Genomic DNA, 144179 nt, shown 5'->3' on the forward strand with positions numbered 1-144179 from the left:
ATAGTTATGTATAGTTCTTTAGAAAATATGTATTGCTACTATGTCATAACAATAAAATACACACACACTCTTTAAACCTGTTTGACTAAGTATATTTTACTCATGGTTCTAATTATGTATTGTATGTGCATATGTGTGTGTATTCATGTGTGTTGTATATATATGTATGTATGTATGTGTATATGTTGTTTCTGTGCTTGGAATGTTCGTGGGTCATTGCATGGCTCCTGGGTGGTCTGTTATACTAGATATCTATGAATTCCTGCTCTCATCTTATCACACTTATCTACCCATCATCATATGTCATGTCTCTATCAAACTATCCTCCATTCTCACTCTGACTCATTCCAAATCCTTTCTACTACTTTCATCTCCTAAATAACTCTGCCTATGCTCTTCCCTCCTCTTCCACATCTAACTCACGAAACCTCACTCTACTTCCGTGACCTCCCACACAACCCTACTAAATTCTCCATTTATCTCACCCAGCTACTATGCTCTCCCTAACCCTTCCACATACTCTTCCCTCCTCCATCCACCTTTACTCATCCCAAGCCTTTGGGTTGAGTAAATGAAGGATATACTCCCAATTAACACTTCTGGATTTCTTTCCTCCTCCACCCCTCCATTACTCCAGTTAATCTAACTAACAAACTCTCATATCTGCGGCTCAAATGAACTCATAATAATACTAAAACTGTACTCATTATTTCCCGATACTAATCCATCACTAATTATTGTTGGGTTCCAGAGTAGCTTGCTACTCACCGAAAAGCGCTTCAACTCCTCGTCAGGGGTAGTAAGCGCTATATAAATACGATTACAATACAATACAATACATTGCGACTCGCAAATAGGAAGGGGTGTCCTCCTTCCTATTTGCGAGTCACACCGCAATGCGGAATTGCTTTGTGACCGCGAACGTGGTCGCAAAGCAATTTGCAGTTAGCACCCATGTGAAGTGGGTGCTAACTCATTCTCAAAAGGGAAGGGGTCCCTATGGGACCCCTTCCCCTTTGTGAATGTTGCCAAAAATATTTTTTCAGAGCTGGCAGTGGTCCGATGGACCACTGCCTACTCTGAAAAAATGAAACCAAATGGTTTCATTTTCTTGAGGGTATTGCAACTCGTTTTCCTTTAAGGAAAATGGGCTGCAATACAAAAAAAAACTGCTTTATTAAAAAAGCAGTCACAGACATGGTTCCTGAAATTCACTATGACCATAGGCAATAACCAACTGCCATTTCTGGATCTCCTAATCCGTGAAAGTAATGGTTTACTTATAACTGAGGTCCACCACAAACCCACAGACCGGAACAATTTGCTACAATTTAAGAGTTATCACCCGAGATCCCTGAGGGAGAATCTACCCGTGGGGCAGTTCCTACGTCTACGATGTAACTGCTCAAATCTCACGGACTATAATAAAAACGCTAGCAATTTGTCCACAAAACTACAAGAAAGAGAGTACCCTGCACTCCCTTTCAGGAGAACATATAAAAAAAGAGCACAAAATAACAACAGAGACCAGCTATTCCAACCCCGGACCGGCAAACCAAAGACGGAACAGATAGTGTGTGTAACTATGTTCAATCTACTATCTAACAAAATCCAGAAAGGATATGATTGAGAGATTTTGACATCAGGCAGTCTCCCTTTTCAACAACCTTTACACGCCTTCAAAAGAGCCACCAATATACGTGATATGGTAGTCTAGTCCATACCAGACCCATTAACAAACTCCCTACCAAACAGCTGACCCTCTGGCACCAACCTCCATCAGCCAGCCACCACCCGTGTGGCAATTGTAGTGTGTGTAACTTGACACAGAAATCCACCACAGTGGAACTCGGTCTTAAAACACCGTGGTACTAAAGGCACTCACTAACTGCAACAGCAAGAATGTAATTTACATGATTAAGTGCCTCTTTCAGCTCAGGTATATCGGGATAACAACATAAAAGGTCAGCACCCGCATTTGTGAACACAGGAGCACTATAAGGTGTAAACGGGATGCCACAAAACTGACAAGCCACTATGTCACCAAAAACCATTCTCCAGACGACATGAGATGGACCGTGTTAGAACAGCTGCCACCTACAACCAAGAATATGCCACAGAAGTTACTCTTTTACGAACAACGCTGGGTCTGGAGACTACACACAGACACCAGTGGTTTGAATGACGACATACCTTGGTCCTCACTCAATAAATGACCACACCTTTACTACTCATACTAGCAAGAATTCAGTTAGTTCCAGGTATTCGCGGATGTAGTAGCTCTTTCCCCTGCTTGAGTATCAGCTGACACTCCCCACTTCCCTGTGGTTCCCCCTTCTCCCCTCCTTTCTTCCCGTGTGTTTTTTTCCCCCTTATGTCCCACCTTTTCTTACCCTTTTTCCCTGCCCCCCCGCCCGGCTCCTCTTTACCTCCCCTCCTTCCCCCGCCAAACCCTCCCCCCTCACCCAACCATTTAAACTCCCCTCTTTCCCTATCTTTCTTCTGTTTTTCTTTCCTTCATGCTATCACCCTTATCTGTTTTCTCCTCTCCCCACCCCTTCTTCCATTTCCTGTTCTCTCATTCCCTTTCCCTTTCTCCCCTTCAAGTTATCACCCTTATTTGTTTTCTCCTTTCCCCTCCCTTTCTTCTATCTCCTGTTCTCTCTTTCCCTTTCTTTCTTTTCTACAACTGTTTCCCCTGTTTTTACTCTCTTTTTCAATTTTTCGCCTCCCTCTTTCCCCGCCTCCTTTTTTTCCTTTCTTCCGTTTCTTCTTTTTTCTGTCCCCACCTAATCCCCCCGTTTCTTTTCCACCCTTTTTCATTTTTTCCCTCCTTCCTTTCCCCCGTTGTGGGTTCCTTCCTTTAGGCCGTTTTTATGAGACTGGGGACTACATTCCCAGGCCGCCTTAGCACCAAAACACGCTGCGTCACGCGCCAGTTGCATTGGACACTGGGAACTCCATTTCCCAGAGTCCTGAGCGCGCATCCGCATCGCCCTGACTGCCGGTCACGGGCAACTGGCCGGAGCCGGCCTGGCACAGGTCACGCAGGTGTTTTTGATTAATCTTCAATTAATTTACACTATTTACACAGCCCCCACGCTGTACCACACACCTCAAGCGGTCCAGCGAGGGGTCGGACTAGGCGCACAGAGAGCGCCTCCTTTGACGTAGTAAGTGCAGGAGCACTTACTCTTTGGCTACTCTCCGGTCACTTTAGTGATCTTCAGCTTCAGCTTCTGCCACGTCACAGATAAGATTTTTGTTGGCTGAGAGAGAATGTGTGTTGTTTCCAGTAGTAGTGTGTGCATTTCATTGTACTTCTCTGCAACTTGGTCTACTCTAGTAATATTCGTCTGTAGCACTTTAATTATAGTGTACTTCCCCTCGTTTCTATCCCCATTCTGGGGCTGAGACGCCATGCCCTGACCTCAGGTCTATAATTGCTTGGTTTACAGTTTCTTTACTCTGCTTGAGATTTACCCTCATTACAGGGTAATACCAATTGCTATCACCTTGGTACTTTTTACAGAGGTACCCTCCTATCTCTATCCGTGGGATTACACCCACGGTCCTATATATTGTTTTCTGATATTAACTATTATCCCTGCCTTTGTCTTTATTTTTCTTCCTCCTCCCAGAGTGTAACTATAAGGGGACACTCCCCCTCATGAAATCTGAGGCCAGTAGCCTTAAATGTTGGGGTAAGGTATTATTTTGTCGGTAGATATATGTTTCACCGCATTCATTGCATGACTTTGGCTTGCTGTGGCACCCCTCATTGTGTGTTCTGCTGTGCTGTGTTGTTGATTTTCACATGACGTTATTCACATTTCTATTCCTCCAGGCTTCCTCAAGGTACTTCCTTGCCACAGGTAGGCCCAGTCAATTGTTATAAATCCTTTCCACTCTCTTATTGAGGGTGAATTGTATGTTTGTGCATTGCATGACGTTTAGGGATCCTAGGCCCTGAAGAATGCCCCCAGACCTTCCTTGGCTCATTGCAGAGGGCAGAAACATGTCGGACATTTTTTAGCTAGGTGACCCAGTGAGTCCTTACTCTCACCTTGGCGTCCCACCCTTGTTTTTAATGCACTAGCAGACACCACTACTAAAAGTGTAGATTACACACCGGTAACTGCCTAGGTGTTTTTATATCTTCCCCTAGCTCAGCTGGATCCCACTAAACTCCAGATAAAAATAATTTACGCACTCCCTCCCGTTCCTTTAACGGTGAGGTTGAGTCCACCCAGGTGGCACTGTCCTACCTGGGTGGGGCTAGGTGATCAAATGATGAAGTATGACACCATATAGTGTGTGAGACAACCTTGTCTGTAAAGGAAATACCCCCTCCCCCTATCCAACACCATCCCACAGCACTCACACTCTACGTTTTTGACACCCAGCGAGGTCTAGGAGCCAGTGGATAATCTCCCGTGGTTATAGCTCTGTATCAATAGTGAACCCCATACCCTTTTGTGTTTATTGGTCTGCTGTCTCCAGCAGGCCACCATTCCTGTGAGTGCCGGGAATCGCAAGGGGGTCACAAATTGCGACCCACCTCATTAATATTAATGAGGTGGGTCTTTGCGACCCCTTTGCGATTCGCAGATGGTGTCAGGGACACCATTCTGCATATGGTTTTGCGACTCGCAAATCGTGAGTCGCAAAACCAGTTCTTTCTATATCTGGCCCTTTGTGTAGTGCAACCCTTAGAATCTCCACTTTTTAGGAAAAATCAAACAAGTTCCATGCAGCACTTTGGAAAAAGCTTGTTGTCTGAAGGAGTTCAAGAACCACTGTTTTTGTTCTTTTTTTTTTTTTTTGCTTTGTATCTTTATTGGTGGCTGGCCTGGAGTTTAGAGTAGAGGCTTATGTGGGATTAGCTTTTTTTAACGGAAAACTAAATTCTGCTCAAAGTCTGATATGTAAACATCAGACAGATTCAGGGAAAAAGTACCACTCCATCAAAGTTCCTTGTGTCTGCAGGTATAAGGGGTTCTCAAATAGAAAGAAAATATTTTCAGTGCTTACTATGCACATTCCATGATGAAGTGTATGGGTGTCGGGAGTGCTATTCTTTAGATCTCAAAATGTCCTCTATAATGTTCAAAGTTGTGTTTTGAGGATAAGACGTTGACATCCATAATGATCAGTAGTACAATCTCTTATCTCTTGTGATAGTTTTTCAGGTGGCTTCTCAGTGACCACCATTTAGCGTTGCGCATCCAACAATTGTCTCAAACATCCTTTCCTGTAGTCTTCGGTTGAGAGTATTACTATTGCTCCGCCCTTATTGGCAGAGCAATAGTGATACAAGTGATGACAATCCATGGGAGTGCCCCCACACATTTTGGGTAGATGATATATATCTGTGCAATCCTTTTCCTGTAATGCTATGAGATTTTTTTGGGGTGGGTGGGGAGAAGGTGCTCCAGAGCAACCTTGTGCTTTGTTCTCCATGCCCCCTTCTTTGTTGGCCATTTAGTGTACCCAGTGTGTGTGTGTGTGTATTTGCTATAAGACCTCCATTTGTTCTTTGTTATCCACACCTACATTTAGTGTAGCTAGAGTGGGCATTTCTCATAGGCCATGTTGGAAATTTGCTCTTTCTGTAGGGTTACCTCATATTATATATACTTTGTTCAAATTAACTGTGTGGCACAGTTGCCATAAGGGTGCTTACATTTTCATATTTAAATCGCTATCATTATATCATTTGTAGGTGGTATGCATGATAAAATCAACATTGTAGATTGTTTATTCAAAATTATTTTTTCTAGTATTTGTTATTTTAATAATAAATTGTGTTGATATCACAGATGCATTCATATTTAACACCATTACCACATTTCACATATGCATGCTTGCCTTCCACACTCATGTGTATCTTACACACTTATGAGTGTGTAAAGTACCAATGAGTGCATAAGTTAAGCATAACTGTGCGAGATACCACGTTAGTTACACATGAGAGTACGTTATGCCAAAAATATTTATTGACAACTTCAAGTTGTTTAAGAATGAAGGGTGTTTCTGAAAATGCATATTATTTTTCAAAGGACACACCCACTATTCATGAGTACTGCTGGTTGGAATCATGTACATGATTAGGATTTGCATATTTTGTCTTGTCAGATACAGGTAATGCCCCTAATCTCTTAAACGTGATAAAATATATAAAAGTTTTTAGATCAATTTCTCATAGCTTAAGTCAGTGTTAAATGTGCAAAGTGATGAGGTAAAAGAATTTTGATGAACCAAAATTTCACATGGCGCAGAGACTGAAAATAACAGTGTCATTAAAACATATTTTGTGTGATAAAAAATGCATTCTTGAATTTTCATAAGAAATGTTAAACACATTATGCAAGTGGTGTAATCTATGCCAGTTGTCATACACTTCTATTTTAAAGCTACACATTTGTGTGAATTGCATTAACACAAGAGTAAATCTTCAGAAATTTTTTATTTGCACCTCACTGACCTAAACTTTTATGGGTTTTGTAATATCAGTCTTACGTTAGGAACACTCCTAAACTTATTTTGAGATCATTTCATGGTATAAGACTCTATAAATTGACCCCTAAATGTGTAGTTTAACTTCAAATTTGAACTAAATTTCTTATTACATTTTATATATATTTTTTTTATTGATAATGTATACTTTTCTCTGACCTACAAAAACACACACTCCATCCACGCTCACACACACACACACACATACACACACCCTGCCTGGCCCTACATCTGACTCCCCACAGGCAGCCAACCCCTCTCTGTGCACTGCATTTGGCCTGTTGCCAGACATTGTAGTCAACACCCAAGCAGGCTGCAAACCCCACATTGTGCACAGCCTTTGACATGCATGGCATAAGATTGGACTTTGGGCCACGGGGATGCCTTCCCCTAAGACCAAAACATTTATATTAAGGGGGAGGACAGGCAGATCCCCTCCCTTTGAGCCAAATTCCAATAAAAAGAAGAGGAAGCTGCAAGGCCCCCCTCCTCGAGACTTAAATCCCTGGGGGGATCCATGGACCATTTAAGGCTCGAGGCCATCCAGCTCCCTCTTCTTTTTATTGGAATTTGGCCCAAAGGGAGGGGCATGCAGCCCCCCTCCCAGAGCCTTCCTGGGCCTTGGGGACCTAATCGTTGAGGCCAAATTCTGAGAGGAGAGGGCAGAGGCCCCCATTCCAGTGCCTTAATAGGCCCCAAGGAGCCAACACCCTGGGGCCAAATACAATAAAAAGGGAAGGGGCCTGCAGCCCCTACCCTTTAACCTTGTTAGGCCCTGGGGACCCTATCCTGCAGGGCTAAATGCAATACAAAAGGGGAAGGGACTGCACAGTCACCCCTTCCACAAAGCTTTCTCTGCCCTGGGGATGCCATCTCTCAGGGCTGTATTTTATAGTAAATGTGATGTGGGCTGCATTGCCCTCTTTTCCTATCCTATTTTGGCTCTGGGGACACCATCCTCAGGGGCATGTCTGAAATATAGGTGGGTGTCCCTGGAGCAATCCGGGGTCAACCGATCAACCATCACATTGAGGGCCATGGGGAGCCCCGTGGGTCCTTGCATGGAGTGGGAGCCGGCATTGCTCCGCCCAAGGTGAGCACCTATTTAAGCTTGCTCCCTCTAGCTGGAATAATATGTGCTCAGTAGTCTGTCATATATATATATATATTTTTTTTAAAAATAATTTTTATTGCTTTCAACATGGACTTATATTTTGTAACGATACATGTACTGAGTTAGCCCCAACTCTCAGTTCTATCCCCTCTCCCCCCAATTAGCACTTAATTCATCAGCAAAGATTCTTGTTATTACAATTCTCAGCTGTTAGTAGCCTTATCAATTTTCCATGATGTTGAAGTGTTGCGGGTTTACTTATCTATTCAGTTTCTGGTTCTTTGTTGGAGTTGTTATCCTCTAATGTGGGAGCGTCCATGGTCTTTAGATTATCTAGCAGGGAGTCCTAGTGATTGGCATCATCTCTAGATCTTTGCCCTTGTAATGCTTCTTTCAGCAGTGCCGAGCTTTCAGTTCCGGCCCATTTCTCTGGCTCCGTTTGCCACCTATTTACTTGGGGACCAGTTGGGTCCTTCCAGTGAGCCCTTATTTCTCTCCTTGCTATTATTAGCGCCAAGTCTGTAAACCTATTGTTGAGTTTTTGAGTTGGGGGGCGCGGAAAGTCCCCCAGTATTGCTACTATTGGGGAAGGTGGAAGCGTTTTTTCTGTGCAGGTCGATATTTTCCTGAATACTTCTGACCAATATATGTGGATTCTCAGGCAGTTCCATAGCATGTGAACTAGGTCAGCTGTAGGTGCTGCACATCGGGGGCATTTAGAGTTGTTCGTATTGTAGAATTTGGTTATCATTTGTGTAGTTAGAAATGCCCGGTGGTAGATATATAAGTTTATCAGTTTGAATCTTGCATTCCTGCATACAGAGTAAACATGGGAGGTGATTCTAGACCATTGAGTGTCCTCTAGTGTGATGTCTAAGTCTGTTTGCCATTTGGTTCTGAGTTTATTCAATGGTGCACAGATATCGTCCTGCAGAGATCTGTATATTCCCAAGACTATTCCTTTTTGGTCTCCCATCGAGCAGAGGAACTGACATCTCTTATGTGTGTTTGGTTCGTTCGATTTTGTTCCCCATAGTTTCTGGATAGTGCTAACTAAGGTGTTGTGGGTAAGGAATAAGCCAGGGGGGAGATTAAACTGTTCTTGTAGCTCTGCGTAAGAGCAGAGCTTGCCATTGTTAAACAAATTACCTACTTTCGTAATGTTATATGTTATCAGTTTGTTAGTGTGCGTTGTAATGTGTCTCTTTGGGATAAGGTTTAAGGCTATTAGGGGGATCTCGGGTGTGTATGGGGATTTTATGCGAGTTCGTCTCAGAAATTGTTCCCAGCAGTATCTTGACGCTTCCCACTCCAACGGGAGCTGTTGCTTAGGTTTCTTAGAGTTCAGTAATATGTTTGCAATATTTTCTAGGGGGCAGCTCAGAGGAACTTGCAAGTCCTTTGTGCTTGGGGGTTCGCTAATTAATTTAGCCAGCCATTGTAGCTGCCCAATAGTAAATCTCCATGTCTGGTGCGGCTAAACCTCCCTCCGAAGTGGGACTTCAGAGGGTGCTAAGAGCGATTCTGTGCCTGTTCGGACCCCATATAAAATTTACAATTAGGGAGTCGATGTTTTTGAATACTTTCTTCTGGATCACTAGTGGGATAGTGGAAAAGTAGTAGATTAGCCTGGGTAGTGCTATCATTTTGAGCAAGGCAACTCTCCCAAAGACAGTCAGTGGTAGTGTGTTCCAAAAGAGCATATTGGCTTTAATTCCTCTAATTGCCCTCTGTATATTACCTTCTAATAGGTCTTCCACTGTGTGGTAAATATTTACCCCCAGGTATTTGAATGTGCTCGGGACCAGGGTAGAACCCTAGTGTCTGTAGGTTCCCTAGTGTTTTTGGTTAATGGAAAGATGGTGGATTTTCTCCAGTTGATTTAGAGACCAGAGGACCTGCCAACATTTTCTAGCATATTTATTGATCCCAGTAGGTCTGAGTTCAGGTCTTTGAGGAATAATAACATATCATCTCCATATAGTGCTATATGGTGTGTCCAATTACTGGTTAAGATGCCCTCATAGCACTTTTTGGATTGTGCCGTTTGTGCCAGGGGCTCCACTGCTATAGCGAACAGGAGGGGAGACAGTGGGCAGCCCTGTCTAGTTCCTCTACCTATAGGGAAGGAGTCGGAAATGATGTTGCTCGTGCGCACCCTCGCCGTGGGGTTAGAGTACAGTAGTTTTGTCCAACTTGTGAATCCCTCGCCCAGTCCCAGTTTTAACATTACCTGTTAAAGGTAGTCCCATCTTAGGCTATCAAATGCCTTTTCTACATCTATGGAGACTATCGCTGCTTGGGGTATTGTTGGGGCAGGTTCTGTAGAAATGATAAGCGTCTGATATTTTGTGCTGTGCTACATTGTGGGATAAACCCCGATTGGTCTTGGTGTATCAGTGATGGCATAAGTGGCAAAAGTCTGTTTGCCAGAATTCGGCTTAATATTTTATAATCTAGATTCAACATGGATAGGGGGCGATAGGATCGGACGTCCGAGGGTGGTTTATCGGACTTAAGAAGTGGAATCATTATAGCCTCATTGGTTGATTGGGGCAATTTGTTAGTGCGCCATGCTTCCGTGTATATTGCTCAGAGTCTCGGTGCAATTAGGTCCTGATATAGTGAATAGAACTCCATAGGGAGGCCATCTGTTCTCGGGACTTTGCTCCTTGCCATACCTTGTATTGCTTTTTTAATTTCCGCTATAGTTATTTGGGCGGCTAGAGACAGCCTTTCCTCAGCACTCAGCATGGGGAGGGCAAGGGACTCTAATTCCTGGATTTGCTCGCTGCTAATAGTGTCCGAGGGTGGGGCATATAGATTTGAGTAGTATTCAAAGAAACTCGTGTTGATCTCCCTTTGCCCATACACTGTATCACCTAGTTGTGTCTCGATCTCGACTATGGTGGCCTGCTGTCTAGGGGATATATATATATATATATATATATATATATATATCTATATATATGGTAGGAAGTTGGCTCTGTTTATACTATCTCAAAGTAAGAGATAGTGTGCACAGAGTCCAAGGGTTCCCCTTAGAGGTAAGATAGTGGCAAAATTAGATAATTCTAATACTCTATTTTGTGGTAGTGCGGTCGAGCAGTAGGCTTATCAGAGGGTAATGTTAAGCATTTGTTGTACACACACAGGCAATAAATGAGGAACACACACTCAAAGACTTAACTCCAGGCCAATAGTTTTTATATAGAAAAATATATTTTCTTAATTTATTTTTAGAACCACAAGTCAATATTTGAAGTAAATACATAAAATGCAAGGTACTCTGCTTAGGTAAGTTAGGAACTTTGAATTAGAGCAGTAACATACACAGTTGTAGTTAAAATGGCAATAAGCTATTTTAAAAGTGGACACAGTGCAAAAATCAACAGTTCCTGTGGGAGGTAAGTATTGGTTAGTTTTTCAGGTAAGTAAGGCACTTACAACTTCACGTTTCTGGGCACAGGCAGCCCACCATTGGGGGTTCAAGATAACCCCAAAGTTACCAGACCTGCAATACAGGGCTGAAGTTTCTTTGTCCTTTGGTTCAGGGCAGTCCTCTGAGGCTTCAGAGGCTGCTGGTCCCTTTTGGATGCGTCGCTGCTGCAGTTTTCTTCGAGTCAGGAGACAGGCTGGTAGGGCTGGGGCCAAAGCAGTTGTCGTCGCCATCGTCTCTGCAGGGCTTTCAGGTCAGCAGTCCTTCTTCTTGGGTCAGGTTGCAGGAATCTGATTTCCTGGGTTCTGGGGTGCCCCTAAATACTAAATTTAGGGGTGTGTTTTAGGTCTGGGGGCAGTAGCCAATGGCTACTGTCCTCGAGCGTGACTACACCCTGTTTGTGCCTCCTCCCTGAGGTGAGGGGGGCACATCCCACATCCCTAACCCTATTGGGGGAATCCTTCTAAACTAAGACGGAGGATTTCTAAAGGCAGGGGTAACCTCAGCTCAGGGCACCTTAGGGGCTGTCCTGACTGGTGGGTGACTCCTCCTTGTTTTTCTCATTATCTCCTCCAGCCTTGCTGGCAAAAGCGGGGGCAGAAGCCTGAGGGGCGGGCATCTCCACTAGCTGGGATGCCCTGGGGTCAGCTTTTGAGGCTCATCTCCAGGTGTTACAGTTCCTGCAGGGGGAGGTGAGAAGCCCCTCCACTCAGTACAGGCTTTGTTCCTGGCACAGAGTGACAAAGGCACTCTCCCCATGTGGACAGAAACTCGTCTGGTTGTGGCAGGCTGGCAGCAACTGGTCAGGCTAGCACTAGGAGTTTGACTGGTATTCAGGGGGCATCTCTGAGATGCCCTCTGGGTGTATTTTACAATAAATCCCACACTAGCATCAGTGTGTATTTGTTGTGCTGAGGAGTTTGATACCAAACTTCCCAGATTTCAGTGTAGCCATTATGGAACTGTGGAGTTCGTGTTTGGCAGACCCCCAGACCATATACTCTTTATGGCTACTGTGCACTTACAATGTTTAAGGTTTTGCTTAGACATTGTAGGGGCACAGTGCTCTTACACATATGCCCTCACCTGTGGTATAGTGCACCCTGCCTTAGGGCTGTAAGGTCTGCTAGAGAGGTGACTTACCTATGCCACAGGCATTGTGAGGTTGGCATGGCACTCTGAGGGGAGTGCCATGTCATTTTCTCCCCACCAGCACACACAAGCTGTGAGGCACTGTGCATGTACTGAGTGAGGGGTACCCAGGGTGGCATAAGACATGCTGCAGCCCTTAGAGACCTCCCCTGGCATCAGGGCCCTTGGTACCAGGGGTACCATTTACAAAGGACTTATCTGAGTGCCAGGGCTGTGCCAATTGTGGAAGCATTGGTACAGTTTTAGTGAAAGAACACTGGTGCTGGGGCCTGGTTAGCAGGGTCCCAGCACACTTCTCAGTCAAGTCAGCATCAATATCAGGCAAAAAGTGTGGGGTAACTGCAACAGGAAGCCATTTTCCTACATATATATTTATATTTCTTTGTGTGTATCTAAATAGATAGATTGCGTGAAAAAACACTGACATTTACCAGTTATAGTCTACTGAACTAATTAGAACTTGTGCATCCGCCTTGCTCAGTGTTGTTATCAATGATGGTACAGTGATGACATCAAGGATGTAATTGACCATGTTATGAATTATGGATTCTGTGATGTCATAAGCAGAGCATAACCCTCTTCCTGAATTTCTAAGACTTAGACTTATCAAGAGGAGCTTTGAACCACTCTTCATCTTCAGATATAACCAGTTATCATCCACATTTTGCTTCCTCCCACCATAGCTTATAACATGACCAATGTCCACTCGAGTCATGGGTTCCTTTCTCTACGAGTGATGGAATACTGCCCAAGTACAATGTCATCCACAACAGGAAAAGCAGTCCCTTTCGGTGCCAGGGTTTGTGGGCCAGTGGGATCTTTTTGGAAAAAAAGTTGTATTTTAACATTTGAGAGGGTCCAGTAGCTCCACAGAAACTGTTACCAGGCCCTCATGGACACGTGCAACCACACACTCACATACACACACACACAAACACACAAAGCCGATGGGCTGGCAGCCAACACCTGACATTTTCAATTTGCCTATGCTTATTTTTACTATCATTAGGATTTTACATTAAAGCTATAAGAGAGGCTTTAGAACAAATGCAAAGAGTGGAGAGAAGCATACGAAAAGTAAGACTTAAACTGGGCTTGAAAGAAAAAGACTTACAGTGGGGCTAAAGTTGGTTATGAACATGTTTTTCAGAACTCTGGCATCATAATGACACCATGGCACTCCAAGTGTGGAGCCTGAGTGCAGGGACGGAGTGGGACAGAAATGTGTCACCATTAGGGACTCAGACAGCTAGAAATAGCCCACATTTTCAAATTGGGTTGTTTTTGTACTTGTAAAGCCGTGTTGTTTAGATGTTGTGCATGCAATTGTTCTTGCTGCAGTCAACGTTTGTGCTAATATTCGGGAACTAAACAGTAAAAGGGGTCCACCACACCACGATGCAGGCCCACAACAGCCAATTGCCCTATAAGCCAGTCCGACCCTCTTTGACTAATTTGGTACGTAGCTTCTCTGGTGTGGAGATTGGCCTCTGGCGCACAGAGTCTATCACTTGTTAAACAACATGGCTTAGGATGACATAAGCTCAGCTTCACTATGACCAAAGAAGCCAAAAGCGATGACAGCCTAACAAACTAGACTGGGTTTAGCTGCTTGAAATGAGTGACCCAGTTTTGCATACCGCTGACATCACTCGGACACAAATAGCTTGGTTAGACAGAAATTTGGCTTTGCAAACAAGACTTTAGGTCATTGTAGGTGAATTAACAAAGGCATGGGGTAATATATGCCTGTGCAGCTAGTAGAATTGGGGCCCACCATGTAAGTGTCATCGGATAGAAAAACACAGGTTAGGAAGACGAGTTTAGGTGACCTCCGATGACTTTCATATCACACATCCATATTACCTGCTATCATCCACTAGTATAAATCTCAAGCCTTGAGCAATCTCTTTTGATTTTGCTTACGTACTTTAAAGGATGAAACAGCTACGCCTTGCCATTTGCATTCATTGTTTGCCCAGCCTATCCTAAGGGTAATAAAACGACTTGGTTATTTTTTAACCTGCCAATCTATTCAACCTTTATTGAGTGCTTGGCATCCTGCATTACTCAGTAATGTTTTATAGTTCTGCGAAAGTGTTTTAAATATAAATGCCAAGTTACTGCCAAGACAATTAATATCTTTGTGTGCAAACAATGTTTAATAACAGAAAACGTATTCAGGAACACATAACTGATAGAGAATATGAAATTGAAAAACATTAAAAAGCTCCACCAAACACACTATTGATGTATGGTCACTAAAATAAATTTCCGTAAATCTGTCCTTCCTCAAAGTGAGACATCATCTACAGAGAGCATACGTTTCGGGAAATGCTGCACTGCTGCTTCTAGTTTATGCTCTCAAATGTAAAATTGAATATGATTGTTAAAATCTCTGAATCAATTTTTCAAGGAGTAGATGTTTTCCTTCTTTATGGTGTTGGAGCAGATATGCTAATATGAGAAATTTCTAATGATTTGCACATGAATACTAGTGAGAAATATTGATAAAAGAAACTAATATTTGAAAATATCGTGTATGGGTAAAATGTGCCCACGGGGAGTGGTCACCATGTGTATTAACAGGGTGCTAAATAATGAAAAATATATATTAAAATTGTACTAATATGTAATATTTGAATGTATAACCTATGTTTTATGATAAGTCATGTTCTTAACTTAGCCGAACTGGAGGCCTGGTCTTCGCTGGGCCTTGTTTGCTTTAACAGGGAGACGTGATGAGCTGCCGAGGACTGGAACTGGAGAAAAAGACCTTGAACTGTACCGAGTTCAGAGAGAGCTCTGCTAGAAAATTCTGCATATGTACCAGTGGACAGGAGATGATGAGGACAAATTGATACAATGATGTGTAGTGTAGGCTAAACGTACATTCCCAGGACTTAAACAATGAAAGCACTGACTGAAAGATTGCCAGCAACAATTTTGTTACCTGAAGAGCCGGATGATGTTCTCATTGACAGAAGAACCAATCAAACTAATGGAACTTGAATCCTGAACTGACGCAAACATATGGTGAACAAAAACTATAGGTTAAAGTCAGAACTTCTGATAAGGTTGACCAATTAGCAATTAGTGGGATGGACTGAGAGACCCTAATAAAAAGTCATGACAAGGGAAGGAAATTTAGAGCGGACAGGTGAAAGTTGATGACGTCAGGAGACGCTGTCCAAAGTGCTGATAATTGGGCTTACTGTGAGCCTGATACTTGCTGACGACTGATGACCTAGAGAAGAAGACTGACTCGTTGCTGATCTATCTTGGATAGGTAGCAATAACAATGTGACTGACTAATGTGTGCTTTTTCTTCTAGGTACCAACTGTGCTGTTTAAAATGTTTTTCTCTCCTTAGATAGATTTTTCCAAATTAATGATTTTTGTTTAAATTGTTTTCGCATGAAGATCCACGTGCTGATGCTAATTTGAGCTAGGTAGGCTGACAAGGGTGACTTAACGGTGACAGCTGACTGACTGACTTGCATTGCTGAATTATTCCATAAATGTCAAAGGTTTTGCTGACTTATGTTGTTGCTTGTTATGCTCCAGATTTTCTTGGTGAATACATTGTTTTATGATGATTAATAAAGCTTGATTAACAATAAAGTTTAATAAAAGTTTTGATTAGAGTTGTAACTAATAGGGAATAAAAACGATTAACCTTCTTGAGAGTGATGGTATTTTCTTATTAGATAGGGAGCACCCAAAAAAAAACAAATTCTGTTATAGATGTAGAATACAATTGCTTTTGAGTCCAATATTCCATTACTTTTATGGAATATTGTTTATTTATGCCACATGAATAATTCCTTATATACAATAGATCAATCAGCAAAATTATGAGATTATAGAAAAAAGGATGCCGTCATCTCATCATCTCAATATAATGGAAGAGATGAAGAGGTAAAAAGTATTTTCAAGTAGGTAACTAGAACATTGTTGCCTGGCTTCATTGAGACAAAAACTAAAGAGAAGATTGCAAGAACTAAACATATAAAAAAAAAAAACAAGGAGATCTGTTTAGCCAGCTGTTACAATAGTTAAAGCATACTCTCAGTGGACAACTCACTAAAATGCAGAAAGCCTAAAAGAACACAATTAGACAGAAATTGTTATTAGATAAGTGCCTAATTCAGAAGAATCAAAAAAGTGAAACCTTGCAAGAGTACAGTCTAGTGTGGAACATGAGTTTACCTCAGTATTCATACAGTCTTAGATTTTGTTATGACTCCCTATCTGCCAAACGGCTTTGATTCTAAATTCTTTCTTACTGTTTATAATGCAATCATGTGCATATTGACTCAATGTGCTAAAAGGTCCGAAACCCATCCAAGGAGAAAACATACATGACAATAGGCAACTATTGAAAATTAACCAGAAACAGAGAAAACCTTGCAGGATTTAAAGTCTGCAGTAGATCATGGCGTTCTCTATCAATATGCAGAGCTTCTTTGACACTTTGAAGTTTCCATATCCTCCATGTCCCTGGATGCAAAGTTATTTTTCTCTATTTACACCCCTTCTCTTATTTTTCACATGATGAGTCCCAAGTAATTCAATGTCTTTGATTCACATATTTTGTGGCTAAAGTTAAAATTAACTGCCATAGAATACCTTCTCTGCATGGCTCTTAGGTTTCTAGACTTCTCTATTTAAGTTTTCTGAATGATGAGCCTAGCTAATGATTTTGGATGCACATTGGATCATATAAACACAGTAGGGACATTTTCAGTACATACAATCTTTCATCCAAAACTGATGTGTGCAGTGTAGTTTCTAAATACATTTGCTTCATTGGTTCCTTGTTGGTAAATGATAAAAGAATTACACTTGTAACATGCCCTGAGTGGCTCAGATAACCATCTAGTAGATACTGCTTTCATTTCATATGAACTGCTACACAGAATTTTCTGGAGGGTGTCCCTCTGCTTGAATGTTATAGATGGGTGATCATTAATAAAGTTAGCTATGTCAATATCCAGTTTTAATATTAACCAGTGTTTACTCAGAATTCTATCAATGGCTCTGTCCTCAATGTTTAACTGTGTGATGAATCTCCATTTTTGTCTAAAGTCTGGGAGCTTGTACTGCCATTTTAGTCCTTAAAAGTTTTCCCTAGGAATATGTTTCCCACATTTCATTGCCTTTGTCAGTACTTTTATGGAATATTGTCTTTCAAGAAACCATTTCACAACATCACTTTCTTCTCTTTCATAGAGTCGCTCATCACCACAGTTTATTTTAAGTCTTAGAGGTTCTCGTTCATATAATGTATGTTTTCTTCTTGCCTGAAAGGATTAGCTGATTTGTAGTAAAGGACACTATTAGAAGCCGTAGGCTTACTGAATGGTCTATACTGTAAGGTTTGTAAAGATCTAGAACAAGAAAATAGATTTACTCCCTATTTGATTACAAATTTGTTGAAGAAACAATGGCACTGAGCCAGACTTTCCTGTGTCTCATTCCATGATATAAAAATGTCATCAATAAATGTGACCCAGAGAACAACTTCTCTACTCTACAACAAGTACACATAAAGTGGTTGACACAAAAGGACCCAACGTTTGCCCTCAAGTGGGTGCCACGGTTTTATTGTGGAACTCATGTTGCTATTTTTCCTAAGTACAAACTTGACATTAACAATTAACATGAGTCAAAGATTGGTGGAAAAAGATTGCCTAAGTTGTCATCTAGAAATAAAGTATACAGAACCAAGCCCATATGCCCAAAAATGGAACCTGGGTAATAATCAAGAAACAGAATAACTAGTTTAGTGGGACTCCGTCGTCTCTAATAATAAAGTGCTTTCCTACCACATTCCATGAATACTTTACTTTTATTCTCAACACAGATATTGCCCTTTATATACAGATAAAATAGTACGGACAGTGTAGTGTTCACTTTTCAATGGTGTGCAAAATTAAACAATGATATATATGTACATATTCAGGATGTAACGTATATTTTTCTCTACACAACAGTAATATGGTGTGCTTTCCTCAGTTACTGTCTTCAATATTTTTAGGGTAACAAACAATCCCAGATTGAAATGTCAATGTTTCAACCCAATGTGATTTTACCAGGGTCTCTTCAGGACAATAATATGCCATCTGGCACAATACCTCTCCACAGTGTACACCATGCTTGTGGAGGCATGGTAATTGCTAGTAGGTCACAGTCTTCCCAGTTATTTACAGCAATCCAGATAGAAAACCAATTTCCTCTATCTTCTTACCAGCAGTGACATGCTTTTGCATGTCTGCTGTCCACATCGGGAACTGACAAAGGAGTCCCATAGAATCAATGGTACTGTTTTTTAATTTGTAATTTTTGTATGCATACAAGTTTAATGCCTTTGATAAATGAAGGTAATTCTATCACTGTGGGTATAAGATTATTTTTTGTATCTTGTGAGAGAGAAAAAATGCCAGGTGTTATGGGAAATTTAACATTAAAGTAACAGAACTCATCATGACTAAGGGCCTCATTACAAAGCTGGCGGTTTTAAGACCGCCAGCCTCGCAGTGGCGGCCAGGACTGCAGCTGATGTGGTGGTCCAACCACCACATAAAGACCCTGGCAGTCAGACCACCAGGGTTCCGCCAGGATCGTGAGCCCAACCGGTTTGCAGTGGGTAGAGGTCGTAATCTGACAGGGCAGCGCTGCCCTGTGGATTACGACCCCGTTCTCTGCCATCCTTTACATGGCGGTAAAACCTCCACGAAAAGGCTGGTGGAGAACAGGTGCTGGGGCATGGGGGCCGTGCACTGCCCATGCACCTCACATGGGCAGTGCAGAGGTCGCCCTGCCCAGCACCCTTGCAATGTCTACTGTTCGTTGTGCAGTGAACATTGCGAGGGTGCTAGTGCACCCTGCAGGGAACAGCATTGCCACCGGCACGATTACGAGCCGGAGACAATGCTGCCACCGATTTCTTGCTAGGCTGATGGGCAGAAAGCCCAGTTTCTGCCCGTAAGCCTAGAAGGAAACACCTAATAGATCTGGCGGGTTGGTCGCCACTATGGCGGAAGCCACCCTGTCGGGAGTTTGGCAGACAGGCTTTCCCATCCACCAAACTCAAAATGAGGCCCTCTATGTTAATTTAGAGTTTGCTGACAGGGTACTGCATTGCAGCTTTCTTTCAATGGAGACCAAGTTGGTGATGTTGGTGGAAATCTTTATCCAGAAGTTCAAAGGAATAGGGGCCGTAGGAAGAAGGGCATTACACCGACCACCCTAATTAGGGTGGACGGTAAAATGGCCTTCTTTCGGTCCATTCCTGCCAGGTAAAATAATGGCCTTCACAACATGGAAGGAAATTTCCAGGTTGAACAATATTATTTTTTTCAGAATCAAATTCCCATTTTGGTAGTTCATTTTTGAAAAATGAAAAAAAGTTTTAAAATGTGATTAGCAGCAGTCAGAACAGATGGCAGCTGCCCACCAAACATTTTGTACCTTGAAGGGAACCACTATGATGGCGGTTCACTTCAAAAGACAGAGATGACCAGAGGTTGTCTCAAAATTTGGATGGTAGACTCTCAGGGTGGCAGAGGTCCCGAAGGATGGAGTGCTGTCTGCCAAAAATATAAATTAGCCCCTAGGCAAGCCAAGTTTAATCAATTGTGAATTTGTGAATTTGTGAATTAAAAAGTTCTTCAATACATTTTTATGCACTTTTACAAATCCAATATGTAGATTAGTTCGACGTTTATCTTCAACATCATATTTGAAAAATCAATCACAAATGTTTTTTTCCCTTTGTCTACTTTATGGAAAACAATAGGCAGATCATCCTTTAGACTATAAATTGCAATTTTTCTTTGTTAGTAAGATTACAGCATGTGTTTTTCATGTTTATTGTTTCAAAATTATTTGTCACCATGTTGTAAAATTATCAGCAGACAGATTAGCTGTTAAGTTCGATTCCTATTTGAGGGCAGGCAAATTGCTAAAACTTTTATTGCCATTTTCTGATTAGTTTACTTCATAGCGTACTATTTGATAGTTTAGGAGCAGAAACCTCTGCCCTGATATTAATTACTTTTCAGTGGGTATATCCATTTGTTGTTATAACCATTTCTGTGGAAACAAATGCTTACTTGTACAATTTACGTATTATGTGTGTGTATTTATTGTTAGATTTCAATATGTTGTCTCTAAGTAATATCTGACTGTTTTTACTCCAGGTAGTTGTTTCAGACAATTGTTTGTAATTCATTCACTGTAATGTTAGTTACTTTGTAAAAGGTTTATGCCACTTATCTGTTTGTAAAGCCCGAAAGAAAATATAAAAAACTGTGAAACATGTTGACAATATCACATTCATGTGAATAGGAAAGCCTCACTTCAGTATCTGGGAAGCTGCATTATCATCCGTTACAGAATATCTGTTGTTGATCAATAACAATACGACAGAAGTTTGTAATACAAGCTCATATTTTGTGATGGTATACAATGGTATGATAGGTGATAGGAAGATAGGATGGTAGGTGTTGTTAAGTCTTTGTGTATTTGTTTTATGTGTTTGCAGTACTGACTGATATATAAAATATGTTCAACGTCACTCTTATTTTGTATGTGCTATTAATGTTTGAAGGCTCCCACCGGATTTTAGGAGCTTTTGTTCTTAATATGCTGCCTTTATTTGATGTTTTTTTTTACATATTTTATTTTCCCTATTATATATTAACCCCACTTCAAAAAGTCCAGAAAGTATAGTAATATTTTTTTTATAAAAACAATTGGAATGTGCGCACCACTTGGGATCATATTGTGTTTTCCATCACAAAGGTATATTCCTCTAACATACAGTTTGCAATACGTTCTAGAGACAAACTTAGCTGATGTGTCAGATTTTAAAATTAAATTTCAACTTACTCCCTGCCTTACTGCATGTATTTCTTAACAATGAAAATCACAAGCATTTCACTGATACAGAATCTGAACAGATTAGGAAATTGTTTGGATATGAACAAAATCTATCCAAACATGTTCTACTAACTTGTGTGGTGCAATAGTTTTCATACTGTAGAAATTAAACAAATCACCCAGGATTTATAGTGTAAGCAAAGAGTTTGCATTACAGGTGCACATATTGTCATATTTAATACTTTCTCAAGAAGATACTTACTTACTAGAGAATACTTTCCCACCTTCTAGCAGGAGTCACTAAACAGTCTTGGCCTTGTGCCAGATATGCACTGACGAAGATAAGTTAGTGGTCTGTCTAGAACCCAGATGTCCAATGTTGATCCAGGAGACCATGGTTTTGCAGAATTTTAGTATTACCACTTGCTGTTGTGATCATTCTTATTGAGAATTATTGCAGGTACATTTTTTGCTTGTGCACAACATACAAATATAGCCCTATTCTGACACACACTTGGACTTGAACTGTGGATTATTTAACCTTTGTGCAGTTTAGGGTTACTCAAGCCACAAATCTAACTTTTAATGGTGCAGACCCCACCCCTTTCTCTTTGAAAATGATGCTCAGTTGTCCAATCACCCTAGCTCCTGTTCCGGTACCATTTTGTGATTAGAAGGTCAAGAGGCCTTCTTTGGGGGATGGATTTATGTATGTGGGGTCACCTGGATCTAAAAAGGTACAACAACCTTTCCTGCGTTTCATGGAATCTGACTATTTTTTCTGCTGCCTTTTATGACATTGGTAGTTAAGGGGATGACTATATCACAAACAGCCTATCGAAAGGTATTCTTTCTCACGAGGCCACTTCAGGCCTTCTGCCTGTCACATAATTCCCCTCATTCCTCAGTGTCTATTACTTGATCACTTAAGAAGCAATGTCTACAAAACACTTATTAACAGTAAATAATGCATTAACATATTTAATCAAGATTTATGTTTAACAATCTTGGAAACATTAAAAGATTTTCCTGATGAATGAAGCTGAGGGCCTTTTTGGTCTTCATCTCAGCTATATTGTGGGCAATGTCCTAGGGAACAACATAAGAATGGAAATGTTGATTGGTTGGCTGGCAAAACTCAAAATTGGTTGATTCTAGAGGGGAAGATTTAGTACACCTACTTCAAACTAAGCAACAAGTGTTGGAACCGGGGGGTCAAATTAACTGTTGCCACACTAACCTCATTAGGAACTAAACAGCATGAGGGAGCTGTCAGACTCTGAAGAGGGCAGGTAGATTTACCATTTCTAGTCCAAATTAAGGAACACTGGGTAAAGAGTTTTTCTCAGGACATGTAGAATTTACTCCTCCAAATGAATAAAACAAAAAGTAAATAAAAATGTGTTAAAAATACATGCAAATAATATAATAATTCAGCAATGTATTATGTTTGAAACCCAAAAGATATCAAAATATTTTATGTTTAAAAGATGTTACATTTAAAAGCCATTTTTAAAATATAAGAAATAAAATGTGATATTTCTTTAGAAAAATATTGGTTCTGAAATAAAATATATTCACAATATTTGAATAATTTAAAAAAGTGGAAAAAGTAAATTCAGAAAATATTCATTTCAAGACACTACCCACCTAAAATAGCAATAAAGCCCAACAACCCTGAAAAAAGCAAGGTAAATTATTTTTAAAAAGTTCGAAAATATGTACATAATTTAAAACATTTAAAAAAAATTAAAATCATTATTTCAAAATGCTCTGCACTCAATCCTATAAGTCTCAAAAGCCAGAGCAATGTACACCACTAAATTAGATATTATATGGAAAAAGTATTTGAAAATAACAAAATTAACATATTTCTCTGATTGTAAAAAAAAAAAAAATTAAGTCCACCTACCTCAAACCCTCATAACAACATACGAAAATAAATCTTTACTTTGAAAATAATTAAAAAGCATAAAAATAGTTTACAAAATGTAATCAAATGAAAAATTGAAAGAAGTTGTTTTAACTTTAACAACATCCTGCAAAAGCTAAAACATTAAACTAAGAATATGCATAATTTAAAAATAATATATACATAAAAAATGCTACTTTAAAAACAATTAATAAGTTGAGGTACAAGTGAAAATATTACCCACCCAAAACCTCAATAAAAACCAACAACCTGGAAACCAGGCTAATACAAAATAACATTACACTCAAAAATAAGTATTTTATAAAAATGAGTTAAAAAATGTTTATGTAGGTATATGTTTATATGTATATGTGTGTGTGTATGTATATATATATATATATATATATATATATATATATACATATATATATATATATATATAGATATAGATATAGATATATGTGTATATAGACATATATACATATATATGTGTTACCTAGTGGGTCACCACTAGGTAGTTATAGTTAGGACATAGTTTCCATAGAAAAATCATTTTTTGTTTTGTCTATAACTTTGCGGCCGCTTGACGAAGCTTCACAAAATTTTAAAAAATTAAACTTTTCGGTTTTTAAAGTTTTGGGGTGATCAGTCAACTTGGGGCAGAGAAAAAAGGGGGGTCCCAAAGCATGTTTTCCCCATTTATTTTTCCATAGGACCTTCAGACACACCTACAACCAGAACCACAGAACGGAATTACACCAAATATGGAACAAAGCTAGATTCTGTTCCACAGATCACCATTTTTGTATTTTGGTACAAATCTTTTCAGTAGTTTTGGACTAATTTAAAGACAAACTATACATTATGTATTATTATAATAATTATTATATATTAAGAACAAAAAGTATAGATATACAGGGACACAGATCTTCCGCGGATCCACCTGTCCCCTGTGATGATATCTGATTGGCTGCCAACACTTCAACAAAGAAGTGCTGACAGCCATCTTGGGACTTGGCTTCACACTCATGGTGGCGGTCTCATTTGCCGCAGATGTGGCAGTCTGACCTCCACATAACAAACCTGAAGGTCCGACCGCCAGGTCCGTCAGAATCTTAGATCCCAGCGGTCTGGCAGTGGTGAAGATCCTAATCCACCAGGGCAGCACTGCAAGCAGCCCTGCCCTCCTGATTACCACACTGTACTCTACCAGCCTTTTCATGGTGGTAATATCGCCATGAAAAGGCTGATGGAGAACAGGAGAAGGGAGCCACGGGGGGCCCTGCAATGCCCATGCACATTGCATGGGCAGTGCAGGGGCCCCCCTGCCTAACACCGTCGCAGTGTTCAATGTCTGATTTACAGACAGTGAACATTGTGAGGACGCTGGTGCACCACTTCTGGCTACAGTATTCCTGCGGCTTGATTATGAGCCGGAGATAATGCTGTAGCCTGTTTCCTGCTAGGCCAGTGGGAGGAAACTTAGATTTCTGCCCGCAGACCCAGTGGGAAGCTCTTAACGATGATGACGGGGAGCTCACCATTTAGGGGGCGACCACCTTGTTGGGAGTTTGGCGGATGGAGTTTTCTGTCTGCCAAAGTTTTAATGAGGCCCATAGTGTAACACACTGAAATATCAATGTATCTACAATAGGTGTATTATCATATCTTCATAAAACAGTTGATGCACAAATTTGTACATGTCGGTTATCTACACACCTTAGAACAAAAGGGGTGTTGTGCATATGTCTTAGTAAAAAGTCTACATACCACCAGGACACAGGTACTAAATTGGCATGTAATGCAGGCCAGCAACTAATTTTGGTGTGCTGCAAAGCTTGAATTAATGTGTTTTATAATGTTTTACATTGACTCATATAGGCGGAATATCCATATTCCAGCTAGCTCTGGTGCATTGTGTGCACCAGAGACCCACAGCTGCCACCCATACATCACAGTGCAAGGGTGCCTACATCACTGGTTTGTTTGAGTGTGTTCAGGAATGTGCCATATCATCACACCTGCCTCGTGTATACAAACGCAGAGGTCATTTTAGCAATATTTAACATATGTGTCTGCGGATCCTCACTCATGACACAAAAACTAGAATACTGATATAACTGTCAGACTTCCATAATAGCGCAAGTACAGCAGTGATGTGAGTAACAAACATACATGTTTACAGGACTAGAATTATAATGGTACGGCATGTTCACATATGAAAATGGAGGAGTCCCTCCCTCTCTATCTAGCTCTGAGCTAAACACGTAAAGGTCAATAGCTATGCATTGTTATTTACAACTACTCTCTATGGTGTGTGCAATGTCCTTTCTGATCATATCTTATTACACATTTGGAACGTCAAAGGATTTTGCTGTTCTGCAATGCAAGAAAAGGGTGAGGTGCTATATGTCTTACAATGCAATCATATATCGTATTGGTCATCGCTCATCATGGTGGTTCACTGTGTTGTGAACAATGGCAAAAGTAGGGCATTTTGAACATTTAGTAAGGGTAGCTTCACAGCATACAGAGGATGGAAATTGAATCACTAGCCAATTAATTGCTCTACAAGCTGCAGAGAATATACATGCGTGTGTAGTAATGGCCAGAGGCAAGGAACACAACTGTTTTGGCACATTGGTTATAGATAGTTTATGACTGACATGTCTGAAAAGAGAAATATGTAGTGATGTATAAGCATACCTTATATGAGTGTGTCAACATGGTATGTGGCACATACATATAGATAATGCCACATTACCAAAGGAGAGTTGTAAACAACATCTCCTACACATACTAGCGACTTCAGCCTAGCCTACAATCTAGCCATGGTGCCATGGCCTTTAATTTTCTAGTGTATGAGAAAGTAGACAAAATATCTGTTAAATTATGCTAAGGAAGATAAAAAACCAAACTTTGTAGAATGCTAAAATTATCTACATCTTTGTTTAGAGGAAAGACCTACCTCTCCTTTACACCAGCCTGTCCATGATGATGGCCTTAACTCCTTCCTTCCCCCCATGGAATGGATGAAGACACCTTCAACCGTCTCCTGGATACGATGGAATGTTCTTCTCCAATTTTGGCAAAGAAAGAAGATGTTGTTGGGTCTCCAAGTAAACAAGCCTAGCCTTTTTCAAATACAGCTGCTCACTGTATCCCTAGTGAGGATTCTGATGATCCAAAAGTCAGCTTTCAGCAGTGAGTGGTTGAGGTCAAGCAGTGTATGTTGGAAGAGGTCAAGTGGAGGATGAAGACTTTATCAGGCACTCTAGAAGGAGTGCAGGGGTGTATTAACCGCAAATGGGAATGGCAGAGTCAGTACGAAACATCCTTTCTTGTCTCCATGGGTTTGATGTCTCCTTACCTGACATTGCTAATGCAGCCATATAAGAGTCTTAGTAAGCTTATAATGGGTGTGAGCTTCACATCAACATCAGGTGCAATATAATTTAAGATCATACAGACTTACATGAATATTCCTCACTAGTTGTGATATAAAAACTGTGGGTTCTGCCTTATGAAACATATTGTGCAACTGTGGGCATCATTATAGCTGCACATTATGGCCCTCATTACAACCTTGGCGGTCAGTGATAAAGAGGCGGTAACACCACCAACAAGCCAGCGGTAAAAAAATGGAATTATGATCACGGCGGAAACTGCCAACACAGACAGCCACTTTAACACACCGACAGCCATGGCGGTAGCAACAAACACCGCAGTTGTAACCACCAACAGCCAGACGGAAGACAATGTACAAGTGGGTAGTTTGCCCACTGCTTTGCCCTGGGGAGTGTAAGACCACAGTCTCTCAAGTGAGTGATTTGTCCACTTGGTCCTGGGGAGTGCAAGGCCACAGTCTCTCAAGTGGGTGGTTTGCCCACTGCTTTGTCCTCGGGAGTGCAAGGCCACAGTCTCTCAAGTGGGTGGTTTGCCCACTGCTTGGTCCTGGGGAGTGCAAGGCCACAGTCTCTCAAGTGGGTGGTTTGCCCACTGATTTGTCCTGGGGAGTGCAAGGACACAGACTCTCAAGTGGGTGGTTTGCCCACTGCTTTGTCCTGGGGAGTGCAAGGCCACAGTCTCTCAAGTGGGTGGTATGTCCACTGCTTGGTCCTGGGGAGTGCAAGGCCACAGTCTCTCAAGTGGGTGGTTTGCCCACTGCTTAGTCCTGGGGAGAGCAAGGCCACAGTCTCTCAAGTGGGTGGTTTGCCCACTGCTTTGTCCTGGGGAGTGCAAGGCCACAGACTCTCAAGTGGGTGGTTTGCCCACTGCTTTGTCCTGGGGAGTGCAAGGCCACAGTCTCTCAAATGGGTGGTTTGTCCACTGCTTGGTCCTGGAGTGCAAGGCCACAGTCTCTCAAGTGGGTGGTTAGCCCACTGCTTGGTCCTGGAGAGTGCAAGGCCACAGTCTCTCAAGTGTGTGCCTGTTTTCCACTGGTTCTGGAGGGGGCCTTGTGCCCTGTGTGCTTCATCCTGGCAAGGAGGGGCTGAGTGGATGGCTTCTTCAACTGGTTCTGGAAGGGGCCTTGTGCCCATTGTGCTTCATCCTGGCAAGGAGGGGCTGAGTGGATAGGCTTCTTCCACTGGTTCTGGAGGGGTCCTTGTGCCAAGTGTGCTTCATCCTGACAAGGAGGGGCTGAGTGAATAGCTTCTTCCACTGGGTCTGGAGGGGGCCTTGTGGCCAGTGTGCTTCATCCTGGCAAAGAGGGGCTGAGCGGATGGCTTCTTCCACTGGTTCTGGAAGGCGCTTTGTGCCCAGTGTGCTTCATCCTGGCAAGGAGGGGCTGAGTGGATGGCTTCTTCCACTGGTTCTGGAGGGGGCCATGTGCCCAGTGGGCTTCTTCCTGGATGGGGCAAGGTCACAGTCTCTCACCTGTGTGTCACACAACAACAGGTGTTGCAGGGTCCAGGACGCACTGCAGCCCATGTAGTCACCACTGCACAGTGCTCTCCGGCGGTGACGGCTGCTCAGTGGATGCCAGTTGCGCTGCAGCTGGTGGTGTAGGCAATGGTGGTGGTAGCCTCCCGGCCTTCACTTGCAGCATTGGACAACTGCCCACTGGGGCTGCTGTTGCTGGCAGTGGTGCTGCTGGTGACGGGTCAGCTGGCAGTGCTGGCTGCGTTGCAGGTGGCGGTGCTGGCCACGGTGCAGGTGGCGGTGCTGGCAGTGGTGGTGGTAGCCTCCAGGCCTTCACCTGCAGCCTCGGACGGCTGCCCACAGGGGCTGCTGGCAGTGGTGCTGCTGGCGGCGGGGCAGGTGGTGGTGCTGGCCATGTTGCAAGTGGCGGTGCTGGCCACGGTGCAGGTGGCGGTGCTGGCAGTGGTGGTGGTAGCCTCCAGGCCTTCACCTGCAGCCTCGGATGGCTGAAGTGCCATGGCTGGTGTTGTGTGCCCCTTCCTGCCCCTGGTAGATGGTGGCGCCTCCTTGCTTTTGCCAGCTGTTGTCTTTTTCTTGCTGGCTTGTGGTGCCTCCTTCCCCTTGCTGGCTGGTATCTCTTTCTTGCCCTTGCTAGGTGGCAGACTCTTCTTGGCCTTGACAGGTGGTGCTGGCACACTGGTTTGGCTGACGTGTGCCTCCTTGGAGCCTCTCACACCTGCAGTAGCTGCAGAAACCACAGTGGCTGTGGACTGGGTGGCTGAGGTTCTGGGCTGGGTTCTAGTCACCCTGGCCCGAAGTGAAGGACGGGGGGGTGGGTAGGGAATTGATCAAGGGTGGTGAGGAAAAGCTTCTTAGGGACACTGGGGCAAGAAGAGGGTGAAGGTTTGGGAGTGGAGGAAGAGGGAGTGGTTGTGAGAGGTGTCAGTCTGCTGTGTTTTGGTGCAGGTGCATGGACTAGATGCTGTTGTGAGGTGGATGGCTGTTGGGTGTCTGTGTGCTTGCGTTTGTGTACTTTGGGAGTTGGGGGCACAGACACAGTGGGAGAGGACACAGGGGACATGTGCATGGATGTGGGGGTGGTGACTGCCAGTGAAGGGCGTGTAGTGATAGGCGTGCTGGTGATGGAGGTAGAGGATAAGGATGTAGTGCATGCAGTTGTGCGTGTAGATGCAACTGGGAGGGGGTGCTTGTGTGAGTGCCTGTGAGATGACGTGTGGTGCTTGTGTTTGCCTGAACCAGAGCCTGGAATGCTTTTTGTTGGGCTGCCACGCCAGAGTGAATGCCCTCCAGGTATGCATTTGTTTGTTGCAAATGCCCTGCTACACCTTGGATGGCATTCAGTATGGTTGACTGCCCAACAGAGAGAGATCTCAGGAGGTCAATAGCCTCCTCACTGAGGGTAGCAGGGCTGACTGGGGCAGGGCCTGAGATGCCTGGGGCGAAGGAGATGCCCACCCTCCTGGGTGAGCGGGCATCATGGGAAACATGCTGAGGGGCTGCTGGGAGGGCGGTGATGGTATGGGGGGTGGCAGCTGCACCTGTTGTTGGGGTGGGCACAGAGGTGTCCGCCACCGCCAGGGAGCTTCCATCGGAGGAGGAATCACTGTCGGTAGTGTCCCCTCCTGTCTCCATCATGATGCTCCCCTAGCCCTCCGTCCCACTCGTGCCCTCACCGTCGGTGGTTTTGGCCTCCAGACCCATGTGAGATACAGCTCCCTCTGTCGCCGGTGCCTCTGCTCCTCCGCCAGATGATATTAATGCACACAAGGACACGGTGACAAAACAAAAAGTGGGGGGGAGACAGAGGATACACTTGGTCAATGCCAGCAACAACACTACCATTGGCGTACACAACACACAGGGAACAGCCCTATGCACTAGGCCATGCACTACCAGTTACACTGCTAATCACCAGCCCATGGAGTACAATGCCTAACGGCATTAGCTGCACACCTGAAACCCACAGGAATCTTCCCAGTAGCAGATGCTCACTAACACTATTGGGGTTAGAGTGCATCTGATCTTGCCCATCATTAAACCTCCCCTGCCATGTTCACCCTGGCCTAGGGGAACCCACAGTCCACATTCCCCACCCAGGTAATACCTGAACACGCACAAAGTCATGATTCAGAATCTGTACTCAACCCCTTGTGGCTTCTGTGATGCCTTCAAGCACCCAACTCCGGATAGGCCACTGCCAGGATGCGGAACATCAAGGTGGTCAGGGTATGACGGGCACCCCTTCCTCATAGGGAGGCCAGCCCCAGCTGGGCCTCTGCCGCCTTCCTTGCCCAGCGGCGCAGGTCCTCCCTCCTTTTGCGACAGTGGGTGCTCGGCCTGTCAAAGACCCCCAGGGTCCGCACCTCCTTGGCGATGGCACTTCAAATACCCTTTTTCTGATGGGCACTGACCTGCAGAAAAGGGATTAGTCATACCGTTCAGACTGTCATACTCATGGCCCACCATATCCCCCCCATCCACTTACACACATACATTGCGCACCATATATGCAGCACTCTGCCCAGGACCCCTCACACCCCCCCTACACGGGGCTTACATACACAGCAATCCCTACAATCATGGCCCATGCATCATGCTCACAGTGTACTCACCTGTTTGTCTGGAGGACCAGAAAGTAATGTGTACTGGGGTAGGACCTCATCCACTAGTCTCTCCAACTCCTCAGAAGTGAAGGAAGGGGCCCTTTTCCCAGACACTCGAGCCATTGTTGATCCAGACACAGGTCATAGAAGCACTTGCAGTGTAGGTCCCCTCCTGTTAAAGATAAGGTAGCAAGTGAGTGAACAGACTGAAAATGGTGGTTACGTCCGCGGTGGTGAGTACGGTCACCGCCGGCGTACATTGCCATTGGCTTCTAAAACCCATAGGGCCCAATGATAACCAATGTGATGTTGCCCGGCGGTCGTCGACCACCGACTGCAATGGCTCACATTGCCAGCGGAATTACCTAATTTCCACTTGTCTCTTCTCACAGGTCAGGCAGCCGCCATTTCACAAGGGCACAGGCCATGGCACCTAGCTGCGTCACAGCAGACATAGGCACATCAACTGACCTACAGCTTCACATACTGTTTCTGTAAAACAAACATAGCATATTAATCTAAGAATATGTTTGAATATTACCTTCTGCTCACCATTTTTCACCCAAGAGTTCAACCGCTGAGGATGAATAAGGAGATGGAGACATCCCCCTGTGTACAGACCCCTGGTGGACCTGACCTACAGACTTGATAAGACCACAATCCAAGAACTGTGTGCCCAATTGGAACCAGACCTGATTTCAACTATCGGCCACCCCACAGGTATCCCCCCTCTAGTGTAGGTCCTGTCAGTGCTCCATTTCCTGGCAAGTGGTTCTTTCCAAGCGACAGTGGCCATGGCTTCATGGATGTCACAGCCCATGTTCTCAAACATGCTGACCAGAGTGTTGTCTGCCCTGCAGAAACACATGTGCAGCTATATCGTATTCACCCAGGTGGAGGACTCGGCCACAGTGCAGGCAGACTTCTATGCATTGGGACATATCCCCAACATCATTGTTGCCATTGATGGTACACATATTGCATTTGTCCCCCTCCCCCGGAGAAATAAACAAGTGTTCAGAAATAGTAAAAGCTTTCACTCTCTGAATGTGCAGATGGTGTGTTTGGTGGACCAGTACATCTCCCATGTCAATGCCAAGTATCCTGGCTCTGTGCATGATACCTTCATCTTGGGGAATAGCAGCATCCCATATGTGACGTCTTAACTCCAGAGGCACCGGGTGTGGCTAATAGGTGAGCCCATGGTCCCCACACAGTTGATGTAGGTATATGGGTGTGGGGTTGGCCCTAAGGGTGAGTGTGTGGCTAACAGGTATCCCTCAAATATTTGCAGGTGACTCTGGTTACCCTAACCTCTCATGGCTACTGACCCCAGTGAGGAATGCCAGGACAAGGGCAGAGGAACGTTACAATGAGGCACATAGGCAAACCAGGAGGATCATTGACAGAACCTTTGGCCTGCTGAAGGCAAGATTCTGGTGTCTCCATCTGACAGGTGGATCCCTGTATTACTCACCCAAGAAGGTATGCCAGATCATCATTGCATGTTGCACAACCTGGCCTTGAGACGCCAGGTGCCTTTGCTGCAGGAGGATGAGCCTGGGGATGGCCGTGTGGCAGCAGTGGAGCCTGTGGACAGTGACGAAGAGGAGGCAGAGGAAGAAGATGTGGACAACAGAAGTACTCCAATTCAACAGTACTTCCAGTGACACACAGGTAAGACACTGTAACTTCACTTTCCACTGCAGTTTAGTGTTTGACATTGAACATGGCAGCCTGATTCCCTATTTCTATGGCCACTTACTGTACCCTTTGGCATCTCTATTTTCAGATCTCTGTGCCCCACTCCGGCTCCAGGTGTGTTTACTGCTGCCCACTACAGGTCATACCAATGTAAATATCACAGTACATTTGAATTGCAATGTTTACAGTTGTGAAACTAATACATTTGTCAATGAATTCACAGACTCCATACTTGAATTTGTTCCAAGGGTGTTTATTTAGGTGCTAATAAGTTTAGGGGGTATTACAATGGGCTGGGTTGCTGATGGAGGAAAGTCCAGGGTAGAGTCCAGTCTATTTGTATCAGAGGTGCATTGTCCAAGGGGGCATAGGAAGTGGAGCAATGGCAGTTCAAGGTGGACAGGGTGACAGAGTGGGACAGAAGGGTAACAATCAGGAGAGTCTTATTTCCTGGCGGGGTCTTGGCAATGTTCTCTGGCTTCTGCCTGGATCGCAGGGGGGACCGTTTGCTGAGTGGTTTCTCCTTCTGCAGGGGGTGGGGTGCTGGTGGCCTGTTGGTCCTGTGGCGGGGCCTCCTCTCCACTACCGCTGATGGAGGTGGGGGGCTGTTCTTTGAGTTGGCTAGTGTCAGGGGCCCGTTGGTGTGCCACTGCCTCCCTCATGGTGTTGGCCATGTCTGCCAGCACCCCTGCAATGGTGACCAGGGTGGTGTGGATATCCATCAGGTCCTCTCTGATCCCCAGGTACTGTCCCTTCTGCAGCCGCTGGGTCTCCTGCAGCTTGGCCAGTATCTGGCCCATGGTCTCCAGGGAATGGTGGTATGCTCCCAGGATGTTGGTGAGTGCCTCGTGGAGAGTCGGTTCCCTGGGCCTGTCCTCCCACTGTCGCACAGCAGTCCTCCTAGCTTCCCTGTTGTCCTGTGTCTCTGTCCCCTGAACCGTGTGCCCATTGCCACTGACCCCAGGTCCCTGATTGTCATGTGTTTGTGGGGTTGCCTGGGGTCCCTGTATCATTGGACACACTACTGATTGACGTGTCCTGTGGACAGAGGTATGGGCCCGCTGGGTGGGTGCTGTGGTGGTGTTTCCTGAGGGGGAGGCTCTGTGGTGGGTTGGGACTGTGGCTCGGTCACCGACTGTCCAGCGGTCCCTGATGGGCCAGGTTGGTCATCCTGATCCAGGCGTGCAGAACTGCTGTCATCACTGTGGATCTCTTCAGGGGGGACTGGATGTGGCTGGCACCTCCTCTCCAGTGACATTGAGTGGGGGTCCTGTGGGGATGTCAATGCAGTGTTATTGTATCTGCTTTGGCTTGTGTGAGTTGTGCTTGGTTTGGCTAAGTGAGTGCCACTAGTGTGCATGCTGTGGTGATGGGTGTCCATGCAGGTCTGTGATGGGGTTCCAATCATTGGTGTTGCATGCAGGGCTTGGTATTGGGATGGGTGAGTTGTGATGGAGGGACATATGTGAGGTGGTGGGGTGATGGGGGTGAGGGTAGGGGTTGATGTTTGTGTTGGCATGCAGGTAAGATGGGGGAAAAAGTAGTAAAGATTTGACTTACCAGAGTCCAGTTCTCCTGCTACTCCTGGGAGGCCCTCAGGATGCATGATCACCAAGACTTGCTCCTCCCATGTTGTTAGTTGTGGGGGAGGAGGTGGGAGTCCACCGCCAATTCCTCTGTACAGCTACCTGGTATCTTGCTACCACGGAACACACCTTCCCCCGTAGGTCGTTTCACCTCTTCCTGATGTCATCCCTTGTTCTTGGGTGCTGTCCCACGACGTTGACCCTGTCCACGACTTTCCACCATAGCTCAATCTTCCTTGCAATAGATGTCTGCTGCACCTGTGATCCGAATAGCAGTGGCTCTACCTGGATGATTTCCTCCACCATGACTCTTAGCTCCTCCTCTGAGAACCTGGGGTGTCTTTGTGGTGCCATGGGTGTAGTGTGAGTGGTATATGTGAGGGTGTGTGGGGTGATGTGTTGGGGTATGTGCTGTGAGGTGTGTGGATAGTGTATGGGTGATGGTGTTTTGCGGCTCAGAATCAGTGGGTGCTCCTGGCTCGTCTTGCCCTCACTTGCGAAAATCGTTGGGTTGTAAAGAGTTGTGGGTAGTGTGTGTGTTTTATATTGGTGTGGGTGTAGTGTGTGTGTGTCAGGTGTGTGTAGTTTGAATTGTCCAATATGGTGTAGTTTTGTTAGTGTGTGTGTATTTTGAGCGCGGCGGTGTGTATCGCCAATGGTTTACCGCGGTTGAATGTCTGCCACGGTGATTCGTGGGTCATGATGCTGTGGGCGTATTTCTGTTGCCGGAACAGTGTGGGTTTTGGTGCCCCCAGTTTATCACTGACCTTTGGGCTGGCAGACTTGTGTGTGTGTCTGTATAGTGGCAGATTTATATGTTTGCGTCATAATATCCGTAGCAGTATACCGCCACGGTCACGGTATGTTGGCGGCAGTCAGCATGGCGGTAAGCAGCACTTACCGCCAATGTTGTAATGAGGGGCTATGTGCTACATAAATGTTGATGATTGGACAGGGAGGTACGATCTACACACACTCCACCTTGCAGCTCCATAGGACATGTCAACTTTAGGTATCTACCACCACAAAATCTAAAAATATAAGATACATTTTGGTGGAAGAGGCAGAAGCAAACATACTCAACACAGAATTGGTGTTACAGTTGCACAATGAGTGTGTCATACATCATCAAACATAATATAAGGTGCCAGCCTATCTACATACTAAGGGCCTGATTTAGAGTTTGGTGGATGGGGTTACTCCATCACAAACATGACAGATATCCCGTCTACTGAATCACGATTCCTTTATGTCCTATGCACATCGTAAAATGACTGACAAGATATCCGTCACATTTGTGATGGAGTAACCCCATCCGCCAAACTCTAAGGGCCTGATTTCAAGTTTGGCGGTCTGACTGCTAGACCGCAGCTTTGGCAATCCCAAAAAGACCACTGCAGTGGCAGTCTCCAGACTGCTGTATTATGATGTATTCAGGCTGAACCACCACCCGCCAAGACAAATGGCGGCCTGTTAGCTGCTTGGCAGCCTGCAATCTTGGCGGTGCGCACTCTATCACCATCATGGCTGCGGGGAACCACTGATCCCATTACAGAAGCACAGTTGATGTATTGATATCCTTATAGCAGTTAGCTGACATTCGTCTGCCGCCATGGTATGCATTTAGCAAAGTAACAAACAAGTGCCCATTGGATGGATTAAAAAACAGCACAGATGACATATATTGGCCCAGTGGACACACCTGCAAATCACACTATAAAACACACCCATCCCAGACCATGATTCTTTGTCTCTACACTACTGCACTGCAAGAAAGAGCCCACCTTTTTTTAGTGATAGATAAGGCACTCCTTTTTGTCACCATCCCATTTAACACATTTCACACACTTTGGTCCATTTACTCCCTATATCACCTTCTTGTTAAGTAGGTCCCTATCACCCACTTTAATTTACACTGTAGGACGTTGGCTCTGTATATACTATTTCAAAGTAAGAAATAGTGTGCACAGAGTCCAAGGGTTCCCCTTAGAGGTAAGATAGTGGCACAATTAGATAATTCCAATGCTCTATTTTGTGGTAGTGTGGTCGAGCAGTAGGCTTATCAGAGGGTAGTGTTAAGCATTTGTTGTACACACACAGGCAATAAATGAGGAACACACACTCAAAGACTTACTCCAGGCCAATAGGTTTTTATATTAAAAAATATATTTTCTTAGTTTATTTTAAGAACCACAGGTTCAATATTTACATTAAAGACTTTAAATGCAAGGCACTTAACTAAGATACTTTAGGAACTTTGAATAAAAGCAATATCATATACAGTCTTTGTAGAAATGGCAATAAGCTATTTTCAAAGTGGACACAGTGCAAAAATCAACAGTTCCTGGGGGAGGTAGGTAAAGGTTAGATTAGGAGGTAAGTAAAACACTTACAAGTCTCAGTTCTGGGGCATAGGCAGCCCACCATTGGGGGTTCAAGGCAACCCCAAAGTTACCACTCCAGCAGCTCAGGTCCGGTCAGGTGCAGAGGTCAAAGAGGTGCCCAAAACACATAGGCGCCTATGGAGAACAGCGGTGCTCTGGTTCCAATCTTCCAGCAGGTAAGTACCTGCGTCCAGCTGGGGCAGACCAGGGGGGTTTTGTAGAGCACTGGGGGGGACACAAGTAGGCACACAAAACACACCCTCAGCGGCACAGAGGTGGCCGGGTGCAGTGTGCAAAGCAGGCGTTGGGTTTTAGATAGGATACAATAGAGGGACCCGGGGGTCAACCCAGCGGTGCAGGCAGGCACAGGGGGGCTTCTCAGGACAGCGACCACTTGGGCTAGGCAGAGGGTCGCCTGGGGGTCACTACTGCGCTGAGGTTCGGTTCCTTCAGGTCTTGGGGGCTGTGGGTGCAGTGTTGGTTCCAGGCATCGGGTCCCTTGTTACAGGCAGTCGCGGTCAGGGGGAGCCTCTGGATTCTCCCTGCAGACGTCGCTGTGGGAGCTCAGGGGGGTCGTCTCTGGTTACTCACGGGCTCGCAGTCACCGGGGAGTCCTCCCTGTGGTGTTGGTTCTCTGAATCCCGAGCTGGGGGCGACGGGTGCAGAGTGAGAAGTCTCAAGCTTCCAGCGGGAAACTTTGGAAGATGCTTCTTTGTTGCAAAGAAGTAGCTGGTTTTGAACAGGGCCGCTGTTCATGGGAGTTTCTTGGTCCTTTAGTCCAGCGCAGTCCTCTGAGGCTTCAGAGGTCACTGGTCCCTGTCGGATGCGTCGCTGGTTGCAGGTTTTTGAAGTTGGAGACAGGCCGGTAGGGCTGGGGCCAAAGCAGTTGTTGTCTTCCTCCTTCTCGGCAGGCTTGTAGGTCAGCAGTCCTTCTTGTTTCTTCAGGTTGCAGGAATCTGATTTCCTGGGATCTGGGGTGCCCCTAAATACTGAATTTATGGGTGTGTTTAGGCCTGGGAGAGCAGTAGCCAATGGCTACTGTCCTTGAGGATGGCTACAGCCTCTTTGTGCCTCCTCCCTGTGGGGAGGGGAGCACATCCCTAATCCTATTGGAGGAATCCTCCATACTCAAGATGGAGGATTTCTAAAGGCAGGCGTCACCTTAGCTCAGGGCACCTTAGGGGCTGTCCTGACTGGTGGGTGACTCCTCCTTGTTTTCCTCATTATCTCCTCCAGCCTTGCCGCCAAAAGTGGGGGCAGTGGCCGGAGGGGCGGGCATCTCCACTAGCTGGGATGCCCTGGGGCACTGTAACAAAAGGGGTGAGCCTTTGAGGATCACCGCCAGGTGTTACAGTTCCTGCAGGGGGAAGTGAGAAGCACCTCCACCCAGTACAGGCTTTGTTCCTGGCCACAGAGTGACAAAGGAACTCTCCCCATGTGGCCAGCAACATGTCTGGTGTGTGGCAGGCTGGCAGAAACTGGTCAGCCTATACTAGAAGTGGGGTTGGTATTCAGGGGGCATCTCTAAGATGCCCTCTGGGTGTATGTTACAATAAATTGCACATTGGCATCAGTGTGCATTTATTGTGCTGAGAAGTTTGATTCCAAACTTCCCAGTTTTCATTGTAGCCATTATGGAACTGTGGAGTTCATGTTTGACAAACTCCCAGACCATATACTCTTACAACTACCCTGCACTTACAATGTCTAAGGCTTCGCTTAGACACTGTAGGGGCATAGTGCTCATGCACATATGCCCTCACCTGTGGTATAGTGCACCCTGCCTTGGGGCTGTAAGGCCTGATAGAGGGGTGACTTACCTATGCCACAGGCAGTGTGAGGTTGGCATGGCACTCTGAGGGGAGTGCCATGTTGACTTGGTAATTTTCTCCCCACCAGCACACACAAGCTGTGAGGCAGTGTGCATGTGCTGAGTGAGGGGTCCCCAGGGTGGCATAAGAGACCTCCCCTGGCATCAGGGCCCTTGGTCCCAGGGGTACCAATTACAAGGGACTTACCTGAGTGCCAGGGTTGTGCCAATTGTGGAGACCAAGGTACAGTTAAGGGAAAGAACACTGGTGCTGGGGCCTGGTTAGCAGGCTCCCAGCACACCTTCAATCAAACCTTAGCATCAGCAAAGGCAAAACGTTAGGGGGTAACCATGCCAAGGAGGCATTTTCCTTACATACATCCATGTCACATCCCAAAAATCCCTGTTTTTCTGAAGATGAGTTGAGAGTCATGGTGGATGAAATCATAATAGCAGAGCCACAATTGTTTGGAGCCCAAGCCCAGCATACTTCTTTCAGTAGTAAAATGGAAATGTGGCAAAGTATAGTCAACAGAGTAAATGCTGTAGGCACCATCCTGCACACAAAGGAGGGCATTAGGAAGACGTAGAGCAACCTGAGGGGAAGGTGCATTCCTTGGCCTCCAAGCTACACATCAATGTCAATAAGACTGGTGGTGGTAGTCCTCCCAGTGCCCAATACAACTCTTTCCCTGCGAAGAGAAGGTCTTGGCCATCCTGCATCCAGAGGGCTTGACAGGAATACCTGGGGGAGCGGAGTCAGGTAAGTTACAACACAGAAACTATCACAAATATTCAGTGTCCTGCATGCTCACATCTGACCTTATTCCTCTGTGTTGTTCATCAACTTTCCCAACATGCAATACCAGGGGAGTAGCAGAGATGTATGCTTGTCAATGTGTATTGTTATATGTAACATTACATGTATCAATTCCCGTTACATGCCATATGTTGCAATGGGGCCTGTAAATGTTTCAATATCAAAAGATCATCTCATGACCCATGGCATGTGTCAATATGTATATGTATGGGCCAAACTAACTGCATTGTGGCAACAGATATGAAAGACTAAACATTTGCCAAATATTGGAAGTAGAGAGTGTGACATGAGTACAACTACCAGGAGGTCCCCTTTCTGTAACCCAAACCAACCAGGCCTTTGTGCTCTTGCCAAAAACATCTGTTTGCCATCTCACAACTGATGTTCATGCACCCAGGAGTTTAGCATTTGTGTAGTGTTGGAAGCCAGCAAGTGACATGCCTATAACTACCAGGAGCCCTGTTTCTGCAACTCAAAACAATAGGCCATTCTGCACTTGTCCAAATACACCTGTCTGCCATCTCACAACTGATGTTCACTTACATGGGAGTGAGCAAGCTACATATCATTCTCAAATCACAGATGTGTCAACCTAGCTTGCTCTTGTCCTGGTATCTCAAAATGAATATCTGTAGGACAGGAATGGGACCTTACCAAGTTTGTACATCAAGTATTCCTAAGGCCTTAAGATGCTTCATCAGATTGGTAGTGACAACTAACACATTGACTCAGCACTCCTCATATGATGGCTACAGCGACATGTACCACAAAGTTGTGAGTTAGCCTGTATCTCACACAACTAGGCCTTGGAATGGTCAGATACACATGTTTCTTCACCACTGTGTTGGCTTACCCATTTGTAAGATGTGCTGTTCCTTCCCTAATCTAAAGTGCAACTGATCACCACATCTAATGAGCTGCTTGAGTCTAATAGTTTCTGCAAGCTTCATACATGTCATGCCAACAGCTTCAATACCGTGGTAACATAGCACAATCAGCAAACCTACCACTTACGATTGTCCAAGGTCTCTACTTACAGTCACATAAAACCTTTGGATGTAGATTCCACATTTCAACCAATAAATATGTACTCAATTTCTCAACAGGTTGAGCTGACACAGCACCTGGCCAGATGTTGTCGACCGATCAGCATCCCAAACCACCTCTGGATGAAGCCCTCAATGATGATGACAATCCTGGACATGTGCACGTGGATGATGGTCCTGGCCCATCTGAGTGGCCTGGTCGGATGGCAACAGTGAGTCTAATTGTGCCCACAATACCACCTCCTAACCCAGTAGCTTCTATATCACAGACAACAATGTGCCCCCAACCCGTGTACCTAGCACAGTTGCTACCATCTTGTGGCCCGAGTCCTGGACCCTGTGGTGCAAATCAACAATCCTGACACTGAAGGTACAGGGCCCAACTTAAGAGGGCACCCTGTGCCAAGGGCAGGGGCTCTTGGGGGTAGGGTCTGTGGTGGGGCTGCTGTGGGCCAGTAAAGTGAGCCTACTGGGGCCACTCATGACCAGGATACCATCAGCAAATTCTTGGGAGTCTATCAGGAGTCCCAAGGCGTGATGAGAATGTGCTAACCGAACTCCAGGAAATCAAGCAGCCACAAAAGGAAATGACCATACAAAACGAGGACCACAATTTTAACATGGCCACCAGTGACAGGAATCACCTTGGGTGCAGGAAATAAATGGGTAGAAAAGCCCCAATCCATCCATCCAGTCCCCCAGGGGGGGTCAAACAAGGGAATCACATCAGTAAGCATCAGGGAGCGCACCGAAGTGGAAGGTAAAATGAAGAAGGACTAAGAGAAGAGAGAGGAAGAGGATGCCAAGCAGATCGGAAGAGAGGCGGTTCGGTGAAGGAAGAAACCAGCGTAAAAGAGAAGATGAGAAAAAGACTGCAAAGGCAGGCACAGTGAAGGAGATGAGCCCAAGAAACAGCGGAGTGGAAGGAGAGGAACGGACCGAGATGGAGAAACACGGGAGACGTAAAGGGACCCACTGAGTCCCAGGAGGGACGTGGCTTGTCCAGGTACGTGACCGCTTGCTTGGTCAAATAACTCCGGTGTTGTGGAGGGTAAGGATTTGAGGAGGGGGGGTTCAAGGGCACGCCGGATTAGGTAAAGAGGTTCACTCTAACCTCTTAGTGCACACTAACCCACGGGGACCTCCTCCCACCCCCCGAGTGGCAGTATAATAATTTTTGGTGGCACACACAGAACCCCCTCACCCACAGAACCCTTTCCCTCTTTGCATGCACAACAAGAATTATATAAATAAGGGACACTTACCTGACTCCATCCTTTTTGTCTTCTTACTCCTTGAGGCTGCTTGTCGGTGGTTGCTGAGGGCACCAGGAGACCCTAGAGAAGAAAAGAAACCTAAATTGGAAAAGTGTGAAATAAGGAAAGGACTACAAACTGGACAGATCACAGACATTTATGTTTGAAAACACTGTGAAAGTAACAGAATAAATAGATTATCCTCTTTGTACCACCTTCCTGACTTGACTGAGTCTATAATAGAAACCTAGAACACTGTGTCCTCCGTGGTGAAACCCTATCACACCGCCATAACAGGGGTGCTGAGGGACATCCATAAAACCTCATCCTTAATGTCCTCCTTAGTGTGTCACACATTCACATTGTGGACTGATCTTGAGCCACATTCCATTTCTGACGGGAGTAGTACTCTGAACTTTGGAGTTCTTATGTTGTGGCATCTACTCCTATGATTTCATTCACCATGACTGACGCCTTCACTTTTCACTTATGTTACTTTTTGCCACAAGTTTGTTTTATCCCTTAGCACTGTTGTAAATTCACCAGTCACAAACTCATTGTCTGCTGTATTAAAGTTTACATTTAGCAATGTAGATATGTGAGAACATGTGAACTATACAATGAAAACCCAAGCTAATTGTGGTAGCAGGGATATGTTGCACATACACAGTGTCCAATTTAGGATTACAACCATTCCACACAAACACATACAATCAAGTGTCTTACCAAGGAAAACATTTTTATTACATTGTTCACCTCATAGGCTGTCAATATGTCTGAAACATAGCAAATCATACACAATTGAATCATTCTGTGTAAATGATCAAATTTACTGGTGCAGACCTCCAGAACATGGAAGAAAGGGATATATCAGACATTGTCCTGTAGAATAGGCAAACATTACATTGGTTGATGTCATCAGCTGGAGCCATATTGCCTACCTCACAAAAGGAATCTAACATCATATAATGCAAGACTCAGACAGATGGCAGTACAACAGTTTCTAATCACGCTGTCATTACACTCCAGTGCTTCAGCATCTGGTGGTATGCCACAAATAAATGTCAGTGATGTGCCACAGGCACTTTGGCCTTCAATGATGAAACATATCAACAGCTACATATAATTCATACAAAAAAGTGTTTAGCCAATGTGAAGGAAACCTAATATAAATTTGGCTCAGTACTACATATATTCCGACCACATGATGACACACATGATGCATCAAGGCCACTACACAACAAGGAACAAGTCCAATAGAGTCTTCTGAACTTCCATCCCATCACTGTGCAAGCTGCCTTGGCACAGGTCTTGTACACCCAAAGTCTGTGACATACATTCCCAGGAGCAATCCATGTCTTTGTATGTCCCAAAAGCATCATATACCTGCCCATGCTACAACTCAGAAATGTCCATGCCCTACCTGTTACATTGCTAGATTAATGTGTTAGAGGCAGCCATCTCCCCATGAATATTAAAGATGGCCCATGTGTGATACACAAGATGTGTTATTGTTTGCCTAGGTGTGGTATTTGGGGCATGCTGATGTGCCTTGCCTGTAGTCCTAGTGACCAGGGACACAACATAGTACAGTCCACTACCAATATACTCTCTTGGGAAGACACATGGCTCAGTACAGTGGTCAATCATCTCATTTTGCTTCATGTTGTGGGTATCCTTTATACCCAACAGTCCACTTGTCTTCGGTGTGTCAACCCCAACATCCAGTAACATTAGGTAATAGATCACTGTACTCAGCCATGTGCCTGCTCAAGAGAGTACATTGGCATCTGTACCCAACTGGTCACTTGTCTTCAGTGTGTCAAGAGTGCTGGTGCACCACTACTGTCTCTCATGTGATGGTGGCAATCATACATGTGACATAGCATAGATTGTCCTTTTTGTACAATCACTGAGCAATACTTGCCCTTGGTAAGTAGGGAATGCGCAGTTGTGTGATTTGGATAACATCATTATTGGCATCAGTATTTGTGCCTACATGTTAGCATATGTACCTTGAACTTTTGTGGTATCATTTCCATTACAGTTTCATACATAAACTACCTGTCTTCATGGGATGATGGCTGATTCCATCACAGATAAGTACATGCCAAAATGTCTTGGAAAATAGTTTTACATGATGGGTTTACAGTTTATGTGGTATCACAGACAGGAATGTATTGACATTGTTTGTTGGGTCACACATACCATAACCCTGTACTCCATGTCATTTATCATGAACAATTGCAGAAACAATGAAGGACATGATAGCTAGACCTACAGTAATTACTCACAATATACATTTACATGCCATTGATGTTGAATCATTTGGCTAAGTGCTTTGCACATATTAATTGGTGAAGGTTAATTTCCTGACTATGGACATGCATAAGGGAGTGAGATGCAGAAATGGTGGAAGCATATGTGAGGATGTACACTCAGTTATCCAATGGAATCTGTGCTTGCATGACAAAAAGGTCCAGTGATGTGCCTTCCCATTGGGAAACATGTTAAAGGCCCTCTACAGATAAGGGAGATTCCCTGAGTCACAACAACATTCAATTGACTATTGCCTTTTAGATATGAACTATTAAAAGGGTGTTCTCAGCAGTACCAATCGAGACATGTGATTTCCATAGGCCTTGCTCATTCATTGTGCTGTGGATATTTGTAGACAAATCTCCCACACATTTTGACCAGATTGTGTCCAGTGTACTCTTCTGTGCAAAAGGTAGAAAAGTAATGGCAGGACCAATGTGTAGCAAAACAACCAACTGATGTCTATTTTCAACACTCCAAAAATGGAGAAAAGGGAAATAGCCAGTCCTTGTGCCAAATGTGCTGAGCACACTGCTGTGCCCCACAACTTGCCTCACATATCACTGCCACAGGAACTTCCACAGGAAGGGACAGCTAGTGGGCATTCCACCCACCTGAATGATCACCCTTGGATCGTGGCCTATCGATTTGCTGTGGAGTTGGAGTTAACAGGTGTTTGCCTTACGATCAGTTGCATCCACACTGGCATCGATTTTCTGCACCATCGAGAAGCACAAGCAATGGCAGGACGTGAATGATTGGCTCTGTGGCGGCACAGAATGTGTGACACTGCCTGCAGGTGCGTTTCTGCCATATATCCCTCCATTTCCACCAGCTCAGATGTGGTGGTTAGTCCGTCACAGTCATGTCAGTGGAAAGCAACATCATAGTTGGGCCGGCGGGAACACTGATTGTCCTCCCTCCAACAGGTGTATTTGCCTATTTCGACACCACTGCGGTGTAGGGTTGCAGTTGGTGTCAGCGGGACCATTGAGGTCTTTTGTCTATGCAACCGCATGTATCATAATACGGCAGTCAGACTGCCCCTGCTGCTGTGGTGTAATGCTATTAATTGTGTTTGAACAATGATTTTGTGTTTCACCACTGCACATATTAGTTGTTCAATGTCCACCAGTAGCATATTATGGGCCAGATGTAGGAAACGATTTGCGACTCGCAAACGGCAAAAATTGCCGTTTGCGAGTCGCAAATGTGAGTTTCCTATGCAGAAATGCATTTTGCGAGTCGGGACCGACTCGCAAAATGCATTTACGACTCGCAGATAGGAAGGGGTGTTCCCTTCCTATTTGCGAGTCTGAGTGGGATGCAATACCATTTGCGACCGCGTACGCGGTCGCAAATCGTATCGCAGTTACCATCCACTTGAAGTGGATGGTAACCCACTCGCAAATTGGAAGGGGTCCCCATGGGACCCCTTCCAGTTTGTGAATGGACCCCAAACATTTTTTTCAGGGCAGGTAGTGGTCCAAGGGACCACTGCCTGCCCTGAAAAAAAACCGAAACTAAAGGTTTCGTTTTTTTTTTTTAAGTGCAGCTCGTTTTCCTTTAAGGAAAACGGGCTACACTTAAAAAAAAAAAAACTGCTTTATTTAAAGCAGTCACGAACACGGAGGTCTGCTGACTACAGCAGGCCTCCATGTTTGCGAGTGCCTTGACTCGCTATGGGGCCGCAATTTGCGACCCACCTCATGAATATTCATGAGGTGGGTCATTGCGACCCCATAGCGAGTCGCAGTCGGTGTCTGAGACACCGTACTGTATAACATTTTGCGAGTTACAAATAGCGAGTCGCTATGACTCGCTATTTGCAAGTCGCAAAATGTTTCGTTTCTACATCTGGCCCTATATGTTTTGTTCAGTTTAGCTTTGACATGATATTAGACATTACATTTTGTATTCAGCTCAGCTGCCTATTCGCTTTGACATGGCATTAGACATTACACTCTGTATTCAGTTTAGCTGCGTATTGGCTTTGACATGATATTAGACATTATATTTGATATTTAGGTTAGCTGCCTATTGGCTTTGGCATGACATTAGCAGCTTAGCAGCCTATTGACTTTGACAGGACATTAGACATTACATTTGATATTTAGGTTAGCTGCCTATTGGCTTTAACGTGGAGTTAGACATTGTAGTTGAAACATTGCAGATGACTGTCTTCTTCCAAGCTGTGTTTTTCCACAAGATGAACCAATCTGTTCTCTTCACACCAGACCTTAGCTGATAAGAGCACGGAGATTTTGTGTTTACCTCGCAATCCAGTCTGAGACCGGAATTGCTCAGAGAACTGGCAATTCTCTAAGGCCGTTCAAATCTCACACTAAGTTTGCTTTTAAGGATGACTCTGGGCTACAGTGAGTGGATTCGAATCTGCTTGACTTCAGGCTGGAGCTAGATGTCAGTTGCCAGTCTCCCATGTGGGTAGATAATCTCTTTCTCGCAGTTGACCGGAGTCTTCAACTTGCAGACCCCAGAAAGATGATGCTGAAATAGGCCCTACTTGCTCATACGGTGATGAATTTTGACTTTTATGCTTTGCTTTGCAATTCATATATATATTTGCTGTGTACATTGCAACTGAGAAGTACTGTGATATATCTTGCTTTCATTGCTGCGACTACGTGGGCTTGAAATCTACTAATTTGTCTCTCAAGAACTTGTGTGTGGGGAAAAATTAACAACAATAAAGGTCTTCTTTGAACTCAGAAGTGCATTCCAGAGAGGTTCTGTAAGCTCCGATAGGAGATATGTAGGAAAGCAGAACATGTGGCAGTTCCCAGACCGCGAGACTCATAATCAGGCCCTAGATCATATACTTGATTTGCAGAGTTTGTATTTAAATTTAGTAGTAATTTGATAAGTGTTTTCCAATCATGATCATTGGAATTAAGCAAAATTCCATAAAAATGTATATACCATATAAACCATAAAATACATATTAAATTTAAAACACCAATAAAATTCATACAGGACGTCACATAAAGAATCAATGCCTTAAGCAATCAATGTCATATACTAATCATCATGGGCCTCCAATCAAGAATAAGATTTCACTTGAAAGAAACAAAAATATAAAATCAAGAATACTAAAGCAGATTGTCAGTCAGGGAATAGACGTTGTATTTTAAGTGCATCTCAGAGAAAACTGGCAACAAAATAACACGCAAAATCATCTTCCAGTCATTGCAAATACATTAAAGTCAGATGCACTTGATTAAAATGTATAATATTCTTAAAAAGCGGGAGAATAAAAGCTGTTCGTGGTTTCAAGTAAAAGTCACAAAACATGACAAAATGGAGTGTTTCTTGCTTGGACACTGAATCACAAGCACTAGATCTAGAATTCATACCCTTGCTTGTGCCTCTTGGGAAGGTTAAAAGCAAGTGTAATTGATTCAATCTAAACCTCGTCAACAAAAATCGATGCCTAGCTATGCTGACCCTAATAAGAAAAGGTTCCGTCAACGGAACTGTCTTTAACAAATAGGCTCAAACTGAAGGTTTCGACAATTCTAAGTCCTCTTTGTTACAATGGCGAGCAAAACAAATGCCATCTATGTCCAGATCTGACCCACCTTCGCTATCCACTAAGGTCTCTCAAACAGTTCCGGCCAGCCCCGAGCAGAAAATGAGCTTTCAGCATATTGATCCAGGGACATTTGTGGGCATAATCAACCTGAGATGACCCTCTTTACCAGCATCTCCAGCCGTGACCAGGCGAAAATACATCCCAGTAATGGCCGAAGAGCTAGTGTGTTCTCTATGTGTTGTGCAAATAACTCTTGATGGACAATAAAAGCAGGAGCGCATTGTGGAAAACCCAGAAGTCATCTAAGGTAGTTATTTTTGGCTGTCTGCAAGGCAGACCCTTCCCTACAACCCCATATGTTGATACCCTACACGACCACAGAAATGCACTTAGCTTGATACATTTTTATGAGAATATAAAGTTGTTTCTTGCCCAATCTTGTCACAAAGTTAGAGACAGCATAGTGTGGACCTCATAAATATATTTCTCTTGTTGGTACCTAGGGAGAGCCAGGAACGGGCATCATCGAATTGGACCTCTAAATAGGAGAATGATGAACCAGCTCCTGACCCTAGGTGTAAATAGTTTTAGGTCTTATCTGCCCCAGCCCTATCACCATCACAAATGACGTACTATCATTTGTTGTCAAGTCCAAAGAGTTCATAAAGGACCCAAAGACATCTACTGACTTTTTGCAGCCCCCTCCTGTTCTGGCTTAAAGCATGGCATTGTCTGCAAAAAGAATGACTGAGAGGGGCCGACTATCCACCATAGGAGTGTCCTGGCAATTTGTTATAATGTGCTGTTTAAGTGCGTTAATGTATAAAATAAACAAAAACGGAGCAAGAGTGGACCCTTGTCGAACCCCAAAATGCACCATAAAAGAGTCTGAACATGTTCCATCCATGTTATAACACACATTATTGTGCAGTTCTCGAAAAAAAGCTACAATGTTGGGATCCACCCACAAGGCTAAAAGCGTAGCCCCAAATTTCACACAATTGTCTCTGTTGAATGCTTCCCCCGGTCCATGAAGGCCAGATATAGGCCCTGATTTAGGAACTGTGAACGTGTCAATCAAAAGTTGCAAGTTCAGGCATTGGTTGATCATACTCTGTTCGGACCTAAAGTCAAACTCAAATGTGATAGTATGTCATTCTTATCCGCTCAACTAAGTAGTCTGCTAAGCACTACCCTCCCAGCAACCTTAACAACAAAGTTGATTAAAGAAATGAGCCAATAACATTTAGGGTCTTCCTTGTTACCCTTTTTAAAAACAGGAACTATAATTGAGGTAGACTGTGAAGGCAGAGAACCCGCCCTAACAGCTGTGTTCAGTGTCTGAGTGAGAGCAGGGGTTCAAATCTCTGTTTCACTCATTTACAGTCTAGCCGGGATCTCATCCAGGCCAGGAACCTTACCTTGTTTTTAGAAAGCCCTAGTATTCCAGCCTTTACTTCTTCTACTGTAACAAAAACAAGGATGAGGTACCTAGAGTGTCACTATCAGTTGAACTACTCTCAATGGGGTTAGAAACAGAGTAGAAGTCAACAATGTGACTCATCCAATTATCAGCTGAAATATAAGAACATATCTCAGCTCTCTCCGAAGGGGCAAACAAGGGGTGATTGAAAATGCCCCAAGATAAACTACTGTTAGCTAGGCAACTGGATTCACTAAGCTGTTCCCAAACCTCCTCCCACAAGTATGATTTGCACCTGTTGATCGCGTACTTATATTTAAAGTGACAGGTCGCAATCAACTGCTTGTCTCTGGGAGAGATCTTTAAAGTTTTAATCAGTCTTCTGTGGGGCGTTGAACATGAAACATCAAACCACCTTTGAAGGGGTTTACTGTAAGTTTTTAAAACCGGGGAGATCAAAACCCGTCACACACAACCCGCCATCTTATTAAATGCCCTTAAAATATTTGTCCCTTCTGCATCAGCTATTAAACAAATAGTGAGCTTGGGGGCACACATATTAAACCGCTTAGTCTGTAAATACATTAGGACTATTTTGTCACTTTAAGTCTCCTACCCTGGGCCACTGCAACCACCTCTGTAGCGTCCTTACTTTGACGTCACCACCTGCCCGACCCTGGCCCAGTGCTCTACTAATGGGATTATGATACTTAAAAAGGGAATCATGCGTTCTAAAATCAGAGTCTATCCTGAGCAGAGGGAGAAACAAAATTATTTTCAATAATGGACACAGATTCACCCTTTAAATTTCGAAGGTATAGTCATGGCCCCTTGAATAAAAAGCAACTCTAGTATAAAAACTAGATCAACATGCAGAAATGTATGCGGCCGCATCGTGCAGTTCACAATTTAAGACCGCCTCCATTTAAGAAGTGTCATCTGGTCCTAGTGGTGCAGCCCTCTGCATAATCCCCAAACAGCTTCGCTGGCGTCCCACACCATGGGTCAACAGGCTGGAATGTATGTGGCTGCCGGCGCAATTCACAGAGTAACCCTGCATCCACACGAGGCGTGCCATCTGGGATTAGAGATTCAGCCCTAGGCAAAAGCTCCTAACAGCTTTGCTGGTGCCTGGCGCTGAAGGGCAATGGGCAAGAATGTATGCGATCGCTCAGCGCAGTTCCTGTAGTAGCCCAGCCTCCAAATGAGTAGTCTCTTCTGGGTTTAGTGTTCCAGCCCTCTTCAAATGGCCTAGACAGCTTTGCTGGCGTCCCATCACCACTAACACAATAATGATTTGTAATGTAAGCACAGGTGCAAAGATTGCCAGAGCTGGCCAAAGGGCCACAATAGGATTTTCTCTCATGGTTGTTATGGTGGCAGGAGGATGAGTGAATATATATAATTAATCAACGTCACTTGAGGAGAAGGTGGCAGCACTGAAGTTAATAGTTGATAAGTGACTTTCAGAAGGATAATGTTGAGGGAAACATATAATTGTCATATATGGTATATTTTTTCCTGCTGTCCATGAGCATCATAACTGAATAAGGATTGTGGATGCTCCACTGAGTGGACACTGACACCATGGATTAATATCCATAATTTGCTTTGAACAAGAAAACAATTACTTGTATGCCTGTTTGTTAAATACAAAATAATGATAAAGCAAGGTTCCCTTTATTGTGTAATTGGTTTCAAACTCAGTACATAGAGTGAATTATGCTGTATTGCAATCACTGTGTAGTCGTGCACTTTGAAATCTAAAACATCTGTTCGCAGGGTTATGTTTTAGAAAAACGACACACCTCTCTAGTGAATGATATATTAGTCACAAAACTGTTTGGATGTATCATGATGTCTACTTTCAGTGTGTCCAATTTTCAGGACCTTACATGAAAGTGCCAATCAGCTGGAAACCTACATAAATATGCTGGTAATTATCTGTCATGTTGAATAAAAAAAGCTAATCACCGAATCAAGTAAACTTCCAACACATATTCAGTGGGCTGGATACTGACTACAAAGACACAGATGTACTCTTTCCATCAATACACAAAAAAATATATATTTTGATACCATCATGGGTACTTCTGGACCATCTCAGTAATGGACACGACAATTCAAATCAGGTTGCACATTTATGAAGTGTGTGTGTTAACTTTGTGTCATGCAAGGTAAAGGAAGGACAACAGATGTCCTTTATGACAATTTTATTAGAGACTCATTGCCTGTGTTGGGTGACCTTTGGAAATAGCATCAACAAAATTGACTGGCATCAGGTAAGTGTGTTGCATGATGCCACATTACTACTTGAGTGCATGGCTTCTGGTGGGCCTTCACAAAACATGGTCTATGTAAATTATAAGCTTTTGATATATTATAACAGTGTAGTCCATTAAAACCACAACATGGCATTCCATTCCCAGTGTGGCCTAGCAAGGAGGCATATTTACTGTATAGACTCTCATCCCTGTTGTCGCATCTGCATTCATGTGCAACACACATATTAACATACTAAGAGGGCAAAAACATGTGTCTGTGCATGAGTCTCTCTTCAGGACTACAAATTCCAGCCTCTGTGCCTTCCCATCGCTTACAACTATGGAGAAACATTACCTGCATTACCACTACCCAGCACACAGTGTACCACTTCAAGTAGTTATTTAAAAGGGTCCATATGTAAAAATATAAGGATTTATTTTCCCCTCTACATTTCTGGAAAAGCAGCAGCTGGTAGCATGGCTATGATGTGTAGAGGTCTGAATCTGTTAGTAAGAATACACATCGGTAAAACTCATGGTGTGTTTCAACATAAAAGCTAGCACTACTAAAACCTTGTCTTACCAGTAGACATCTAACCTTATTATCTATTTGAAAGGTTGATGTATAGTCATCAACATACACATATTAAAGCACAGCAGACTAACTAATTCCTAAATAACTCTAGGTAAAACTTGTCTGCTAAATCTAAAATCTACACTATTCTACCTACACTTGGGGCCTGATTTAGAAATTGGCAGATGGAATATTCTTTCACAAATGTGACAGATATCCCGTACACCGTATTATGATCCCCATAGGACACAATGATATCATAATACAGCAGACAGGGAAATCGTTACGTTTGTGATGGAGTATTCTCCCCCGCAAAGTTCTAAATTAGGCCGTAAGACTTATACCTATTTAACTGTAGCTAAAACAAGGCATCATAAACACCAACACGCCATTCCCCTAACATACATAAACTTAGACAACACCTACACATAATATATCCTGCACATCAACTATCCAACTAATCATTACTAATACACTACACATATAACATTACCCCCTACTATCTTAACTATCTAGCTATGCATATATATATATTTACTTCTACTTAATTTTACCTAATAATACACTTAAACTAAATCTATTAAAATACAAAACCCAACTACGTAACCACATGATAAAAGATAAAACTACATGTAATACTTAAATATAATACTTAAGGGTAAAAGAGGAAGATTGAAGATGGGGTCTTTTAGATGAAATAATGTAAAATGCCTGCTGGCACTCATGCAGAAGTCTAATATTGTCCCACGTGAGGCTATTCAGCTTTCTCATTTGGGCAGTGAGGGTGTGCACGCTTCTTTGTTGTTTCCTTATCATACGCATTAATGTCAGTCCCTTGCTGTCCACGTGAGGGATGGTTACGCCTGTGTATGTTGCGAGCTAATGTTCCTTTCCCCCTGTGGTATGTGGGAACATGTAGCAGCTGAAGGCAAGTCTTAGTCAATTGCTCTGGACGATGTTTCTTGTTGTTTCTCCTCCTCATAAAGCTTGCCCATTTTTCTAAAACCCAGATCCACTTTCTTCATTCAGCCATATCTGGCCTTGCAGGCTGCATATTTTTATTTCTGATAAGCATTCATACTGGCTACACATTAGGGCAAAAAATGCCTGTATTTGTCATATAAGGCAAAAAGATTCAGATGATTTCTCTTCAACCTGCTATGTTAACACATGCATTTTCTGTTTTTGTATGTCATGATCACTTAAATATTACTTAGTGCTAATGACAGTCCACATTTCTTTACAAGTAACTGATCAATGAATGTGTTGGTTCACTTTATTACACCAATAAAACTGCCCTGACCAGTGATAACAATGATCACAACATAGCTCTTGATGAAGCAGAAAATGAAGGTTTTGATTTATTAAAGCGTAAACGTAGTGTGAAATAATCATGTGTGACTTTAACCGAACTAATAAAGATTGTACGGGGACAAAATGTGCCCTCAGAGTAGTTTGCCATCATTTATACGCGAGCTTTATATAACGTGGTGTATTAGAATTGCACTAATCCGACATAATCATAAACGTGTGCTACGATTTGCTTGTTTGAATTGCTTTAGCTTAGCATGACTTTAGCGGAGGCTTTGGCCTAGTTGCCCGGTCTCACGGTTTAGGTGCTCGTATTTTTCCACTGTGCTAATAAACGTGTATTTTTGCTTGAAGCTGTACTTTTCCACAGAAACTGTTCACATGTTTATCTTAAGGTTTCGTGCCAGCCTGGCATATTTTCTCCTTACTTCAAGGTCGATTTGCAGGTGCAGACAATGGAGGCTCTGAAAGTGAGCTAATTGGTAGACAATGTTGCAACTTGCGTACCCATCTCCAAGGATAATGTATGCTTAAGTAAAGGCTTGAGAACTGTTGTTTTTGATTGGTCAATTTGAAGCTAACCTATGAACCCTCCAATGGAAGACCCTACTGGACTTGAACTGTTGTCTATAAAAACCAGGTGCACGAGAGGAGGCGCTCTCTATCATCGGACATCCCGCCATTTTGACTTCGTAGCTTTTATGGCCCACTTTGCTGCGACGCCATTTTGAAAGAGACTTTGATTCTTTCTCTAATCAAGAGAAAGAGACTTTAAATGATTTTTGCCCTAGAGACTTTAACTTTGATTTGATCCCTTTGCATGAAGTAGTAGTTTTACCTTGCCGCCGTGAGGCAATTGCCCCGTCCACCCCTGCCCCTTTGCCCCGTCTCATGCTGATCAAGAAACGGTACCCATGCTGACCGAAGAACGGTACCTGTGAGACGAAGACTTCCTTGATTGCTGATCGTAATTGGTAAATATGAAAGGAAATTGTAAAATTGCATTGTGTTTCTTTTAGGTAACCAACTGCTGATTTTGATAAGAGCCCTAGTTAGGAGTTTTCTAAATTTATGTTGCTAAATTGTTTTCGCATGAAGCCCCACATGCCGATGCTAATTTGAGGTTAGACGAGGATTCCATATGTCGCACGATGCAATTTGAGATCTTGTTATGCTGACTAAATGTATGCAATTAGTTAATTACAGATTATCGTATTAGTGATTTGCATTGCTATTATCGAATGCCTTGTGATTCAAATGCTACATAGATTGCACTTGTTTCGCCGCTATGGACAGCTATTAATGTTCATATATGTTTATCATTTGGTGTTGAGACACATTTACATTGTGCTAGCTTTGTTAATATAGGGAAATAAATTCACTAACTTTGAATAAACTGGTGTGGTTATTCCTGACTGAAAGGTCAGGGTTCGCCGAAATGTATTCTGGATTAATTGTTAAGTGCTATGTCTATCAAGGTATTGCCTATGTTCGTTATTGATTATTGATTAGAGGGAGTTGATCGATTAAGAGTACAGAGAGTTCCCACTTAGTCAAAAGATTCATCGGCCTAAAGAGCGTCCGGACACAGGTAAATTATTACTACGGACCGCTCTATCAGTAGATGGTAGCAGAGGATGGTTTCGTCTTTTGGGACCCTGTACTCTTAGAGTACATGGTTTTGAATTAACGGTTACGCATTTTGAGATCCCACTCGAGAAGTTGAATTAGATTTTTCTTAGATAAAACTGATTGACAGAATGATGATGGGCTAGGTCCACCGCGACTTTCCCGGGATCTCGGAGCTTGCGAATGGAGAGAACGGAGGTGTGGAATCAGCGTTGGCGGTACTAGTGATGGTATGAGTGAAGTTAGGGTTTTGCGCTTGCACAGCTTATTGCCGCAGGGTGTGTGAAAAGGTTGCGAGGGATTTTTCTTTTTAGAGCAGCGGAGGTGCGACTCCGAGTGTAGAAGTAGAGAAGTCGTCGAACTTCATAGAGATAGCGGAGGTGCGACTCCGAGTGTGAGAGTAGGGAAGTCGTCGAACTTCATGTGCGTGTTGCGCTTTGTGCATAAAAAGGTCCACGTGGTTGTTGTTGTTGAGACGGGCCCTGCGAGGTCAAGAGACTCCGGAGTATGTTGATCCATGTTGTGGTCTGGGCGGTTTAGTAGGTTGATCGGGCGTGGTCAACAAGTCGGTACGTGTGTTAGGGAGTGAAAGAAACTTCGACTTCGGGCTTTGACAAGATTCTAAGTGCACTAGAACAGATCATTGACAAGTTGAGAGTAGGTCTGCGGGTCAGATTTGCTTGCGAATGTGGGGACTGAGAAAGACGGAATAGCGGCCGAGGCTAGTGAAAGGTCCCTAAGGTCCTGAAGCGACTGTGTTACCCTTCCTGTAGTAAACCGACAGATCTGTTTTATTTTTGGTAGCTCGCAATACGTGCAAGAAGTTGTTACGAAAAGAGGTGAATGAAGGAGGACTAGCCGCGAGGCTTTGTCAGACGCAGTGTGTGTGAGTGTGACGTCACTAGGAGCCGCGCTGGGATAGGTTGGTTGCAGAGAAGGGTCGCGCACGGATTGGACGCAGTCCGTGGGACTCGATTGGAAGGGGAAAGGCAAGTGAAGAGTATTCCGGGAATTAAAGTCACCCATTGATTACAAACTTTGTGAAATAAAAGACGAGAAAATGAAATTCTTTAAAGCGTTCAGGAGTGCGATGAAGGGGGAGTCTTACATTAAAGCGAGCGTAGGAGAGGAGACGCCGCCCGAGGGTACACCAGCTTACATTGTAATGGAAGAGAAGGGAGTAGCTCCGTGCCTTTGGCTAAAGCAATGGCACAAACTGACAGAGAAACATGGGAGCGTAGCGTTCCCGATACATGGGACATTCAATATAAGGATTCTAGAGAATTTGAGATTCACGATGTACGACATGAAGGTGCCTCCAAGGCCAGCCCAGTTTGAGGCTCTAGCGATTTGGGAACTAATGGCCAGACAGCAACAGCAGAAGAAGTTTGAGACCAGGATGAGAAAGGTAGAAAAGACACTAGCGGATGCTAGGTGGGATAATGCACAGAAGGTGTGGAGGTCAGATGTATTGCAGGGGATAAAATTGTTTCCAGCAATTACTAAGGAAGAAGAGGAGACAGGTAAGAAAGCTACCTGTAAGACGGACAGGAAGTGTTCCAAGGATAGAGAGGACGAGGAAAAGTTGAGAAGAGAAGAGGAGTTAGAGGATGAGGAGTTGATAATGCAATTGCTGAACGACCGTCCACCACCTTATGCGGAGGATGGACAAGGTCCAAGTACCAGCTCTGCCCCTCCGGCATCGGTACAGAACAGTGAAACCCAGAGTTCAGGAGCGTCATCGGGATCTAAGGACCCGAGTTTATTGTTCACCCCGCAGATACCGCAGGTTAGGAGAATATATCCAGATGTGCCCGTGTTGAAACCAGCAGAAAATTATCAGCCGCAGATGCCAGGGTATTACAGCAGCGACAATAGTGCAGGAATTATTCTAGACCCAACCGCAATGGGAGGACAGAATGGTTACAACCAAACAATGGGACAAGCTGAATCAACTCAGTTTTTGATGCCCCAAAAGATGCAGGGAGGAACTGCACATGCTCAGATGACGGGGAGTCAGATGGGCATGCCGGCAATGATGACCCATGGTGTGGGCATGAATATGCCACAGAACATGGGAAATGGACAGAACCCAGACGCGATATCACTACCCATTACTGTAGGTCCACCGGTACCTTTGTACAGTCAGCCTAACTTAGGTATGAGCGGTCAGGGACAATTGCTGCAGAGTGGGACAGAAAGGAGGTGCATAGAAAACACCCCAGTGATAACTCCGATAGCGGCTCAGCCAAATGGATCTGGGTCCTTGATGGAGTTTAGTCCCATATGTGCTCAGTCAACACTGGTGAGGTCGAGCCCCCCATTGATAATACCTCTAACATCGAATACTGAAAAGTTGCCGCAACCATCAATGGCAGTCGATGTGAACGCTACATTGATGGGGTTGAATGCGCAACAGCTGACACAGTGGTTCAATAGTCTGAATTCTACACAAAGTTCAGCTAGTGGGAAAGGAGAAGACTATATGAATAGGGTCAGGTTGAACATGGAAGCACAAGAATTGGTGGAAGGGACCATGGGTGTGAATAGGTTAGAGTCCTACACGGAAGAAGAGCTGAGATACCTATGTCCAAAGATTACGAAAGAAGTGAACAAGGTACATAAAAGTTTGCAGGAAGTAGCGGACAGAAACGGGATTGACATAGGCAAGATGAAACACTTGAGCAGAAGCTATAGGTTAGATTTTGGGACCACAGATTTTGAACACATGACGTCAGCAGGCATGAAGACACACCTTAGAGAATTGCTGCAGGGTGCACAAGTGTGGAGGTGCTTAGACAAGTGGGAAAGCAGATGGGTAAAGAGGAAGGAAAAGAGGAGGGACAGTGCTACAGAGCATAATGAGAAAAGACCACAGAGCAGTGATACAGTAACAATGTTACCAATGAGGGAGACAGCAGGGGGAAAATTAGTACATGTACCATGGCACAGAAGCGACATTCAGTCTTTTACGGACGATTTTCCCAAACTGAGAGAGAAACCGATCGAATGGTATCAACAGACCGACAGGTTTGTGAAGCTTGCCAAATGTCTCTGGGAAGATCTGAACACCCTCTTTGAGATTGTGGTTCCAGCCGATTTGTGGGAGGATTGCAAAAGAGCGGTAGGTTGGCCGACAAGTGAACCAGAAAGGGACAGGGAGACGGGTGCACCATCACCTACGGTGATGAGCTTGTACTATAAGGTGATTGAGCATTTGAAGACGAAGGTACCCGCGAAAAATGTGGATTGGCAGAAGATTGATCGAACGGCCCAAGAGGCTAAGGAATCGATTCATAGTTACTATGAGAGGTTGTTGAAGGCGTTTAAGAACTACAGTGGGACGGAAACAATAGAGGCGAAGGACATGCTCCATTTTGTCTTCAGATTTGTGGAAGGGCTGAGACCAGAGATAAGTCAGATGATAAAGTCGCATTTGATTTGCTGGCAGTCGAAACCGATTGATGAGGTGTTGAATTATGCGAAATACTGTAGTGACGAAATTGAAGTGAAACAGAAAAAGCTGAAAGAGAAGGTGATGATGATGCAGCTTAAAGCAGCTCAGACAGGTTTGCAGGGTTTGCAAGGCATGCAAGGGTTCCAACAGCAGGTACCGCAACCACAGCCGCAGTTGCAGGGAAATATGGCATTTCAGCCACAGGCCAGAGGCAGAGGCAGAGGAGGTTTTGTGAATAATGGTCCGGATTTGAACACTGTTGTGACGGGTGTGCAGGCAATGAAGAAGGTGATGCCGTGTCACGTGTGCGGAATTGTAGGTCATTGGAAACGCGAGTGCCCGATGGTGGTGCAGGAAGGTGCAGGTGCAGGTGCAGGTGTTGGTCAGCAAAACAATGATGTCAATGCATTTCAGACAATGAGGGGACCGAAACTGAGAGGTCCAAGCCCAAATTTTCAGACCGTAAATCAATTGCAGGGATTACAACCTATGCAGCCGCAGCAGATGCAGATGCCTCGTATGCAGATGACGCAAATGCAGCCAATACAACAGCAGTTACCTATGGTACCTAATCAGCAAATGCAAATACCCTTGGCACCAATGAGTCAGCAGCAAGTGATGGTTCCTCCACAGGTCTCGGGTCAGGTAATGAGCACAAATGGCACCGTACAACAGTTCCCATTACACAGTGAGAGTGGAATAAACAACGTATGGGAGAGTGAAAGTTCAGGAGAAGAAGGAGATTGTGTGCTTGCGGCATCCTTGGAAGTTGATCAAAGGGGTCCGTACGTAGAAGGAAGAGTAATGGGTCATCGTGTCTCGTTCTTGGTTGACACGGGAGCCACCCGTTCAACAGTTAAGAGCAGTGAAGTACCAAATTTGCCACTCTCAGGGAGGACAGTTCAAGTGGTGGGAGTAGCAAACAGACATCTGACTAACCCAATTACAGATCCGGTACCAGTCAGCATCGGTAACTATCAAGGGGTACATCAGTTTGTGGTATGTGACTCAAGCCCGATAGCACTGTTAGGGAGAGACCTAGTGTGCAAATTGGGTTGTTCGATCATGTGTTCAAATGAAGGAATAACAATCCAGACGAGCAGTGATGGGGAAGAAGAGGACAGTGTAGAGGGGGATGAGGTGGAAACTGTCGATGAAGAGTATCCTCTGATTTGTCTTTTCCCGATGATAACTGAAGAGGACATCCCAGCTGAATTACGGGAAACAGTCGGAAGGGAAGTGTGGGATATGACAGGGAAAGAGGTGGGATTGATGAAAGGAGTGGAACCAGTGAAAGTGGCTGTAAAGCCCAATGCAATCTTTCCCCAGACCCCACAATACCACATGCCACAAGATACCCTCATGAAAGTTGCTCAACTCATTGACGAATTTGTAAAGCAGGGGGTACTGAAAGAAGTGTTAAGCAGTCCATGTAATTCACCAATAATGGGACTAATAAAGCCGACTGGAAAGGTCCGACTCGTGCAGGATTTGAGGAAAATAAATGACATCATAGTCAAGTGCTGCCCTGTCGTACCGAATCCAGCTGTGATAATGTTTCAAATTCCTTGCGATGCCGAATGGTTCTCAGTCATCGATTTGTCACAAGCATTCTTTTCTGTGCCTCTTCATGAGGACAGCCAATTTCTCTTTTGTTTCAAATTCCTAGACAGAGTGTACAGTTGGTGTCGAATTCCTCAAGGGTTTTCTGAGTCACCGTCAATCTTCAATCAAATTCTAAAGAAAGATTTGGAAGAATTAGAATTGCCATTCGAGTCAACCCTAGTACAGTACATCGATGACTTACTGGTTGCATCAAAGACAGAAAGTGGCTGCACAGCCGATACCATTGCTCTGTTGAATCATTTGGGAAGAAATGGACATAAGGTGTCTCCTTCCAAATTGCAGTTCTGCCAGAAGAAAGTGAAATACTTGGGTCACCAGATAGAGAAAGGGTCACAGAGAATAATGAAGGAAAGAATAAGAAGCGTACTTCAAATGAGTCCACCAAAGACAAGGAGGGAGGTGAGGAAGTTTTTGGGAATGGTGGGTTACTGTCGCCAGTGGATTCCCAACTTCTCGACTCTAGCAAAGCCTCTACTGAAACTGACCCAGAAGGATGCTTTGGATCAAATTGAGTTGAAAGGAGATGAGATGGATGCTTTTGTTGAATTGAAAGAATGCATGTGCAGGGCTCCAGCTTTAGGTATGCCTGATTACACGAAGCCTTTCACATTGTTTTGTCATGAACGTGATGCATGTTCTCTGTCTGTCCTGACCCAAGCCCATGGTGGCGTAAACAGACCAGTAGCGTATTTTTCAGCTACTTTGGATCCGGTCGCAGCAGCACTCCCAGGGTGTTTGCGCGCCGTAGCAGCAGTTGGTATCAGCCTCACTCAGAGTGAAGGAATAGTGATGGGACATCCAGTAACAGTCATGGTCCCTCACTCGGTTGAGATACTTTTGACCCGCTCCCGAACGCAGCACATGACTGGAGCAAGACTCACAAGGTATGAAACGATAATTCTGGGCTCACCGAACGTGCAGCTGAAAAGGTGCACTACGTTGAATCCAGCAACCTTGCTTCCTGGAGAAAATGCCGAAATTGAGAACGCTGAAGACGTCGAGCATGACTGCCTTCAGGTGACTGAATTTTGCACAAAACCTCGACCGGACATCAAGGATACTAAGCTTGATGAAAATGACCAAATTCTTTTTGTAGATGGTTCATGTCTAAGAGACGGGATGGGGATTTTGAAAGCAGGATATGCTGTATGTACTGTAACAGGGGTCTTGGAAGCGGGATGGCTTCAAGGAGTCTATTCTGCACAAGTAGCAGAACTCGTAGCCCTTACCAGAGCATGTCAACTGTCTGCATTGATGAAAGTCACCATTTACACGGATAGTCAATACGGGTTTGGGATTGTGCATGATTTTGGACAACTATGGTCACAAAGAGGTTTCCTGACTTCTTCAGGATCCCCAGTGAAGAACGGGGAGAGGATAAGGGAATTGTTACACGCCATTCAAGTGCCAGACGAAGTTGCAGTGGTAAAGTGTAGTGCTCATACGAAAGGACAGGACTATGTTTCTCTGGGGAATGCATATGCGGATCAAGTCGCAAGATTTTGTGCCTTGAACTGTATATTACTCAGGGATGATTGGAATACGATAAATGAGCCAGAACTCGAACCAGCTGAAGCATTTGCCTTGAAGGTCGTAGATACAATAGATGAATTAAAAGCATTACAAAATAATGTCAGGGAGGATGAAAGAGATTCCTGGATTAAATCACAATGTATAAAGAGACAAGACGAGTTATGGGTTTCACATGAGGGAAAATTTGTTTTGCCAAATAGTCTCTTATCACAGCTTGCGCGGTTCTATCATGGGCAGGCTCACCTAGGGAGAGATGCCATGATAAGATTGTTCAAAACTGATTGGTTTAACCCCAGATTTCGTCAAGCTGCAGAAGCAGTTTGCCATCGATGTGTCACTTGCCAGCAGATGAACCCAGGAAAGGGAACAGTTGTGAACGCGAGCCACATTGGTAGGGCAAGCGGGCCTTTTAGTCGAATGCAGATGGACTTCATTGAGATGCCTGTGCATGGAGGTCTGAAATATGTGTTGGTGATTGTGTGCATTTTTAGTCACTGGATTGAGGCATACCCCACACGTAGAAATGACAGCCTTACAGTTGCAAAGCTATTGTTGAGGGAGTTAATACCACGTTTCGGATTCCCGATCTCTTTAGAATCAGATAGGGGAAGTTACTTCAATAACGAGGTGATAAAGTTACTCTGCGAAGCGCTGAACATTGAGCAAAAGCTGCATTGTAGCTATCGCCCTGAAGCATCAGGACTGGTGGAGCAAATGAATGGTACACTGAAATCAAGAATGGCGAAAATATGTGCATCGACAAATTTGAAATGGCCTGACGCATTGCCCTTAGTGCTAATGTCAATGAGAAACACCCCTGATAGAAAGACTGGATTGTCTCCGCATGAAATTCTCATGGGCAGGGCTATGAGACTTCCTGCAGTTCCCGCAAACGCGCTTTTGAATATTACAGATGATATGGTGTTAGACTACTGCAAGGGTCTGGCTGACGTGGTTCGCTCTTTCTCTCACCAGGTGGAAGCGACCACCTTGCCACCGATCCAAGGTCCAGGACACGCACTGAAAGCAGGTGACTGGGTCGTGGTAAAGAAGCACGTGAGAAAGTCGTGTCTGGAACCCCGTTGGAAAGGCCCTTTCCAAGTGATCCTGACGACAACTACCGCTGTGAAGTGTGCGGGGGTTCCCAACTGGATTCACGCCAGTCACACAAAGAAGGTGTTGTGTCCCACAGATGAGGAAGTTGAAGCGCTGAAACTGCCAGTGCCTGATAAAACAGTGCTGAGACAGAACAAAACCGAACTGAAGGCGAACAGGCAGAAGCAGGAGAGAGAGAGATATTATTGGAGGGCGAAGAGTCCGACTCACTTGGGGAAGACCAAGGAGAAAGTTCAGATAGCGACGCAGAAGCTGAAGGTGACAAACAACCTGAAGCAGCTGAGGGTAGCAAAAAGCCTGAAGCAGCTGAAGGTGAAAAGGAACCTGAAGCAGCCGAAAGTGATAAAGAGCCTGACGAAAGTAACGGTGACGAAGGGCTCGAAAAAGGTGAAAAGGCAGGAGAGCCTGATGAGAGGAGGGCTTTCCCAGAAGCAGACGATACAGAAAAGGAAAAAGAGAACGTGATTGATTCCCCAGAAGGAGGGAACGAGGCAGAACAAAAGGAAAAGGTTCAAGCTTCCACAGAAAAGACTGCAGGTCCATCGAATGGACACGGTGCAAAGAGAAGACTAAGTATCTCACCAATAAAAGAAAGGGGTAAAGAAAGTTTGAACGAAGGAGGAAGGCCAAAAGTGAAAGAGAAAAGAAAGGAAGTGACTGTCGTGGAACAATCGTCAAGTGAGGAAAAAGACTTGACAAAAGAGGAAAGTGCCAGCGAGGCAGAGTCGAAAAGAGAAGCAAAATTGAAAAGGAAAAGGCTACCAAACAGGAGATATTCCGGTCCTGAATGGGCATATGCAGTCAATGACGATTGGACTGACGAGTTTGTATCTCTAAGCATCGAGAACGAAGAAGAAGAAGAGATACCAATAGAAAAGAAAAGTTTCATAGACTCTGTCGATTGAAAGAATAGTAAATGATATTGCTTGCTACAATCTAACGTGAAAGAAACAACCAGCTGAGACATTGCTAAACCGGATGAGACTTGCTAAACAGATAAAGACTGAGTTATTGCCGAATTGAGACAAATGCTGCTAACAGATAAGTGACTGGCCTTTTGAAGAAGACGGTGTGAACCTTGCGCTCGTTCAGCTTTGTAACTGAATCGCTAAATAGTTTCATTTATAGGTGCTTCTAGCTCTCTGATTCTATACAGATCATGACTAGGTACGCTACGCAAAATAATAGAAAGAAATATTGTAAATATGTGTGTATAGGCTTGGTAATTACATGTATACTAATAATAATGGCAATCGTGCTTGGAATGCATGGAAAGGGTGAGAGTGAGAATATTGAGACTTCTACTTTTGCTCCTGTTACTGTCACTGAACTAACACCATTGAAAAGACTAGCATTGGATGAGAGGCTCTTGCACAATAAGAAAGAGCTTTCGTATAACGTTTTCTATCGCTTGCTAACAGAGTATGTTGAGACTATGGATGCGAAAGATTGTTATGTGTGTACACAGATACCGACATCAGTAAAGGAAGGGGTAACTTATCACCACATGCCTCTTACATATGGGATTACATGTAGTATAGTAATGTCTAGGTTTTATGGTCAAACTAACATACAGTATTTTTATTCGAATTATGATGTTACCTTTGCTTATGTTCCTATAATAGCGCAGCTAAGCCAGATTGCTAAAGATTGGGATGCTAAAATAATGAGGGAATTTTTCGAGCCAATGCAACCTTTTGAAACGGCTCATGCTCATAGGGAGAACCTTACTTGCTCAGTCTCTGCAGTAGAAATAAGCTTTTTAGATCGCACAGATGATAGAAGGGCACAAATGAAGGCGAAATTAGAAAAAGAGCTACATAAGAGGACTTCAGTAGATAACTATGATTTTGCTGCTATAAAGACACAAGGAAAAATAGCTTTAGATGCTTGGCATGTAGGGAAATTTTGTATATATCGAGGTGAATCTTATTACGACAATATTTTTGTAGGAGCGAGTGAGTGTAAACATACGTTTATTTTTAAGGCCAAATGGACATTCATGATGAACGGACTTGACCCTGTCATTCCAGGTGTATATTACATTTGTGGGTATAATGCCTATTATCGTCTTCCAAAGGGATGATGGGGGAGATGTTATTTGGGTATAGTATTCCCAAAGGTTTATCAACTGGATGACGTATCGATGATTCAAAAGACATCTGGATCCCATCGTATCCAGAAAAGAGAGACCGCAGCTGCTGTGGTAGGAGATATATTTGGAGCCATGATTCCTTCATTGGGAGTTGTGTTGAATTCCATCAAGATAAGAAAGTTGTCTACTATAGTGGATAACATGTTGACAAAGTTTTCAGGTGCTATAATCCTGATAGATGCTGAACTTGCAGCGGAAAGAGCTATGACTCTTCAAAATAGGCTTGCTTTAGACATTCTTTTAGCAAAGGATGGCGGTGTTTGCAAAATGCTTGGTGCGCGACACTGTTGTACCTATATACCTGACAATAGTGTGAAAATTAAAACTATGCTTGCTAATCTAACAAAAGAAAGTGCAGATTTGAAGGAATTGAAAGAACCAGGAGTGTGGGAGAAGGTTGGAAAGGGACTTGCTTCAGTGGGACATTGGATTGGGGGAATTTGGAATGGGATACTATTGAAAATAATAGAAGGAATATTAATAGTAATAATTTGTATATTTGGAATTTGGGGAATAAAAAGGGGAATAATAATGATTATGGAAAGAATTAAAAGAAGAAAAGAAGAGAAAATTATTAAAAGAATGGCAGAAGAATACAAAGCGCAAACTAGGGGAACTAAGAGGAAAAGAGAACTGACAGAATTTTAATGGAATAAAATTTGTGGGCATGGTTTGTTGTGATGACAAGTAGTCATCAGAGGAGGGATTGATGAAGCAGAAAATGAAGGTTTTAATTTATTAAAGCGTAAACATAGTGTGAAATAATCATGTGTGACTTTAACCGAACTAATAAAGATTGTACGGGGACAAAATGTGCCCTCAGAGTAGTTTGCCATCATTTATACGCGAGCTTTATATAACGTGGTGTATTAGAATTGCACTAATCCGACATAATCATAAACGTGTGCTACGATTTGCTTGTTTGAATTGCTTTTGCTTAGCATGACTTTAGCGGAGGCTTTGGCCTAGTTGCCCGGTCTCACGGTTTAGGTGCTCGTATTTTTCCACTGTGCTAATAAACGTGTATTTTTGCTTGAAGCTGTACTTTTCCACAGAAACTGTTCACATGTTTATCTTAAGGTTTCGTGCCAGCCTGGCATATTTTCTCCTTACTTCAAGGTCGATTTGCAGGTGCAGACAATGGAGGCTCTGAAAGTGAGCTAATTGGTAGACAATGTTGCAACTTGCGTACCCATCTCCAAGGATAATGTATGCTTAAGTAAAGGCTTGAGAACTGTTGTTTTTGATTGGTCAATTTGAAGCTAACCTATGAACCCTCCAATGGAAGACCCTACTGGACTTGAACTGTTGTCTATAAAAACCAGGTGCACGAGAGGAGGCGCTCTCTATCATCGGACATCCCGCCATTTTGACTTTGTAGCTATTATGGCCCACTTTGCTGCGACGCCATTTTGTAAGAGACTTTGATTCTTTCTCTAATCAAGAGAAAGAGACTTTAAATGATTTTTGCCCTAGAGACTTTAACCTTGATTTGATCCCTTTGCATGAAGTAGTAGTTTTACCTTGCCGCCGTGAGGCAATTGCCCCGTCCACCCCTGCCCCTTTGCCCCGTCTCATGCTGATCAAGAAACGGTACCCATGCTGACCGAAGAACGGTACCTGTGAGACGAAGACTTCCTTGATTGCTGATCGTAATTGGTAAATATGAAAGGAAATTGTAAAATTGCATTGTGTTTCTTTTAGGTAACCAACTGCTGATTTTGATAAGAGCCCTAGTTAGGAGTTTTCTAAATTTATGTTGCTAAATTGTTTTCGCATGAAGCCCCACATGCCGATGCTAAGTTGAGGTTAGACGAGGATTCCATATGTCGCACGATGCAATTTGAGATCTTGTTATGCTGACTAAATGTATGCAATTAGTTCATTACAGATTATCGTATTAGTGATTTGCATTGCTATTATCGAATGCCTTGTGATTCAAATGCTACATAGATTGCACTTGTTTCGCCGCTATGGACAGCTATTAATGTTCATATATGTTTATCATTTGGTGTTGAGACACATTTACATTGTGCTAGCTTTGTTAATATAGGGAAATAAATTCACTAACTTTGAATAAACTGGTGTGGTTATTCCTGACTGAAAGGTCAGGGTTCGCCGAAATGTATTCTGGATTAATTGTTAAGTGCTATGTCTATCAAGGTATTGCCTATGTTCGTTATTGATTATTGATTAGAGGGAGTTGATCGATTAAGAGTACAGAGAGTTCCCACTTAGTCAAAAGATTCATCGGCCTAAAGAGCGTCCGGACACAGGTAAATTATTACTACGGACCGCTCTATCACTCTTTACATACATATTGGGCCAAAAATGTTGGATGTGTATGTGTGTTCTATGGCCACTGTACAAAATTGGGCTACTGGTTAAGGGAGTGACACCCTACTCAAGCAGCAACCACATCAAACATCAAATTAACCTGGCTCAACCCTCCGGTATCTTGGTAAAAAGCAGTCAGGTTTAACTTAGAGGCAAGGTGTAAATTATTTATGCAGCCCTGCAAGCAGTAATAAAATGTAAACACAACAAACAAAAAACAAAGTAAGCGTTAATAAATAAGTTGACACCAAAACAACAAAAATCCAATAGGCAGAATCAGAGATATGCAATTTTAAAGATTTAAGTGAAAATAGCAAGATTAAAGGTTTAACCTAAAAAGCAGAACATGTGACTGACACCTATCTGGTCATGTAAGACTGGATCAAAGTCATAAGTTCAGGTCATGATGGAGCACCAGCCAGATACAGGTACCAGTTACTTCACCTGAAAGAGTTACCTTCAAGTTCAGCGCAGTGAGTTCAATTCACAGTTGAAGGGATCGCGAGGAGCAGGGAGAGCATCACGGCTGATCATCAATGTAGAGTAAAGAGCATGATGGATGTTGTGGATGGTGCCACTGTAGGTCAAAGTTCCTATCAGCGTTGAGGACAGTCCTTGCTGGAACTTCACGTTGGCGGACCCCATAGGCGGTCAATGGTGTTGCGCAAAGAAATGGTGTGCTGGAACTTCACATATGCAGACAGCTCAGGAGGCAGGATCTTGGAACGACTGGGCCAGTTTGTGTTCATGAAGAGCCCAAAACTTCAGGGGAGCTCAACTGAGGCCAAAGCAAGCGTTCAGGATCCTGAGGGGCACAACTTGAGGGTCTGGAACTCACTCCAGGAGAGGCCAGCAGGGCTGAGGCTGGGCCAGTTGTAGGTCCAGTTTGTAGGACCGGGCAGCAGATCAGCTGGGCAGTTTCAGGGAGCCTCTGGAGCTTGCTATGTCCCAGTAGCTCAGACCAAGAGATCAACTGGCTGAACCTTGGAATCACTTCAGCCTGGGATGAAGTGTGCTGATCCAATCTTCCTTCTCAGCAAGCAGGGCAGCAGAGAAGCAGGACAGCAGAGTGGCAGTTCTTCTGACAGTAAGGAGTACAACAGTCCTTCTTCCTGAGTATCCACAGGTCTAGATGTATACTCAAAAGTTGTGTCTGAAGTCCAATATTGATACCTGGTTCCTTCTTTGAAGTGGGAGAAACTCTAGTGGATTCCATTTGAAGTGTTCAGGCATTCTGCCTCCCCTGCCCGGCCTTCAAGGTAACTACAGGGGGTATGCAATCCTTTATGTGGCTGTCTAGGAGGAATACACGAAACCCAACTGCCAGCTATACACAGTCATGTGACCCAGAGCAGAGTGCAATCACTAAATGACTGGGACAGGAAAATGCAAACTTTCGAAAAGTGGCATTCTCAAAACTGTAATTCAAAATCTATCTTTCCCATAAAAGAAGAGTTGTCATTACAATTCCAAAGACACCAAACATTATCTGTTTACTTGTTCCCATTTTAATGTTGCAGTTTATTAAATGTAATAAGGTAACTCCAAGGTTTCCTGATGTGAGACGTAGGCCTTGCAGTAGCGAAAAACACATTTAAGAGTTTGTCACTGCCAGGAGATCAAAATCCTAAACTTACATGCCCTACTTTTTAAAAACATTGCACCCCGCTCTGTGGGCTGTTTAGGGCCTCCATGAGGGGTGGCTGAATGTGTTAAAATCGCAGATTTGAGCCTGGCAAATAGTAAGTATGTCAACTGGGGATAAGCCAATGTTACCATGTTTTAAGGAATGAGCAAACACACTTTAGCATTAGTTAGAAGTGGTTAGGTGCACTGAGTCTCATGGCCAACACAAACCAAATGTGGAAAAAAGTGTAGGATAGAGGCAAAAGGTTTCGAGATGACTTTGCAGATAGAGCCTGATCCAACAGCCAACCAGCCCACATACAAATTACTTATGGTAGAGCAACAGGTGTTGCATACACTGCCATAGCAGTGCAGCACACATAGAAATACCAAGTGAAGTAGACTGCATTCCTACCATGTGATGTGGGATTATCTATAGATGTAATGGACACCAAATATACTAATGGATCAAGTAGTAATTGCATCATGCAACGGATGTAAAGGCAATCTAGGCACTTAACTGAAGATGACTAACACACACAATGTCACCTGAATTGTCCCTGGGAAGTTGAGCACACTCAAAGTTATGTTATGCCGCACATATCATAGTCTTGCATGACACACCTGAAACTCAGCAACAATTAGGAGGAGTATTGGTGCTCCCATGCAACCACCATTACAAACGTTTAGATTTTGAAATAATGAGGGTCATGTGACAAGTTAATTGGTCTTATTTTTGGCTCTCTCAGGCCCAGTTGTGAAAAGGATGAAAGTATAAATGAAGGATGGTTAAAACCTTGTTCCAAGTGCCCAGCAATCACTGACACCACACACATATGTGGATGGAGCACCTTTTCGTAATAGTTTATGAAGGTTTCTCTGTCTTAACAAACACAATGCAGGTTGTAATGCAGTCACACTTGCACCATGGCCCTAGACTATATGTGTAGGCTCTGAGCTGCACACACTGGGGCTACGCTAGGAGACAGCATAGAAGAAGCATTCACTATGTCTATTTAAGCCTCATTCCTGCTCTCATGTTCTCATCCAAGGCACAGAAGTGATCTGCTGTGTTGGATGGTGCTGGCAGCCTTCTACTTAAATGTTACTCCGGTTCATCGAATGATCTCTGCAAATGCCACACATAAGTAATGTTCCAGTGCAGAAGAAGATGTGTCTGAAAAAGGCAAGGGCAGTGCTTACATTTGACATGTATGTCTTTACACCTTGGTGTACTATGAGGCCAGGACTGTCAAGCTGACATATGTGTTTCATTGTCCCAGAGTAAATTTCTATTGTAGGTGGCTAATGCCAGGAAGCCAATCATTACATAGAGTGCCTAGCACAGAGCCATGTAAATTCATTTCATGTGGGTTAGTGACCACTAACCACGATGTAAGAGTGAAATACAATGTGAACCTTTCATCTAGGCTTGTAAAAGAATGTCATTGTCTAAGCATGGGGCTGCACATGCATCTACCCATAACGATGTTGATTATGCAGCTAGTAAGTGATAGTTTGTCAGAGCAATACATATACAACAGCCACAGCATGCTGTGACGACACAGAATGTGTGTGTGGTTTACCTATGCATGAAGCATTTGTCACTGTACAGGTGGTGCAGCTGACCTATTAAGGTCAGTATTGATACAATGCACAATGGTGGGCAGGAAAAGGTCACTCTAAGCAAATATGTTTAGATGGTGCTGTCACACGAACTTGTGTGTCATGCTGCTTTGGTACTCACAATCTTCCATCGTTACTGGACAATGCATTCTACAAACCTAACCATGCTGACATGGTATTGTGAAGACATTTCTGTGAGAGCACATACATGAGGAAAATAAAATCTGTCTGCACCCCACATGTTGAAGAAATCTCCAGGTTTTGCGTAGACATTCAAACCTAATGTCTATGCTTGTGAAGGACCCGCCCACTAACTCGTATTATGAATCATCTAGCTGTAAAGTCCTGACACATACTTTTGGCCGTTGGATCAGAAAAACTAACAATATCTGCCTTATCGAGAGGCTTGTGTCCCCCTGAACTATATAATAGGATAGAGTTGTTAGTTTCATCCACATCACACATTCACCATAGTTAAATCATAGCAAATGTTTAGGTATAAGATACATGTATGCCGGTATGTATCACACATTTCACAACTATATTAGTTTAGTATGGTACATATCATGCCTTTAAGATCCCTTTTGCTCACAGACTGGAAATGAAGTATTTGATTTTATGTTGTGTAATGAATCACAGCAGGACGAAGCCAGCGGCCCAGTGAGCATTAAACATATTTATTGCCTATCAGACTGTAATCATCCAATATTTCATGCCCTTTTCTATCCTGTACACGTTGTATCTGTGCAGGATAGAAATAAAAGTGTCATTATTGAAAGTTTGGATCCATACACTATGTATGATGGTAAACATACATCTTGCCATACTTCACACAGGGAGATTTCAGTGGGAGTTTGCCAAATATTATACAGACTTTTTGTCACTGAATTAAGTTTATACTCACATTCCCACTCAATGGCACACAACAAGTTTACTGCTTCTATTTTGTAAGACTGTAAATTAACAACACGGTCCTTCACGACGTTTTTTGTATTTGTTTTTTCAGTTCCACATACTGGATTTCTTATCAAAATCACTGCAAGAACATAAGTTTACTTTAATGGGAAATGTGTATGTGCTTAACACTTTGCAAAGCCTAAACAATTATAGAGATTTATCATATTACCATTGGCTGGAAGCACATGCACGCCAACAGGCCCAGCAATCTCAGGCCCTAGATGGTCCAATAGACCTGCCTACCTTGAGACAACATCAGTTTATCTGTGCTGGATTTGATATGCTGTCCTCCCCAGGAATGTCACTGGGAGCAGGTTACTGCATATGCACTCCCAATATGCACCTCGCTCCGTGACTGCATAGCCCTGACTCACTCTTCCTCCTACCCCAAGCATACGAGGGAGGTAGTGCATGATCAGCCATATTAAGGCATCCACTTCCCTCTGGTCAAAATTAGCAACTCCCCCTTTGCCAGTCATACTTAATTCTATAATAGCAAGAAACAGGAAGTATTTAACGCCTACACACACCACTGAACGCCCTAAACAACAAGCCCCCACTAAACCCCAAACAGACAAATTGTTTTGCAATGTACAAGACTTAGCAACACACAGAAAGTATTAACTAACAATACTTTGCACAAAAAAACAATTCAGACACGCCACACAATGCACAGCGCTATCAAAATTCTCTCAGACCTCTAACACCACCAACAGCCACCAAGCACAATGAGAAAATGAAACTAAATTACAAAAACATGCTGCTATACAGCCACATCCATTGTGTCATTTCCTGGGTGTTTTCAGCAAATTTGTGTAGGTATGCATAATTTTGTTTTGCCACGGAAGGCCACACAAGACATGTTAGCTTTCTGCAAAGTCATTTTCTACCACAAAAGGTCATGTAAGACATGTTTGCATTCCAGAGTCATTTTTACCATGCAAAGCCACTCAAGACATGTTTGTGTACGGCAGAGTAATTTTTTACCACTCAAGTGCACGCACAACATGTTTGCGAGACACAAGGTCGTTTTGTACTATGCTGTGTTGCGTTGGAAAAATATCAATGCGATTCTACGCAAATTGGCAAGTTATACACAGGAAATTATGGAAAAGACGTGGCTACCTTGAAGAGCTTTTTTGTTTCAGCAGTGCTTAACTTTCCCTTTGGGCTTGTGTGGAAGCTGTTTGGGCACTGAGGACAGTGGATTTGTTCTGCTATTAAATTCGTGTGTCTCATGATCTATAGCTGTGTGAGTCCTGTTGTAATGTCTTCCTAATATTTTTGTGTACCTTGATACTTTCTTATAATTTGTGTGAATGTGTATTGTTTTATTGTGATTTGTGCGTATGTTTTGAAAAACCTTTAGGTTACCTACTTTTTGGAATATTTAGGGCTAGTTGGGATATGATTCTATAAATATTTATTTGGTGTATTCTACAGTATATCGGTAACGTGCGTGTTAAAGTATTAATGTGAGGGAAGTAGGTGCATTGATATGGTTAACAATTTAGTAATTGCTTTGAACGCTCAGTGGTGGTGCCCGGTCCCGTCAGGCCTAGCCACTCATGGAGAGACAAGTGTAATGTTAGACCATACACAAGCATCTACTCCCAGTGAGCATGGTGTAATGCTCTGTCCAACAACTTCTGCAGAGTTGGGTGGATGTGGTGTAGGGTGAGGCAGGCTTGTTTGTACATCTGAACCTGGAGGTTGCTGGACCAGTTGCTACGTAGGGAATTTAAGTGTTAATGTTGTGAATGTAGAAATAAAATTTAGCAAATTAATTTATATGTTGTACATGTAATGTATAGACATATTGGCCCTCATAATGACATTGGCGGTAAGTGCCGCTTATCGCCATGGGGACTGCCGCCAACATACCACGACTGCGGCGGTATACCGCTACCCGTATTATGACCCACACATAGAAATCCACCACTATACAGACACACACACAAGTCCGCCAGCCCAAAGGTCAGTGATAAAATGGTGGTAGCAAAACCCACACCATTACGCCAACAGAACTACGCCCACAGCATTATGACCCACGAATCACTGCAGCAGATATTCATCCATGGTAAAACATTGGCAGTACATAACGCCGCGCTCAAAATACACACAGACTAACAAAGTAACACCACATTGGACAATTCAAACTACACACACCTGACACACATACACACACCACACCCACACACCACTACAAAACACACACACACATATTACCCACAACCCTTTACAACTACAAAAAATTTACAACAGCGAGAGAGCCACACCAGGAGCACCCACAGAACCAGAACCACAGAACACCATCACCCATACACCATCCACTCACCTCACAGCACACACCCCACTACATCACCCCACACACACTCACACACACCACACACACTACACCCATGGCACCACAAAGACACCCCAGGTTCTCAGAGGAGGAGCTAAGGGTCATGGTGGAGGAAATCATCCGGGTAGAGCCACAGCTATTCAGATCACAGGTGCAGCAGACATCCATTGCAAGGAAGATGGAGCTATGGCAGAGAATCGTGGACAGGGTCAAAGCCGTGGGACAGCACCCCAAAACAAGGGATGACATCAGGAAGAGGTGGAACGACCTATGGGGGAAGGTGCGTTCCGTGGTAGCAAGACACCAGGTAGCTGTACAGAGGACTGGCCGTCGACCCCCAACTCCTCCCCCACAACTAACAACATGGGAGGAGCAAGTCTTGGCAATCATGCATCCTGAGGCCCTGGCAGGAGTAGCAGGAGGACTGGACTCTGGTAAGTCAAATCTTTACTACTTTCACCCCCTACCTGCATGCTGTCACATGCCCCACCCTCACCCTCACTCCCATTACTCCACCACCTCCCATATACCCGACCATCACAACCCACTCATCCCAATACCAAGCCCTGCATACAGCAGCAATGCATGGACACCCATCACAGACCTGCATGGACAACCATCACCACTGCATGCACACTAAAGGCAATCAATTAGCCAACCAAATAATAACTCACGCAAGCTAAAGCTGCCATGGTAATAACAACCATAGAGGGAAACATACCCATGCACAAGATGTCACACGCAGAAACTATAACACTGCATTTACATCCTCACATTACCCCCACACAATGTCACCGGAGAGGAGGTACCAGCAACATCCAGTCCCCCCACAGAAGAGGCCCACAGTTATGACAGCAGATCTGCACGCCTGGATCAGGATGACAAACCTGGCCCATCAGGGACCTCTGGACAGTCGGTTACCCAGGCACAGTCCCATCCCACCACAGAGCCTCCCCCTCAGGAAACACCACCATAGCACCCACCCAGTGGGCCCATACCACTGTCCCCAGGACACGTCAATCATCAGTGTGTCCACCACTACAGGGACCCCAGGCAACCCCACAAACAAAGGACGATCAGGGACCTGCGGTCTGTGGCAGTGGGCACACGGTTCAGGGGACAGAGGTACAGGACAACAGGGAAGCTGGGAGGACTGCTGTGTGACAGGGGGAGGACAGGTCCAGGAAACCGACTCTCCACGAGGCACTCACCAACATCCTGGGAGCATACCACCATTCCCAGGAAACCATGGGCCAGATACTGCCCAAGTTGCAGGAGACCCAGCGGCTGCAGGAGGGACAATACCTGGGGATCCGGGAGGACCTGATGGACATCCACACCACCCTGGTCACCATTGCAGGGATGCTGACAGACATGGCCAACACCATGAGGGAGGCAGTGGCACACCAACGGGCCCTTGACACTAGCCATACTGATGAACAGCCTTCCACCTCCTCTGACGCTAGTTGACAGGAGACCCCGCTACAGGAACAACAGGCCACCAGCACCCCACCCCCTGCAGAAGGAGAACCACCCCGCAAACGGTCCCTGCGATCCAGGCAGAAGCCAGAGAACATTGCCAAACCCCCGCAAGGAAAAAAGACTCTCCTGATTGCAATGTTCCCTCTAATTTTTTTCCACTGTGTGCGGCAGTGTGAGGCATTTGTACGCTACAACCAAGGAAATGTGTGCCAAGAAATTGACCATTCATGCGATCGCAGTGAATATCTACCAAGATCTTTGGCATTAGCCTCTCCATACCACTAAAGCAAAAAAGGGATTTTTGTATAAACATTACTCCATGCAATAGGGCATTAAGGCAGTTTTGTGACCTGGTTGCACACCCCAAGGACATGACCTGTTAAGTGCCACCTACACCCCAGTTAGAGAAAACAGAAATCAAGAGGTTGAACCATTTTGAAACTTTAATGAATACTCTTAGAGTGCTGGAGTGGGCCCTGCACATCAAATACAGCCAGTTGTATAATTAGTTAACATTTACAATTTGATGAACACACTGCTGACAAATGCCATGAAAATGTTCCTACCCCACCCACACATAGACTGTAGGAGGAGCCGCATCATAGTTTAGACTTGTCAGGTGCCAACATTAGATGTGTGACATGTTTGTTTTTCTCACCGGTCCTTGCCATTCTTCCAGTGCTGATAAACTCAGTCTAAGTCAACTTTCCCATTTGAGAGGTAAGCCTTTGTCCTCATCAGCATATCTAGGTGACTCTCCTCTAGTCTGTTTCTTAATTTGGACTTAATTGAGTTCCTGAGGCTGAATCCTCGTTCGCAGTCTGCACTTGAAGCCTGGAAAGTTGCACAGACATCAACAAGCTGAGATACAACACTATATTGTGCAGCATTCTGCAGAGTGAAATTCACCATGTCTTGAAAGGTCCTAAACAATCCGTTTTTTATATGCCCTGCCACCACATATTATAATCTCTGCACTGCCGAACAACATCATCAGGGGTGTCACAATCACCCAGGAGCAAGACCTTCTTATACTTTTCAACAAGTCTTTGTAAATTCTCAGTCCCAAAATCAAACTGTGATTGTGTTGTTACTGTATGGAAATCAAAGCTTGTCCATTCCTTTAATTCATCTTCTGGGAACCTTCTTTCCATGTGCTCACAAAGAAGTTTAATAAAAGATAACATTGGCTCACTATCATACTCTCGGTCCTCTCTGCACAAAGCCATCAGATCTCTTACTGTGTTGCTCCAAAAGACAGTGTCACCCAAGCACTGTTCCTTTATTTGGGTAATTTTTCCTCTTGCATACTGTACAGCTTCAACCGTGGTCAAAGAGCTTTTCTGAAACAACTTGCACAAGATGCAAGTTCACCCAGACTGTCATTTAGTGCTGCAAAGGAAATGTGGAAGTTTGAGTCAGATAGTTTTTTGTAGCAATATTTAGCAATTGGGTCATTCTCCTCAACTCTTTCATGATCAAATTATTTGAGAGCAACCTCGTAATTACGCAAGAGAGCATCAACAGCAAAATGCCTTGAAAGCCACCGCACCTCATTGAGTGGCCGAAAAGAGACCGCTTCACATTCAGTGACCAAAGCAATTTCATCCAGCTTGGACTTCCTTAACGGAGAGCGGGAGAACACAGTGTGGACAGTCCTCAGCAATGTTTCCATTTCCCTGATCATCTGCACTTTTTTCCAGGCATCATCAACTCCCAAATCTTCTCTGTGCTCAACACAGTGCTGCTCAACTAGATGGGGAATGGATTGTTTGAGTTGGGTAGCAACACCATTGTTCTTTCCCTGCATCACTGATGCACCATCTGATGTGAACATGACCCTTTTCATAAGATCCAGCTTACTGGCAGTGTAGAAGTCTTTTACAGCTGTAGTGATAGCCTCCGCATTGCATGCACTCAGAGTTACAATTCCCCCAAACACTGTTTTGTGCTCTGTGGATGCTACAGATTGGAACTTGAAGTAGAGGATGAGCATTTTTGTAACTGAAATATCTGTGCTCTCATCAATTATCAATGTGTGATACCAAGCACGGTGAAGTTCTGCCATGAAGTCAGAGAGCATCACGCTGTTGATGGCCTCTAAAAACTCAAAGGCATAGTTCTTGCTCCGCCAGCTGTTTGGTATCTTCACATACAATGCAACGTGGTCATGGATGTCTGAAACAGATAACATTGACGTGTTAATTTTGACTGCTAGCAACACATTGTTGATGAGAATCTTTATCTCCTCAGGCAGGGATCTTTGCCATTCAACCACTTCTAGTCTGTTTGCTCTGTCACTGGCGGTTTCCGTTAGCGTGGTGTACACTCCAAAACCCAGCCTGGCAGCAGCACTTTTATTTCTCAGTGTCACCAAAGCAGATTCATGAACTTTGCTACGTAGATGGCGTTTCAAGTAGTCCAGCTTCCAGCCATCACTCCATTTTTTCCCAATAGAAAAGTCCACTACAATCTTTGCTTCAGCACATACTTCGCAAATCAGGCCTATTTCTGGATTGTATAGACATAGCTCTCCCAGTTGTACACGAACCTTGCTCCGGGACTTCTGTGTCTCAGTCTCCACAATTTCTTTCAGCCATTCTTCTTTGAACACAAGACAGCATTTCTTCCTTTGTGGTGAAGCACTGCTCTCTGCAGAAGTCACAGCTTTGCGCTTGAACATTTTGGTGGCAATCAGTCTGAGCCTACTGTGCCGCAAAGCCTGCAAAAATAAGAGGGACATTATTTAAAGTGAGGAACATTACTTAAAGTTGTTTTTTATGCCATTGAATGCAATGTTCCAGACAAGACTGAGCTATCTCTTGGAAAATGTTGTGACTAGCGAGTAATTACCTGGGCCATTCTGTTTGATCTCACACATGCCTGTATATGTAACACTGTCTAAGATCTCTGCAATAGAAGAAAAAAAATGGTTACAGAACATGCTTGTGTTCCAGTATTTCAGATGTACTACAAGGAAACACTACTAAATAATTACCTGGTCTTTCTGCTTGTAGTCATGTCTGCCTTTTCTAACCAATGTTAGCATTGTCTAAGAAGCCTGCAAAAGAAAAAAAGGGTTGAAGAATGTTGTAATTTTATAATGTACTAGGTGCATCACAAGTGAAATCTACCAAATACCTACCTTGCTTTTCTGCTTCTACTCACATGCGCCTTTTAGTAATATATGAGTAGTGCTTGTGTAGCAGGGTCTAAGATGCCTGAACAAGAGGAAAAAATGATTAAAGCACATGAACGTTTCAATGTCTCAGTTGTGCCATAAGGAAAAACTAGCAAATAATAACCTGCTTTTTCGGCTGCTACTCTGGTCTGCCCGTCCTCATCTATGACCAGTACTGTCTGAGATGGCTGCAGCAAAAGAAAAGATGGTTAACAGTTAGTTACAGCATGTTGTCATATTATAATGTGCCAGGTGACCCAGATGAGGTACCTACCAAATAATTACCTGGTCCTTATGCTTCTACACATGTCGGTCCATTCAAATCTATAACTTGCTCGGTCCAACAAACCTGTAATAGAAGCAAAGGTGTGGATCATGGACGTGATTTATGTAGAGACCATAAACCCCACCTGGAACGTCTACAGAATTACCTGGTCTTCCTTGGTACTCACGCCTGCTCGTTCAAATCCAATTGTTGACCGGCTGTAATTGGAAAGAAGATATTTGGCATAGGTTATAGGAGTTACAAAAACATTATGCATGACAGTTCCAGAGCAAGTGAGTAGTTACCTGAGCTTTCACTTTAGATGAACTCTGGTTCCATATTATCATCCGTTTGGAAACCTACATCACGCGTTAGACATTCGATGATGCAGCCTTTTCAGGCCTCAAGTTATCTGCTTGGCCACTCGCTATGACTAATCAGATTTATAAGGGTGAGCCATTTTTAGGCCTACTGGCTTGTTCTGACAAGCTGACAAAAGAAAAGTGTTCTGTTCACTCAGACAGTGAATGAGCAATAATGGTGCCTTTAGGTCTTGTTGTCTTGTTACATTTGCTGTGGGTTCAACGACAGAAGTCCAGTGCCAGCTTATGTCTTCTTACAATTTGCACTAGCCTGGGTTAAAGCATAATGAGGCTGATTATAGCCCCTTTTAGGTCACACCCAAAGGCATCAAGGGTACATTCAGAAAGCTGACCTATGAATCTATTCTGCCAACTGGCTGTGGTTGTCATTTTCCTGCTTTGCATTTGCTGGTTGTTTTAGGCTATCCACCTGCAGTTTGTACCCTCCCCAAACGTTATTTAAATCAACCTTCTGAGTCCTTTCTGTAAACAGACCTGTAGATCTTGTTCTTATCTCATCACATTTGCTGTGCATTCAAAGAGGTCAATGAATGGTCTTTCAAGGATGCTTGTTTACTTCTCTCTCTGGCTTCAAAGTGAGGATTTACACTGCCAATCTTGCTAGATACTTGCGTACAAAAGTTTTTTTTAGCACAGCAACTTTTAAATGAACCATGCAAGTAATTTGAAATACTTGCATTAGGAACACAAATGTAGCACATGGTTATTTCTGAAGTGCATTGAAAACACTTAATATGATCAAAACAAGACATTATACTAGGTGAGGCAGATTACACTTCAGAAAATGTGCTAATAGAATGGTAATTTAAACTGAAACCATGTTGTCTATTGGCGCTTCACACCACTGCACTCCAATCCACAACACTACATGCTACACCTGGCCAATGCTCTCTTCACCACTACATCAGTCCCGGCCACACCACTCTGCACAACTCTACTACACCCCTGCACTATACACAACTCCACTGTGCTCCACTCTAATATACTGACACTGAATTCTACAACACTGCATTGTACTCCACTTAAATCAACACTATACTCTGCAACAATGCACTATGCCACTCCAATATACAACACTGCCACTCAATTCCACAATAACAACTTTCAAGCCACTCTGAAATTCAGATCAATTTTGCATATGTACAATCTCCTGGCTTTGCCAATGGGTGGTAGCCTGATGGTGTTGCACATCTCAGAGGCACATTGTGTATGGCTAAGCATTTAGTACCTTCACATCAGATGCTCCCTCAGTATTGCACAAATTATTGTCTTATTTTCAAAGCCATAACTTAACATTTTCCAGTTCAAAAACTGACTGTGGCCACACCAGCCCCCTTTAAAGCAAAATAAGCCAGTCAATGAATAAGATGACAGCATGCCATTTACAGTATTGGACACTCCTTGCTTTAACCGTGCCTACAGGGAGGCTGACTGTGCCTTCCCTTCCCAACATGGGACATCTGGTTGCTTACCAGTGCAGAGGGTGCAATCACTTAGGCAGTGGACTTGACATGATGTGCACAGTCAGCTTTCAGATCGTGGAAATCCAAAAATGTGGTCTTCACAGAAAGACTCATGTTTGAGGTGTCTTAACAGCCTACATCTAATATCCCCATCATTCACTCTGGCTTTGCACCCGTTAGCAGTCATTATATAAACCCGTTTCACACCAGGCACGTTTTTGCCAGCAAGCAACAGGAAGGCCACATATGTCCCCATTTTCTCCATGAGTGAAATTGCTGGGGAGAGTTGTACATATTTATAACGAGCACTATCAAAGTTGGTTGTGTCTTTTAGTACCTTTACCTTATAACCATGCTGTTCAGCCTGCACTAGCACAGTTGGAGTCTAAGTGATCAGAACAAAAATCTAGCAAAGGAGAGCAGGGGGAAACTGTCCAAGGAGAAGCACACCAATGAAAAAGCAACAGGGGAGAAGCATACAAGGGTACAAAATGGCCCAGAGATATCACAGGTGAGAGCAACAAAGCACAGCTAGGAAGAGACAGCTGCAACTGGCATTCGAGTGCTTAGCCTAAATAAACAATTAGCAATCCAATAGGTCTTGCATTTGTGAGTTAGCTACTGGTGCTGTAAACGCATAATTGGACTTGTCACAAATTGGTCAACTCTGCCTCATAATTTGGTACTTTCCCGCCACATAATTCCAGGGACCCTGCATATAAATAAAGCACTTACATTTGACTTCCTCAATCTGCAGGACAAATTAAAATTTTGCCATTTAGCATCCTAATTGAAGTCTACCTTGTTAATTCCGAGAAAATACCACTTTTACCACCCCACCAGTAGAGTTGCTGGCTAACAATTCCCAAAAAGACAAGACCGCACAGAATTGAGAAATAAACTAGAAGGGTCACCCCAAAGTGTTCAGTGTAATTGGGATGTTATGTTGGCCTGAATTGCATAAAGGAAAGATTAACAGATACAATTATGCAAACCCAAAAAAACAGAAATAAACTTAGCATTAGACTAATGATCTAAACTGTCCTAGAGGCCACTGCAACAAAACAACATTTGAAACAACATGGTCATATAGCCAGTCTGCACCGTGAGCATAACCACAAGTGCAGCGAATATTGCAGTATTGCTCTCCCACTGTGCCTGGAGAGCCACTTTGAGAATGGTTGTCATCTATTGAGACAGTTGCAGTTAACAGGTACAGTGGCTAGCACACCCAATCCAAATATGCTTTTCCACACCCCCAACTTGCACTGGGGTACTTCAAGCAATGAACTTCTATTAAAGAAATATCACGATGTGATGGGAATTCACAAGTTCATACATAAGTTAAACACTCTTCCACCGTTTTGACCATCAATTGCCAAGTTGGTATTCGGTACAGTACATGCCGTTGATGTGAGTGCCACCTATGTGAATACACATCCATGTATTTCCGAAAGGGCACTTTTAAAGCAATCCTCAGTCAGAGGTCAAGCTGCAGTGGCAGTTTTTAAGATCCGGCCACAGGAATAGCCTCCATCCTGACCAGGGCATGTTACACTTTTGGCCAGGAATCCAGGCGACCTTCTCCCAGAGCCTGGACGCGAGGGGCTGCTAAAAACAGTGCTGCCCCCCCACCCCAAACCCAGAGCGCCACTGGTCAAAACTTGCAGAAATTCAAATCAGGCCTTAATATGACAACATCACCGGGTATCAGTGGTGCAGAAACAGCAATGGGTGTAAAATACTCACAGGGTTACTATAAATAAATAAAGATGCACACTGGAGCCAGTCAGAGGTCAAGCTGCAGTGCCACTTTTTAAGAGCTGGGCACAGGAATAGCCTCCATCCTGACCAGGGCATGTTACACTTGGGGCTAGGAATCCAGCCGACCTTATCCCAGAGCCTGGAAGCGAGGGGCTGCTAAACACAGTGGTACCCCCCAAGATCTCCCCCCCAAGCCCAGTGAAAATGCTGGGGTTGGTACACAGGTTGCTAATATCTATTTGTATCTTGCAGGCTGCAGGATATAATATTAAGTTAAATCTGGTGATCAATGCCCCTGCTGTTTAAATATGTAGGGCAACACTGGTCATAGTCTGAAGCACCATACTATAGCACAGAGGGTTAATGCTTGTGTAACATGCAGCAGGTCATAGGTTTCTGTTTAATCGAAGACAGCTAAGTTGGTTAATGAAGTTGTTGCAGAGATTCGTCTTGTACCTGCAGATCACAAGTTAAATTCCTGTTCAAATAACTTCATACAGCTCCATGTAATCTGAAAAGCATACATGTGAAACATTGTAGGTTTGTACTTAGCATTTCATTATTCTAATGTTGGCAGCATGGGTTGTGTTGGGTAGCACTACTAAACACCTATCAGGTGCCAAAAGTTCAGTTAGGATTTTTTTATTTAATCAAGCTTATAATGAGGATACTTACATCCAGAGAAGTCTGACATCCTCACATACGCATGGACATCCATCTCTTAGATACATACTGGGCTTCAGATTGAAAACCTAATGCCCCTTTCTGGTCTCATTTGAACCTGTGAAGCAACATGCTGAGTGTATCTATCCACCTGAAGGGCCAGACCTAAGGCTGCAGCTGAGCACTTTTGTGTTTCAGCAGCTGTTCCCAGCCAAGATACAACTAGGACAAAGGGACATGATCATCGATTTAAGGGAAGCATGTATTTCTGTGCACCCCTGCGGCAGTCTCGGCTCCAGGATTTTTTATCTAGTGATGCCATGAAGAAGCACGGGTGGGCCATAAAGATAAATAAGCAGCAGCCAAAATATACAACAAAGCATATGCATAATCTGATATTTTAGATACTCACAATTATATGCCAATTGTACACATTTTAATACAATAAACACCATACAATGGGCTATAGGATTCGTTTTCCCTTTTGCAAGAATACCAGCACCGGGACTTCCGGCTTGGGTGAAGGGTACCAGTATCCCTTGGGATAACTTCACGATGCAGAAGGAATGCAGCATGCTACTTACTGGTCATCTGCAGCAGCCTGGTTCTCCACACAGTGCATGTTTAGTGACGTCTCTGTGGTGTCCCGATGTAGGCTTTTGTCACCCACTGGGACACTGGCCCCAGAACCCGGGCTTGGCACAAACATAGCTGCCAGATCCAGCGGGATCGCGCTGTCTTCCCGCACTGTTTCAGTTGCATACCCAGAGCAGAGGTCAATCGACGCACAGAACTTGCAGAAAATCAAATATTTAAATACACGTACCTGTTTAATCCCGTGCTCTCTTTGTGCAGTGATCTGTCCTCGAGTGGCTGCACAGTTGTTTTCCATCCTGCTCGGCCGCGAAGAGTGACCCTGTTTTCGCGCTGCTTCTGTTGCATGATGCAGGCGGCAACGTAACATTGCAAAAACGTGCGCGCTTGAGAAAGAGGCCTGCGCAGTGGGGGAAGGAAGAGTGCGCGTGCGCACGCACCTTACAGGGAACATTGCCTGATTGTCACCCTTGTGTCCCACTCTGTCACCCTGTCCACCTTGAACTGCCATTGCTCAACTTCCCATGCCCCATTGGACAATGCACCTGTGATACCAATAGACTGGACTCTATCCTGGACTTTCCTCCACTATGACCCAAGCCCATTGCACATCCCCATTTACTACTCAGCACTGAAATAAACACCCTTGGAAAAAACAAGTGTGGAGTATGTCAAATGATTTAAGGATGTAGTTGTTTAACAATCTGTAGACATTGCAAATAACTGTACAGTCTATGTATGCATAGGTATGACCTGTAATGTGCTGCAATCAATACGCCAGGAGCCAGAGTAGGGCACAATTATCTGCAAATAGACATGTTAAAGGGTCCAGTAATTGGCCATAGTAGTGGGAACAGCAGCCTGCCAGAGAAAATTCACTTCACAAAACAGCAATGGAAGGTGAAGTTACAGTGTCTTACCTGTGTGTCACTGGAAGTACTGTTGTATGCTAGTTGTTCTGTTGTCCACATGCTCTTCCTCTGCCTCCTCTTCGTCACTGTCCACAGGCTCCACCGCTGCCACATGACCATCTCCAGCCTCATCCTCCTGCAGAAAATGCACCTGGCATCTCAAGGCCAGGTTGTGCAACATGAAACATGCAACGATGATCTGGCAGACCTTCTTGGGTGAGTAGCACAGGGATCCACCTGTCAGATGGATGCACCTGAACCTGGCCTTCAGGAGGCCAAAGGTGCGCTCAATGATCCTCCTTGTTCGCGCATGTGCCTCATTGTAACGTTCCTCTGCCCTTGTCCTGGCATTCCTCACTGGGGTTAGCAGCCAAGAGAGGTTGGGGTAACCAGAGTCACCTGCAAATATCGAGGGATACCTGTTAGCACACACTCACCCTTAGGGCCAACCCCACACCCATATACCAACATACACTGGGTGGGGACCATGGGCTCAGCTATTAGCCACACCCGGTTCCTCTGGAGTTGAGCCATCACATATGGGATGCTGCTATTCCTCAGGATATAGGCATCATGCACAGACCCAGGATACTTTGCAGTAACATGGGAGATGTACTGGTCCGCCAGGCACACTACCTGCACATTCATAGAGTGAAAGCTCTTTCGATTTCTGTACACCTGTTCATTTCTCCGGGGGGGGAGGTGGCAAAGGCAATATGTGTACCATCAATAGCACCAATGATGTTGGGGATTTGTCCCATTGCATAGAAGTCAGCCTTCACTGGCCAAATCTTCCACCTGCGGTAAAACGATGTAGCTGCGCATGTGTTTCATCAGGGTAGACAACTTGGAAGGAGCCACTTGCCAAGAAATGGAGCACTGATAGGACTTGCACAAGAGGGGGGATCCCACTGGGGTGACAGATCTACACTGCAAGTGCTGCTGTGACCTGTGTCTAGAAGCGACCATGGCTCGAGTGTCTGGGGGAAAGGGCCCCAGCCTTCACTTCGGAGGAGTTGGAGAGACTAGTGGATGGGGTCCTACCACAGTACCGTTTACTTTATGGTCCTCCAGACCAACAGGTGAGTACACTGTGAGCACGATGCATGGGGTATGTATGCATGGAGTGCTGTGTGTGTGAGCCTCATGTAAGGGGGGGAGGGGCTGAGGGGTCCTGAGCAGAGTGCTGCATGTGTGGTGGTCAATGTCTGTGCGTAAGGGGATTGGAGGGATACGGTGGGCGATGAGTGTAACAGGCCGACGGTATGGCTTTTTCTATGTATCTTTCTCTGCAGGACAGCACCAATCAGTAAAAGGGTATTTGGCGTGCCATCCCCAAGGACGTGCAGACCCTGGGGGTCTTTGATAGGCTGAGCACCCACAGTCACAAACGGTGGGAGGACCTGCGCCCCTGGGCAAGGAAGATGGCAGAGGTCCAGCTGGGGATGGGCTGCCAACGAGGAAGGGGTGCTCCTCGAACCCTGACCCCCCTGATGTTCTGCATACTGGCGGTTGCCTATCCAGAGTTGGACGGGCACTTGAAGGCATCACAGCAGCCACAAGGGGACGAGTACAGTTTCAAAATCAGAAAATTGTGCGTGGTTGGGTGTTATCTCGGTGGGGGATGTGGGCCTGTGGGTGCCCCTAGGCCAGGACGAACATGGCAGGGTAGGTTCCATGTTGGGCAGGCTCTGATGCACTCCAGCCTCAAATATGTTAGTGGGCATTTACTACTGGGCAGGGTCCTGTGGGTTTCAGTTGTGTTGCTATTGGCGTTAGGCATTGTACTCCATGGCCTGGTGACTAGCATTGTAACTGGTAGTGCATGGCCTAGTGCATAGGGCTGTTCCCTGTGTGTTGTATAGGCCAACGGTGGTGTTGTTACTGGCATTGACCAAGTGTATCCTCTGTCTCTCCCCCTCTATTTTGTTTTGTCACCCTGTCCTTGTGTGCATTAGCATCATCTGGCGGAGGAGCAGAGGCACCGGCAACAGAGGGAACTGCATCCCACATGGCCCATGAGGCCGAATCCACTGACGGTGAGGGCACCAGTGGGACGGAGGGCGAGGGGAGCACCACAGCGGAGCCTGGAGGGGGCAGTTCAGACAGTGACACCTCCTACGATGGAAGCTCCCTGGTGGTAGCGCACACCTCTGTGCCCACCCCAACCACAGGTACAGCCGCCACCCCCATACCAGCACTGCCCTCCCAGCAGCCCCTTAGCGTGTTTCCCGTGCCTGCTCACCCAGGAGGGTGGGCATCTCCTTCACCCTAGGAACCTCAGGCCCTGCCCCAGTCAGCCCTGCTGCCCTCAATGAGGAGTCTATTGACCTCCTGCAATCCATCTCTATTGGGCAGTCAACCATAGTGAATGCCATCCAGGGTCTGGCAGGGCATTTGCAACAAACAAATGCATTCCTGGAGGGCATTCACTCTGGCGTGGCTGCCCAACAGAGATCATTCAAGGCTCTGGCCTCCTCCCTGATGGCAGCCATTGTTCCTGTCTCTAGCCTCCCCCTTCCAAATTCCTCTACTCATTCCCATTGCCCTCAACCCCAGCCTATCCCAAGCACACCATCAGACCAACATGCACCCAAATCAACACACAGAAGTGGCTCAGGCAAACACAAGCACACACTTCATCCCACAGGCACTCTCACAAGCACCATCCAGATGCAGACACACCAGCATCCATTGACTCCACTGTGTCCCCCTCCTCCTCCTCGCCCACCTCCCTCCCAGTAGTGTCTTCACTAACACCTGCATGCATTACATCCTCATCCACTACCCCATCACGCCTATCACTACACGCCCCTCACTGGCAGTCACCACCCTCACATCCATGCACAAGTCCACTGTGTCCTCTCCCACTGTGTCTGTGACCCCTCCTCCCAAAGTACACAAACGCAAGCACTCACACACCCAACAGCCATCCACCTCACAACAGCATCCAGCCCATGCACCTGCACCCAAACACAGCAGGCAGACACCTCTTCCTCCACTCCCAAACCTTCACCCTCTTCCAGCCCCAGTGTCCCTAAAAAGCTTTTCCTCTCCACCCTTAACCTATTCCCTGCCCCTTCCACCGTCCTTCACTTCGGGCCAGGGTGGTCAGGATGCAGACTCGCACCTCAGCCACCCAGTCCGCGGCCACTGTAGTTTCTGCAGCCACTGCAGTTGTGAGAGGCTCCAAGGAGACACCCGTCAGCACATCCAGTGTGTTTGCACCAGCTACCAAGTGCAAAATGGGACCACCAGCTGGCAAAGCCAAAAAGGGAGCACCAGCTGGCAAAGGCAAGGAGGCACCACCAGCTGGCAAAGGCAAGGAGGCACCACCAGCTGGCAAAGGCAAGGAGGCATCACCAGCTGGCAAAGGCTAAGAGGCAACACCAGCTGCCAAAGGCAAGAAGGGGCCACCAGCTGCCAAGGGCTAGAAGGGTCCACCAGCTGCCAAGGGCAACGACAAAGGCACAGATGCCGCAGACAGGATGGATTTGGAGCCTGGTGCTGGAGCAGCATCTGAGCAAACAACACCAGCCATGGCACTTCAGCCATCCGAGGCTGCAGTGGATGGGCTGGAGCCTCCCCGACCACCGGCAGCACCGCCGGCAGCACCGCCAGCAGCACCATCGCCAGCACCGCCAACTGCACCGCCACCAGCACCACTGCCAGCAGCAGCAACCCCAGTAGGCAGCCATCCGAGGCTGCAGGGGAAGGGCTGGAGCCTCCCCCCACCACTGGCAGCACCACCGCCAGCACTGCCACCTGCACTGCCACCTGCACCGCCGCCAGCACCATCACAAGCACCACTGCCAGCAACAGCAGCCCCAGTGGGCAGCCGTTCGAGGCTGCAGGGGAAGGGCTGGAGACTCCCCCCACCACTGGCAGCACCGCCTCCAGCACTGCCACCTGCACCGCCGCCAGCACCGCCACCTGCACCACCACCAGCACTGCCACCAGCACCACTGCCAGCAGCAGCAACCCCAGTAGGCAGCCATCCGAGGCTGCAGGGGAAGGGCTTGAGCCTCCCCCCACCACCGGCATTACCGCCACCAGCACCGCCACTGCCACCACTGAGCAGGCGTCACCATTGGCGGGCAGTGTGTGGTTGTGCCTCCATGGGCTGTAGGGCATCCTGGCCCCTGCAAATCCTGTAGGTGTGACACCCAGGTGAGAGACTGTGACCTTGCACTCCCCAAGATCTGCATCACAGGGCACAAAGCCCCCTCCAGAACCAGTGGAAGAAGGTATCCACTCACCCCATTCTTGCCAGGATGAAGCACACTGGGCACAAAGCCCCCTCCAGAACCTGTGGAGAAGCCATCCACTTGAGAGACTGTAGCCTGACACTTCCCAGAACCAAGCAGTGGGCAGACCACCCACTTGAGAGACTGTGGCTTTGCACTCCCCAGGACCAAGCAGTGGGCAAACCACCCACTAGAGAGACTGTGGCTTTGCACTCCTCAGGACAGAGTGATTGGCATGTGCCCCCATCCAGGAGCAGTGGCATTGTACCATCTTCCGGCTGAGGTGCCCACCGTTCCCCTTCCCCCTGAGGTGCCTGTGTATTTTCAATCTGATGCACCAGCAGTGTTCTCTCCATATTGAGGCAGGAGTCAAGTGGGGCCTTGGCCTATGTGATGTGGCCATGTGACCCACGGACATTATGGACTGGGCAGTGTCCCTCCAGTTGTATATATTGTAGATACTATTTTGTGCTTTGAGGATGTATTTCTAGAACTTTATATTATTACACTGACTTTAATCACTTCCTTTTGTCCTTGCATTATTCCTGAGGGGTACGGGGTGGATATGTAATGTTGTTGCATCTGTTTGTGTGTATGTTGGTGGGGGTGTTGTGTGTTGCGTGTTGCGTGTGTGTGTCACTCTCTTTTTTCTCCCCCCTCCCTTGTGTGCTATGGGCGGTACTCACCGTGGTCATCTTCGCCGCCGTTGGTATTCCTGATGTAGGAGGAGGTTAAACAGCATGGGTAACACTTGTAGTTCGGGCTCCATGGCATCGTGGTTCTTCCTTAAGTGTCCAGAATGAGTTGTTTCCCTTCAGTGTACTGTTTCCGCCATGCTTTTGATGGCATTGATACCACCCCGGAAAAGGTGGCGGATTGGTGTCTCGTAATACAGTGGGCGGAACCTTGTCTTCCGCCTGGCTGTTGGCGGTTACCGCTGCGGTGCTTGTTGCTACCGCTGTGGTGGTCGGTGTGTTGAAGTGGCTGTCTGTGTTGGCGGTTTCCACGTGGTCATAATTCCATTTTTGTTACCGCCGGCCCGTTGGCAGTATTACCACTGCTTTATCACTGACCACCATGGTTGTAATGAGGGCCATTGTAACCTAATTACTTACATCTGAGTTATTTGTGTGTTTCATACATAGTTCTAATGAATAATAAATTTACATTTGAGCAAGTGCATGTAGTGCTGGTAAAATATGAACTACAGCATCTAGTAAGGATTCAGGCAACACAATATAGCAAGCTGTCTTGCCACGCTGCATTGCATTACATATCAGTAAAGTTGATGCATAGAGCTCTTTTAGCACTGTGTATGTGGAAAGTGTAAAAATTGTTACTTCCACAACCGACTTTCATATGGAATGAGGTGAGATACCTATCTCCATTATTATTGACTTTAAATATATGTACTTCCCCACATGAAATTCTTAGATATACTCTTGTGCTCAATTAACTGCATCATGAAACAAAAAGCAGACTACTTTGAGGCATTTCATGATGTGAGCTACTTACAATTACTATCTCATTCATAGGTGCTTGTATGATACCACTCATCAAGATGGTGACGGTAAGCTGTAGATTCCATGTTCCTCCAAAGCCTATGTGCCAGACACAATATTATAAGTCTACTTTTGCAGAGTCTACATCCGTCGTGATCTCCCTTGTGTGTGCATTTCCAATAAGTTTGAGCCACATACTAATAGTATTTATTTAGGGAACGTGTTTGTTTGCCTTACATAATGCACAGGTTGACTACAATTTGGTATTATAGCAGTATGATGTTTTGTTATGTCCAAACACCATGACATGTAATAATTGTATGCTAAGTGGGGAGCCTGTGTTTGTTACTACTCTTAGTAAGCATATCTGTAGATCCTGACCTAGAGCAGCTGTGCTTTTAAAATGTAAAAGCACTTGAAATTTGTGGGATGTGGACACATAGATGGGTGGATAAAGGGCTGCGCCTTCAATCCAACAATGGAAGGCCTTACCATTGCAAAGCGACCCACGGAAGCACTATTTAGTGCCTCATGTTGTTTTTATTTAGCAAACCATGCAAAGTCACACAAAGTGGCTACATATGAATATTTGTGTTGGATTGGAGATGCACCACTAAAGTTACCAACACCAATGCAAATCCGTTTGAAAATATATACCTCTCTGTGTGCATGCCCATTACTACATAGATTACATATTTGTATTTGGAGAACACGTAATTTATTTCACTAACCTCACATGCTGTTAACAACAGGAGGAAATCAACAATTACAGCTGCTCCCATCACCTCTTCCGGTTTTGTTGTGTAATAGAAATGCTGCACGGAACATGGAGTCAGTGGCAGTCTCACGCAGTGCCTTTTTCTATCTTTACAATGTGAGCGAACATCTGCAGTACTACTCAGATTACATTTGTAAATCCGATCAAAGGAGTATTGAACTATATTGATGCATCTCAGATGATTGTACTCAGCAAGCATCACACAGCAACATATTACCCATACATGCTTGGTTCAAGCAGCAGATTTTTAAAGCAGATAATTACTGAATCTATAACTTTTGCAATTTAGGTTGGGGATTCCTGTCACATATGGATGACTGTAATGAGGGTCCTATAACATTTACACATTTCTTTGGTTTAAGGAAAAAAAATGAAAATAGTTAGAAAACATACTGACATACTTGTTTGACCATGCATGTTTTATTTACAAGGCACGTTGAATAAAATTATTAATAACAAATAGGAAAAAATGTAACATAAGAAAAACTGTTCCACAAAATAATTCCTACGTGTCCGCCCTTCCACAGACTGTATAATGTACTCTTTGTCCACATCTTCCTCCCACTCACTCGGGATCAGTGGCTGCAGCAATGCGGGGCCTACGAGGTCCACGGCTTCGGGGCAGGCAGCGTCGCTGTTCTGGGGTAGCGGCGTCAGCTCACAGGGTTGTCGGAGTTGTTGCACTCAGCGAGGTCCACAGCCTCGGGGCAACCGGCATCATGGTTCTGAGCAGCAGCATCCTTTGCAAAGTCGCACAGCATCATTAGACTGAATTTTGTCCGACTGAAGAGTGATTTAACTAGTATTTTCAGATAGCCCCTCTCAATCAGTCATGTACAGAAATTGTCAGCGTTGTGAAAGTAATCTTCCTTATGGGTACAATTCCTCCGAATTCGGAGCAACTGCCCATAAGGTAAGTTTTCTTTCAGAGTTGTTGGGTGCTCGATGGAAAAATGGAGTAAAGTATTTTGATCCGTAGGTTTGGTGTGGAGACTGCACACAAGTATTCGTTCTCTTGCTTCAATCGATAAATCCAGAAAGTTCATAGAAGTTCAAGAGTTACTGTAGTATGATCATGGATGAGACTGCTTGGCTTGAGCACTGCTATTGCCCACCACTATTGTTGATTACGTTTTGGGCTCATGTGGCAATGTGTTCATAGGTTTTCTTCAGATATGGTTTCCCTGCTTTGGTAATTAGTGTCCACTCGGTGGTAAGCCTACATATAAATACTTGGTAGTATGCCACTTTACTAGCTTAGGCTTAGGACATTTAGCACCCTAGCTTTCTGGGTTTTAGTATATTCAGATTCATAGTATCTGAAAGAATTCCACGTTAACACTTGGGGCCTCATTATGACCATGGTGGTGGCAGCATTCCAACCCCCATCGGTCTGGCAGTCAGACCACTGTATTACGAGTTTGGCGGTTATACCTGCAAAAGTTCACCAGCGGTCTGTCGGCACTGCTAGGCTGCACAGACCGCAAAGGTCACAAAGATGCACAAACAGGCCAGCGGAGTCTGTGTTGCCACCTGACCCATTACGAGGTTACACACGGGCAATGTGACTGTGGCTGTCCAACCACTACGTACAAGCTGGCGGAAACGGTCAGTATAAAAGAAGACATTCACCTGCAGGAAACCTCAGATGTCCGATGTCGTCATGGAGCCATTCACAAATGTCATGTAGCTGCTGATGCTCATCGAAAGACAATGAAATCAATGCGGCAGTGGACGCCAACAACCGTTACTATACACACCTACCTGTATCATTAATCTTAAAAACAGGTTGTTGCGCCAGCGTACACATCATAGGCGGGGCATGCGACGGGCAGCACGTAAACATTTCAACCTGCACACACTCACAAACATACATTAATATGGACATGCACACAGTCACAATACGCCCCCTGTGGGCAGCATACTTACACTGCACTGCAAAACTACACAAATACACACAGCTCAGGCACAGGGAGACTGAAGGATGAAGGCTATACAACATTGTTATACGTGTCAACAACAACAGACCTACATCACATATACAAATACAACTCAAACACTCACATTCACCACTGGCCAGGGACTGTCCTCACATACAACATACATGTGTATCGATGTGACAAGCAACACAAACAACACCACCATTAAACAACCCTGCAATGGACACACACAGCACAATGGCATGCACAAAACACAGAGAGACAACAAGACAAACAACAACATGCCAACTATACCTGCACAACTGGGATGGGGGCATCAGGGACACCCAGAACACCCAGGGAAGGAGACTGCACTGGGACAAATATCAGTTTCAACAGGCCCCTCAAACAACATGTGCACAGGAAATGGCCCTACATGGGTCTCAAGAAGGTGAGTCCACTTCAGTCGGGATTTGACTAACAAGAGTCTTTGAAGCAGAGGACACTGGGCTAGCTGAGTGGAGTAACAGTGCCTGCTGGGAGTTGTAGTCACGTCAGTCTATGTACTACACAGACTATACAAATGTTATGCTCCCAGGTGAGTCACTTCAATTAGGAGTTGACAAACAAGGGTCTTTGGAGCAGACGACACTGGGCTGGCTGAGTGGAGTTACAGTAATAGAGCCTCCTGGCCTTGGCAGTCATGCCAGTCCCTGTACTACACAGACTATACACATGTTATCCTCCCAGGTGAGTACACTTCAATTGGGAGTTGACTAACAAGGGTCTTTGAAACAGAGGACACTGGGCTGGCTGAGTGGAGTAACAGTAACAGTGCCTGGTGGGAGTTGTAGTCATGTCAGTCCCTGTACTACACACACTATACAAAGGACATCCTCTCAGGTGGGTACATCTCAATGGGGAGTTCAGGGACAAGGCTCATTTGAGCAGAGAACACTAAGGTGGATGAGTGGAGTGACAGTATCAGTGCCTCCTGGGCTTAGCAGTCCTGTCAGTGACTGTACTACACACACTATAGAAATGTCTTGCTTCCAATTGAGTACACTTCAATGGTGAGTTGCCAAACAAGTTAATTTTGAGTAGGATACACTGTTCTGGTTTTTGGAATTGTAGAATAGTGCCTGCTGGGAATTGTAGTGCTGTCAATCCCTGTACAACACACCATACACAGATGTTGTTACCCCAGGTGGGTCTACTTCACATGTGAGATGCCAGACAGGTTTCTATGGACAGGTGGACACTGGGTTGGTGAGTAGGGTGATAGTGAAGGTGGCAAAAGGTGAGCAGTGAGCATGCATGACAATACATTTTGGTGACATATTTTTGTGTTGTGACTTACCAGACTACACTCCCCAGGTATTCCTGTCAAGCCCTCAGGATGCAGGATGGCCAAGACCTTCTCCTCCCAAGATGGGGGGGATCACCACCAGTCTTCTGGACCTGTTGCTGGTGCCTGAATGTCATGGAACAGACCTTCTGCCTGAGGTCGTGTTCCACCTCTTCCTGATGTCATCCTTTGTGCACAGGGTGGGGCCTACAGAATTCACTCCATTGACTATCCTTTGCAACATTTTCATTTTCCTGGTGATAGTAGTGTTTTGGACTTCGGCTCCAAATAAATGTGGCTCAACTCTTACGATTTCATCCACCATGACTCTTAACTCATCTTCAGTGAAACAGGGATTTTTCTGGGATGACATGGTGGTGATAAAAAAAAAAGAGCAAGTTAATAGGTGACAGTGAATTCATGAATTTGGAAAGTGCAAATGGATGTGATTGGAAATAGAAGTGTGTTGAGACTGTGGTATATGTGCATAGTGAAAGTTGGTGGGGTGCCTGTTCTGAAGTTTTGTTTTTTTGGATGCACTCTGGCTTCTGTGTTTGGGGTTCGAGATGCAAAGGATTGTGGTGTGTGAAAGGGTGTGTTTTATAGTATGTTTTGCAAGTGTGTTAAGCGTGGCAATGTGTGTCAGCTGTGTTGTTTTCAAATCCATCCAATGTGGTGTTGTGTATTACTTTGGGGACCGTGAACCACTGTGGTCTGTACCACCATGGGAGGATCGCCATGGCTGACCGCCACTGCGACTTTTGACTTGTAATACGGTCGGTGGTTGGTCAACAGGCTGTTGGTGCTGATGGTCAGACTGCCTATTTCCCACCCTCAACGATACTGGCAGTCTTGCATTTTTGTAAGACCGCCAATATGGAGGTGTTTGTGGTGACAGCCAATATGGCAGTCTGGTGGTCTGACCTCCAAACTCGTAATGAGGCCCTTGGTTCAGAGTGATTTCTGAGGTGATTTTCCTCCCCTTCGGCACATGTATAGGTGTATGTCTGCCTGGCACAGGAAATATTTGGCTATGTGATGGCCACCACAATTTCTCCTGCACTTGTGTCACATATACGATTAGCTCAAGATCTTTACGAGATCAATGTGTATTGCATGGCAGAATAGTTTCTATGTAAAGAAGTGTACATATTTATTTGTTACATGCTCTCTATAGGTATGCTGTTTTCTTGTCTTTCTGTTTGTCCTGAGGAGGCCAGAACTTGTTATGGCCAAAACACATGGACTTTCATTATAGAAGAGTCTTTCCAAATGGACTGTTGAATGCCAATTGATTTTGACCAACAATGTCACGGTTTCAGGCGGGTCTGATCAGGACTCTGGTTGGGACACCCCTTGAGGTCACCGAATATCCTAAAGAGGTAGTGTACTGGGGCAGAAGAGCAGCTAAAGGCATACACGGAAAGTACAGCTATGGACAGACACAGGAAACAGGAAAGTAAAAGCAGAGCAACCCTTGTGTGAACAAATAGGAAACGGATTACTAGTGGACAAACACGCTGGGGTTGTACACAGAGTAAGGCGCAGAACCTCCCACAGTGACAGGGAATCTCAATGCCTTTGTGCAGTTTGCTCTTACAGATAGTCACCCTGCCAGCCCCATAGAAAGGAGGCAGCAGAAGTGATTCTGTCTCTGGACCCTAGAGCACAAACAAGGGTAGTACTTACATACACAGGACATGCTCTTGTGGGTCCAGCTGGAAACACAGTGGCGATTCCTGAGGAAACAGCAATAGCACACTGTCACTGTTAGGCACGAAAGACAACGTATAACAATAGACAAGGATGGGGGCTGGAATTGCCTCCTGGAAACCAGGAGCCAACTCCAGTACAAAGGAGGACACTTATACACTGGTGAAGACTGATAGAACACTTACCAGACACAAAGAACCAAGAAGAAACAGAAACAGAAGGGAACAAAGAGGCAGAGGCAGGAACTGGGAACAGGCTCAGGCTGAAGTAAAGGCAGGACTAGGACTTGAAAACAGGGTTCAAACTTCTGGCTGGAACAAACAGAGACAGGACTGGGGAACTGAGAGCAGGCTTTGGCTGGAACAGGCAAGGACAGGACTGGAATACAGGGAGTAGGAATAAATAGTAAACAGGACTGGGAAACAGAGAGCAGGTTCAGGCTGAAACAAGGCAGGAGCAGGGCAGAGAAATAGGGAGCAGACTCTGGAAGAAACAAACAGGGACAAGGCTAAGAAGTAGGGAGCAGACTCTGGCTGGAACAATCAGGAACAGGGCAGAGAAACAGGAAACAGGATCAAGCTGGAACAAAACAGGAACAAAACTGGAACACCATCCGACAAGGGGTCTGTAACACAAAGGAATCGAACTCCAATGCACGACGGGGGATCTTGAGGAAATGGCTGCTTATAAGCAGTTCCAAGCTGGGCTGCACAGGAGAGGTCTCAGGTGTGTGTAATTTCAGACACTTGCAAGTCCTGGAGTAGAGGATCCGGTGAAAAGGAGCAACTGGACTTCTCCCATAGAAAACAATGGGAAACAGAATCCAGGTTTTCCTGACTACCAGGCTGTGCATTATGGGAGTTGCAGTCCCAGGAAGCAACTGGAGTACTACACAAGTATACCATGGCCAAAAGAGAAACAAACAGTAGTCAGCAAGGGACTCTAGATAAGTGTTTAAGGTGATTCCCAGGCTTCCAACAGTCCCCTTACAGCGCCCCTAGAAATGGGACGACAGAGTCGTAACAAACAAGGATTAACAAAATAAGAGGAGACTCTCCAGTTCTTTCATTGTGTCAGTGACTCCTCTCAGGTGCACTGTGGAATGAAATTAACAAAGAAGTATGATTTAAGTTGAGTCCTTTTTGGAGACAAAATGACTCTATTTTGGTATTTAATTAGTTGTGTTTTTTGTTTGTTTTATATTGTAATCTTCTGTTCAACACTTCTGTGAATCTGCACATATATGTATACCCAGAGACCATTATGAACTTGAGCTATGTTGATTGGTTCCCTGGGTTGGGAACCCATACCTTTTAATATGTGGGGGTACAGATTTATCATTCAGAACAAGACCTAAAGGGTGGCATTTTAGATGAATGAGTCACTGCTGTACACAGGGCAGTTCCTTTCTGGCTCCGTCTTCCCCTTTCGCCTCTGGGATGGGTGGCTATAAGTAAAATGATTGTCAACTGCAGATTACTGTACTTCTTCATGGCTTTCCTCCTCAGCTTATCTAAGGCATTCTTCAGCAAACTGAGATCCATGTTCTCAGAGTTAATATGGGGTACCCATTGTAGGCAACTCTCACTGGAAAAGGCCAGGAAGCCCTTAGAGGTGGGTGTCATAGGGTTACCTAACCCGAAGATCGATAGCATGGCCGCTTAGCTGGTTTGGTTGGCACAATGGCAAGGGAGACGGATTTGGAGAGGCAAGATATAGTAAGCCTACTGGTTTATGGCAACCTTTTTAGACTTCTATAGCAAAAGATCAGACCCACAGGCAGTTGCACCAGAGCGCTCTGGTATTTCCCAGTTCTCTCTCTGTGGACAGTGCCAGCAATGGCAAAGGTGTCAGAAAGACACAATATGCAGGCCTGGCACCAGGCTGGGATAACCACCATGGATGGCCTATACACAGAAGGCAAATGTCTCACATTTGAGGCCCTCATGGAGGAACATGGCCTACATGGAGGCCAGTTCCTGGCTTATGGACATGGCAGGCAGCGATTGCTGATACTTGGGGAGGGGTGATGAACAAGCTTGTAAGAGCAGAAGCTTTGTCCACTCTACTAACCCACTGGTTAGCCTGAAAAGCAGTGACTTGAGGGACAGAGCAGTAGCCTAAGTATTCCATGCTCCCTTTGCTTCGTTGAAAGCTAAATGGGAACAGAAGATAGGCGAAGATATTACTACCATAATGTTTGGGAAAACTTTGGACTATACTAAGTCGGTAAATAGGAATCTACATTTTAAATATACTCTACTAAACTACCTCCAGTGTAAATATGCCCAGCCCTAGCCAAAATCTACCCTGGGATCCCATCAAACTGTCCAAGAGGCAGTCGTAAAGGCAGATTTTTTCCACATGGTCTCGGATGACCCATACTTTCAAGCCTACTGGAATATAGAATTTTTGACAGAATAGACTGAGAGGCCACTGCCCCTGGTGATAGAGGTGCGCTTAAAATTGCTAGGCCAGTGAATACCAAACACATGTCCTAGTTCTTGGATCTAGCTCTGCTACTAGGGAAGCAGAGGATAGCAAAGACTTGGAAGTCCTCCAGGACTTGATAAAATGTTGTACCACAAAAAATCTATGTAATGACCTATATATACCAACATCTGTGGAAGGGGACCCCCACCATAGTATGGCACACACTATTGATGGCCAATCAAGCAAAGTCAGATTACATGCCCCCCGTAGATCATAAAGGGTAGCACAGATGGACTTGGGCTCTGACCACCTAGGGAAGACTATGAACCATGGGTGACTCTGAGAACAGTTACACTGCTACACACACTCCACAAGGATAAGATGACCATGCTGCTATTACGATCCTATATTCTCATTAGGTATCATACTATGGCGGTCATTACAACATTGGCGGTAAAAGCCGCTTACCGCCGTGCAGAAGACTGCCAACACACCGCCGCGGCTGCGGAATTCCGCCACAGCTATTATGACCCACATCTCGGAACCCGCCAAAATTCAGACACCCACACAAGGCCGCCACACCAAAGGTCAGTGATAAACTGGCAAAAACAAAACCTCCACCGTCACGCCAACAGAAATACACCCACACTATCACGACACACGAATCCACACAGCGGTCTTTCAACCGCGGTATTCCATTGGCGGTACACACCACTGCGCTCAAAATACACACACTATTACAAAACACAGCCACATTGGACAATTCAAAATACACACACCTGAGACACATACAAACACCACTCCCACACACCCAATACAATATAAAACACACACCCATATCACTCACAAACCCCTACGACAAAAATTGAGAACGAAGCACAGAGAGAGACACCACCAGCAAGTACAACAGCATCCACAGGCACATAACACCATCACCCACACAACTTCCACGCACCTCACACAACACACCACTACATATCACCACACTTATTATCACACACACCACCCCACACATCACCTACACCACCCCATGGCACGGCAAAGACACCCCAGGTTCTTGGAGGAGGAGCTCAGGGTCATGGTGGAGGAAATCGTCCAGGTCTAGCCACAGCTATTTGGATCACAGGTGCAGCACACCTCAATTGCAAGGAAGATGGAGCTATGGTGAAAAATAGTGGACAGGGTCAACGCAGTGGGACAACACCCAAGAAATCGGGAGGACATCAGGAAAAGGTGGAACGACCTACAGGGGAAGGTGCGTTCCGTGGTCTCAAGACACCACCTTGCGGTTCAGCGGACTGGTGCGGAACCCCACCTCCTCCCCCACAACTAACAACATGGGAGGAGCAGGTCTTGGCGATCGTGCAGCCTGAGGGCCTTGCAGGAGTAGCTGGAGGAATGGACTCTGGTAAGTCAAATCTTAACTATTACATCCCCCACCCTACCTGCATGCTATCACATACCTCCACCCTCGCCCCCACCCCTATCACTCCAACTCCTCACAAAAGTACCAATATCACAAACCACACATCCCAACACCAAGCCCTGCATGCAACAACAAAGCATGGACAACCATCACCAAAGCATGCACACTGCACATAGCCATACACCCCCCTAAACCATCATCACACAAGCTCCCAAACAGGAATGCCAGCACTGGGGTACACGGTCACCCACTCATTGCACACCATGCCACACACGGATGCAATAATCATGCCTTTCCACCCCTGCAAGACCCCTACCCAACGTCACCAGACAGGAGGGTCCAGACATGTCCACTCCACCCACAGAAGAGGCCCACAGTGATGACAGCACCTCTGTCCAACTGGATCTAGATGACCAGCCTGGACCATCGGGGGCCTCAGGACAGTCGGTTCCCCTCACACAGGCACAGGCCACCACAGACCTTCCCCCCACTGGAAACACCAGCACAGCACCCACCCAGCGGGCCCATACCTCCATCCCTAGGACACGTCAATCCGCTGTATGTCCACCCCTACAGGGAACCCAGAATAACCCACCACCCCAACAAAAACATGGACCTGAGGGCAGTGACAGTGGGCACACGGTCCAGGGGACAGAGGCGCAGGAACACAGGGGAACTGGGAGGGCTGCAGTGTGACAGGGGGCGGACAGGCCAGGGGAACCCACTCTCCATAAGGCCCTCTCCTCCATCATGGGAGCATACCACCACTCCCGGGATACGATGGCAACGGTACTGGCCAAGTTTCAGGAGACCCAGCGCATGCAGGAGGAACAGTATATGGGCTTCAGGGAGGAACTCAGGACCATCAGCTCCACCCTGGGCACCATCGTAGGGGGGCTGAAGGAACTACTTAACACCAGGAGGGACACTGTGGCACTCCAAGGGGCCCCTGACACTAGCATGGACGATGAACTGCCCACCACCTCCGCCGGTGCTAGTGGACAGGACACCCCGCCACAGGACCACCACACCAGCACCCCACCCCCTGCAGAGGGAGAACCACCCCGCAAAAGGTCCCTGAGATCCAGGAACAAGACAGAGCACGATACCAAGACCCTGACGAAATTCGATTTTTAATACGATCGTATCGACCCGCCATTTTGTGGCCCGTCGCCATTTTATGTTGCCTTCACTCAGGCAGCACAGCGAACGAAGTCCATTCTGCCTTTTCTGCTTATTCTGCAACATGGTGTTCAAAACAGCCTTCTGCCTCTATCTTTACAAGGCTGGTATTAAGGTCTGACCGAGTACACTAATCCCTGTCTGTTTTTCTAATCCTTGTTTCAACTATCTGTAGGCTCACACTATTCTCCGCCGATCTTATCTTATCGTCTGGCCTTCGCTGTCCTTTTCTAGTATTCTCTCATTTCACAACTGTCCTCCAAACGCACACAAACTTATCGCACCACATGCAACTTCGTTGTGGATCGGTTAATGAATTAGTTCAAGGGAGGGGTGACAAACACAGCTGGAGGGGAGGCAACCTTAAGTCACTTGATACTTTGGCCCGTATTTATACTCCGTTTGCGCCGAATTTGCGTCGTTTTTTTCGACGCAAATTCGACGCAGAACTAACGCCAACTAACGCCATATTTATACTCTGGCGTTAGAGGCTTCGGGCGCCAAAGTGCCCGGAGTGTGCGTCATTTTTTAGCGTGAACCCCTTCCTTGCGTTAATGATATGCAAGGGAGGCGTTCCCGTCTTAAAAAATGACTCCCAGGCCTTTACGTGGTATTTATACTCCCGGGCAAAAATGACGCCCGGGAGTGGGCGTGGCCAAAAACGGCGCTTTTGCGCCGCTTTTTAACGCCTGGGTCAGGGATGGCGTTAAGGGACAAGTGGGCTCAAAATGAGCCCAGAGTGCCCTCCCCTGCCCCCAGGGACCCCCCCTGCCACCCTTGCCCACCCCAGGAGGACACCCAAGGACGGAGGGACCCATCCCATGGACATTAAGGTAAGTTCAGGTAAGTATTTTTTTTTTTTTTTTTTTGTGGCATAGGGGGGCCTGATTTGTGCCCCCCTACATGCCACTATGCCCAATGACCATGCCCAGGGGACAGAAGTCCCCTGGGCATGGCCATTGGGCAAGGGGGCATGACTCCTATCTTTACAATGATAGGAGTCATGTTGATGGGGGATGGGCGTCGAAAATAAATGGCGCAAGTCGGGTTACGATGATTTTTTTCGACGTAACCTGACTTGCCCCATTTTAAGACGCCCATGCGCCATTTTCCCCCTACGCCGGCGCTGCCTGGTGTACGTGGTTTTTCTCGCGCACACCAGGCAGCGCCGGTCTGCTTGCGCCGGCTAACGCCATTCAATAAATACGGCGCCCGCATGGCGCTTCAGAATGGCGTTAGCCGGCGCAAAACTTTTTGACGCAAAACTGCATTAGCGCAGTTTAGCGTCAAAAAGTATAAATATGGGCCTTTGTTTTCCAATTCCTTCTATTGGTGCTGTCTTGTTTTCCGACATTTCTATTGGCTCTGTTCTATCTTTACGTTATTCTTACTGGCTCCTTTCTATGTGTTCTGGGAGTGTATGTAGTTAATAAATGGTTTTTATACGGTATATAAGATTGTGCGCCACAAAGTAAAGTGGCAGTCTCCTGAGAACATACCTTGTGTACTTCTTGGACAACTGTACTAGCTGCAGCTAATAAATCTGATCTTTTATGCCTGACAGAGTGTCCCGTGTCTCTGTTAGTTGAGGCAGGTGAATCCAAGGAGATTTTAGGCGTACCCTGCGCCGCCAGGCCCATAAGGTTCTGGTTCTTCAACTGGCGCCCAACGTGGGGCGGCTTCAGCGGTACCGGTTCTGCCTGAAGGTCGTGAGGAACCCCGCAAGAAAATTCTGGAGGAATCGCGAGCCACGTCAAGCGACCCCTGTATGTCGAAGTGGTCCGAAGGTCTTTTTCAGCGCGGTTACTCCTTCCTGACGGCTACTGACGACTGCTGCCCTGACTGCCGCCCTGCCTTGGCCCTTTCTTTGATGATGTATGGTAAAGCGAGACGATAGACGGGCCTCTGTTGGTGTAAGAAGACATCCTTAGTTAAGTATTTGGTGGGTCGCGCCCACAAATTTTGGTCTTTGTTTTGTCCTTAGGTCCTTAGATTTGGCCATTGCAGTGGCCAAAGCCGAGGGGTAAGTGCATTTGTGCTGTGTAAACTGAAAGTTTTACCCCTTTGATGTTTGTGAACAGCCAGTAAAAATCGTGAGATGTCTGGTCTGACTAAGTTAGGAAAACTTTGTTGCTTTGGTTGTAATAGGGACTCCCAGCTTGAGGACTCCTGTCCGATTCCTTCGGTTGGAACTCCCACATATGAGCTCTATTCTAAACATGGTGTTGGTCCTATTGCCTTTAATAAGACATGGACCCGATATACAAAGAAAGATGGTGTTTTAAAATGGCCAGAAAATGGTAGTTTCGAAACTGATGTGCTAGATAATTTAGAAGCAACGTTATTTAAAAGAAAAGCCCGGCCGGCAATGTTTGACTCTTTTCGCCTTTGGCGTAAGGAAGCCAAACAGAGAGAAATTAAACAAGCGAAACGAGATAGGAAAACACAGGGAATGACGATTATACAGGCTGCTCAGCAATTCAAAGATGATGAAATAGATAATGCAATGGAAATTTCAGACAGACAGCATCGAATGGCAATAGATAAATGCTATCCAACGTTGCCTATCTCTTCCCTTGATAAAAGAAAAGATTTTGAGGAAGATTCCTTAATGTCCCACTTATTGAAATTGCCTCCGCCCTATGTACAAGGTGCTAATGCACCCCCGATGTTACAGCCTGTTCAGCCGCCAGTTGTGCTTCCGCCTGCTCCAGCTTTTCCACATTTGCCTCCTCAAGTATTGCCTATGCCAGCTTTGCCTTTAACTCCTTTGCCTTCTGCTCCTTTGGCAATTCCTAATGCTCCTTTAGTTAATTCACCTAATACCTTGTCCCCTATCCTTATGTCAAATTCTCCATCTATGCGTAAGCGATTTGCAGATACTGTCTCTGGTCTCTTATCACCTTTCTTTGAAGCTTTAAATGTGTCTCCAGCTTTTTCTCGAAGACAGTCTCGTAGTCAATTCCCAGACTCCGAAGAGCGAGAAAAATTGGACTCACTTGCTTGTAGATGGATCAAGAAGGGTCCCCAATATAGTATGTCTGATATTATGTCCACCTTTCTGCAATGGAATGCACCTACGCAGAGATATGTTTTTAAAGTTATGTGCGATACTCTCGCTAAAGAATGGGAGGATATGAATTTGGGTTCGGTCCCACAGGATCTGTTAGATGTTCAGGCTGACTTTGACAAAGGACTTATTGTGGGTCCTAAGGTTGAAAACGCTGTCAGAACACTTATTTCTTTCAGATCCCTATTGTTCTCACAGACTTTTCCTGATTCTGATCCTTCAGTTAGGACAGCACTGAAAAACTATCCCATGAGAGAGGTTTCTCCAATATGGAAGGAAGAAGTTGCAGCAGCAGGTGCTAATCCAGCTATTCCTGCGCATTTTCAGCGCATATGGATACATGTCCCCTGGAAAAGGTCTGAAGTTTTAGCACTTAAACAGTCACTACCAGATTCACGCAAAAATCCTGCTGGTTACTATAAAGAGTTGTCGCAAACAGTTGATGCATGTACTATGAATCTAGCAGATATTGACATGTTGATGGGAAATGTAGTTCCACAGACAATATGGGCTAAAATTCGTAGAGAGGATCACGCTCAAGAATTAGGCGGCGATTGGAACGCTATTATTGCCGCAGATAGAGGTCAAGTAGGTGGTGCAAAGCCCGACGCTTTGATCTCAGAACTCCCTGGTAGGATTATTACATTAATGAAAACAATGATGCCTGCTTTGAGAGTTAATTGGGATAAGCTAGCAGCATGTAAACAAAAGAAAGATGAAAGTGTTTCCGATTTCTTTACCCGATTCGAGGAGACATTCATTGATCACAGTGGTCAAGATATGGCTACAGAAGGGGGACAGCGATTATTTGTGGATAAGTTCGTATATAACTTGCTTCCTGAACTATCACACAAGCTAAAAGACTCCGAGAGTTCATGGGCAGTTTCTTCTTCCGCCCAGATATTGGCTACTGCACAATATTATGAAAATAGAGACAAAGAAGAAAGGGAAAAACAAGAGAAAAAGACGAAAGAATTAAAAACTAAAGTTCTCTTGCAACAGGCTTATCCTCCTCGTTATGTTCAGCCTCAGTTTCAACAGCCTCCGCAGTTTCAGAGGTTGTATCAAAAGCCTGAACCATTCATTCCAAGACCTTTGCTAGGTCCCAATCAATGTGCTTATTGTAGGGAGGAAGGTCATTTTAAGAACAGTTGTCCGGCATTGTTGCAGCGTAATGGAGCAACATCTGCTTCACGAGGTCGTGGTGGTCTTCAGTCAGCAAATAGAGGTAGAGGTCGAGGTGTGTTAACCCAAGAGCAGCGTTCTTTTGTTCCTCCAAATTCCGGAAATTACTTTGACCAGCAAAATGTTAGGTCTACACAGTATTACAGTGAGGATCAGTATATTGAAGGAGGGAATGAAAGTCTTCATTTTGAATAGGACAGCCATGGACAAAGTAAGGGGGTTACGTCAATTCCAGTGGATCAGAATGGACCTTATGTTAATGTCACTACAATGGGTGTTTCAGAGCCATTTCTTTTAGATACTGGTGCCATGAGAAGCTCTATCATTCATTCTAAACTCCCTGGCGCACCTTTGTCTGGCTTAACGAATGTATCTGTAGGATTTTCTGGCGCCCCTGTTCGCAATCCAGTTTCTTGCCCTTTGCCTGTTTCAATAGGCCCTTATGATTTAGAAGCTCCGCTTCTTCTGACGAATGGTTGTGGTGAAAATCTGTTGGGTTTAGATCTATTAAAAAGAATGCATGCTACGATATATTGTTCACCTTCTGGTGTATACCTCACTCTAGGACAGAAAATGACTAGTCCAATGTACTTATCAAAAGATCAATTCCCACCTGAATTGCTTTCTCTTCCCGAAACGCTTTGGGCTACGGGTCCGAATGACGTTGGTTGTCTTGAGATCCCACCTTATGTTGTTACTCTTAAGCCCAATGCTGAAATGCCACGTATTCCGCAATACAGAATCTCTACTGAAGGTGAGAAAGCACTTCTGGAAATTGTCCATGATTTGATTCAGAAGGGTGTGGTTGAGGAAACGAGAGGAAATACATGTAACAGTCCTGTTCTTCCGGTTCTTAAACGCACTGATCCTTCTCAGCCTCCTGTTTATCGTTTTGTAATTGATCTTCGGGAGGTAAACAAGATTGTCGTACCGCAGTTTCCTGTAGTCCCAGATATCACTGCTCTGTTGACGATGATACCTTCTACAGCGACTTGGTTTTCAGTTATTGATTTAAAGAATGCTTTCTTTAGTATTCCCATCGCCGAAGAGAGTAGAGATATTTTTGGTTTTTCCCTCGGAGGCCGAAGCTTCCGGTTTAAACGCGCACCTCAAGGTTATTGTGAAAGTCCCTCTGTTTACAGTCAAGCTCTAAAATGTCATCTTGATGCCTTTTCCTTACCGTCCGGTGCCGCTCTCATTCAGTACATGGATGACTTATTAGTTGCCGCTGATTCAGAGGAGATTTGCAAAAACGTGACCGTTGCACTGTTGCGTCATTTGTTTGATCTGAATCACAAGGTTTCTCCTTCTAAATTACAATATGTCTGTCGCGAGGTGACTTATTTGGGTCATCTCTTGTCAAAGGAGGGACGACGATTGACCCCCGAACGAATTCAGGCAATTGCACAAATGTCAGTGCCATCCACACAAAGAGAGGTACGTGCCTTTTTGGGCATTACTTCTTATTGTAGACAGTGGATTCCGAGTTTCTCTTTATTGGCTAAACCGCTGTTGGCGCTAACTTTAAAAGATACGCCTCAGCCTCTTCCGTGGACTGACGAATGTCAGAAGAGTTTTACTGATTTGCGTATTGCTTTGTGTTCTGCTCCTGTATTGGGTACTCCTGATTACAGTAAGCCCTTTACGCTCTATGTCCACGAAAGAGAGGGTTGTGCATTGTCAGTCTTAACGCAGCGTTTTGGAGATCAACAGCGACCATGCGCATATTTCTCAGCTACGTTAGATCCAGTAGCTAAAGCATTGCCTAGTTGTCTTAAGGCGACAGCGGCAGCAGCAATTTCTATTCGACAGTCTGCTGGAGTAGTACTAGATAATACTCTCATTGTTATGGTGCCACATGCAGTGGATATTTTACTAAATAGGACAAAAACGCAGCATCTTACAAGTGCTCGGTTGTCCGGATATGAGCTGACGCTTTTGGCTAGTCACATACACATCAAACGATGTAATACCCTGAATCCAGCTACTTTGTTGCCTCTTCCAGAAGAGAGAGATGTCTCTGAACAGCATGATTGTTTTCTCCGTACTGAAGAAGAGACTAAGGGTAGAATTGACCTAAAAGACACGCCATTAGTGAATCCAGATGGAACACTATGGGTAGATGGTTCTTGTTTCAAGCTCCCGAATGGAGATACAGTTTCAGCCTACGCTATTACTACTTTGCATACGATTGTGGAGACAGCACGCATTAGACATAATTCAGCTCAGGCAGCTGAATTGATAGCCTTAACTAGAGCGTGTGTGTTATCCAAAGGAAAAAGAGTAAACGTGTACACTGATAGCCAATACGCTTTTGGTGTAGCGTTTAACTTTGGGCGCTTATGGAAGGAAAGAGGATTCTTTACTTCCCATGGTACTAAGATACAACATGGTCAATTAGTGACTGAACTTCTTGAGTCACTTACAATGCCTACTCAGATAGCGATCGTGAAGTGTAGTTCACACAAAAAGATTGTGGACGATGTTGGTCGAGGAAATGCATTTGCAGATGAGGTAGCGAAAAAGACAGCCAGAGACAACACAAGTCGAATGTATGTTGCAGGTCCCGCAAACTGCGTAAGAGAAAAGGGAATGTGTGAAGATACAGTAGAGAGTGTGAAATCAATTCAAGGAGAGGCTACGGAGAATGAGTTGAGAAAGTGGAAGGAAAGTACAGGAATGTTAGATGAGATGGGATGTTGGGTTGAATTATCAGAACATCAACGTTGGCTGTTACCAGATGCTTATGTACTACCTGTAGTTACTATGGCACATGGTCCAGCTCACCTAAGTGCAAAAGGAATATGTAAACTTCTGGCTCCAGTGTGGCAAAATGAGGGGATCCCAAAGTGTGCAAATAATGTGGTAAAACATTGTATTGTTTGCTTGATGTACAATCCGGGAAAGGGAACCCCAACTCCAGCAGGTCATTTTGCTCCTCCAACATATCCATTTGAGGTGTTGCAGATCGATTATATTCACATGGAACGATGCAACAACCTCAAATATGTTCTGGTGGTAGTATGTGCTTTTTCTAGATGGGTAGAAGCCTACCCTCTGAAGGACAATACTGCTTTATCAACTGCCAAAATACTTTTGAAAGAATTCTTCCCTAGGTTTGGTTTGCCGCACATTGTCTGGAGTGACAATGGGAGCGAATTTGTGGGTCAAGTCATGCAAAAAGTTTGTGCAGGTCTTGGCATAAAACAGAAGTTCCACGCGGCGAATCACCCACAGTCGGCTGTTTTAGTAGAATGCTACAATGGAACCTTGAAGCTTAAAATTGATAAGGTGCAAGCTAGCACAGGACTTAATTGGCCTGATGCTTTACCATTGGCTCTTCTGTCCACCAGAACAGCAGTACACTCTCGTTTGGGGCTTAGCCCTTACGAAGTGATATTTGGTCGCCCAGCTAATGTATGGGGAGTTCCTCGCCCTAAGAAATACTCAGACTTGCCATACCCGATGTTGATTGACTACTTGCATGACCTTACAACTAAATTGCGTGTTCTTCATCAACAGGTTCAGAGTGCTCTACCAGAGGCTTCCACAGACCCAGGTCATTCCATCCGACCAGGTGACTGGGTCTGCACGAAAAATTTCCAACGACAGAGAAATTTGGAGCCCAGATGGAGAGAGCCACGCCTGGTTCTTTTGACCACAAGAACAGCAGTTAAAGTCGAAGGAAAGAAAAACTGGGTGCATGCCGTGCACTGCAAGAAAGTGCCTTTGCCCTTGCCTTTCGATCAGTGGGTCCGTAGAGGCATCAGTGACTCTGAAAGTGAGAAAGTTCCGCAATTTGTACCATTCAGTGATGCGCGTCTAATTGGAACACTTTCTGAGAAAGAGGACGACGACATCCTTCAAGAAGCAATACCATCGCATCGTCGCTTGAACACGACAAATCCAGGAACATTGTTTCAAAACCAGACTGCCTCTGGACAGGAACGCTATAATTTGAGACCAAGACCAAAGAACTTGTAAATTTCTCTCCTATGTAGTACTCTATCCCGGTTGCAGGGTCACGGTAGGAGTCTTAGTTACGACCTGAGTAAGTGGCAATAGGCCTGCAGGACCTCACAGTGTCATAGGACGGTAGATAATCGTGACTACAGTGATTGAGGAAGATTGCCGTGAGCATCCACTTAGAAAGATGGAGGCTACATTAGATAAAAGAGAAAGTAAAAATGTAAAGAATAATTGTAAAGAAATATATAGTCGTTGTAGTATTGCTCTATGCGTCATTATATTGTCGTGTATTCTTTTGGCATCTGTAAACTGGATCATTATTACTCTGCAGCAAAAAGTTGTCTCTTCTCCTACCTCTACATCTTCTTCTACTATCTCTCCGCACCTATTTCACACTCTTCCCCAGCATGAACTCATCAGAAGAACTGAATACTTTAACAATTCCTTCGTCCAGTTGTTACATCAACATCAGTTAGTGATCAATACAACTGACTGTTGGGTGTGTGGACTCATACCACATACGGTAGAAAAAGGAATGCCATATTTAGTTCTTCCATTCTCCTATGAAGGTTCCGCTTGGGCTTATTTTGTCATTTTCAATAATGCATATCAAAGTAAAATTAAACAACCTGTCAGTTCACATAGTGTTGGTTCAGATTTCAGTCATAGTTTATTGATAAAGGGAATGGTAGCTATGGCTAAAATCATGGAAAAAAGTGAAGCTTCCATAGATGAAAGAAAAGCATATACCAATTGGAACATAACTAATTACATTTCCAGCCTCAATGATAAGGTTAAGCAAGGAAAATCTCCTCCGATACGGGTCATACCCCAACAAGGAAATTTCTGTCTGCAAATAAATGATAGAACTCCAAACACCGGACAAAGAGAAAGTTTATGTTCCCATACATATGTTTATTCAGCCCTGAATTCACTGCCGTTAGTACCATCTCAAGGTACATACTTCGTTTGCCACGATAGGGCTTATACATGGTTGCCAGCTGATTTCTCTGGTACTTGTTATATAGCCTTTCTTATTCCCCCTACATACACCGCTCCTGCGAACCATCATAAAAATAGATATGGCAGAGGGATTGTGGATTCGAAAGACACAGCAGGACAAGAGGGAGGAGATTTCCTCAAAGGATTTCTTCCCTTCTGGGGTCCAATGGCCAACAGCAGAAATATAAGGCAATTGGTTCGTGTCGTAGAAACCACCATAGACATCACTGTAGGAGCTTTAAGTAACATTACAGCTGAACTACAGGCTGATCGTCTTATGACCTTGCAGAACCGTGTTGCCTTAGACTTTGTTCTTGCGGACCGTGGTGGAGTATGCAAATTGATCGGATCAAGTTGCTGTATTTTCATACCTAATGACGCTCCAACAGTATACCAAGCTATCTCTAAGTTACACATAATCTCCGAGTCGATTCATCAGGACGAAGGAGATTGGTCCTTTTCAGAGTGGTTTTGGGAATTACTGTCCAAATGGGGTTGGAAGGTATTGACATTCTTTGGAGTAATTTTAGCTTTTATATTCTCTTGTTGTCTTTGTATGCACTGCGGTCCTGCCATCTGCAACCTATGTGCTACTGCATGTATTCCCAAACCCAAGTCACAAAGAGCAGAGAATATCAAAATGATGGTACAGCAACAGCTTGATGACCTCATGGCCATAGACATCGACTCAGATTAACATGAGTTTGTGTATCTTGCCTGAGTTCTGGCAAAAGGAGGGTCTGAGGAAATTCGATTTTTAATACGATCGTATCGACCCGCCATTTTGTGGCCCGCCGCCATTTTATGTTGCCTTCACTCAGGCAGCACAGCGAACGAAGTCCATTCTGCCTTTTCTGCTTATTCTGCAACATGGTGTTCAAAACAGCCTTCTGCCTCTATCTTTACAAGGCTGGTATTAAGGTCTGACCGAGTACACTAATCCCTGTCTGGTTTTCTAATCCTTGTTTCAACTATCTGTAGGCTCACACTATTCTCCGCCGATCTTATCTTATCGTCTGGCCTTCGCTGTCCTTTGCTAGTATTCTCTCATTTCACAACTGTCCTCCAAACGCACACAAACTTATCGCACCACATGCAACTTCGTTGTGGATCGGTTAATGAATTAGTTCAAGGGAGGGGTGACAAACACAGCTGGAGGGGAGGCAACCTTAAGTCACTTGATACTTTGTTTTCCAATTCCTTCTATTGGTGCTGTCTTGTTTTCCGACATTTCTATTGGCTCTGTTCTATCTTTACGTTATTCTTACTGGCTCCTTTCTATGTGTTCTGGGAGTGTATGTAGTTAATAAATGGTTTTTATACGGTATATAAGATTGTGCGCCACAAAGTAAAGTGGCAGTCTCCTGAGAACATACCTTGTGTACTTCTTGGACAACTGTACTAGCTGCAGCTAATAAATCTGATCTTTTACGCCTGACAGAGTGTCCCGTGTCTCTGTTAGTTGAGGCAGGTGAATCCAAGGAGATTTTAGGCGTACCCTGCGCCGCCAGGCCCATAAGGTTCTGGTTCTTCAACCCCCGCCAAGAAATGAGACCACCATGATTGTCATCCCACTGTCCCACTTTGTCACCCTGTCCGTAATTAAACTGCCCCAGCTCCACTTCCTATGCCCATATGGCAATGCACCTGTGAGACTAATAGACTGGACTCTGTCATGGACACTCCTCTGCCATCACCCCTCACCATTTAACTTCCCCCTCCAATATTTTGCATTTAAATAAACACACCTAAAGCACAAAATGATCTGGAGTCTGTCTGTGATTTTGAAATAGTGTATTTGCAATTACAGTGACCAAATGTTCTTGAAATAGTAATGTCAACATACCTATGTCACACAGCTCTAGTCCATGGGGAATCTAAGCAGATGACACACGTTGGGACCCACATCTGTGAAACCGTAAGGGAAAGTGACAACTCAGTGACCATACACTGGGTGAAAACGACAGACAGTAGAGAGGTAGTAGTGTAAAAGTACATGTAGTAGGCAGGAATGTATTCTCACCTGTGTTTCACTGGAAATATTGCTGGATCACTGAGTCCCTGTTCTGCATGTCTTCTTCCTCTGCTTCATCCTCATCACTGTCCACAGGCTCCACAGCTGCCACAACAGCGCCATCTGGACCATCCTCCTGCAGAAAAGGCACCTGTCGCCTCAAAGCCAAGTTGTGAAGCATACAGCAGGCCACGATGATCTGGCACACCTTCTTTGGTGAGTAGAATAGGGATCCACCTGTCATGTGGAGGCACCTGAACCTGGCCTTCAGGAGGCCGAAGGTCCGCTCGATCACCCTCCTAGTTGGCCCATGGGCCTCATTGTAGCGTTCCTCTGCCCTGGTCCTGGGATTCCTCACTGGGGTCAGTAGCCATGACAGGTTGGGGTACCCAGAGTCACCTGCAAATGGCGAGGGACAACTGTTAGACACACACTAACCTGTAGGGATAACCCCAGACAGCCATTCCCACTGTCTTGCTTCCAGGGGCTCACCTAATAGCCACACACGGTGCCTCTGGAGCTGACCCATCACATAAGGGATGCTGCTATTCCACAGGATGTAGGCGTCATGCACTGAGCCAGGGAACATGGCATTCATATGGGAGATGTACTGGTCTGCCAAACATGCCATCTGTGCATTCATCTAATGATAACTCTTCCGGTTTCTGTACACCTGTTCACTCCTGTGGGGGGGGAACAAAGCCACATGGGTCCCATCAATGGCACCTATGATGTTGGGGATATGTCCAAGGGCATAGAAGTCACCTTTCACTGTAGGCAAATCCTCCACCTGAGGGAAAACGATGTAGCTCCGCATGTGTTTCAGCAGGGCAGACAACACTCTGGACAATACGTTGGAAAACATAGGCTGGGAAATCCCTGATGCCATGGCCACAGTTGTTTGAAAATACCCACTTGCAAGGAAATGGAGCACTGATAGCACCTGCACTTGAGGGGGGATTCCTGTGGGATGGCGGATTGCTGACATAAGGTCTGGCTCCAACTGGGTACACAGTTCCTGGATTGTGGCACGGTCAAACCTGTAGGTGATTATCAACTGTCTTTCCTCCATTGTCGACAGGTCCACCAGCGGTCGGTACACCGGAGGATGCTGCAATCTCCTCACATGTCCCAGGGGACGGTGCCTATGAAGGACAACAGCGACAACAGATTCAAACAACTCAGAGTTACGTACCCACAGTTTACCCAGAACACCAATCATACACAAAAGGTGGCCTGTATGTGTGTTGAGACTAGGCCTAGGTATGTGTGACACAGTTGGAAATTAGGCCAAGTGGGCCCCTGAAATGGCGGCTGCCTGACCTCTAAAGTGGGACAATGGGATGTGCGGTAACTGCGCTGGCGTTGTACACCATCGCGGTAGGCGGTCGGAGACCGCGGCGCAATGCTGCATTGGTTAACATTGGACCCTATGGGTCCTAGGAGCCAATGACGATGTACGCCGGCGGTGATGGTACGCACCGCCGCGGACGTGACCGCCATTTTCTATCTGTTGAATCACTCGATACCTGATCTTCGACAGAAGACCTACACTGCAAGTGCTGCTGTGACCTCAGTCTGGAAGAGACAATGGCTCGTGCGTCTGGGGAAAGGGCCTCTGCCTTCACATTGGAGGAGTTGGAGAAGCTCGTTGATGGGGTACTCCCCCAGTACACGCTACTCTGCGGTCCTCCAGACAAACAGGTAAGTACACAGGGAGCATGTTGTATGGGCTATGCCTGTGTGGAGAGGGCTGGATGTAAGAAGGAAGGTGGCAGAGTTCTGCGTGCATGAAAGACGGTGGGTGAATGGGCCACATGGCAAGGGTAGGGATGGGGGCCACTCACTTTGACGGGGCAGTTGGTAATGACTTCTCTTCTTCCCCTGTACATTTCATGTAGGTCAGCGCCCACCAGAAGAAAGATATTTGGCGTGCCATCGCCAAGGACATCCGGACCCTGGGGGTCTACCACAGACAGAGCACCCACTGCCGGAAAAGATGGGAGGACATTCGCCGCTGGAGTAAGAAGACGGTGGAGGCTCAGCTGGGGATAGCCTCCCAACGTGGGAGGGGTGCCCATCGAACTATGACCCCCCTGATGTTCAGGATCCTGGCGGTGGCCTACCCAGAGTTGGATGGGCGCTTGAGGGCATCACAGGAGACACAAGGGGGTGAGTACACTCTCATTCAGCTGACTTAGCACGCAGTGGAGTTGTCTGGGTGGGGGAGGAGGGCTGTGGGTTTCCCTAGGTCACGGCGAGTTCTGTAGGATAGGCCCCTCCGTAAGGCATGGCCCTGTGGCCCCCCACCCCACCTCTGTAGAGTGCCAAGTACAGCTATTCATGCCCCTGTGTCATCTATGTGTGCAGATGTCGTCTATAGCCTTGTAGGCCATTTCCCAGGAATTGCACTGTAGAGCCCAAGAGCGTGGCGTAGTGCAGGGGGCTTCTGTGTCTGTCTTGTCCGCCAACGGTAGCGGTAATCCATGCACTCAACATGTCTTTATTCTGTTCCCCCCCCCTTTTTGTGGTCTCCCTGTTCTTGTGTGCATTAGCATCATCAGGCGGAGGAGCAGTGGCACCGGAGCACAAGGGAGCTGCATCCCACATGGCCATGGAGGGCCACACTACGGACTCTGAATTCACCAGTGGGACGGAGGGCGAGGGGAGCTCCACGGCGGGGACAGGAGGCTACACCAGCGACACGGACTCGTCCTCTGATGGGAGCTCCCTTGTGGTGGCGGCAACATCTGTGCCCCCCGCATCTACAGGTACAGCCACCACCCCCCCTACCAGCACCGCCCTCCCAGCAGCCCCTCAGCCTTCGCCCCGTGCCCGCTCACCCAGGAGGGTGGGCATCACCTTCGCCCCAGGCACCTCAGGCCCTGCCCCAGTCACCCCTGCTGACCTCAGTAAGGAGGCCATTGACCTCCTCAGGTCACTCACTGTTGGGCAGTCTACCATTTTGAATGGCATCCAGGGTGTAGAAAGGCAGTTGCAACAAACTAATGCATTCCTGGAGGGCATTCATTCTGGTCAGGCGGCCCTTCACCGAGCCTTTCAAACTCTGGCCTCAGCACTGATGGCAGCCATTGTCCCTGTGTCTAGCCTCCCCATCCAACTTCCTCCACCCAGACCCAATCCCCTGTACCTCTGCCTATCCCAAGCACACCATCAGACCAGCCTGCACACACCTCACCACACAAGGGAAGCTCAGGCAAACATAAGCACCACACATCCCACAGGTACTCACGCAAGCATCAGACACATGCAGACACACCACCATCCACTGCCTCCACTGTGTCCCCCTCGTCGTCGTCTCCCTCCTCCCTCCCAGTCTCGTCTACACACACACCTGCATGCACTACCTCTACAGCCACTACGTCCCTCACCAGCACACCCACCAGCACACCCCGCTCACGTGCAGTCACCACCCCCACTACCATTCAAACGTCCCCTGTGTCCTCTCCCAGTGTGTCTGTGACGCCCCCTCCCAAGATACACAAACGCAGGCACACACTCACCCAACAGCCATCCACCTCACAACAGCCTCCAGCGCATGCACCTGCACCCAAAGTCACCAAACGTACACCTCCTACTACCACCACCTCTTCCTCCACTCCCAAACCCCCTCCAGCTACCCGTCCCAGTGTGTCCAAAAAACTTTTCCTGTCCAGCCTTGACCCTTTTCCCACACCTCCCCCACCCCGTCCATCTCATAGGTCCCGAACTAGCACCTCAGCCACAACATCTCCGGGACCAGTGGTGCCTGTAGTCACAGGTATGTGGAGTGCACTGGCCACCAGGACAGCCAGTGTGGCACGGAGCCACAGCACAGCCAGTCCCCCCGTGAAGCATCAGAAGTTGGCCAGTGCCCGGCGGGAGAGGGGGAAGACTCCAGCCACCAAAGCTGCTCCCAGGGGTCCCGGTGGGAGTGTGGACTCAGCTGTGACACCTCCCAAGGTGGGGAAGGGCCACAAGAAACCCGGCAAGTCTGGGAAGAGCAGCACAGAGGAGATGACCGCCATCATCCCCGCTGCCCAGGAGGCCACCGCCAGGCCCAGCCCAGCTGCCCAGGAGGCCACCACCAGCCCCATCTCAGCTGCCCAGGAGGCCACTGCCAGCCCCAGCCCAGCTGCCCAGGAGGGCCCCGCCAGCCCCAGCCCAGCTGCCCAGGAGGGCCCCGCCAGCCCAGCCCAGCTGGGCCATGAAGGACCGCCAGCATAAGACCCGCTGGGCCATGAAGGACCGCCAGCACAATCCCCGCTGGGCCATGAAGGACCGCCAGCACAAGACCCGCTGGGCCATGAAGGACCGCCAGCACAAGCCCCGCTGGGCCATGAAGGACCACCAGCACAAGACCTGCTGGGCCATGAAGGACCGCCAGCACAAGACCCGCTGGGGCATGAAGGACCGACAAATCAAGCACCACTGAACAGGGCACCGCCAAATCAAGCACCGCTGAACAGGGCACCGCCAAATCAAGCACCGCTGAACAGGGCACCGCCAACTCAAGCACCGCTGAACAGGGCACCGCCAAATCAAGCACCGCTAGCCCATGAGCGACAGGGGCACTGACGCAACTGGGACCATCACGGGGTGAGTGATGCACTCTGGGCACCATTCCCCCTCCAGAACCAGTGGAGAGATCCATCCACTACCTCCGTCCTTCACAGGATGAAGCCCTCTGGGCACCAGTCCCCCTCGAGAACCAGTGGAGATATCCATCCACAACCTCTGTCCTTCACAGGGTGAAGCACTCTGGGCACCAGTCCCCCTCCAGAACCAGTGGAGAGATCCATCCACTACCTCTGTCCTTCACAGGATGAAGCACTCTGGGCACCAGTCCCCCTCCAGAACCAGTGGAGTCTGTTATCAACTTGAGAGACTGTGGCTTTGCACTCCCCAGGATTGAACAGGTGGCAAACCACCCACTGGCGAGACTTGAGAGACTGTGGCTTTGCACTCCCCAGGATTGAACAGTGGGCAAACCACCCACTGTAGAGACTTGAGAGACTGTGGCTTTGCACTCCCCAGGATTGAACAGTGGGCAACCCACCCACTGTGGAGACTTGAGAGACTGTGGCTTTGCACTCCCCAGGATTGAACAGTGTGGCTTTGCACTCCCCAGGATTGAACAGTGGGCAAACCACCCACTGTAGAGACTTGAGAGACTGTGGCTTTGCACTCCCCAGGATTGAACAGTGGGCATTGAGCCCACTCGTGGATCTGGCGTCGTGCACTCATCCTGCTGAGGTGACCCCCTTCCCATCCCTCTGAGGTGCCTGTTGTATTTCTATCTGATACCCCTGCAGTGTTCTCTCTGTTTTGATCTGGTATCGAGTGTGGGCCTCGCCTATGCATTTTGGGCACAGTGGTCCACGGACTATAAATGGTGCAATACCTGGACTTGTATTATTGGTGTATATATTTGTTTATAGTGTATATATATTTTATAGTACTGTATTTTAATAGATTACAATGGTTATAATCATTTCCTTTGGTCTTTGCATTCTTCCGGGGGGTTTGGAGGGTGCAACTATAATGTATAGATATGTATTAGTGTGTGTGTTGTAGTGGGTGAGGGTGGGGGTGGGGGTGGGGGTGTTACGTGTGTGGGTCCCTGTATTTTGCCTTCCCCTCCCCTGTGTCATAGGTGCAGTACTCACCGTGGTCTTCGCCGCTGGCGTTCGTGCTCCTGGTACAGGAGCAGGAAGACTATCGCAGGTAGAATTTGGAGTTCCGGGTCCATGGTGTCCTCGTTCCTCGTGGAGTGTGTAGAGGTGAGCGTTTTCCCTTCGAAATTCCTGTTTCCGCCGTGTTTTTATCCACGGTGAATCCACCCCGGAAAAGGTGGCGGATTGGCCTGTCTTAATAGTGTGGGCGGTACATTGTCTTCCGCCTGTCTGTTGGCGGTGACCGCCGCGCTGTTTGTTTGTACCGCCGTGGCGGTCGGAGTGTTAAAGTGGCTGTCTTTGTTGGCGGTTTCCGCCACGGTCGTAATTGCAAATTTTTTACCGCCGGCCTGTTGGTGGTCTTACTGCCGCTTTAACACCGTCCGCCAGGGTTGTAATGAGGGCCTATATGTAATACCTTGTTTTGTCTACAAATGTGATCCTATGGGAATATACTGAATTTTAATACTGGATTCATGGCCGGCTGCATGATTACATTTGCTAGATGTATAAGTTTACGTCTACGGCTTACATGTTTATATGTATGTACCAATGACGGCTTGAAATTACAAAGATTCACAGACAGACAGCACCTTACAGTGCTAGCCTTAGGATATTTCCGGCCCGGTGCAGAATATATTGTACGAGCCCTCCATGACACAAGTCAATTTGTTTTTCATTGCTAATCAAATACTGAAACACAGATTTAATTTTGGTCATCTGGGGCCAGATGTAGGTAGGTATGAAATTGCGACTTGCAATTTGTTGGTTATAGCGACTCGCAAATTGCAACTCGCAATCCAAGATGCAGAAAGGTGTCTCAGACACCTTCTGCGACTCGCAAAGACCCACCTCATGAATATTAATGAGGTGGGTCGCAGTTTGCGACCCCATAGCGAGTCTAGGCACTCACAGGGATGGTGGCCTGCTGGAGACAGCAGACCATCATGTCCGTGACTGCTTTTTTAATAAAGCAGTTTTTTTTTCTTTTTGCAGCCCGTTTTCCTTAAAGGAAAACGAGCTGCAAAAAGAAAGAATTCCGAAACCATTTGGTTTCGGTTTTTTCAGAGTTGGCAGTGGTGCATAGGACCACTGCCTGCTCTGAAAAAATAATTTTGTTGGCATTCACAAAGGGGAAGGGGTCCCATGGGGACCCCTTCCCTTTTGCGAATGTGTTACCATCCACTTCAAGTGGATGGTAACTGCGAGTTGGTTTGCGACCGCATTCGCGGTCACAAACCAACTCTGCATGGCGATGCGGTCGCAAATAGGAAGGGAACACCCCTTCCTATTTGCGAGTCGCAGCCTCAAATTGAGAGTCGGTACCGACTCACAATTTGAGGTTGTGCATCGCGTTCAGCCTTTTGCGCCTGAATTAAGGAATGTATTCATAAACCGCTCTGCCCTGTGGCAGGGCGCCATAGACAATGTACTGCACACATGGCTACTTTTTTTGGTGTTGTGCGTGTTTAGAAAATCACACAGGCCAAAGTAGGGGAGGCTGCCACCCTTCTTGCAGTGCAGCTGTTTACAACAATAACGTTACACACTGCACATTTTCCAACAGTAATCCACACAGGCACTGTGCCCTTATCTTACCTACTACTGTTCTGCAAACTCGGAGCTAGCAGTGGCATAGCCAGTGTTTACAGAAACCATTAAAAAAGCCTCCCGCTTTCTGTGGGATGAGTCAGTTTACAGGGCTTCTGACTCACACACACTCCCTTCCGCCTACTCACCCCATTGTTCTTCTGTTGCCCCCATAGCTGACTGTGCCCAGCTCTTCTTCTACTGAGAGTGCTGGCTGACGAGAGCACCAGCGCTGAGGGGAAGGCACTCTGACATCAATGGTAAATTTCTGTGAAACTTTCTGAGACATTTTTGCCCCCCCCAAGTTGCGAGCCATGTGCGACCGCACGGTTCTCAAACCCCTAAGGCCGGCACTGCACCTTGGCACCTGTACGGAGTTTGTAATTCACAAAGGATGATAAAATGCACTTGTAGAGATTACTATCTGTCTCACAGAGAAATGCCAATAAAGAGCTATTAAAATATATATATGACTGGATGTAACCCTCCAATGGGAGCGCGTCTTGACTGTTTAAATATGTTTGATGTGAGAATGTCCATTTTTCACCTGACATTGAGGAAGGCTTATTTTCCAAAGGTTGTCCGCAAGGACATTAAGTAAAGGAAGCATATTGGACCCTATGAGTGCTCACCAGTTTTTTGTAGACATATATATATATATATATATATATATATATATATATATATATATATATATATATATATAATAATAGTGATGGTCGCCACTAGGTAGTTAAAGTTAGGACAATGTTTCCATTGAAAAAGCTTTTTTTGACTTGCCTATATCTTTTTTTGCACATGAAAAAGGAAGCACACTGTAATTGGCTGACCACAACCTGACTAGTAAGTTGCGGGTGCCATTTGATTTCATAGGACACGGTCCCCAGGGGTAGCAGTGGGAACAACACATACTCCTATATACAGATATGACATGTTCAGCCTCAGGGAACTGTTTGTGCATGGAACAGCCACAATATGGGACTGACATACGGCTTTGGTAAGTGAAGCCATCATACTTTTTACTTTTTTGAGTGGTGCTGATAGATTTGAGGTTTAAAGCTCTTGATGCAGATGATACATACATGTACACAGTAGGGCATCCATTAATCTCTTTGACACATGTAACAATGTTGCAAATGTAACTGCTACCTTTCATGTGTAATGCATGTGTATTTGTTTAATGCACAGCATGGAAGTGGACATCATACCATTGTAATAGGTGATGAATGTGATAAAATAAAATAGTGGAGTGCATGGATAAATGAGTGAATTAATGAATGAATGAATGGAAAAAAGTAGGACCACTGTTGCTTAAAGTGCTCTTGGTGCTAGAAAAAAACAAACAAATAGACAGTAGCAGTAGCAAAGACATTAGCAAGACTTGAAAAAAAGTATGTTTCAGGCTCAACTGAAGACAGATAGCCCTTTTGAGTGCAAATGTCTAGCAGAAATGATTCATTGGATCCTAGCACAGAGACAATTGGGAATATAGAAGAGAAAGTGTTGTACACCATACATAAAGATATAAATTGAATGAGCCAGTGGAGACTGTAACATTAATAAATTTCCATTTATCTGACAAAATCCTGGATCAATCAATCATTGGATTTGTAAAGCGCAGCACTATAACCCCTAAGGTATCTGTGCAGTGGGGGTGCTTAGTCTCTGTTGAAAAGCCACGTCTTGAGTCTCCTTCTGAAATCTGACAGGGAGGGAGCCGTTCAAAAGCAGAGGGGCAGGTTGTTCCAGGACTTGGCTGCTTTGTAGGAGAAGAAGTGGCCTCCAATGTGGCTGCTATTGATGCAGGGGCTATGTGCGAGGTTGAGTGAGGTGGAGCGCAGTTGTCTGGTGAGGTTGTGGAAGTTCAGATGATGGTTAATGTAGGATGGGCCTTAGTTGTATAGAGCTTTGTATGTGAGTGTGAGGATCTTGACTTGGCATCTGTTCAAGATGGGAAGCCAGTGGAGGTTTCTGAGGTGTGGGGTGATGCTTGAATGCTTGGGAAGGCCCAGGATGAGTCTGGCGGCGGTATTCTGCGGCTAGTGACCAGAGCGTGCGCGATGGTTTTTCTGGTGTCTCTATGGATCCATCTGAAAATACGGTGGAGCATGCAGAGGATGTAAAAGCAGGAGGAGGCGACTGAGTTTACTTGTCAATTCGTGGACAGTTGGTAGTGGAGGGTAATGTGAGGTTCCCTGCGTGCTTTGATGAAGAGGGTGATAAACTATGTCCTCTACAACCATCTCTTCAGATTATATTAAGCCCACTGTTGGCTGTATATAAATATTAAAAAGGATGGAGGAAACATATAATCCCTGTAGGTGACTAAATTCACAGCAAGGGAAAAGGAGGAAAGCCATGAATTACAATCGCTCACACAAAAAATAGGACAAAAAATAGGAAAACCAACCTAGAGCTACACATAACTAGCCTCACAAATTTGGCTAATTTAAAAGAGCATCCTTTTAGAGGCAGACCATTGCAAGACACAGAAAGAAGATATTTTGGTCCACCGTATCAAATGCAGCAAAATATCCACTTTGAAGAGTATATTACATGACAGCCTAAGTGATCTAATTTCCCATCCCTAATGGAATCCCAGCTGAGAGAGTCTGCCAGTTTGTGCTCCTACAGAAAGTTGAGCTGCTGCTAAGTACTTCTCAATGATTTAGTGATTTGCAGTAACTGGAAGGGGGGTAATCGATACTAAGGTAGTTTATCAAATTTGGCTCATGTACAAAAGTATTTAGCACTCCTTCCTTCAATTGCAGAGGTATTACCTCAATCTAAAAAGATGTTCAATAAGAAGGTTTCAGCTGAATGATAGCCAGGTCCTTAGCTTGAAGCACAAAGTGCGGCAGTGGTACCCAGGGAGTTTGACTAAGTTCAAACACACTGACAAGGTCTGGAATCCTGGTTTTTTAATAGCAGGAATGTCACTCAGACTGGGTTTAAATCTTTCTACTCCTAACCCATCTACCAGCAGGCCACAGAGGTTGGGCTAATTCCCAGTACTGTTATATATATTTTTTAACTTTCTTATAAAGAGGTGGCTCGCACAACTTGACTGATGGACCATTCATTCTCCAATGTGGGCAGCACACAGATGGGAAAAGCCAGCAGGACCCTGACAAAGTGTGGAAGACCTTACTGCAGGATGAACACCTCCTCTGCGGTACACTATGTCCTTCCTAGTACGTACACAAAACTGTCTAGCAAATGGCAGGTAGCACGCAGGTGACTGACATCCCAAGGAAGGTTCATGGGCTTAAAATGGTTTGTAATGTTGCATGCCATTCTTTATGGACATCCTAACACACATATATTTGCACATTTTCATTTCTTAGCAATAATTATTGAGGCGTACAGATAGGTGTATTGTACTAGAAATGGAGTACAATTTCATTGCACATGTGGAAGGAAACTACTTGACTTTTGTGAGACTGAAATTATCACTAATCTGTATGTCTGAAAGTTGTTGGGGGAATGACCTAATGGTCTCCTTCACTGCTGGCAGTGCCAAAGAGCTCCAATACTGCACTCAGTGTAGAATGAGGAAGGAATTAGGGACAAGAGAGAAGGCACACAAGAGATGTCATATAGTTTGTCTCGTCAGATGGAGGTTCTCTCTCATTTCCTGCAGCGTCTCACGAGTGACAGCTTTTTATATAAAACAGAAAGCACAACCACTGTTACTCTCTGCTCTTATACGAACTTAAGATGCACCTATTTTGTTCCAATTACATGAATTTTGCATGGACGGTAACATTCTACAGAATATGAAAAATGCACAAGATTCGCTCCAGTGGGTGATGCACTTTGATAATCATTTAAAATATAAAGAGTGCAGCACTTTGATTTTCTTGATGCCAAATTAATCATCCTTAGACTGGTTGTGTTCTGGTGCCTTATAGCAGTGGTAATTCTCCACAACTTGAAACATTGATCAGAAACAAAAGTTCACATAGATTCTGCATATAACACAGTGGAGGACAAGTAAAAGTGTGACAGCACAACTTTGAGGGCATTGCAGAATTCCAGTATTCAGGTGCAGGGGACAGTAGAGGGGTCCAACATGAGTCTCACAATCCAAACAAGTAATATCTAACTCTCCCTAGCTATCACTAACCTCAGGTCTCTTAAAACAGTGCCTGGTGGAGATGAAATAATTTCATAGCTGCAAAGAATTTCTCTGAGATGTTGCTGCAAAAAGATGTTTAAGAATAGCAACAAACCAAAAACTTCTGGGAAGATGTTCTGAACGTCTGGCTTGAAGATCACCACTGTCGATCCAGGAACACAGGTGAAGAGCAGAACCCATCCAAGGCTTCCTTTCATCAGTAGGAAGAAATGCCAAGCACCTGGCCTCTTCCTGAGTGTATTTTTATAGACTGTGAAATCATGGAAACCTGGAGTAGATCCTCAAATCCTGAAATCACTGAATTCTGCAGTAGACTGTCAAACCTTGCAGTAGATCCTCAAGCCCTCTCAAACCTGTGACTCATATGGGGCATATGGTCATGCCTTTAGGGAGGCCCACCATGGGACACAGCAGACTGTGCTGCAGAGGAGGTGGGGCTACACCTCTGATGGGGAAAATCCTAGGTTGCATGACTCCAGTCAGGCAAGACATATCATAATCTGTGAGACAATGTCACAAACAAGCAGTGGAGGGGGGACAATAATGCTCTTGAACAAAGGTGGATGGAAGTGAGAACACTCCCTGGTGACAAGTCGTGACAGCTCTGTCTTCTGTCTATTGTCAGTTACCAGTCTACAAAGTACCCCAGGAGTGGCAACATCAGTGGAGGTGGTGGCAGGAGGTTGGAGTGCTACCACCACAGTAGCTGCAATGGTGATATACTTCAATGGTAATATAAACAGAATTTTTGACTTTCAGTATGGGGTTATTATTGTGTAGAATGTCACAGCGTATCATGTGCACAGACATACATTTCAGTTAGAAAGCCTAGCAAAGATAATAGACATATGTACTGGTGATGTTGCTACGTAAACAGTCTACTGGAATGTGTCTGTAATTTGTAGGTAGGCCTGATTGTGACTGTGACACCTACCTGGCTGGATGAGTGGTAGGACTCTGGGTGAATCAATATTGTGCCCTTGCAACAGCAGTGATGACCTCTGCTATTAGTGTTTGCAACAGTGCACATTAGGGTCTGCAGAGTAAAAATGTTTATTGCTGACATGTTAATTTGTTGCTTATGTGTAGATGTAGTTTAAGCATCAGATTTGTGGATAATTTTGATTCAGTGTGTGAGTTGTGTCTTACATATGGCATTTGACGCTGTATCTGATGGACATGCATGCTATTGGGATTGTTGTATATGCAGAGGTTGCTATATGTGGAAACCTGGCCTAAGTGAATAATTTCATGAATTTTTATGATTTTGGTGTCCGGACCTGACAGAACACAGACGTTGGGGCTCGATGGGCAAAGGAATTTACTGCTTCATGAGGGTAAGTTAGAGGTGTGGTTTAAGTATGTTGCTAGTGAAATCTTCTTTTCTCCTGGCAAATGTATCCTTCACATGCAGCATCTAGTCTTCACAATTGTATTTACCTTTATTATGGTCCATGCCTCCTCCCATAAATGAATCGCTCTACTGGGGACATCCTACTACATTACTTACCTTTTCATGAGGGGAGACAGATCATGAAGTTCACGATAGTGGTTAACCACAAAGTTGATAGTGGCTGACTCTTCCTTAGTAAAGTTCTTCTTCCTCTTGTCAGGGCAGAATGGTCTGAATCTTCATTGTTGATAAACGTTGATGAGGCAGGCTGGCCCAAAGAATAATACTGTAAGGGCTACCATGTGGAGTTCTTTGGTGCATTTAAAAAGAGGTGAGGTTGACCAAGAAACTTCAGGTGAACCTTTACTCATCGTTTTACAATACAACACTGCAGTATTTCACATTGCCCTGTGATTGTGCCATCCGTCTACCACGAGGGGGCAAATTTGCACCCCTCTTTACATCAATGAAGCCTTGAATTGGGTTCTGAGAAGCACCAGCTTGATTAAATATAGTGATACATATGCCTTGTGTTGTGTGTATGAAGCAAATTTTAAATAATAATAAGTTATTAATAGAGGTTGTCCGACCTTGCATGCTCCCACTTTGTAAAATCTTAAGTAAAAAGTTCCAGCAGGACATTTCTCATTCAGTTTTTTTCAGGAAAGTTTGCCAACAGGATATGTGGGGCAAAGTTCGCAAGTTATGGAATTTTAAACTTCATACAATTCCGTTGGTAGAATTTAAAATCTGCATAAGTCTTTTAGGAAGGAAAGCACATATCAGTTTCATGGTCTTTGAAAGATAATGGGGATTTTCAATTTTAAACATGGGTTCAGTATATGATAGCTACAGATAGCTGCTGTCTATTGTTACCAAACTTGTTGAATGACCTACCTAATTAGTAGAGAAGAGTCCCTGAAAAAAATTAAAACAACTTAAAAGATCATAATGTTAAATGATAATTTCTTACTGACAACTAGGCACTCTTTAAGGTCATGTTTCACTTATTTGGCAGACTCTTTATGCCTTGAATACTCCCAAACATTTTCCCAAGAGCCGCAAAGTTTGGTCTGTGATTTCACCAATGGCTGCACTGATGCCAGCAGAATGGTGGTCCAGTGAGGAGGGGGTCAGTAAGGTGGGTATAGTGGAAGCAAAGCAGATACATCTAGTGGCTGAAATGCACAATGTGAAAACAGAAAACCTGGGATTAATCCCAGCTTCCCCACTTTGCCAAATTGTGTGATCCTAGGCCATTGATTTATTTCTCTTTCCCTCCTTTTTCTTCATCATCTCATATAGGAGGACCTCGAAATATATTTGAGGATGTGTGCCCTACAAAACCTCCTAGGTTTGATTTATTAAACGATAACGTTGTTCAAATATAACAGGAATCTTGAATTGTGAAGAGACCTTATCTATTTACACTTTTGCTGCAAGATGCCTTTGAAAAAGAAGGTGTTCTTAAAGTTACGTGGTGTAAGACAACCTAGTTATTTCCTTTCCTTAACTTCAACTAACCCTTAACTAAAGGCTTCCCTATTTATTTGTCATTTATTTTAATGTTTGTACTGAATCGAGTGAGCAGCAGCCCAGTGCTGTTGTTAATCGGGGGGCCGCATGTAAAGATCATGAGGGCCCAGGGCGCCCCACCCCCCCCCCACTCCCGGCCATTCTTTGAGTATCCCTGCTTTACGCATTTTCACCTTCTAAGTATCAATAGTATATGTCCTACATATATAATTTGTGTTGACCAACAATTCAAACAAATAGGTCATAGTAATATTGTGCAATTGGGTGACTTTTTTTTACCTTTTTGAAAGTAATTGGTGCACAGTTTTTACAGGAAATCTGTGACAAGGTTCTCTTATATGTGCGAACACAGCAAATCCTATAGTAGTTAGCATAATCAAAAACTTGGGGTCATTCTGAATACTATGATTTTGTTCCTTTTGTCAAGTAGCCAATGGCAAGCAGCGACAGTATGTAAACTTTAATATGTTAAGCTGTCACTGGTTTTACTGGTAATCATTTGGGGCCAGATGTATGAAAGCTTTTTGCATTCGCAAACGGTGCGAATGCCCGTTTGCTAATGCAAAAAATCATTTCAGAATGTATTAAAGGCATTCTGAAAGCAATTTTAAGGAATCGCTAAAATAGCTATTTGCCACCAAGTTGAACTTGGTGGTAACCATGTGCAAATTTTAAAAATGCATTTAAAATGCATTTTTAAAATGTACATGTAAAGCACATATGCCCTTTTGGCATGTGTGCACCTTACATGTCTTAAAAAACTTTTTGGGGTGCAGCAGAGGGGGCCGTAGGCCCCCAGCACCCAGGGGTTTTGCATTTCCAAAATTGTGATTTCCAGTTAAGGAATCACAATTTTGGAAATGCAAAAAATTCGCAAATATGGGCCTACAGGCCCATAGGTGCGAATCGGGCCGGTATCGCAATTTGCGATTCGGTAATAGCATTTGCGATTTTTAAGAAATCGCTGTTACCGAATCGCAAATGTGATACATTGCATTTTGCGAGTCAGAAATAGCGATTTCTTAAAAATCGCTATTTCCGACTCGCAAAAGGCATTCTTGGTACATCCGGCCCTTGATCTCTTAACTCTCTCAGTAAGAGACTGCTGTATTACTTTTGATGGTTGGACAGACAAGGCTGTTTCTTTGTATATAGGACGATGTGTTGTTTATTGGTCATGCCAGGATGGCATCGCTGACCTGCCATCATTTATGTTTTCTCCTCATTGAGTCCCCAAGTGCAAGGATGTGACTTCATAAATATCATATCCGATGTTCCTAATGCATTGGGAGGCTTTTCTATGTACTTTTTCACCCTCAGAGCTCCATTTTTGTCGACCCGAACAGGAAAGAAGTCAGGGGGTCTCCTTAAATAGGACCACCATTCCGGTAGCATTCGCTATGTGCCAGAGTTTGTCCCCAAGCAGAGCCAGTAGCTTCTGTACCGTCATGAAAATCACATTCCACTGACTTATAAATGACAGGTGGCAACAGGTGGGCGGATGGAATGTCTGTAATTTTTCTGCCACAAGTCACATCACCAACCACTTGTAAATGAGTTTCTGGGTTAATTGATCTTAACCCCCTGCTATTGCAATACATTGACTTCAAAATTTTCTCTGGCTTAGAACACCCATGGATTTACTGGGGCTGGTACCTCTTGGGTTGGGAAAGAGTTTTCCTATTGTGAATGGGACCCTTAGGGTTCATTAAAAAAAGAGGAATTATTCCGGAATATGTAATCCCAGCTTTCATGTTTCTCATTTTAGGGCTGGAGTGCCACCCGGAAATTTAAACTGCTTTTAGCTGCCGCAGTCTAGGGGTGAAAGTTACGAAAACTACAATGTGTATGCAGATTTTTAAATTCCGATGGGGGCCGCAAACTACGATTACCGACCCCATCGGAATTAAAGGGTCACTCATAATGAGGGCCTTTGTATTATCTGGAGAATGAATAAATCGTTGTTGCTGGCACCTGATGGAAAGATGTTTCAGAAAACAACTGGGTATACTCAATGAATGAGTGTAAAATCGATTTAACGCCATGTTTTATTTGTTCATTTACCCTAATAACGGTGGATTCAATACACGTGTGTTAAAAACCCTGTGTTAATAAAACGTGGAATTAGAGACCCTAAGGTTTGCTCCTGGACTTTGATGTCACATCAACACCAGACGAATTTTCACTGTTCCAAGTATAACTGGGCCCCTTGTTATTGGGTCTGAGACCTTCACGTTGGATAGTTTCAGGCTTGGAGACACCGGATCTTTCTGTGATGCTGCTAGGTCATCTGCTATGGACAGCAGCACACCATCACTGGGCAAGCAGAATATGCCCTCACAGTACAGGGACAAGACGTTCTTAACACCCACTCCCAATGTCTCTACCAGCCTTCCTGTTGATACTACCTGCCTATTCAGAGCTGGTTAAATGTTAGTCATTTTCTCCACTGGATCTCGGAAAAGTGCATGGTAAAGGACCGGTATCTTCTGTTCCTTGCTGTTCTTACCATGTCTGGGTAGAAATTTTGTAATTTGCAGATTTTGGTGGGGGAATACCATCCTGAATCAGAGATTCTGGCACTAAGGTCCACTATACACATAGAAAGAGCCTAAGCATGTCCAGATCACAATTGCACATTATATATAGTTGCATGAAGAATTCACAGGCACACGGTATCTCAATGTTCAAACAATGATAGTCTTGAGGCTGAGATTAAGGAAAACCTCTATACTTCCAATTAGTAGGATCGATACTGTGTAGCCATTAGGATTACCCCTATTTATGACAAAGCTAAAGACATACATTTTTTAAACACTTTAAAAACACTACATCACTGTGAAGTAACTGTGAAGTAACAGGGTCAATGCAGTGGAAGACTCTTCCCTTCCTTTCCCTGGCCATGTTTTCAGTCTACTTATTTACATGTTAGGGAAATGTTTTGTCTACATCATAATACATTTAGGTGTTGGGGCCATATTTACGAAAACTGAAGTATTGATGCGGCAAGGCAAGGCAGCGATGCACCAGAAAAATTTGCTGCAATGCGACAGTTACCAACAACATGGATGTGCTGTATTTGCGTTACTGTGCATCCATGTCGTAAGGTCCTAAGGTGCATCAAAAAATTGACGCATCTGTGGGATGGGTGCCGCAGTGAAAACTGATGCATGTGCAGCAAAAGTGACGTAAGGCTGCTTTTTGGGTCGTATCACTTTTTTTTCACAATGAAGTGCGTCATTTGTCAGAAATCCCTTAAAAAGTGACACATTGGTGAACACAAATATTCCCTAAATCTCAAAAGCGAGAGATGATGCAGACAGCAGGGGGCAGCAGCAGTCAGGATGCCAAACCCAACAACCCCAACTCCAGCCAGGATGTGCAGTCAGAAATTTAGGGTAAGAGGAAGATTAATTTTAATGAGGAGGGGAGTTAAATACTAGTAACTGAGGTGACAAGACATGACCATCAGCTCTTTGTCACCTTCAAATGGCCACTTTGGAAGAAAGAAAATATTTGGCAGTCCACAGCGGAGAAGATCAACAGTGTAGGGCAAACTAAAAAGACAGTGCCAGAGTGCAAGATGCGCTGGCATGATTATAAGTGTAGGACCAAGGAGAAACTGGCCAACAACCTGAGGGCAGCCATGGGGGGCATAGGAGGACCTGAGGACCAGGAGGAGCTGGATCCATTAGAGGAGCAGGTGGCATCAGTCATCCCAGCAGAGTTGGGGGCAGGAGTGGCAGGACAGGGCAGTGGTGGCTTTGAGGACCAGCAAGATCAACAGTGTAAGTGGCAACAAGGGACAACATGCATAAAAATGTCATGCTCGACAATGCAGCAAGCTATGTTCATGCACTGTAGTGGGTTGCATGCAAGCCAAAGGGTAGGAATCATACGGTCTGTCATACACCACATACATGTACCTTACTCTGCTCACTTACATGTTGTACAGGCCAGTCTAGGTCTGTCAACTTAGTTCATTCCAGTTGTTATGTGCAGCACCAGTCCAGGTCCACCTTTGTATACTGGGACTTGTAGTGGAACGTACAACGTGAATGACTAGGGCTACAAGTCCAACAATACAAAGCAAAGATACCTGGACTGGAACAGCACATCATACATGGACATTTGAACCGTGCCCAACCTGACTTGGACAATGCTGCTCCCCTTGTACCATGAGGTTAGTAGGGCTTATTTATGGGTAATTGGCATGTGGGAAGCACCACAAGTCTTCTTGCTGCACTGCCCTACAACAATTTGAAAGGGCAGGAATGCACTGTATTAATGCATTATGATGCATTCATGCCCTTTCCCCCTGCGCTGGTGCATATTTGGCTGCTTAGCGCCAATGCAGGTACCCGTGCACCATGGTGCAAGGGTACCTGCATTGCATGCAGGATTGTTTTGTGCAGGAAGGGACACCTTTCTACACCCAATCAATCCTGAGAGGCATTTTTCTCTTCCTATGTGTGCTGCAGAATGGAGCACACGTGGCAAGAGGTAAAAACAAGGAGAAATAAAAATATTTCTTCTTGTTATGCTTGCTCTGGGAGGCGTAAGGTTTTGGTGCTGCCTCAGGTTTACGTGATTCAGTAAATCTGGGGCAGCATCAAAATCCATGGGTGTTTGTGGGAAAACCCACTGCAACACCCATGGCATGTCTCCCTAGCGCAGAGTACGGCAACGCAGTGACTTGCGCTGCTTTGTGTTACTGCATCTCTATGAGGCCATTCAAATCCAAGCAAAGTGTCTTTGTGTGGCATCATGGATCTGGTTGAGAGGCTTGCGCTGCTGGAGCATCAAAAAAACTAAAGATTCAGCCGCACAAGTCTCTCATAAATATGCCCCACTGTGTCTATTTTTGGGCCCATGCTGGTACATCTTGACTGTAAAGCAATGGATTGGAATGGGGCTAACAGAGTACCAACTGACCTAAGAGTGCCTTTAGCAATGGTCTATGTGAAGTCTCATCATGTACGACCATGCGAATAGCTATGTGTACAGTCACTAGCAGGAAACTACATTGCATGCAACTGTCATGATGTGGAGGGTGAGAACACACAGGTGCTGTCTGACCACATTACCTCCTGTCAACTACAAAGTTATACTTGGGGTGGTGTTGAATGCAAGTGAGGCACACCAGAGGACCATGAGTGTTTGATGGAAAAATAGACTGTGTGTGAGCATGGTGTGCCCCTGGTAGTTTAGTGCAATGTAGGTGTGGCTGAGCACATTGAGCCGGCATTTTGAATGGGGAGACATTGCATTGCAAGGAGGCGAGTGGTGACACTGTGACTTGTGTCTTGCAAGGTAGTCTCAGCCATACTCATGCACTGCAGTGTCTGATAGTGTCACTTATTGTATCAGCTGTAAAGGGATGCCATAGAAGATGGCATAGAAGAGGGCATGGGTGTCCTACATCCTACATGGAATGTGGACCTGGGTGAAGATGTATCACATGTGGAGCTGGACAAAGAAATGTCTGACTATGATTATGACACTTATGTCAAAGTAGGACGTAGTTAAACATTTTTTATATTTGCATATAGTAACTTTTATTATTGGTGCTGTGTTCAAATGAGAATCCATGTATGATCCTGGTGGCATCAGTATGTGGAAGTAAGTTGAGTCCCTGCATCAAAATGAGAAGTGCCAGAGGACACATGTACAGGTACAAATGAGTGGGGCTTACTTAATAGGTATAATACCATGCTGATAATCAACTCTTGCAGTAACAAAATGAAGTGAGTGTCAGTGTTTGAAAATTACTTAGATTGACTGGGTATATCCCTTCAGAGTTTTGACACTGTGCGTGCTCTTCTGAACTATGCTGACAATTGTATGCATAATGATTTTACATGTGTTCATACAAATAAAACTACATCTGTTGTATGTACATACCCTTATACATTCCTGCACAGTAGCCAAGTTGCTGGCTGGGTAGAGATGTGTGGATGTGTGTCAAATATTTCTTCTGCAAGGAAACTTAAACATTGTGTGGGGGTCACATATCAGACAAGAATCAAAGGCCAAAGCTTACCAATGTAACAGGAAAACACGGATGGTTGGACACTCATTCAACAAAAAGACAATATATATATATATATATATATATATATATATGTACATCTAAGATGTGACAGAATATACCAAAATGGTGAAAGTCACAATTACCACAGACCCAATGCTCATATGCGCATAAAAAATTATGAATTATTGTACAGTCAAGGTACTATGGTTATATGTACATCCAAGATACTCAGGCTTACACATGTGACAGAATAAACCAGAATGGTTAAATTCACAGCTAACACATCAAAAATCATGAATTACGTTTAGTCAGGGTACTCTAGTCGATGACATTTTGTTCCTGGGAGAAATGAAGGATCATCATCATGACAGAGAATTATGCCTGAGAGCAAAGTGACCCATACAACCCCGCAAGAGCCTGGAGGTAGTACCCAGGGGGTCTCCAATAGTCACAGTGGGGTAGGGTACATCAACAGAAATTAGGGCAGAGCCGAGAATCAGAGAGGTAATATGTAAAGAATCCCAATGGGCCCAGAACTTCAGCCCAATAACTGAATTAATTGTGGATTTAGGTCATCCTCTGGACGTGTGACCCGGCACAGATTTCACAGGGCCCGCTCCTGGGAACCAACGCAGATGAGCCACTGTCTGGGAGAATCTTTCCAGCAAGGGCATAGCATGCCAATTGGTGTGGCACATAGAATCATGGTGGCAGGGACAGACACATCTCTACAAACAATGGAGGCAGCCTGTACATCAGGTACTCAAATAATCCTTAGCAATGATGACAACTCTTCAGTAATAAATGATTAAGAAGTCAAGAAAATCGTTAAAATGTTTATAAATTAAATTTTCATGCTCATAAAGTTAATAAAACTATCCTATACTAACTTGCTATATCTATTGTAAACCTAAACTACCTAAACCTACCTATCCTACACCAACATACTATGTCTAAACTATGCCTAACCTGCCTTAACATACTTATCCTACACCTACTACTTTAACACTACCTTACCTTAACTACATTTTTCCTAAATTATCCTATTCATTTAGCACAAAAGACATGTTAGACATCAACCCCATCCCCATTAACACACATGTATTTGCACAATACTGACATCACCTACACGTAAACATAAACTATCTGCACATACTAAGCTAAACAAATATATGTATATATTTTATTTTTTGTTTCTTTAATTCTTTTGAAATTGTTTTTTTACTAAAACATATTCTAAACATCAATCCCCCACCCACTAAAATTCCAATAAAATTACAAACATCTAGGAAAGCACTTATCTATTTATCCTTAACACTAACTCTATACCTAACTCTGTAAGAAAATATTAACTAAATCTAACCCACACTCAAACAAGGTCCAAAACAATGTTCACAGGACTTGTGACATCTTGAGTAGGGCCTCCTCAATAGTGTCCTGCCATCTCTGCAGAGTGGTCTGATACTGCTTTATTTCCTCTAAGCTATAGGTTATTTTCTTGTGTTCTCTTAAAAAACAGTACTTGAATACTGAGGCACTTCTCCGCCTGGGCATCCTGGCATGTGTGGTTGGTGGTGCAGATGTCACTGCTGGTACCTGGGCTGGTGGGGCCTGTTGCTGGCTTGTAACTGCTGTGACATCAGATGTTGAGGTGCGCCTGACTGATGATGGTCATGGGAAATGAGGAATGAGGGGCATTCCATGCTCCCGCTGCCTTGGCCCATGTGTGCAGCTTTTCCATTCACTGGTACCCTTTTACAACTTTTCAGATATGGCAGTACCTATTCCTCCGCATGTCGAACGTCTTGGGAAATTCATAAGACATGTTAGCTAGGGTGGTAATGTTAAAACTATGTTAGCAAAAGCTGCACATGTACAGGATGTTTGTTAAAATAGTTTATATTATGACACATTCATATGTGAGTGACCAGACCTAATCACTGAATTGAACTGGATCTATGCACAAGATACTGTCACTACCTGGGCATCCCCTAGCTGATCACGGAAAATAGCAAGTGCTGCCATCTGCACAGGTTTAATTTATGTAAGTATGCTCACAATTAAATTACACCATATCATACCTACCAATGATTATCACTCATGGTATGTATAGATTTCATAAAGCACATGGTCCTGAGTCAATCATAAACAGGAAATTGGATTGATGGGTTGCATTATGCAACTGAGCAAAGATGTTCACATATACATTTGTGAAAGTGGTTAAGAGGATACAATCCAAGTAGTGTGCCTCTATGTTGCATACCCCATCTGGAGTCACAAAAGCCTACACACATTGCTGGCCTCAAGCAACTGTAGGGTAATGTGATTGTGACTTCTGGTTGACCCTTGTAGACAATAACATGCTTGTTCATATTTCAACATGTCTCAATGCTGACATCCCCTGAAGCCTGCATTTGGCTGCACACATCATGATTTAGACAATGCCTCTCAGAAGTGTGCATATGCATTCCGAAGTACACATCAGAGCCAGAACTTTTTTGCATTTAATGCAGACACCCCTGCACCATGACTCTGAGTGAGGCTCAAGTACCCCTGAGGTGGCATCACAATAACCATACCAAGAATTAGAAGTTCAAGGTATCCTCAAACTAATGTTGCTAATATCATAACAAGATAGGTTAGTTTTTGATGGCTACCCAGATGACACTCATAGATATTTTATATAATATGCATTTTGTCTGGCATACTGCTACAGGGACAGGAATGTTGTTGACCGAAAAATGAGGTGTAACACACCTAGTATGTTTATACACCCTTAGGGTCAGTCAAAGAGATATATGTTTAGCTTGAGAGATTTAAAATATGCACCATTTCTGGGCTAAGTATGCTGCATGTTAATGCAACATATGTGGCATATTGACACACTGTATGCCCCTGATTCCATCATAATTACCTGTACGAGCATACTAACAGTGTCCGTTTGAACATATTGCACATCTTCTATACCAGTGTCCACCCCATTTGTTTTACATAAGCAACTGATCACTAGCTACACATGCTTAGCAACAAACATTTCACTGTGCTACTACATACGTTGAAAATTAAATGTATAGCTTAGTGCCATTTTGGTACCAGCTAATGTGTTTATGTTGAACTCATGCAGATCCTGCAACAGGTGATGTTAGTGTGCCCAAGGCCACATTAATATAGAAGTGCAAATATTATCAAAATGCTAACATGCTTACATCATGTGGGCCTGCTTACATACACCCTACATTCACAATGGAAAGCTTCCTTGTGATTCACAATTATTTTGTGGCCAGGTTTCATTGTGTTTCACACACTGACAGACAATTGGTACTAGGTGATCATTACCTCCCAAAACACATCACAATTTTACATGTAACTTAGATCACACAAAGACCTAAACATTCAACATACATGTACTTGTACTCATGACAGCTACCGGTAACATTGGGGCAATGGAATGAGTTCACCTCTCCTTGGTTTGCTGGTCTTTGTCTCCCTGTAAAATATGATTTGGAGCATAGCATTGTAGACAGTACTTTAACATGAGCTTAAAGGTACATTTTATAAACTATGCCAATCCAGATTTATAAATTTACAGAACAGATTAGCGTCAAAAATCTGATTATGGCAAAATCATTGAACACAGCTAGTTAGCATGCAGCCCTGAACTGGTTGGTGTGTGTAGGTCAGATGTATCTATCATCACACAGCTGAAACATGGCTCAGGCATGTGATGTATTTATTTATGCTGGACAGCATCATGTCAGACTACATTATACCATGACAAATTGCTGCACTAGCCTGCCTTAAAGTGAAAGTGCAGGAATGTGCCCTTTGGATAGAATATGAAGTATTCCTTTTCTTTCCCCATGCACTGGTACCATTTCAGCAGCCTTGCACCAACGCAGGTACCCTTGCACCATGGTGCAAGGATGGGTGTCTATGTTGCATGTTGCATTGTTTAGATGCAGGAAGGAGCATATGCCTGTACCTCAAAAACACGGTGAGCCATTGTCATCTTCTATTTGTGCTGCATAATGCAGCACACATAAAGATATGAATAATATAAGAAGGTATAAAGAAAACACTCAGCATTGCACATTCCCTGGGGAGGTGTGAGCTTTTGACGCATCCCCAATTATACATGGCATTTTAAATTTGGTGAATCCTAACAATCCATGGATGTTGCAGTGGATCAGCCACCACAACAGCCATTGAAGGCCTCCCTGACACAGATTAAGCCAAGGCATATTTTTGCACAGCATTACATTTCATCATATCTGTGAGACCATTCTAAGCCATGCAAAGTTGATTGGCATGAACTCACAGATATGGTTGTGAGGTTAGTGCCACTGCTGCATCACTAAAAGTGATCCAACAGCCCAACCACACTCTCAGATATATGCCACAAAGTTCTTTTACGTTCATTATATCCATTATTTCATCTCATTTTGATATACATGTTGGATGTTGCAATCATAAAAAATACATTTCAAAAATGATGTAGAGTACTTGTTTTTTTAGCATCAATTAAACAGCTACTTCACAAACATCAGAGGGAATAGCCATACTTACCCACAAGTCTGCCAATCTCCAGTCCCAGGAGGTCAGTTATATTGGCCTCCCATGCCATAAGGTCTCCCATCTATATTTCAACTGATGTGCAGTATGTTCCACCGCACATATGTTCTGGTAGTGCCAGCGGACACACTCCCATTTGTCTTTTTTTATTTAGCAGGGTATACCTGGCTCTCCCTGCCCCCAGCCACAATCATCCTCAGCAGATAGTGCATAAATAACCAGATGATGCAACCCAACTTCTGCTCTGAGAAATTCTCCCTATCCCAGACATCTCTCTATCCCTCCCACTAACACTATGGCCCTCATTACAACCCTGGCAGTCGGTGATAAAGCGGCGGTAATACTGCCAACAGGCCAGCGGTAAAAAAATTGAATTATGACCACAGTGGAAACCACCAACACAGACAGCCACTTTAACATTCCGACCGTCACGGCGGTAGCAACAAACACCGAGGCGGTAACTGCCAACAGCCAGGTGGAAGACAATGTACCACCCACAGCTTTACAACAGGCGTGTCCGCCAGCTTTTCTGGGGTAGTAACAACGCCATCAAAAGCACGGCAGAAACAGTACACTGAAGGGAAACAACTCACCTCTCGACACTCAAGGAAGAACCACAAAGCCATGGAGCCCAAGCTGCACATTTTTCCAATGCTGGTGTACCTCCTCATACACCAGGAACACGAACACCAGAGAAGACAACCACTGTGAGTATTGCACCTAGCACACAAGAGAAGGGGGGGAAAGAGAGTGACACACACACGCAACACCCCCACCCCCACCCTCAACACCATAAACACAAACAGATGCAACAACATTACATATACACCCCGTAACCCTCAGAAATAACGCAAGGACAAAAGCAATTGAGTAAAGTCAGTGTAATAGTACAATTTTAGATAACTACGTACTGAAATCAATGAACAGTATGTACAATATATACAAAAGAAGGGACAATGGCCACTCCAAAATTTCCATGGCCCACGCGGCCATAACACATAGGCCAAGGCCACACTTGACTCCTGCCTCAATACAGAGTGAACACTGCAGGGCCATCAGGTCGAAAAAACACAGGCACCTCATGATGAAGAGGAATGGGGGGGCTCTCAGCCAGAAGATGGTACAACACCACTGGCCTGGAGGGCGCTCAAAGCCTCCTGCTTGGTCCTGGGGCGTGCAAAGCCACAGTCTCTCAAGTGGGTTGTTTGCCCACTGCTTGGTCCTGAGGAGTGTAAAGCCACAGCCTCTCAAGTGGGTGGTTTGCCCACTGCTCGGTCCTGGCTAGTGCAAAGCCACAGACTCTGGAGTGGATGGCTTCTCCACTGGTTCTGGACGGGGCTTTGTGCCCAGTGTGCTTCATCCTGCCAAGGAGGGGGTGAGTGGACGCTTCTTCCACTGGTTCTGGAGGGGGCTTTGTGCCCAGTGTGCTTCATCCTGCCAAGGAGGGGGTGAGTGGACGCTTCTTCCACTGGTTCTGGAGGGGGCTTTGTGCCCAGTGTGCTTCATCCTGCCAAGGAGGGGGTGAGTGGATGCCTTCTTCCACTGGTTCTGGAGGGGCTTTGTGCCCAGTGTTCTTCATCCTGGATGGTGCAAGGTCACAGTCTCTCACCTGGGTGTCACACCTACAGGTGTTGCAGGGGCCAGGATGCACTGCAGCCCATGTAGTCATGACTAAACACTGCTCGCCGGCGGTGACGGCTGCTCAGTAGCTGGCAGTTGCCCTGCAGGTGGGGGTGCTGTCCGTGGTGGTGGGAGGCTCCAGCCCTTCCCCTGCAGCCTCAGATGGCTGCCCACTGGGGCTGTTGCTGCTGGCAGTGGTGCTGCTGGCAGAGCAGGTGGTGGTGCTGATGGGGGGCAGGTGGCAGTGCTGGCTGTGGTGCAGGTGGCGTTGCTGTCAGTGGTGGTGGGAGGCTCCAGCCCTTCCCCTGAAGCCTTGGACGGTTGCCCTCTGGGGCTGCTGGCAGTGGTGCTGCTGGCGGTGCAGGAGGCATTGCTGGCGGCGGGGCAGGTGGCAGTGCTGTCAGTGGTGGTGGGAGGCTCCAGCCCTTCCCCTGCAGCCTCGGACAGCTGCCCACTGGGGCTGCTGCTGCTGGCAGTGGTGCTGCTAGGGGTGCAGGTGGCGGTGCTGGTGGCAGTGCTGTCAGTGGTGGTGGGAGGCTCCAGCCCTTTCCTTGCAGCCTCGGACGGCTGCCCACTGGGGCTGCTGCTGGCAGTGGTGCTGCTAGGGGTGCAGGTGGCGGGCAGGTGGCGGTGCTGGCGGAGGGGCAGGTGGCGGTGCTGGCCGCAGTGCAGGTGGCGGTGCTGTCTGTGATGGTGGGAGGCTCCAGCCGTTCCCCTGCAGCCTCGGACGGCTGCAGTGCCATAGCTGGTGTTCTGTGCCCCTTCCTGCCCTTTGCAGATGGTGGTGCCTCCTTGCTTCTGCCAGCTGGAGTTCCTTTCCTGCCCTTGCTGGCTGGTGGTGCCTCCTTCTCCATGCTGGCTGGTGTCCCCTTCTTGCCCTTGCTAGGAGGCGGCCCCTTCTTCGCCTTGGCATGTGGTGCTGGCACACTGGCTGTGATGACGGGTGCCTCCTTGGAACCTCTCACACCTGCAGTAGCTGCAGAAACCACAGTGGCCGTGGACATGGTGGCTGAGGTGCTGGGCTGAGTTCTGGCCACCCTGGCCCAAAGTGAAGGACCGGGGGGAGGGGTAGGGAATAGGTCAATGTTGGCGAGGAAAAGCTACTTAGGGACACTGGGGCAGGAAGAGGGTGAAGGTTTGGGAGTGGAGGAAGAGGGAGTGGTTGTAGGACGTGTCTGTCTGCTGTGTTTGGGAGCAGGTCCATGTGCTGGATGCTGTCGTGAGGTGGATGGCTTTTGGGTGTCTGAGTGCTTGTGTTTGTGTACTTAGGGAGGTCACAGACACAGTGGGAGAGGACACAGGGGACGTGTGCATGGATGTGGGGGTGGTGACTGCCAGTGAGGGGCGTGTAGTGATAGGCGTGCTGGTGATGGATGTAGTGGATGAGTATGTAGTGCATGCAGGTGTGAGTGGAGACGCTACTGGGAGGAAGGTGGATGACGAGGAGGGGGACACAGTGGAGGGAGTGGATGTTGGTGTGTCTTCATCTGGATGGTGCTTGTGTGAGTGCCTGTGGGATGAAGTGTGGTGCTTGTGTTTGCCTGAGCCAATTCTGTGTGTTGATTTTGGTGAATGCAGGTCTGAAAGTGTGTTTGGGATAGGCTGGGGTTGGGGGGATTGGGATTGGGTAGAGGAAGTTGGAAGGGGGAGGCTGGAGACAGGGACAATGGATGCCATCAGTGAGTTGGCCAGAGCCTGGAATGCTCTCTGTTGGGCCGCCACGCCAGAGTGAATGCCCTCCAGGTATGCATTTGTTTGTTGCAAATGCCCTGCTAGACGATCTATGGCATTCAGTATGGTTGACTGCCCAAAAGAGAGGGATATAAGGAGGTCAATAGCCTCCTCACTGAGGGCAGCAGGGCTAACTGGGACAGGGCCTGAGGTGCCTGGGGCGAAGGAGATGCCCACCCTCCTGGGTGAGCGGGCACGGGAAACATGCTGAGGGGGTGCTGGGAGGGCAGTGCTGGTACGGGGGTGGCGGGTGTACCTGTAGTTGAGGTGGGCACAGAGGTGTCCGCCACCACCAGGGAGCTTCCATCAGAGGAGGAGTCGCTGTCGGTACTGTCCCCTTCTGTCTCTGTTGTGGTGCTCCCCTCACCCTCCGTCCCACTGGTGCCCCCACCGCCAGTGGATTTGGCCTCCAGGCCCATGTGGGTTGCAGCTCCCTCCGTCACCGGTGCCTCTGCTCCTCCGCCTGATGATGCTGATGCACACAAGGACAGGGTGACAAAACAAAAAGGGGGGGGTAAGAGAAAGAGGATACACTTGGTCAGTGCCAGCAACAAAACTACCGTTGGCGTACACAACTCACAGGGAACAGCCCTATGCACTAGGCCATGCACTACCAGTTACAATGCTAGTCACCAGGACATGGGGTACAATGCCTAACGCCATTAGCTGCACACCTGAAACCCACAGGACCCTGCCCAGTAGTAGATGCCCACTAACATAAGTGGGGTTGTAGTGCATCTGAGCTTGCCCATCATGGAACCTACCCTGCCGTGTTCGCCCTGGCCTAGGGGCACCCATAGCCCACATCCCCCACCCAGGTAATACCTTAACATGCGCAAACTCATGATTCTGAATCTGTATTCACCCCCTTGTGACTGCTGTGATGCCTTCAAGTGCCCATCCAACTCCGGATAGGCCACCGCCAGGATGCGGAACATCATGGGGGTCAGGGTACGATTGGCACCACTTCATCATTGGGAGGTTAGCCCCAGCTGGGCCTCCGCCGTCTTCCTTGCCCAGCGGTGCAGGTCCTCCCACCGTTTGCAGCAGTGGGTGCTCCGCCTGTCAAAGACCCCCAGGGTCCGCACCTCCTTGGCGATGGCATGCCAAATACCCTTTTTCTGATGGGCGCTGACCTGCAGAAAAAAAACAGCAGAAAAGGTATTAGTCATACCGTTGGACTGTTATACTCCTGGCCCACCATATCCTTCCCATACCCTTATGCACATACATTGACCACCATACATGCAGAACTCTGCCTATGACCCCTCAGCTCCCCCCACACAAGGCTTACACACACAGCACTCCATACATTCATGCTCCACGCATCATGCTCACAGTGTTCTCACCTGTTGGTCTGGAGGACCATAAAGTAAAGGGTAATGGAGTAGGACCCCATCCACCAGTCTCTCCAACTCCTCCGAAGTGAAGGCAGGGGCCTTTTCCCCAGACAATCGGGCCATTGTCGCTTCCAGACACAGGTCACAGCATCACTTGCAGTGTAGGTCCTCTCCTGTTGAAGGTCAGGTAGCAAGTGAGTGAACAAATAGAAAATGGTGGTCACGTCCACGGCGGTGCTCCTGGAACCCGTAGGCCCCAATAATAACCAATGCGGTGTTGCATGGCGGTCATCAACCGCCGACCGCAACGCCGCACGACGCCAGTGGAATTACATTATTTCCACTTGTCCCTCCTCACAGGTCAGGCAGCTGCCATTTCAGTGGAGCACAGGCCATGGCACCTAACTGCGTCACAGCAGACATAGGCACATTAGCTGACTTCACATACTGTTTTTGTAAAACATAAATTGCATATTAAACTGAGTATATGTTTGAATATGACCTTCTGCTCACCATTTTTCACCCTAGAGTTCAACCACTGAGGATGAATAGAAGATGGAGACACCCCCGTGTGCAGACCCCTGGTGGACCTGGCGACAGTGGAGGACAGGCACATTATCCTAACCTACAGACTTCATAGGGCCACAATCCAAGAGCTGTGTGCCCAATTGGAGCCAGACCTGATTTCATCCATCCGCCACCCCACAGGTATCCCCCCTCTAGTGCAGGTCCTGTCAGTGCTCCATTTCTTGCCAAGTGGTTCCTTTCAAGCGACAGTGGCCATGACATCAGGGATGTCACAGCCCATGTTCTCAAACATGCTGACCAGAATGTTGTTTGCCCTGATGAAACACATGCGCAGCTACATCATTTTCCCCCAGGTGGAGGATTTGACCACAGTGAAGGCTGACCTCTATGCAATGGGACATATCCCCAACATCATTGGTGCCATTGATGGTACACATATTGCCTTTGTCCACTGTGTAGAAATGAACAGGTGTTCAGAAATCGAAAGAGCTTTCACTCTCTGAATGTGCAGACTGTGTGTTTGGCAGACCAGTACATCTCCATCTGTGCATGATGCCTTTATCTTGCCTTCACCTTGAGGAATAGCAGCATCCCATATGTGATGTCTCAACTCCAGAGGCACCAGGTGTGGCTAATAGGTGAGCCCATGGTCCCCACCCAGTTGATGTAGGTATATGGGTGTGGTGTTGGCCCTAAGGGTGAGTGTGTGGCTAACAGGTATCCCTCAATATTTACAGGTGACTCTGGTTACCCCAACCTCTCATGCCTACTGACCCCAGTGAGGAATGCCAGAACAAGGGCAGAGGAACATTACAATGAGGCACATGGGCGAACAAGGAGGATCATTGAGTGCACCTTTGGCTTTCTGAAGGCCAAATTCCAGTGCTTCCATCTGACAGGTGGATCCCTGTACTACTCACCCAAGAAGGTGTGCCAGATCATTGTTGCATGTTGCACAACCTGGCCTTGAGAAGCCAGGTGCCTTTTCTGCAGGAGGATGAGCCTGTGAATGTTCATGTGGCAGCGGTGGAGCCTGTGGACAGTGACAAAGAGGAGGCAGAGGAAGAGGATGTGGATAACAGAACTACAATAATTCAATAGTACTTCTAGTGACACACAGGTAAGACACTGTAACTTCACTTTCCATTGCAGTTTTCTGTTGTACATTGAATATGGCAGCCTGATTTCCCTATTTCTATGGCCACTTACTGTACCCTTTGGCCTCTCTATTTTCAGATATCTGTGCCCCACTCTGGCTCCTGGTGTGTTTACTGCTGCCCATTACAGGTCATACCTATGTAAATATGACAGTACATTTGAATTGCAATGTTTACAGCTTGTTAAACTAATACATATTTCAATTAATTGACAGACTCTATACTTGTGTTAGTTCCAAGGGTGTTTATTTCTGTGATAATATGTGTAGGGAGTATTGCAATGGGCTGGGTCGATGGTGGAGAAATGTCCAGGATAGGTATCACAGATGCATTGTCCAAGGGGGCATAGGAAGTGGAGCAATGTCAGTTAAAGGTAGACAGGGTGACAGAGTGGGACACAAGGGTGACAATCAGGGGAGTCCTATTTCCTGGCGGGGGTCTTGGCAATGTTCTCTGGCTTCTGCCTGGATCGCAGGGACCTTTTGTGTGGTGGTGGCCTGTTGTTCCTGTGGCAGAGCCTCCTGTCCACTAGCGTTGGCGGAGGTGGAAGGCTGTTCTTCGGTGTGGCTAGTGTCAGGGGCCCGTTGGTGTGCCACTGCCTCCCTCATGGTGTTGGCCATGTCTGTCAGCACCCCTGCAATGGTGACCAGGGTGGTGTGGATGTCCCTCAGGTCCTCCCTGATCCCCAGGTACTGTCCCTCCTGCAGCCGCTGGGTCTCCTGCAGCTTGGCCAGTATCTGACCCATGGTCTCCTGGGAATGGTCGTATGCTCCCAGGATGTTGGTGAGTGCCTCGTGGAGAGTTGGTTCCCTGGGCCTGTCCTCCCCCTCTCACACAGCAGTCCTCCCAGCTTCCCTGTTGTCCTGTGCCTCTGTCCCCTGAACCGTCTGCCCACTGCCACTGACCTCAGGTCCCTGATTGTCCTGTGTTTGTGGGGTGTCCTGGGGTCCCTGTAGTGGTGGACACACTGCTGACTGACGTGTCCTGGGGACAGAGCGATGGGCCCGCTGGGTGTTTCCTGAGGGGGAGGCTCTGTGGTGGTTTGGGAATGTGGCTGGGTCACCGACTGTCCAGAGGTCCCTGATGGGCCAGGTTGGTCATCCTGATCCAGGCGTGCAGAGCTGCTGTCATCACTGCGGGCCTCTTCTGGGGGGTCTGGATATTGCTGGCACCTCCTCTATGGTGAAGTTGTGTGGGGGGTCCTGTGGGGATGTAAATGCAGTGTTATGGATTCTGCGAGTGACATCTTGTGTATGGGTATGTTTCCCTCTATGGTTGTTATTAGCAAGACAGCTTTGGCTTGTGTGAGTTGTGATTTGGTTGGCTAAGTGATTGTCACTGGTGTGCATGCTGTGGGGATGGGTGTCCAGGCAGGTCTCTGATGGGGGTCCATGCAT

Source organism: Pleurodeles waltl, chromosome 3_1 (assembly GCF_031143425.1).
Source record: "Pleurodeles waltl isolate 20211129_DDA chromosome 3_1, aPleWal1.hap1.20221129, whole genome shotgun sequence".
NCBI lineage: Eukaryota > Metazoa > Chordata > Amphibia > Caudata > Salamandridae > Pleurodeles > Pleurodeles waltl.